Genomic DNA, 144,179 nt, shown 5'->3' on the forward strand with positions numbered 1-144,179 from the left:
CGGGAGCAGCAACAGCTGATTCTCCCTAAGGTAAGTGGGGCAGAGGATACAGCACAGCTGAGGCAGATCTGGAGGGGAAGCCCTTCAGAGCCCTCTTAGCTCACCTAACAGGGAGCCGTGCTCTTGAGCTGCATGCGGGCAGTGCATGCGAACAGTGCATGCAAGCAGGCGTGCTGTGCAAGGGCACACCAACATTTGAGCCAGTGTTCGTGTAAGGCGGGCATGAGGTAGCGGCCCAGAGTGGCACCTCCAGTGAGCAAAAGCAGTAGGCACAGCTCTGCAGACATGGTGCAGACAAGGAGCACGGCTGCCAGGGTCCCCGCCCTGAAGCTGCCACCTGCCGTGGGCTCTTCTGAGGCCTCCACCCAGAAGGAGCTCATGGTGGGGTCGGTGGCCCCTTGCCCCCTGTCTGTGGGGGATCTCGATGCGGTCCTGGGGGGGGTGGGGCCTGGTGGTCCCCTTGCCTGTCCCTCCTGTGCATGACTTAGGGCCCTACAGGAGCAGATGAGGGAGCTGCAGGCTGATGTGAGCAGGCTGAGGGGGATCAGGGATGCAGAGGATGAAATTGATGCCTATCTCTGTTCTCTGCACGTCCAGTCGCCCACTGCACAGCCCCCAGAGGAGATGCATCCAATGCAGGAGTGGCAGAAGGTGTCCAAATCCAGAGCTGCTAGGCCAAGAGTGGTGGAAGCTCCCCAGGTTTACCTGGGGAACAAGTTTGATGCCCTGGCAGCTGTGATGGAGAAAGACAGAGAATTTGCTTCCAGCGGGGACAATGCCACTCCCCACATAACAAGGAACGGGCAGAGAGCGAACACCAGCAGGAAGAAACTCCAGGTCCTTGTCATTGGAGACTCCATCCTATGAGGACTGGAAGGTCCCATCTGCTGGCCTGACCCCATGGTGCGAGAGGTCTGCTTCATGCCTGGGGCTCAGTTTAGGGACATCACAGAGAGGATCCCGGCCTACATCCGATCTGCAGACCAGTACCCCATGGTTGTCATCCATGTGGGAATGAATGATGAGGCCAGGGGCAACCCTGACCACATTATGAAGGAATTTGAGGCTCTGGGAGACAAGCTCAAGGAGACGGGGCGCAGGTGGTATTCTCCTCTCTTCTTCCAGTGATTAGGCGGTGACGGCGACATGAGGCCTGCATTGGTGAGGTCAACCAGCGCGTATGCAGTTGGTGCCACCAGGCAGGCCTTGGGGTCCTAGATAATGACCCATGCTTTCAGGCAGAGAACTTGTTGGGGCAGGATGGGCTTCACCTCTCTCCTAAAGGCAAGTGTGTCTTCTCTTCCAGGTTGGCTGATCTCGTACAGAGAGCTTTAAACTAGGCTTACCAGGGGAGGTGGTCACAGGAAGACGTGGAGACACCACCTGAGCAGAACAGGTGACAAATGCAAGGACTGCCCAGGTAAGAAACAGGGGTCCAAACAGTCTCCCAAATCAGGGGTGGCACACGCAGCTAGGCAAGGCTTTAAATGCCTATATACCAATGCTTGTAGAATGGGGAATAAACAGGAGGAACTCGCCCTCAGAATAGCCAGTTCAGACCCAGACATAATAGGGCTTACAGAAACATGGTGGGATTCTTCCCATGACCGGGCAGTTAGCATTAGGGCCTATAGGCTTTACAGGAGGGATAGAGAAGGAAGGAAAGGTGGGGGTGTGGTGCTCCTTTTCTTCCCTTATACTCGCATAGTAGTATTAGAATGTGTGCACTTATTTTAATTGGCTCTGTGCTCAAATCTGCTAAAACACATGCTATAAGCTGGTCATAACTCTGTTGTATTTTTCTTACAGATTTAGCTTTAGAGTGTTCTTCTGCCTCTTTCTCATAATTACTTATGAAATTTGGCAGATTTTCAGAATACTAGCACACAGCTTAATTGGTCTTTGCTTTTTCCTCTGTGTGGTTTATACATGTACCTTCTGCATGTATTACATTTTCTTAAAAACTAGTACATAGCGTTTCCACTGATTACAGCAAGAGCTGTATATATTTGAAGGACTATATGCTCACACTTGTCATCCTTACTGTACTCATGTAATACTATTTCTGGTCACTGAGGTATGAGCCAGTAGAAATTCAATTTTTTTTTCCTTTGATGATCCTTAGATCTTAATTGGGTTAAATTTGAATGCAAGTGAAATCAGTCTTTCTTTAGACTCAGAGCATACAAGATAGAAGGGGTGTCAAAGCCTGAACTTCAATCAAAAAAGAGTTTATGCTTGCCACACCAACCTGAACATTGGTCCATACTATAAATCCAAACTTAATCAGTGTAAATGCTCTTGCCCTGGGGCCTAAAGCATCAGGTAGGATGGTACATAATTTCCAGATGACACACACTATTTAAATTATTTTTAAACCCCATAACAAAGTGGCAAGAATTAATTTGTACCTGGGTGAAATGAACAACATGCATCCAAACTTATACTTTTGGTAAACAGGCATCCAAAACTGGAGACACCCTAGATTCTTTTGAAAATTATAGGACTCTTTGCTAGCCTTATTTTCCTGATGTTATTATTTTAGAGTCACTGGCTCATTAAACAGGCTATCCCCTATAGAATTAAGTAAGGAATAAAATTAAAAATAAAATAAGTTGTGCATCAATAAACTTCCCATTCTTTATATAAAATATCACTATAGGCTAGGTCAGCCTGAAACCTTTATATCTGAGTTAATAGGTTCCTAATGAATATTTTAGATATACAGTTGGGCTGACTATATCCATATGAATATAGCATATTTGAAGTTTAATCACTTAAATTTTCCGATTTTGTAACTAAGAAGAGTAAGTAAATGTTTTATCTGCTTTACATATTTTTAAATTCAGTGATTGCAAATAAAATATCTTGATTACAGATTTACCCTATGACACAAACGTTCCTTATACATTTATATCTACAAGCATAGTGCATCATAACGCTTTGTTTGTTTGTTTATGACAGAAGCAACTGCAATTGCAAATGATAGAATATGAAGAATGTCATTGACTGATTTTTGTTCATATATTGTTCACACACACACAAAATGTTAATATTTAACTTGTTAAAGAAAAACAAAGTAAGAAATAGTAATATCCCATCATACAAAATTCTTAAGTTTTGTAGATATAATGTAAATACAATATAAGACAATAATAGGAAGCATAGTCTTCAGGCTATTTCTTATTTGAAGACAAAAACCTCTGAAAGGGTCCAATTGTGTAATGTACTAAGCACCTACAAAGAGTTTCTGAGCACTCTTGACAGGAATTAAAGATGTGGAGTATTATTCCATAATTGGATTCATTCAATAAATACTAAGCACGATAAATCATTTCAAAGAGACTGTTTACTTCTTTTTAACTAGAAAGTCAAAGGGCCAGAGTGTGAATGGCTCTTATGCTGGTATTAACTAGGTTCTTTCTTCATAACTTATATAATAATATAGAATTAAATTCCTTGTAGCCAAGAAAGCATGGGCAAGAAGCAGCACTACATCACTCCCCCTCCTTTGCATTTGTCCTATATGAACTCCAAGCTGATGAAGACTGATGAATACTTGGGCCATCCCAATTGGCTGCTGGCCAGGGGCAAACATGCCCCCAACTCTCTGCCACATCACACATCTGCCTCCGAACTCCACCCTGCTTCCAAAAGGGCCCCAGAGTAAGTGCCCTCCATCATGACTTGTACATGCCTCCATGTTCTGGGCTGCACACACCCCTCCAGGGTGCCCCATCACTTACATTCAAGCACACAGACCCAGGAGCTGCAGTGTATCTCCTGCACAACTCTCAAATGAGGCTGCAGGATATCATGTGTGGCCATCTGGACACGATGCAGCAGCTGTTTGCCATGGGATGTAGCTTTCTGCCCCTGAGTTAGCAGCTAGCCATTCTATGTGGGGTCATTTACTGCACCTTGCACCTGCCAATCATCCTGGACTGGGTCAATGACTTTAAAAAGGCACTCCAAGACACCAAGGATGCCAGGTACCCTGGCAGCACCTCCAGACTGTTGAGTGCTAGTTTTAGGTTTGTTCTGGTGGGAACAGATTGTCCTAGATACCTGGCATGACAAACAGTGTGACCAGACCTTCTGCATGCACTGGGCCAACTTCCTTGACATCATCACCCAAGTACACCCCTATGTCATGTGCCAGGATGTCAGCATGTGGTCACCCCTCTCTCATGACAATGGCTATCCCCAGCAGTATCCACTAGGTTGCCAACCAATTCAGTGTGGGCAAGTCCACAGGTGTAGAAGCCATCTGGGAGGCCTGTGTGGTCATCCAGAATGTGCTGGCTAACAGCTTCATCTGCCTCATCAACCCACAGGGAGTGGTCACAGGCTTCTACTGCATAAGCTTCCCCAGCTTCTTGGAGGCTGTGGATGGCACCCACATCTCATCCTCTGCCTGCCTCAAGGTACCCAAGCATTCTGCAGAAATAATGGCTACTTCTCCATTTTCCTGCAGTGCATTATCAACCAACAGGGCCACTTCACTCATATCTTTGCCAGCTAGGCAGGCAGCACTCATGTTTTCCACAACTTCCCGCCTCCCCGAGATGATGGAGACTAGGAGGTAAGCTCTTGGAGTCCCCAGTTTTGTCATTGGTGCTGTCATCGTCCCACTTCTTATCATCAGGGACCTGACTTACACCATCATGTTCTGGCTCATGTAGCACTGCATGGGTCAACTGGATCACTAAAAGAAGCACTTCAATTACTGCCTGAGTAGGTTCTGTATGACTGTGAGGTGCAACTTTGGCCACCGCAACACACAGTGGTGGGTGCTCAGAACATCTCAAGATGAAGAAGGAGAACCATATGTGTCCCCTACAACATGTGTCAGACCAGGAGGGAGGTCATTCATAAAGCCTGGGCAGAGGAAGCCTACACCAGACATGGTGTGCCATGCATGGTGCAGAGAGCAAGCCTCCACACTGATACTGGGGGCACCAGCCCTGCAGAATGGCAAGGAGTCTGGATCTCCAAAACCCTGGCTGAATATCTCCTGGCCCTCAGGACCTTGGAGTGCCCCAGGTGAGCAGGACTGGAGGGCTTTGAGTCCCCAAGTGCCCATGCTGTGGGACTCAGCAATGGATCTCATGCCTTGGACTCCTCTGGCCTTGCATTCCAAGTGATGCTCATAACCCTAGCTGTCTGGATACCATTCCCTGTCCCTTCTCAATCCCTTGAGGGGCATACTTTGGGATGTAGGAGAATTCAGTGAGAAGAAGAGATGCATCAGTTTACAATATTGCAGTTGCCAAACTTTTCTTGATTTTAATAAAGAAAATATGTTGAATGTTTCCCATGTCACAACTTGATCCCTCTTGCATTAATGCAAACCAGTAACCCTTTGGATGGGGTCAGGGACAGAGGTGGAAGAGGAAAGAGGGGGTAGGGAAGGTTTGTGAAACTGGAGAAATAACCTGGAGGGGAGGTTAGAACTGGGATTGAAGAGGGAGTTTTTGTCAAGAGCAAATGCCACAGGGGCTGAACTCAACACAAAAACTTGGTGGGATGGCATGGGGGAGGGGGCTGTAGACTTGGCACACTAATTTGCAGACTCAGGAGTGAAGACCAGGGACTTCTCCATCTAGGAGCTGGATAGGTGGGTGATCCTGGACCCACTGTCCACCCGAGAGGTAAGGGTTGGATGTGGCTATGGAAGGGAAGGCTGTGTGGGAGGACACATCATCATAGAGAGATCCTGTGAGGCTTTGACTATGGGGATGGCCTGTAGTAGCCAGTGGTGCCCCAGGGCTGGGGAAGGAGGGGGAAAGGCCAGTGGGTTGGGTTTATTGACCACCTTCTAGAGACAGGCTGAACTGAGGGCTTTGGGATGCTGGGGTATCACTGTGCTCCTATTTGCCTGCCTCACTGACTATGCCTACACCCCACCTGTCCCTCTCCCCTTGCCCTTCCTCCCTCAAGGGCTTTGTATTTCTCCTGGTGCCTAGGTTCCCAACATAATTGCATAGAGAAGGTAGAGTCATACCATCCCAGGCAGTGGGATATCCTTGATCAGTGCTAGCATCTTAACCAGAAGTGGGGGTGGGTTGGTCATAGATGCTGTTTTCTGAGCTGTAGCAGCAGAGTAGGTAGTCAAAGGGGGGCTGGGTGGCATTCTGCATACCAGCAAGGGAGACAGCAAGGGGAGTGGGAGTGGAAAACCTGTGGCATCTGTGTCAGGAATTGTGTCTTGGGGCCCACATGTTCAGCTAGGATCTATGGGGTCAAGAACAGGGGTTGGGACTCATGCAAAGTGGAGGGCGTAGGTCTTGGATCTTGGTCTTGGGTCTTGATGTCCATGGCATTGGAGGTTTTCCCCTGCTCCTTTACATCATACTTCATGCTCTTGATAATGACTGAGAAGATGTCAAGGGAGCTCAGGTCAAGCTGCAGGAACACCTCTGCTCCAAGATCCTGCAATGAACTGGTGACCAGCACCATCAGGCTGGAGTCCTTGGGGGGCTACTGCTACCAACAGACTTTGTGGCCTGTCACCCTCAGGGACCTGCTGCTGAAAATCTAGTTGTCTCATTGTCCTGGGGTCTTCCTTTGCCTCCTCCTCCAGTGGGGTCCCTTGGTGATGCCATACATGTGTGGGGTGACAATGACACTGTTTATGGTGAGGAAGTTGGACAGGTTCTCATGGAAGGGCATGCTCTTCCTGTTAGCCCTAGACTTTTTAGTGATGACATGCATTTTCTTGTAATCTTCATCTGTGCTGCCTTGGCTCAGCAATGCACCCAGTCCCTGTTGTGGCCTCATGCTCGCACCTGTTGGGCAATGCACTTGAACACATCCCTGTTACGGTGTCTTTTGTAGAGTTGGTGCTGGGTCCTTGTCCCAGATGGTGACAAGATCCCTCATCTCCATGTAGTTCCAGTTGGATAGTGAAGTAGGATGGAATGGGTTCTTTCATGGTCCATGGTGGTGTCCATAGGTTCTTGGCATTGTGGGTTGTTCTGGCTGTGAAGGGGTAAATGAATGGATATATGGATGGAGGGATTGATGTCAGGCTGGATGATGAAAGGAACTTTAGGTGTGCTTTGGGTTCTGGCATGTGGCTCTCCCTTTCACTTCAATTGGGTGTGACCCCTGCTCCACAGTGACTGGGGCTTCACTGGCCAGGCTGCCTTCACAACCTCAAGCAGCTTCCATAAGATGCCCTTTGATTCTGGAAGCACCCCACACTTTGGCCTGGAAATCTTTAGTGTCCTCTACCTGCAACATAGAGGCATCTGGTCATGAGCAACTGCTCCTGAGGTTTCCAGGGACATTCACTTGTTTGCCTCAGTTTAGATGCTCAGTGCCCCCTCCTTGCCTAGGTCTAGTACCCCAGGACCTTGTAGCTGCAGGCCAAAAAGTCTTGCAGGACCCAAGGTGCACATTGCCCACATACCTGTCAGTAGTGGCCAAGCCATGGAGGCCACAGGGTAAATTCCATGCAGGCCAAGTCATGATGTTTTGCTCCCCACTACCCTGACCCACCAGAAGTGAGCCACCCACATAACCTCCTGATCAGGTGTTGGAAGGTGTCTGTTCTGGGGTCTGGGTTGCAGGGTGTCTGGCTCTAGCCTCTGAGATATGGTGAGAGCCAGGGTCAGGATCTGGGGAGCTATGCCTGATTGTGGTGGCATGAGGGTTCCTGGCTGGGTGAATGGATGCCAGGGTCGAGGTCCAAGGGGGTATTCCAGGGTGCAGAGGTTCTGCTGTGTTCACTGTTGGGTTTTGTATGTATATCATGGGGTGCTTGGTGATGGGGTGTTGAGGATGCAAGGGCACAGCTCAGGGACTCAGATTCCAATGAGCCTGGGGCTCACACAGGGAACACAGATGCCTGGGGAAATGGCTTCTGGGTGCTCAGCTGGAATAGACAAGAGCAGGCTGGGAGCTAGAGCAACTCCCTGCAAAGGAACGTAGGAAGGGGTGGATAGCAGTCTGAGATTCTGGAGGTCAGTGATCTAACTTGAGTGAATAGAACAACAGTACAAAAGTGTAATGCACCAGTCTAACCTAAATTGACCTGAATTGAGTGTACCTCACACCAGATCTATATTAGACAGCTCACACTATTTTTAGACCAGTCTATGTGCACTAAACTTCTGTACAGTTATAGGTTTAGATTGATCTACATTCAGTTAGACCAGTCTGAGTGCAATTTCTGTACACACCCAAAATCTGAAATGTGTTGCACATAGCAAAGAAATGTAGCAGTAAGCGTACAACCTATGCCTGTAACCAGACATCCAGGAGGCACTCTCTTCTGACAAGGCAGCATGCCCTCCAAAGCTGGGGGGGCACAATGACCACCTGCAGGTGGCAGTGGCAGTGTCAACGATGGGGACATGGCAGCGGTGAGTAAGGAGTTCCCACAGGCAGTTGTGGCAGTGTCGGCAGTGGGAGCGGGCCGAGTGAGGAGCTCTTGCAGGTGGCTATAGCTGTGTTGGCGGTGGGCATGGTGAGTGCTGACCTGCAGACACCACCAGCACTGGCAGCAGTGGCCAGCGGCAATCAGTGACTACCCACAGATGCCACTGCTCATGTCAACAATGGGGAGGGGTGGCAAGCGACAACCACCCACATGCACTGCCAACAGTGACAACAGTACTTTTCACGGGGGGTGCACTGTCAATCTCAGGGAGTGCACATGCACCCATGTGCACCCCCTACGCAATGCTAATGTGCGGCAGAATACCTCCCTGTCATCCTTCTGCAACTGAGCATCTAAGCATGGTTCCCAATGCATAGCTGTACATAATTGGCACAATATACCCAAACTGGTGAATGAAGAGCTAATTTAACATTAGTTATTGCAGGTACATTAGGTGGAGGTAATTAGTCAGCACTGTCTGGTCTAATTTGAGATTATAAAGACTGGGAAAGACTGTGATCAGGACATCTTTTTCTCTGTCTCAAACATTTACTAGTCAAGAGCCATCAACCATTTCAACCTATATGCCATAACAACCCACCCCTATTCCAGCATAGACTGGGTGGCTTTGGTAGCACATAAGATGTGGGGGAGGTTTGACCTCACCCTTGCCAGGGCCAGGCATCTGGGAGCTATGCCAGGACCTGTTCTGCTTGTCCTAGCCTCCCACACCCTGGCTACAGCATGGGAGCAGCTTCCAGAGAGCGGGAAATTTCCTGTCTGCCAGGCAGCTGGAAACTGCCTTTACCTTTTCTTTCTCCTGTCTTGCACATCCTGGCTTCAGCATAGGTGTAGCTGGAAGCTGATTTCCCCACCCACTGGAAGCTGCCCTCAGCACTGCAGCCAGAGAGCAAAGAGTGGGGAGAAGTGGTAGCAATGATGGTAGAGCTTCCAGCTGCATGGCTCTAGAGCAGCTCCTCATTGCCCAGCCCCCTCCAACTCCATGGACCAGATCCAGTGGCTCTGCAGGCCAGATCCCACTCTATATTAGCTTGTTGGGACAGAAAATGATGTATCAAGCAAGATAAAGGTATGCAGCTGATTCTGTGTCCTTTCTTTTGGTTTAATAAGCTATAATCTGGCAAGAGAGAGAGATCAGGAGCAATAAGGAATCTTTAAAAGAACTGAGTATGGTATAATAATTCAGTTAGACTACCTTGATGCACTTTTTCCATTAAAAGATATTAAGAAAAAAATAATTTGGTTTCAAAGACAAATGCTTCACAGGAAAATGCCTGAATTCAGGTTCTGAATTTTGCAGACAAGGCAAGTGACAATAAGAAACAAGACAATAAGAAAATTGTACAACTCAGCTTCAACGAAATTGAATTTCATGGGGCAAAGTTATGGTATTTCTCTAGCCCAAAGCTTTTTTCCCTGACAAAATTCAAAGGTCTGCTGAACAAGTGAATATGTTTATTTATTTATTTATCTTTCAAATAAAGATTGCAAGACTTCTGCAACAGAAACTTTTGAACAATCCAATTATTTAGTCTCTACAAGTTCCACATTTTTATCGCAAATGTGGAGAAAAAAGAGCATTGCTAAATAAGAAGAAAAAATTGCACTTCTTGACTCTTGGTATAGAAAAGGAAGGCAAAATGGCTGAGCAATGGACTGAGTCACCAGCATTAGTAACCTCAAGTTAAAACAGCAGAATTTGCCAAGAAAACTGGTGTATAGTTGAATGCCTCTCCCAGTTTTTTCAAGACTATAGACAAATTCGAATATAATTTTTCTCATATTTTACTGAAACAAAAGCAACAAGCTCTCACACACTTTGTATGAGTTACTTTTTCATGTTTGCTTGTTTAGCATACCATATAACTGCATCATTTCTTTATGTTTATCTTTTAATTCAGAGTCTTCTTTTCATTTTTCTGTTTTTATGCTCTCTCATTGGGTCTATTTGCACAAATCCTCCTTCTTTTCCTAATTTATACCAAACTATGCTGGCAAAGATACACCTATCCTTTGCTATAAATATAATCCAACAGGGCCTGCTGGTCAAAGCTATTGAATAAGCACCACTCCTGCTTAGGAGAGGTAGGCTCTCATTCTTGCTGGAAAAAAAAAATCAAGCTGTATATATGATATTATTTTGTAAGTGTTATATGTGTTCTTGTCATTCAGCTGTTCTGTGAAGCTACTGGAACAACTAAGGTGGTGCCACCAGTGAAATTTGTGTGGTATACATACTAGAACTTTGTAAGATATGAGAAAATCATGGCAGAAGCGCCCCCTAATGATCTATAAGGAGGGAGAGAGGACTGCCTCTCTTTCCTTTGTGGAATAAAAAAGCAAATTTACCCCAGGGTTCCACCTACATAGATACTGGGGTTCCATGAATCCTCTACAGAGTTTGGAGAAGGGGGTTAGTATGCAACTACTTCACAGTATCAGTTTTTCTGTGATTGGGAAGAGCTGAGGGCCTGGAGATGTTTGGAACGGGCTATTTTGAAGCAACTGATGGTCTGTGAATGTTAGAATCTTGAAGCAGGTATTTGGAAGTAATCCTAAGAAATAGAATTTTTGCTCTGTTAGTTGCATGAAGTTGTGGTATGAATGCACTTAGAAATGCATGTACAATTGTGCAATTTCAATACAGAGCAATTATATTAAGCTGTGTACAATATTCTCTTAAATATTTTCATATAAATGTTAACCAAAACTGTGAAGTTCACATATATAAAAGTTGAATAATTTAAAACAATTAATGTTCTTGTCTTTTAACTACATACAAATACTAAATATTTATAAATTTTAATGTGGCAAAGTCTTTAAAAAGTATAGAGAAGATATTTTAAAAAAGCAATCCATAGACTTCCTCCAATAGCATTAGATTAAGATTTCCAAGTATTCTATTTTGTATTGCCACATAATAAAAGGGTATATTTTGCATTAAATGGACTATGAAACTTTTGCTAGAATGTTATAATATTAGCCATCAAGCAAGTAGAAAACAGAACCCTTTAGGTCAAATACTTAGCCATTAGTAGAAGTTACTGACCACATTGCTTGTAAGGTAATTGTAGAGATATAAAATGACTCAATTTATTGATTCTTGTACAGGTTAATGGTAATGAATCTTTTGTATTTCCCACCCTGAAAATATCTAATATTCTTGAGTCATACTTCTTTAAATAGAAGAGGAATTCAAAAACATACGTGTACATCTTTGGAAAAGGCAATACATGGATTCTTCTTATTTTATTTAATTGATTCAGTAAAAAAACCCTGTCAAATTACAGAAATTTGGAATGCTTCAAACAGAATTTATTTGTGTGTATGCCATCAGGTTCAGAATTCATGTTTTCCTGTTTAAGAGTTCCCTTTAATACAATCTGTAATTTATATTTGGTTATTAAGAGTGTTTGCACTGAAATAAAAGTGGGAGCACTCCAAATAATGGCATGACTGACTACTTGTTTTATTGCAAGTGAGCTGAATAGTTTCAGAGTTGTTATTATTGGAAACACTTTTACCACTTTTTTTAGATGACTAAAAATTCAAACCAGAGGTAATAGTCACAGAAGACAGAATAAAATACTCCATGTTTTCAGGAGAAGTGAAAACATTGAACCCTCTCTTAATGTAGCACTATTAATTGTACTTATATTCTATCCATAGGCTTTACTCCTGCACATCCATAGGCTTGTAAGAATAATTACACATGAAAACTGAACTGTTTACGTGTGTAATGCTACTCATATACATAAATGCTGTAGCAAGCTCTTAGGCTATCATTATGTGATAATACATGTGTTACTCTGCGAAAAAAAGGACAGGACTTCAAGAGCTTCAAAACTACATACTAAAATAAATGTTCTTTATAGTAGTTTCTCACTGTACTATGCTGCTACCACTGCTTTCCAGCTTTAAGAACAAACAAACCATAAAGCTTATTCAGGTCCTAAGGGCACAGGTGTATGACTTTTGCATAGGTTAACTGATTTTTAGCAATGAGTGCCATAGGATGAAATATTCATACACACACATTAGCTGTCTTCTTCAAGAAAGCATGAAGGGCAGGTGAGGTTATGGGTGACTAGAAAAAGAAAAATACAGTGCCCATCTTTTAAGAAAAGGAAGAAGGAGGATCTGGGCAATTACAGACCAGTCAGCTTGACCTCTATACCTGGAAAGATCATAGAATATGTCCTCAAAGAACATGTTGTGAAGTACCTAGAGGAAAAGCAGGTGATCAGGAAGAGCCAGCATGGGTTCACTAAGAGCAAGTCACACCTGCCCATAGTCATCAATGGAGGAGGTATTGAGTGGAGTTCCTTAGAGGTCTGTCCTGCATCCTGTATTGGTCAACATCTTTATTAATTATTTGTATAGTATAATTAATTAATAATTATAGTATTAAGTGCACATTTAACGAATTTATAGATGACACCAAGTTGAGTGGAGTTATAGGACCTCTAGCGGACAGGCCAAGGATCCAGAATGACCTGGATAGACTATAGAAATGAAATCAACCAGATAGAATTCAATAAGTACAAGAACAAGATCCTGCACTTGGGACCAAAGAGATACCTGGCTGGGATGGTTTAGTCATAGATGATCCTGTCTTGAGCAGGGCACTGGACTAGATGACCTCCTGATGTCCTTTCCAGCCCTACTTTTCTATGCTTGTATGATCGTAAGGTTCTAAGAGCAAAGTCTTGCACTTGGAATACAGTAATTGCATGCATGACTGTGATGGTGGACTTTGCCTCTCTGTATCCTTTTATAATCTCCCAAAGAGCTCTAAGTACCCTGACTTCCCCGCCTGCCACGTCTTGGATGTTATTATACCATGTTCTGCTTTATGATGTCACTTGTTGGAAGGGTTGTTATATATATATATATATTTGTTTTATTTTGCTCTTTGGGTATCTCTATTAGGAATCCTGGTATTATAGAGGAAACTTCACTCAATTATTCCCACACACTCACCAATATATATATTCACAATCAGATGCAGATTAACATGTGTCTTTATCTTTATTCTTTATAACACTATACAAACTTTCGTTATCTTTAAACAGAAGTGCTCCTTTTTTTTTAACAATTATATCAATTTTGTAATTCTATCTACATACTGTTCTTATTTAACCTTTATCAGTTTGGTTGGACTGAACTTGGTGTTAGTAAACAAAGTTCCTTTAACTCTGGTTTGTCTGTTTATTTTCTTTTTTTTTTTAGAGCAGGCTTTTCTCTGCATGCCTGAAGTCTTGAATCCTTGTGGTCAGCACTCAGTTGTTTTCACTAAGCCTGTGGGAGTGAGTCAATTCACTCTTCTCTTTTTTTGTTTGTTTGTTTACTTTTCAGTGCAGCTGCCAGCCATGTCTCTGATGCTTCTTCAGTGATCCGACCCTCTTCCTCAGAGCTCCGCTCTCTCCAGCAGCGAGAAAAATCCTGAGGTGTCTTATCTCCTGGAGATCTTCTTTCTCCCTCACTTTCTCCTTCAGACACTCTTTCTTTCTTCTCTCTTTCTGAGACTCCCTTCTCCTGTTCCTTTTCTTTGCCCGAAGCTTCTATCCTAATATGGTAATAGCTCTGGAAGCAGCATTCTCTGGCTCTTTTTCCCGTGTCACTGTTTACTCTTTCACAATGACTATAAACTGGGGAATGATTGGTTATGATCCTGTCATATCATTATATCAATTAGTTCCTTGACCTACCTGATTGTCTCTCTGTATGTTGGTGAGACATTCTTTTATTTCTATCTAGTCATGTGGTCGAGTTTTCACTTGTTGTGGGATTCCTTTTTGAGGTTACTATTTAGGAGTTCACTGTTTAGATTGGGCAGTCTCCTGCTGTACTTCTTGTCTTTTGTTTGCATTGGGGTAGCTTACTCTTGTGCCTTTACTATAGCTTCCTGAAGCCAGAACCAGCTCTCCTGGACTCCTTTACATTTCAGAATTGCCTCCCAGCAGTCCTGCCCAGCAGCTTCCTGAGCCTGTTAAAGTCTAATGAGCTATAACATCATTGTCTCTGTTAAGTCTACTGTTTTTAACATTCAGGAAAATTATGAATTTTTGTTCCCTGGAACATCTTAAGGTAATGTATTACTTTTCTTTGGTGAGTAATATTGTGATATTAGAGATAGAATGGTTGTTTTGTGGAAAGTATCATCCATAAGGTGCTAGGATGGATGTTTCTCTCCTTTCATTCTTCTGTGTAAGGACTATTTGATTTCATCCACATAGTTTCTGTAAGTCACTGGATTTATTAAATGAGGTACATCACACTTTGTATCAAACATGTGGAGGAACCGTGTTTATTCATAGTTTTGTTTAATGGTGTCCTGATTATGATGGCATTGGATATTTTTTCTTTTGCTGTTTTGGCAAGGTCTGTTTCCATTTGCAACTTGTTTGTCAGCAGAAAGTTTTGTTTTATTTTGTTTTGTTTTTCTAATGATTAGCTTAAAAATTTTACAGAGGTATTTGAAACCTGGGGTGTTCTGTTTCAAATATAAATTATAATTGGGTAATGATTCTTTTTTTTTTTTTAAGTTTTTAGTGAAGGATGGTATGTGGCAACCATTTTGAATATCAATGGCCAATCTTAAAGAGGGTGGTTAAGGGCAGAATATTGGAAAAATATAATTAGATTGGTTATTATAACAAATTGCATAAACTATCAAAATAATTTTAATTTTTCTGAAGTAAAATCCATATAAATATGACACTTATTCTAGTGTTGAAGGATCCTATATCAGTCAGAACCTCTGGTAAAGTATGAATCTATACATGTTAATAAAGAAAAGGATTAGATTGATGTTCACACAATTGTGTGACCTGCCTGAAGCCCTACATGTTTTTGACACTGAGTTATTAATTGCCTTATTTTAAGGAACCAAGCAGTTAAAAAAAATATCTACAGATGACTACAGACAGCAGACTGTGGTTGGCAATAGAAAAAACAAAACAAAAGAGTAGTCTCTTCTCACTAAGTGTGATATCATTAGCTTTTTTTTACATTTCTAATGTGCATGAACAATTTTCAGCTACCAGATACTATAAATACTGTTTATTTAATTAAATTCCCACAAAAGCACTTTTTCCCATTTTAAAATTAGTTTAGCTGTGGTAGAAATAGAATAATCTTGCTATACCACATATTTCAACTTTAGGAAGGCTAATCCAGCACCCCATTCTATGAGTGAAGAGATTCCCTAATGGTATTTTAATCCAAACACTACCAATCTAAACTATGCCACTTAGAGAAAACCACATAATTTAGACCAATTCCACCTCAGGTATGCCATGCCTTTTGGAATGTCTGTACCTAGCCAAAGTGGAAGTTTACAAGATGCTTATAGGGAGTTCCTAGTCTTGCCACCTCAAGAGAGAAAAAAAGCATGAGCCAGACCTCAAAAACCATCATGAGATTATCCCCATAATAATAATAATAATAATAATAATAAATCAAAAGACAAACTAAAATAATATGGTTTTTTTTAACTCCCCTCAACTCTTTTGCAAATGTGTGTATGTTGATTTCTAATTGAAAGATCGCCCTTCGTTGCACACAAAAATGTATGCCATGCCTTGGCTTCTCAAATAGGGGCTCCATTTATCTTAGGCTCACCCCACTACACATGTTCTCTTACTAGCTTGAATCACTCACTCCTCTTTCTTTTCCATTTAACCTCATTATCCTGCTCCTTTTTGAGGGCTGAAAAATTAGCTGTAAAATGACCAATGTACATTTTCTAACAAACCACAGAAATTAGAATATGCCACTTTTCTAAGGTGTTTTTAATAAAGATTTCTTTGATCCAAAAAGATCAAATATTTTAAAAAATGACTTTACAATAAAACCTTGACTCATTGGGGGTTAGGGCTGGATTAACCCTTCACTGGGCCCTAGGCAAACAAACTCATGGGTCCCAGGCTGGTTGAGACCCTCCTCCCCACCCTAGCCCTGATGCCCACAGGGGGGTGGAGCTCAGAACCGCTGCTAGAAAGTAACCACCATGGTGGTGAGGCTGGCAGAGGGGAGGGAAAGGGAAGGAAAGGGAGGTGGAAGGGGCCATTCGCGCTGCCACAGTACAGAGAAGGAACAGGGTCCCTTGCAGTGCAAGGCCCTAGGCATGTGCCTAGTTTACCTATGCCTTAATCCAGCCCTGCTGGGGGTCAACCTTTTTGGCAGGCATGCCACTCTCCCTTGGTGTGTCTACATATGCAGATAATGTAAAGCAATAAACTCCAGGTTGTATCACATTGGAGTTTACTAGCATCTGGGACTGCAGCACATTGAGCCAGATCAGAAGAGCCCTGACTGGCCAGGGATCTAGGGGTCATCCTGCCAGCCCATGGCTGCTCCTGCCTTGCTCAATGTGCTGCAGAGGGGATGGCTGGATTACAAGTGTGGTAGCAGCAAAGCCCCCACACTGGAGCACTCTCATGCCCCAACCAGCCATGTCAATGTCCACACATTTGGTGCTGCAGAGCCAAAAACTGTGTAGCAAGTACTATCCTGCTTCAGAGTTAATTAGCTCACTCCTGTCTAATAGCACTACATGTATAGATGTGAGAAATTTACTGAGGAGGTAATCAGTCTTCTTCTCAGTAAACATCTCATAAAGATGTGCCCCCTGATTGCCATTTTAATCCCCTCTCTCTGCCTGATCTGCCACTCTGGTTTCTGCTCCCTATCCTATCCGGTGCTGTGCTACCCGTCCCTTCTTTGATCTGCCATATGCCACACATAGAGGCTCCCTGTGACACTTGTGGCATCTCTGCTGCAGGTTGGTCACTGGAATAGAGTTTTCACACAGTGCAGTAATTATACAGACTCCTTAAATATTATTATCTTTAAAAATGCTTCTCAAACATTTAAAATGTTTCAGAATAATTGTATCACTCATTTCTTTGTATAATTTCCATCAATTGCACAAATACATAATTTGCTCAGTAATTATAATAAATATAATATGCTTTAACAAATATCAATTATAATTCTAATGATTAATGTTCACATAGCTAGCAACAGTTTATTTTTATTTAATTGTTCTTCTCTCCTGCTGCCCCAGTACTTGTTTTCTGCTCTGAATCCCAGCTTCCTGCTGCTTTGTACTTTTCTACCCTGTCCATATCTTAGGTCCACCTCAAGACAAAAATATGTTCCAGCCATTTCATGAATCTAGGGAAACTGTGAATAGTTTAGAAACTTTACATAGGCATTGTCAGTTTCAAATAAAAATACAAATTTTGACCACATAAAATCTGGCTTACAACTTCAGCAGGCTCTATTATTCATGTTTATAAGCAGTGCTAGGGATTATGCTCTGCCTGGGTGCCTATTCCTGAACATTATGGGAATCAAGGAGTTTTTTGCCCCATTGGGTGCATCTACATATTCGATTGGTACAGCACAATAAACTCTAGTGCAGTTTGCACCAGAGTTAATGGCTCCTCCCAGCCTCAGAGTCTACATGGGCACCTGGGATCTCAGAAGTTTGAGCCACAGTAGAGCAGCTGCTGGCTGGCAGCAGTCTCATGGAGGTCAGCCCCAGACTTTTGATCATGTTGTTGGGAGACTAAAGGGCTGGCTGGGGCACAAGAGTGCCCAAAGAGTAGAGCTGCTTGGCTAATAGGCAGACAGCAATCCTGCTCATTGCTGCCTAGGCTGACCAGGTACAATTTATGCCTGTGTCAGTGTTTACACATGAATTTAGCTGGCAGTACTACCTTATGGTGATGAAAATTATTTTTCTGTGGTTTAATAGCATTGTACATGTCAATTCTGATGATTCACACCACAACAAATTAGTCTATTGAGCAGTTAAGTCAGGGGTGGGCAATTATTTTGGATGGAGGGCTGCTTACCAAGTTTTGACAAGCTGCCAAGAGCCACATGGGTAGCTCTGCCTCTTGACAGGTGCCCTGCACCATGGTTTCCATCTTGTGACTGGATGTCCCACCCTCTAACCCCTGACCTTTGCCACCAGAAGTCCCTCCCCTTGCCCCAGGAAGTACTCCTTTCAGCAAGGGGTTTTGCCATTGCAGAACCAGAAAAATATGAAGTTATATCGCAGAACCAGAAAAATATGAAATTATAGTCTAAAAACTGAACATCTACAACATTAATTCATTTGATTTTAAAAAATAGTTTTTTTATTGATTTACACATGTTTGTGTAGTTTACACAGAGGTGACTGCATAACAGCTTAAAATGAAGTCTTACTGTTGTATGTTGTGGAGGGTCGGTATAAGTTTTTGGGGACTGTGGGTGTGTGGGTATGTGGGGTGAAAGAGCATGTGGGTGCATATGTGAATATGTAGGGTGTGGGTGAGTATTGGGGGAGGGTTGCTGGGGTTTGTGTATGGCAGTGTGAGGGGAGGTGTGGGTGCATATGTATAGTGGGGTGTGCATGTGGGACTCCCCCTATGAACACACACACACTCTCTGCCCCTGTGCCTGCAGACACACACACACTCTGCCCTTGTGCCTATATGCACGCATAAATGCACGCACACACATAACTGCCTCTTCCTTCTGTACCAGCGTGGTCCTGTCCTCTGCATTCCGGCGATGCAACCAGGAGCCGCAGCCATGTGGTGCTGGAGCAGGGCAGGGGCATGAAAGCAGGCAACTGGCTGGGGGTGGGCAAGGCTGGGCTGCTCAAGCCTGCAAGCCTGATGAGGGCTCCCTCCGGGTTCTACTGCCCCTGGCTCCTGTAAACTTTGACAGGGAGCCAGGGGCAAATAAATATTAATTTACTAAATTTTTAGGGGCTCCACAGACTGGGTAGAATGGCCTGGCAGGCTGAATCTGGCTCACGGACTGAATTTTGCCTGCCCCTGAGTTAAGTTCATGTGTAGATTCATGTATTATTAATTACCTAAGAATTACTGTATCTAAGAATTATTTTGCAAAAAAGGTGTGAATTTAAAAGAAATGCAATTGTGCAAATACCCAAACTGAACAAATGTTGAAAGAAGAGCAACATCCACTAATATAGGATTGTCAAGAACCAGTGTTTTCATTTTAATCATATACTTAAGCAGCCAAAACTTTGACTGGAGGTTTCTTTATTATTGACTTACCCAGTTGATTTATTATTGGGATGTATTTACTTTTTAAATATAATGAGCCATTAGCCATTGTAAAAGATACCATGTAAGAATAAATATATTTTCCCCCAAGGACAATAATCCTAATACAGTGTAGTATTAAAAAGGATCTTCTATCTCAGGAACTCCACTTGCTTTATAAATGTTAATTAAGCCACATAACATCCATGTAGAATCCCTTCTCTTAACAATGTACAAACATACCCTGTACTAATATTTTTTCTGATTCATGGATAATATTTGTAAACAGATGAGACTACAGCCTGGAGTTTTTTTTTCAACAGGGCTAAACACCTCATAGAAAGCAGCAAGTTGGGGGGAGGGGAGGGCTTTTTCAGCACTAAAAATTAACTGTGAATATAAAAATGAGACATTTCCTTAATTTTGTATCATAATTTTAAAAGTACAGTTGCCAAACACACAAAATAAATGATTTTTCATGATAGAAATATACCCATCTCAAACATACAGATAAAGTATATGTAGAAAATGAGGTTGCCCTTGTTTGTGCCCCATATATTCCATCATCCATTCCAGAAGATCATATTTGATGATACCTTTAGATATGAGATATTAAAAATTCTTAACATTTATGTGATTTACACTTTAGAATCCATTCATGAATAGTAGAAGGCCATGAATAGAAATGCATCATAGTGCTATGTTAACTGAATTAAGTATTGTTGATGAGCATTATTTATATACGTTTATTACGTTGTTAACTAACTTCCACTTAATTGTTATTTAAAACAAGGGGTTTTAAACAATTACAGATTTTTGCAAATTAATGAATGGCTTGACTATATTATTGTCTAGCATCAAATTTGCCCCTAAACTAAGAGGCTGGAGCTTATCATTGAGAATAGAAGTTACTCTAACTTTGTTGTGCCCAAATTAATTTCAGGGTAGGAGTTACTATTACTTGGCAAAAGATATGCAATAGTCTTTTATTGCAAACTAATAACTGTGATTGATTCCATTAGTTAGTCCTCAAAGGCAGAAGGCAATTGACCTTAAATATGAGCTAGAGAATGACTGGCTAGGCTTCAATATTTCAGAAAAAGACCATAAACTGGATATGATGCAACAGTGTGCTCTCATTGCAAAAAAGACTAGTAGCAGACTGGGATGCATTAATAGAGGCATTACTTGAAAATCAAGAAAAGTGATTCTTCCACTGTTCAGTATTGGTGCAGCCTTTCAGTTTTGGACACTTCACTTAAAGAAAAGATGTAGACAAATTAGAAAGAAGTCCCATAGACAGTGACAGATCTGATTATGGCCCTGGGAAATATGACCTGTGAGAAAAAAAAGGAGGGAGGGCATTCTTTTGAGGAGGAAGGGGAAGGGAGAGGGGATTTTTGCCTGCATTCAGGTCTTAACATTTCCCTGAAGACTCCCTGTGGTGTTCTATAATCCAAAAGGGGGGTGTAGTTCTGCCACTGCACCCCTTCTGGATCCACTCTTATGACAGGAAATGGGGATGTACCCTAGGGTACTGAAGAGATTAGCTAAGGTAATTTCATAGTTGTTAGTTACCCTCTCTGAGCATTTGTAAATCAGATAAGGTCCCAGATAATCAGAAAAGGGCAAATATATTGTCTGTCTTTAAGAAACAGGGGAAAAAGAGGGTACAGGGAGCTATAAACCAGCCATCCTAACCTCAACACCTGGAAAAATCATAGAGCCCATTGTGAAGCACAAGGAGGAGAACAAGGTTATCAGGAAGAGCCAGCATGGCTTCACCAAGAGCAAGTAGCACCTGACCAACCTGATAACTTCTACGATTAGGTGACAGGTTCTGTGAATGGGAAAAATAGCTACGTGTGGAGTAGTAGATATGCTGAAGGGTAGGGTTAAGATTCAGAGTGACCAAGACAAGTTGGAGGATTGGGCCAAAAGAAATCTCATGAGGTTCAACAAGGACAAGTGCAAAGTCCTGCACTTAGGACAGAACAATCCCATACACCACTACAGGCTGGGGGCTGACTGGCTGGGCAGCAACTCTTCAGAAAAGGACCTGGGGGTTACAGTGAACAATAAGATGACTATGTGCCAGCAGTTTGCCCTTGTTGCCAAGAAGGTGAATGGCATATGGGGCTGTATTGGTTGAAGGGTTGCCAGTACATCAAGGGAAGTGATGCGAGTCAGCACTGGTGAGGCCACAAATGGAGTACTGTGTTCAGTTTTGGGACCCCATAACACAAAGGATGTGGACAAATGGGGGGGAGTCCAGCAGAGGGCAACAAGAATGGTAAGGGGGATGAGGGACATGACTTATGAGGAAAGACTGAGGGAAATGGGATTATTTAGTTTAGAGAGGATGAGAATGAGAGGGGATTTAATAGTGTGTTCAAGTACCTGAAGGGGGGTTCAAAAGAGGGTGGAGCTACACTGTTTTCAGGGGTAGCAGATGACAGGACAAGGAGCAACCATCTCAAGTTGCAGCAAGGGAAGTTTAGGTTAGATATTAGGAAAAATCATCTCACTAGGAGGGTAGTAAAACACTGGACCAGGTTACCCAGAGAGGTGGTAAAAGCTTCATCCTTGGATTTTTCAAAACTCAGCTAGACAAAGCTTTGGCTGGGATGATTTAGTTGGGGATGGTCCTGCTTTGATCAGAGGCTTGGACTAGATGACCTCCTGAGGTCCCTTCCAACCCTCATTTTCTACGATTCCATGTTATAAACCTTGATTTCAAAAATAATTATGACGCTGATTCTCCCACCATTCTCATTAACAAGTTAAGGAAATACAGACTATATGAGGCTACTGTAAGGTAGTTACATAATGGCTTTGATGATCATATTCAATGAGTAGTTATCAATATGTACCTGGGAGGAGATATTTGGGATTCCCCAGGGGTCTGTCCTTAATCCAGTACTGTTTATATCTTCATTAATGTTTTGGATGATGGAATCATAAGATCAAAGAAAAGTATGACTGGAAGGGATGACTTCTGTTCAGCCCTCTGCTCAAACTAGGATCATCCCTGATTAAAAATTCCAAGCCAAATGTCTGTCTAGCCTGCTTTCAAAAGTTTCCAAAGATGGAGATTCCAAAACATCTCTGGATAGCCTGTTCCAGTACTTGACCACCCTTACAATAAGAAAGTTCTTCTTAATACTAATTTAAATGTTTTTGTACTATAGGGTGACCTATAGTAGTCTCTGAGCATGCTTAATTAGCTGATGCATATTTACCTCTCCGCCCTGCATACTTAAGTAGTTAATTATACTATACATGCGATGTATGTAGTGATGTAACCACATGTATGCGTGTATGAAACGGAAGTGAGCTGTAAGGGTTCCTGTTTCTGCACACGTGCCCAGGAGGAAAAAGATAAATACAGCCTGAAAAATTCCTTGGTGGGTTCAGAGTAATCTGAGTTTTTGACTCTGCTCTGACCCTATTTGCAAATACACCTTTTGTGCCATCTAATGAGTGTGTGTCTGTGATTTTAGTGGCCTCCAGAGAAACGAACCACTTTAAACATCAACCGGATTAAGTGGCACAGGACTGGAAAACAAAGCAAAAGGTGAGTTAGAGCAGGAAGTCTGTTGGGGAGTTTGTACAGAAAATTTGTTCCTCACACTTCCTTTATTGCAAGCTCCTTGAATGGAAGCAGGTGAAGAAGGAAGAGGATTTTTTTTCTCCATTGTACATAGCAGAAGAGCAAGCTGGCTGGAAAATATCATAATGCCAAAGCTCCTGCCATGTCCAGGCCTTCCTGTCCATGTACTCATCAGGGGGCACCAGTGAGAATTGGGGGAGACTCTGTTTCCCCGGGCACCACCCAGGGTTACTAGGAATAACAGCCACAAATTGTTAGAGAAAAGGTTCAGGCTGGACATCAGGAGACATTAGTTTACAGTTAGGGCTGCTAGGCTCTGTAATGGGCTCCCAAGTGAGGAGGTACCTTTGTTACCTCTCAGCTTCATGTTCTTGGGGAACCCTGACACAGGATGCAGACTGTCTGACTCACAAAGAATTCCCCCCGCCACCTAAACAGAAACTGGTTAAGATGCAGAGAGAGACATACCTAAAACCCTCCAGATAAGGGTGACAAGAGTGAAACAACTACCCTAAGTCTCCTTTGCATCTGAGATGGAACCAGATGACCATTCATTTACATGAGAGATGGAGAACAGAAAGCCTGAAGCAGAAACTGCAGTGAATTCTGGGATCAGAGAAGCAGGGGAGGACTGCATGATAGGGAATCTGTACTCCAAATGCTAATCTACCCACACGCCCAGCTCAGCATTTATCAGACCAGTTCTAATCTGGATTTACAAAGGACTTTTCCTCCCCCACAAACACACACCTCTAATCAGAAGTAAGTTTACTAGGCATCTCGGGCCGTACATTCCCCGGTCCCACTATGGGAGTCCTATTTAAACTTAATTGGCTAAAACTCGGTTGCCAGGTTAGGGAATGCTGAGGCAAGACACCGAATCGGGGGGGGTATAGGCAACATTTGAACAATGGTAAATGGTTCATCACAGCATCCAGCCCGTTGGAGCCCTGACCACAAGTGTTATCATACTTTTCCTGGGATGACTGGTGGAAGTCCTCTCCACAGAAGGTTATGAACACTCCAATAATTGTCTTAAATCTGTTAAAAGACTATAGTAAAATCTGGAAGTGTCATGCTAAGCTGAGGCTTGTTCACAAGTAAAAATCCAAAACCCTGATGCTGCAAACTATCTATTGTTCCTGAAGAAACCAGGAGATATCCCATCAGTATATTTGCTATTGAAAGGAATGTTAAGCTGGCTCCTAAATATGTGTTTCCTGAGTATCAATCAGTTTCCTGAGATGTTCCAACCAGATAACCCCTTGTCAATAGAAAAGACAATTTGATTTACACTATTGAGAATGCTTGAAAGAAGCTGAACTGAGGGGATAAAAATCTGTAAAAGAAGCAGCAGTGTGTGTGCTGACACCACCCACTTTCTTCTCCAGAGGCTGAAGGAGGCAGATTGTCTCCCTTCAAGGATCGTGCTGAGAACTTTAGCCTGGCAGCTTTGCAACCCGAGTGCCTTGGGCTGATACGATCCCAGCTCTCTCTCTTCTCTTCTCTCTCTAAGCATAGATTTCTGAACCTGAACTGTATTAGTTAAGCTTGAGCTAAGTTTCCCCAAATACTTAGGGAAACCAGGGTAATACTGTAATTGTTTGTGTTTGATTTTCCTTTGCATATCTATTACTACTAGTATCATTACATATTTCATGCATTTAGCAATAAATAACTTTTATAGTCAAACTGGTGGTAACGGGGTATATTTTTCCTTCTCTACTTCTACTTCCCCACTTGCTCTGCAGCAACGCTTTTTTTTACCTAGGCTAAAGATCCCTGTGAAGCCCAAAAATACTGTGGGGTCTGCTCCTCAAGAGGCTAAAAGATTGGGACATGCTGAGTTTGAAACACATAAGGGGATCAGCTTGTACAGGCTGATTGACCCAGTTTGGCTCAGATGTGCCCTAATGAACTGAATGCTGGCCCATGAGGGTGTCATCTGGACACCCAGCCGGATTCTGAGGTATTCTGTTTAACTGTGTGCTTGTGTCTGACTGCAGTTTATTGTTCCTTTGATGAACTGATTCTTGGCATATGAGGGTGTCAGCCTATCCATGCTGATCAACCTGGCCAGGTCAGACATGTCATGTTAATCTGTGTGTGTGTGTGTGTATGACTGATTTGGTGACTGGAGGAACTCAGCCCCACTGAAACTGAGTCCTGCAAGATAGCTCCATTGGGGGTGAGGACTTGCAGAAGAGAGATATACAGCTCCGTATAGAAACACAAGTAACACAAGCAGCACATCAATAGAATTACCAAGACCCTAGAAACGTATCCCTAATAAATGAGCACACCCCAAAGTAATGGCAAATCTGGTAACACTCTCTCCTACCTTGGGGCTCTTCAAGAGGAGGCTGGACAGATATTTAGCTGGGGTGATATGATCCATTTCTGCCCTGGGCAGGGGGTCAGTCCTAATGATTTGTTTAGGTCCCTTCTGACCATAAGCACTATGAAACTATGCGGGTTCTGTTTTAGTATTGGCTACTGACCACTGAGACTTCCACTGTGGCTTGAATATCCCTGCCATACACAGGCAGGTGGGGAAATCCATACAGTGTGAGAAGTGCCTCCTAGTGGATTCTCTCAGGAATCAGGTAACACAGCTCTAAGAGGAGGTGGGAAGGCTCAGAAGCAACCATACAAAGGAGACCTTTATTGACTCAATTCACAAAGAGACCTCCAGCATCATAAAATAGGAATAGCTAGAGAAGGCATTAAAAGACATAGAAGACAGGTTCTCTGGAAGGTAGAAACTGGCAATTTGTCATCTCTGGCAACAGACAGCATAGTTCAGCTGAAGAACAGATATGAAGCTCTGGCATTAGGTGAGAGAGAGCCACTCCAGTGATAGGAGAGGCCAGGCCGTGCACTCCTGGTAGAAACCACGACTACCAAGAGGAACTGAAAGGCAATGTTGGTTATCAACTCTTTCCTGCAGGGTATGGAGACATCCATCTGTTAGTCTGACCTGTTAGCTAGGGATGTCTGCTGCCTGTCAGGAGCTTACATCAGAGATATCATGAAAGGGCTGCCCAGACTCATCTGGTCCTTGGACTACTATCCCATGCTGATCATCTACATGGGCAGTAATGATACTGTCAGTGGTAATCTTGAGCAGATCAAAAGTGACTACATGTCTCTGGGCATAATGATGAAGAGAACTGTGGTTCATGTGGTGTTCTCACCATTCCTCATACTTCAGTGTAAAGGCCTGCATAGAAGGAAATGCATTCTGGAAATCAACACATTTGTGAAGTTTTTAATTTTTTGACCAGGGAGTGGTGTTCCAGGAACATGGCCTACGGGGAAGAGAGGGGTGTCAGAGAAGAGTGTCTTTGCCTACAGGTTTGCTAACCTAGTGAAGAGGCTTTTAAACTAGGTTCAATGGGGGATGGAGACAAAATCCAAGAGCACAGTAGCAAGCTTTGGGACTTTGATAAAGAAATATATAGGTATGGGAAGCAGTGAAAGAAACCCTATCAGTATTCTCAGAGAGAACATAGGACAGTCAGTTAGATATCTGAAATGTTTATAAACTGATGCAAGTAGTAAGGGCAACAAACAGGAAGACTTGGAGGCCTTAGTACATACACTGAATTATGATGTAATTAGAATTATGGGAACATGACGGAATAGTTCACATAACTAGAGTATTGTCATGGATGGGTATAATTTATTCAGGAAAGAGAGATGGGGAAAAATGAGGAGGTATTACCTTATATATAAGGCAATGTACATGCATTCAACATGGGAAGTAAACTTGTTGAAAGCCTTTGGGTAAAGTCAGAGGGAGAAAAGGAGGGACTTCCTTGCTGCTCAAGGTGGGTGTCTGCTACAGGTCACCAAACTGTAAGGAGGAAGTGAACAAGGCCTTATTTAAACAAGTAACAAAAGCTTCCAAATCACAGGACTTGGTTCTCATTGGGGACTTTATCTATGGGGGCATCTGGTGGGAGGGAGACACAGCGGTGCACAAGCAGCCCAGAAAATTCCTGGAATGTGTTGGGGACAACTTTTTGATAAAGATGATAAAGAGGCCATTGAGGGTGGGGGGGAAGCGGATGGGGAGGCCTCTTTTCAGCTAGCTGCTCACAAGCAGGGAGGAATTGGTTAAGAATGTGAGGGTAGAAGGCAACTTAGATGACAGCGACCACAGAATGATCAGTTTCAAGATCCTAGAGGGGGATAGCATCAGAATACAGACACTGGACTTCAGAAAATCAGACTAACAAACTCAGAAATCTGGTGGTAAGGATTTGTTGGGAAGCAACTCTGAGTGGAAAAGGAGTCCAGGAGAACTGGCTTTTCTTTCAGAAAGCCCCTTTAAGGGCACAGGAGCAAGCTATCCTGATGAGGTAGGAAAATGGAAAGTGTAATAGGAGACCATCCTAGGTAGACAATAATATCATCAAGGAGTTGAAACTCAAAAAATAATCCTATAAAAAGTATAAACTTAGACATAGTACTAGGGAAGGGTATAAAAGGCTTCTGTTACTTTAAGAGGGAGAGTAAAAGAGGAGGTCCATAGGCAGATGCAAGTAGCTGAACATATGCTATCTGCAGCAGAGTACGCAGCCATGAAGCTACAGGGATCCAAGTAGCTACTCCAGAGCTAGATATGTAATAATAGGAGAGTAGGGTAGTAACCCAAGCAGGCAGTGAAACAATTGCAGTTCAGCCAAGAAAATAACAGTAGGCTGTTCACTGGGTTGAAAAATCACACCTGACTCCAGCCAGCGGACTAGCTGACTGAAAGAGGGGAGTTCAGGGGACATAAACATAGTTTATGAGACAGATAGGCAACCTGCACTTTGCTGATGACATTGATTTGATAGCAAGGACACCTGAAGAACTTCAAGAACTCCCACAAATGGATATAAATACTGAGGAAAGCAAAGTGATGACAACCTGGAAGATCACCAACAGCAATGTTGATGTGAAGATGGACAATGAAAAACTAGGAAGAGTAACAGGTTTTTAAGTATCTGGGAGCTACCATCACAGAAGATTTTACATCTGAAAAGGAATTGAGACCAGAATAGCCATTGTCACCAGCCAAATGACAAAGTAAAGAAAATCTGGACCACCAGCAATATTACACTGAAGATAAAGTTATATCTGCTGTTTGCTGTGATTGTCTCTATGATGCTTTACGGGTGTGAGGCATGGACACTTAATAAGAAGTTAGAAAACAGAATTGAGGGATTTAAAATGCTTTTCCTTAGGAGTCTGCTGTGTGTCTCATGCACTGAGCACTGGATCAATGAGTCTATCTTGCAGCAAATTAGTCAAGAAATTGAAACCTATGAACAGTTGTTGGATGTTGTGAAACAAGGGAAGCTGCAATGGTTTGAGCACATGAAGAGCTGGGGAACCAATATTAAGGACTGGATGAAGCTTCAACTGACAGAGCGCACAAAGCTAGCAAAGCATAGTGGAGGAGGGTTGTTACAGCATCTAAGGGGCTCCAATGGTTGCAGAGGCCTTGGGACTGACCTGGCTTGACTTGACTCCTAAGGCAGAGGGTGTAGTGTGGCCCTGAACTCTGCAAAAAGCAAAACTCCTGCTAGCTCAGGCTGGAAAGGAATGGAAGCTGCAGGCCTGGGAAGGAATGAAAGGGCACCCTCCCAGAGGCTTGGAGAATGGCAACAAGTGGGGAGGGTCTCTTGCAGCACCATATTGAGTGGAAAACAGCTTACTCATCACTGTTTTTATCAGTAAGACCTAGTTATGGCTGAAGGGGTGGTTAGAGCGCCACTCAGGGTGCCTGAGAGGCATTCCTGGTTTTGAGGTTTGCAAGGTGCAAGTGGATATGAGAAAGTGGAACAAAGCTTAAAGGCCTGAAGGCTGAAATCCAGGAGAGGCTGAGAGCAGGATTACTCAATCCTATCTTTTGGTGAGTTGAGGTTAAGAGGTCCAGGCACAAAGCATCTGAAGCAGAGGTAATCTGAATGCAAGAGGGTCAGAGCCTAAGACCAGAGAGTCAGAGGTTGGTTGTTGCCAAGAAGGCCTAAGCCTGAGACAAAAGAAGAGAAGCAGAGGTGGGTTACTGAGAAAGATAGAGGCTGAGGCTGAGAAGCTGGGCTAGAACAAGTGGGCCAAGGCTAAAGGCCTGCAGCCGGAAAAACAAGTTGGCTAAAGCCAAGTGGGCTGAGGCCTATACAGGAAGGTGATTGAGCACAAAGTGACACCTGTGAGGCATGACATGGTTATGGGAGTGGCTGGAAGCCACACCAAGAGCCCTTAAGGTATAATTGGGGCCAACAGGATCACAAGCAATGACCACTAACATCAATATGCCGGCATGGCATGAACAGTTCCAACTGGGCATGAAAGATGCCCTCGGGGAACATAAAAGGTGCTGTTAGTAGATGGAGGGCCCAGGGACCAAGAGTTTAGTTAGGTTTGTTGTACACCAGTGAGATCAGTCCAGGGCTGAAAGGCAGTCTCTCAATTCATATAAAATGAACACCAAGGTGTGGTGAACAAAATAGAAATAGGGACCATACAGAAGACCAGGAGTGTAGGCAGGATTAGAGTGGCTCCATAAGGTGCCATGAATGACCTCAATGCCAGTCCTGCCACAGAAAGCCAAGCACAATTTGAGATATAGCTTCCATTGACATAAAGTGCATTCACATGACTCTACAAGCAAAAAAATATTAGGGGCCTAGGAAGCAAGGCTTATGAAGAAAGGCTGAAAGAATGAGCATTACTGTTTGGAGAAGAGAAGACTGATGGGGGGTGAGGGGGATTCAATAACAGTCTTTAAATACCTGAAAAGTGATTATGGAGTGGATGGAGATTACCCAGATAATGAAGACGGGCTTTTCTCTGAGGCCATAGGGGACAGGACTAGGAGCAATGGCCTCAAACTGCAGCAGGGGAAATTTAGTTTGGAGATTAGGAGGAACTTTCTGATTATGAGGGTTGACAAACATTGGAACAGGTTACCAAGGGAAATTGTGGAATCTTCATCCTTGGAAGTTTTCAACAGCAGGTTAGACAGATACTTGGCTAGAATGTTTTAGTCAACAATGATCCTACCTTGAGCAGGGGGCTGGACTAGATAACCTTGTGACTTTTCTTCCATCCTTACTTTACTACAATCCTATGAAATTGTGATCCTGAATTATTTTCAGATGTGTTCACCTATTCTTTTTAATACAACAGTGTTTTTAAATAAAAAAAAATCCTATGGAAACTAGCTCAAGTTACTACTTTCACAGTTTCATGGGACTGTCTTGTGCTATTTTTAAGGGGCTGAAAGCAGGACTCCTAGTAGATCAAAACAGTGCAAACAGCCAATAATTATTAATAGTCATAGTATAATTATTTTGATGCTACATAATACCCAGCTAGCAAGCAGAGTTCAATTAATGAATAAACATTTTTCTACTGATAGAACAGAAACTGTAGGAAGTTATTTGATAAATAATAATTAATTCATAAAATGGCAATTGATTGAAAGTATGTTATTGTAAACATAAACCTAATATGGAAAGAAATATCTATATAAAATTAAATAGTTAACCACACTAATGAGTAATCAAAATTTAAATTTAAGAAATACCTGCCTGTGCCCTTTACACAGTAAGTATCTCAGTGTAACCTTTTGCCTACTGAATATTCTGTAGGCACATGGGGACTTCACTGAGATGATGATGATGAGTTCTGCAATCTCATACTAGAATTTTCTTATTAGGGTTGCAAAGTGCAAGGGAAGCTTCCGCTGTTCAATGAATATGACTCTAACTACATTATATTTACCCTTATTATGACTAAATCTAAGTTTAATTTTTACTGAAAAAATATAAATATCTTAAGAAATAATACTTCCATGTATGCCTATCCACTAATGATGGTCCAGGTTCCATAAAGGACTTGGATGCCTAAAAGTAAGTTGCAACCATACCTGTAATCCAGACTTCTTTGTTGAGAATATAGGTTTTTGAAATCATTTCTTTTATTATGTGGCTAATGGTGGTGGTGATAGTAATGGTGCTTCTCTGTTTTCAGTTAAGAGCCTAATGATTAGATTCCTTGAGCATGTCTGCATGTGTACTTTAATGCACAGTAGCCTATTTTACTCCACATTAAAGCATCACACAAAAAGGTAGGATTATGCTAATGCACAGTTTTTATCCATGAAATGAGATTCCCAAATTAATGATAGTCCTTCAACTTCCCACGTTAGCTGTCAAAGTACTTTGTCTCAGACATAGGGCTTTATAAGAAGGTTATAATTCAGCCCATAGCTTAACACATAATAGATCAAAATAACTAATTATATTCTACAATGCACAGTAATGCATAACTATATATTTGTTCATGTTATTTATTGTATACATTGAACATTATGTATACCTTTTTAAACATCTCTAAATGTCAATGACAGCCAATTTTTTTCTCAGAAACATAATTCTGATTAATAAATAAAGGGTCATGAGTATATAAGTCTTCTTTATAAAAGCCTATTAAAGGCCAAACACATCTTTCACCTTTCTGTTCCAAGATTGTTCTTCTAGTAATTTAGCACAGATCATGGGACATGACCAATTGCCCACTGACGTGAAAGAGAGTTCTTCGACTGACCTCGGAGGGCATAGGATAAGGTACACAATGTTTGGTACCACTGATTTCCATGGTATAGCCTGGTTCTGAACACTATCTCTGAACTTGCTTGCAAAATGACTGTATATTCAGGAATTGCTCTAATTCTGTTGAGATTTGGACTCTGAAAATAAATGGCAATGTATGCAATAATGTTCTAATATCTTTTCATTTCTCACAGGTTTGTTTTACACATAATTATTTAATAGCATGAACCACAATAGAAAGCAATGTAAATGATTTTGAATAAGCATTCAATCAAGCAGACTCCTTGTTATTGTATAAATTGGTTGCTGGGATAGAATTTCAAGAATAGTGTTCTGGAGTGGGAGAGCTGATTTGTTTTCATCCCATGACCTCTGTGGTACACCCAACATTGCTGCCAGCCATAACCATATCCCCACCAAACGCATTTAAGATGGTCTCACTGACCTGATGGACACATTTTAAAACATTTCCTTTTACAGTACAAGAGGGTTACATTTTCTGTCTTAAAACCCTCATTTATTTTATAGTATTTAAGTGTATGAATCCAACCAGTGTCATCTAAATGATTTTTGAATAAACATTCAATCAAGAAAATTACAAGAGTATATTCTTCTACGTATCCCTTGAAGTATTCATTCACTTTTCCAAGGATTATTTTTAATTCATTTATAAAACAGTAATTTAAAATAATAAAAATATGGCTCCACCAGGAAATATGGAAGGCAGGGTAGAAATATAGACAACAGCGGGTTAAAAATAGTTATTTTGGCTGTGTTTTTAAAAGATTTTACAGTACCAAATACACAACTCCTCTGGATTCACTACATACACAAATATATAAACCAGCAGCGCCTAGTGTGGGATACTTGGCATCAAATTTTTCTCAGTAATGAATTAATAATAATGCTTACAAATCCCCAAATTTATCTTTCTATGCAATAATAAATGCAATAACAAAAGAATGTCAATTGAATTAAAACGTTATAAGGAAAAAAAAATTCAATCACAATATATGTAAATCATATTGCTCCTGAATTGACCTTGTCTACACATGCACTTTACTGCTGAGTAGACTACTTAGCTGTGGAATACATGGTCAGAGAGTGCATCTACACAAGGCGCTAACTGTCCAGTAGTCCAATTCTACTGTGCAGTAGCAAGCAGGGAAAAAATTGCGAATACACTACTGCACAGTTAACATCACTAACAGGCCATGCTCCAGTGCTACTGGGCAGTAGTGTCAGTTACTGTGCATTGATTTAGTACTTGGTTATACAAATACTAAACTTAATGTGCAGTACCTATGGCACATTAATCAACATGTAGATGTACCTAGAGTCTACCAATGAGACAGTATTAGGCTGCTGTAAACTAATTTATGCTTATATAAGATAGTACTGTCAGAAACAGATTACAGGGAGATGCCAGGAATAATGAACCTCAAGACAGGTGCTGGAACAGTCCAGGTAAGTACCAAGAGCCCCACTAATCATCAGAATGGGGAAGTAGCAAGGACACCTACTGGGGGGCTTAGGTGTCTCTAAACTAATGCTAGGAGCATGGGGAACAAGCAGGAGGAACTTGCACTTCTGCTTGCAAATAAAGAATTTGACCTGATTGGGCTAACAGAAACTTGGTGGGATCCTACCCATGACTAGGTAGTGGACGTCAAGGGCTACAAGCTATACAGACAGGACAGAGTGGGGAAAAAGGGAGGTGGGCATTGCTCTCTATGTTAAAGAGCAATATACGTCTTCCTTAGTTAAATTGGGCCAGGAAGAAGGGCAAATTGAGGTACTATGGGTCAGGTTATGCGGGGGGGGGGTGAAGTGAAAGGGACTTGGTAGTTGGGGTCTACTAGAGACCCTCACACCAGTGGGAAAAGTTAGACCTGGAATTCTCAAGACAGCTCTCAGAGGCAGCGTGCTCAAAGGACCTGGTCATCATGGGTGACTTTAACTTCCCAGACATCTGCTGGGAGCCCGGTCTGTCCATTCATGAAAATTTCTAACCTCCTTACAGGACCTTCACCTATCACAGGAGGTACACATTCCCACTAGGGGAAATGCCTTACTAGACTTGGTACTGGCCACAGGGGACAACTTGGTGGAGGATCTCCAGGTGCAAGGTAGCCTAGGGGATAGTGACCACCTATTGATAGGGTTCACTACCTGGAGAAAGGTTGGGAACATATTTAGTAAGGCAGAAGTGCTAGACTTCAGGAAGGCCAACTTCAATAAGCTCAGGAGATTAGTTAGGGAGGGACTGACTGGTAAAAGCCTTGACAAGATAGGAGTCCAGGAAGGGTGAGCATTTCTCAAGGGACTAATCTGCAGGCACAGAAAAGAACCATTCCAGTACACATAAAAGGGGGCAAAAAAGCAAAGAAACCCTCTTGGTGGAGCAAGGAAATCCAGGAGAGGATGGAGGGAAAGAAAGAGGCCTACAGGTTGTGGAAACAGGGGTCTACCACCAAGGAGAAGTATACCTGCTTGACTCAAGCTTGCTGGGAAACAGTATGAAGAGTCAAAGAGGAAATGGAGCTTAGGCTGGCAGCAAAAGTTAAGGATAACAAAAAGTCATTCTTTAAGTACATAGGAAGTAAAAAGAAGATGTAGGGTAACTTAGGGACCCTTAAGGATGAACTAGGGCAACTGGTAACAGATAGGATGGCCAAAGCGGAGCTTCTAAATGATTTCTTTGCATCCATGTTCCTGGACATGAATACAAATATGCATCCCATTGGGACTTTAGGTAAGCCCAGTATAGATACCAACCCACCAATTGTTCATGCTGACATAGTAAAGGGGTACCTGGAGGCTTTGAAGGCATTTAAGTTAACAGGCCCTGATGATCTACATCTTAGGGTACTTAGGGAAGTAGCTGGAGTCATAGTGGAACCACTGGCACAACTGTTTCACCACTCATGGCACTCAGGACAGGTCCTGGAGGATTGGAAAAGGGCCAGTGTAGTCTCTATTTTCAAGAAGGGGGGGAAGAAGGAACTGGGTAACTACAGGCCAGTTAGTCGCACCTCTATCCTTGGCAAGACCTTTGAGAAAGTTGTTAAGGATCACATTTGTTGGGGATCAGAAGGTAAAATAATGCTAAGGAGCAATAAGCATGTGTTCATAGCAGGCAGATCCTGCCTGAGTAACCTGGTCTCATTTTATGACCGGATCACAAAATGCTTGGATGAAGGAATACAGGTAGAAGTTATTTACTTAGATTTTAAAAAGGTCTTTGACACAGTGTCACACCCAATTCTTATAAATAAACTAAACTGTTGCAATGTAGATTATTACACAGTTCGGTGGGTGGAAAATTGGCTTTTGGGATGCACCCAGAGAGTGGTGGTGGATGGGTCAGTTTCTATCTGGAGAAATGTAGGCAGCGGAGTCCCCCAAGGCTCTGTCCTGGGACCAGTGCTATTCAATGTCTCCATTAGTTACTTGGACGAGGGAATAGAAAGTACCTTATCCAAGTTTGCTGATGACACCAAACTATGGGGGGATGTATACCAACTAGATGGCAGGGAGCAAATCCAGGCTGATTTAGATAGGCCAGGGAAATGGGCTGAACAGAATAGGATGCAGTTTAACAAGGATAAGTGTCATGTTTTGCACCTGGGGAGGAAGAATCATCAACATAAGTATAGCCTGGGAGGTACCACTCTATGTAGCACAACTGAGGAAAGAGATCTTGGAGTAGTAGTCAACTCCAAAATGAACATGAGTCACCACTGTGATGAGGTAATAAGTAGAACTAACTGCACCCTTTCTTGCATAAGTAGGTATATCATGAACAGGTCTAGGGAGGTGATACTTCCCCTCTACGTGGCATTGGTTAGGCCACAGCTGGAGTACTGCATCCAGTTTTGGGCACCACACTTCAAAAGGGATGTGGACAGCCTGGAGAGGGTTCAGAGGAGGGCCACTTGTCTGGTTAAAGGCCTAGAGAAAAAACCCTATGTGGACCAATTGGGAGACCTCCACAAGAGGCCGCCTACAAATTCATCGGGGTGGGGGGAGGGAGCAAGAAATAGGGGATACAATGTTTACCAGGGTACCTGTCAGTGTAACTAGATATAATGACCACAAACTGAAAGAGAACAAATTCAGATTGTACATCAGGAGAAAATTGTTTACAGTGAGGGTTGCCAGAATATGGAATATGCTTCCAAGGGAGGTGGTGCTGTCCCCTTCCTTGGAGGTATTTAAAAGGAGGTTGGACAGACACCTGACTGGGGTCATCTGACCCCAGCACTTATTCCTGCCCAGGGCAGGGGGTCAGACTCAAAGAGCTAATAGGTTCCTTCCAACCCTAACATCTATGAAACTATCTTATGCTGGGGTAATTTACTGAGATTAAACACATGTGGATGCTGACCACAGGCATAAATTGTGCCTGTTCAGCCCAGCCAGCTGGGGCCAGACTCCTACCTGCTGCTTAGCCATACAGTTCTGCACTTTTACCACCCTCATGCCTCAGCTACTCCCTCTGCTGCCTGCTACCACCATCCACAGCCCAGTGCTGACCCCTGCCAGTCTGTGCCACCTGCCAGCCTATGCCTGCTCCACCCAAGATCAAATTGCTGTTGTCCTGTATGTACATTTAGACACTGCACCCAGGAGTAGTTTACTGCAGTTCAGACTCCTCTGGAGTTTATTGCCTCACATTAATTGCACATGTAGAACTGCCTGCCAGCAACTGAGCTGCTAACTAGCTTTGCTGTTCCTGATACTCCTTGTATTTTTGAGTAGCAGGTTGAGTTCACCTTCCCTGGAACCCACTTGTGTTATTTCTTTTTCTCAGCAGGTGCTTAGAGCACACCTCTTGTCTAAGAAAGAAATTATTCAAATTCTCTAAAACCTCCCTCAGTTTCTAGGACACTGGGCCTAAATGTTACCCCTCTACCAGCAGGAACCAGAGCTTATCCAGCCCTGATCAGTCAGTGTTTTCAACAGGACAGTCTGTTTCAGTCAACCAGACCATGTCCTGTTCAAAGAGATTTCTCTCAGAACACTTCCCTCTGGGCCCCAACTCCCATGCACACATCAACCTGGTTTCTAGGATAGAGTTCTCTTGGTTTTTTTGTTTCTGTTTTCTACCCTTGACCTCCATGGTACACATCCAACATTGCTGCCAGCCACAACCATATCCCCACCAAGGATGCTCAAGATGGGCTCACTGACCTTTCCAAGATGGACACATTTTGAAAAGTTCCCTTTTGCAATAAAGGGGGTAACAATTTCTCTCTTAAAACCCTCATATATTTTATAGTATTTAAGTGTAGGAAGTCACTTAAGTGTAAGCAGCCCAGCCAGTGTCATTCAGATAAAGCAGAATGAAACTACAATAATTTAAGGCCAGGATCCATAAGCCATCACTCTGAAAACAATAGGACTAGCAATCTGAGTGCAAACTATTTAATATTATTAAAGCTTTGGGCCATAATCTGGAATGAGTCTGTTATTGTTATGTATGCTGGATAACAGCATAACTGCTAACTAGTAATGAGTTGGAAGCTAAAACTGAAAACAGTTATAAAAAAAGATAAATATAAGCAGATGTTTTAAACACAAGTTTGTTTACCATTAATTGGATTTTAGATCCTCAAGGAGTGCAGACTCATGGCTTGAAGATTAATTGGCTCCCTATATGGTTCTAAGGGTGAGCATAACCTAAAACTGTGGCTCTGAAAGTAGGACTTCCACTTATTAGATTCATTGTATGCAAAACAAACAACTGAAAGTTGCTTCAGATAATAAAGGGAACCCCATAGTGCAATATGACTGTTGTACTGAATTCCAGAGGCAAAGCAATATCATGCCAAAAAGACATCTGGTTCCTAGAAAATAGTGCATTATGATCCCTAGGAACCTGAAAAACAAAATAGGAAAGCAATGTCTAAGAGGGCTATCAATGAGCTAAAAGATTAAAAGATACTGTGAACTTTCAAGGTGGACAGAGTGTATATTACCTGAAATCGATGTTCTATTAAAATATACATACTTTATATATGACTGCCCAGCAATATTAAAAAAAGAAACCAACAAAGGTAAATATTATCTGCACATTTTTGATGGACAGTTTAGAAGACTCTCTGGAGGTGCCTGATGTGAGAAGTCTGTTCTGAAAAAAAAATTAACTTTCACTCTGAGAGAATAAAAATATTCACACAGAAACTTTGCTAAATGTTACTTCATACATGATTATGAATATACAAAGAGTCAAGAAGAAAATCCCTGCATATGTACAGTACCAGTTACAACTCTCTTTTACCATATATGACCAATTAAATAGTGATGTGTAGGAAAGTTTTCCATAGTTCTTAAATAAAATGGAAGTCGTTAGTTTTTCCCCTATTTTTTTTTCCTGTAAGATATTATCTTTTCCATAAACATGAGGTCATTTAAATCAACTGTTCACTTTTAGACAATTAGAGGTATTCTGGATTTTCAATTCAAAGGTTATCTGCTGCTTAAACATTAGGTGAGCACCATTAACAAATAACATCAGGTCATTTTTATAATTTACTATAGCATTCAAATAGTTGCTCTGTTTACTGTATACAAAGTAAGATGTCTAATACTGTATAGGATTTGTAATACAGTTTTTGTCTTGTCCTTGAATTGGGAGGGGGGGGCATGGATTTTTTTTTTTATTTGTTTGTTTTCTTTTGGGTTTGTTTTTTTTTTTCTCCAGGGCAAAACATTTGTATAATAGTCATAGTCTACATGGAGTTTCTCAGCCTGGCATTTTTAAATATTCTTTAAAAAATAATATGTTTTATCTTGTACCATACCAATAGCAAAGTTCCAAAGTTCCACCACCAAGTGCTGTATAGGTGTGTCTACATATGTGCTTAAATGTGTTAGCCTATTTTAATGTGCATTGAAGCATCTCTTTTAAAACCGAGCTATTTAGTTAATGCTCATTAAAATAGGTTAATGCACAGTAAAACATCACTTAAAAACTGTGCTCTTTAGTTAATGTGCATTAAGAAAGACTAATACTCATTCCCCTAGTACCTTACAATGGAGGTACTAGATTTAATGTGCTTAGAGCACACCCCTGGCAAGTTAATGCATGTGTAGATATACTCAATATAGTGGATTATGTCTTTTGCCTAATGAATACATTTGAAGATGGAGTTGGTGAAAGGCACTGCTAGCTACTGCCACCATCTAGAGATCTTGGTGGAGCAAATAATCTAAGAATCAGTGAAAAGGGGAAACTGAACCCAATACATTATAGGTTTTCACTCTCCATTTGAGTCAGGGAGTCTGCTCACCACTGTCAGCTCTGTCTTATCTGGATTCAGATTTAATTGGTTTTCCCATATCCAGTCCCCAAATGTAGCCAGTGGAGTCTGCATTAGGGGATATAGGCTTTACAGGTCAGATAGAGAAGGAAGGAAAGGTGGGGGTGTGGCACTCTATGTCAAGGAGCACCACACATCCTCTGCCAGCAGAATGGGGTCAGAGGAAGGGCAGGCTGAAGTGCTCTGGGTCAAGATTCAAGGGGGCTGTGGGGAGAGCAATTTGACAGTAGGGGTCTACTACAGACCCCCCAATGAAGGGGAGGAGCTGGACCAGGAATTTTCAGGCCAGCTTGCAGAGGCACTTAAGGCAAGGGATGTAGTTGTCATGGGTGACTTCAATTACCCGGACATCTGCTGGGAGGAACAGTCAGCCAGGATGGACCGTTCCAGGAGGTTCCTGGGCAAGATACAGGACCTCCACTTAATCCAGGAGGTGCACAGTCCCACCAGAGGAAACACCCTGTTGAACCTGGTCCTGGCCATAGGCGATGACCTGGTAAGGGGCCTCCAGATTCTTGACCACCTGGGCAATACCGATCTTCGCTTGCTGGAATTCACCATCCAGTGCAGGGTGTCAAGGGCCTGCAGCAAGATGGTAGCCCTAGACTTTATGAGGGCCAACTTCAACAAGTTGAGGAGACTAGTGGGAGAGGCGCTGGGGTCCTTGAGGGCAGGGGAACTCAGTGTCCAGGATGAGTGGTCGTTCCTTAAGGAAATGATACTCAGGGCCGAAGGGGTGTCCATCCCAAGAAGAAGCAAGGGGGGCAAGAGTGCCCAAAAGCCCCCCTGGCTCACCAAGGGCATCCGGGAATGCCTGATTGCCAAAAAGGTGGCATACACCCAGTGGAAGGGGGGTGCTATCTCCAAAGAGGAGTATACCTCCTCTGCTCAGGCCTGTAGGGGGCTTGTCAGGAAAGCTAAGGTGGACATAGAGCTAGGACTAGCATCCAAGATCAAGGATAATAAAAAGTCCTTTTTCAAATATAAAGGGAGGATGAAGAAGGCACCGGGTAATGTGTAGCCCCTGCAAAATACGCTGGGCAATCTGGTGGTTGCGCCAGAGGAGAAAATGGACCTCTTTAAACAATTCTTCACCTCCATTTTCTTGTGCAAGACAGACTTGAGGGGAATGACTCCAGACCTCAGGTTGGGGAGAACTGGATTAGAGAGCTTCTGGAGGGGCTGGATGTGTTCAAGTCAGCAGGTCCAGATGCTCTCCACCCCAGGCTGTTGAGGGAGGTAGCTGGGGTTATTGCAGGGCCCTTGGCACAACTTTACGAGCACTTGTGGTGCTCGGGCCAGGTGCCAGATGATTGGAAGATAGCTAATGTGGTCCCCATCTTCAAAAAAGGGAAGAGAGAGGACCCGGGCAACTATAGGCCCTTCAGTCTTATCTCAATCCTAGGGAAACTCTTTGAGAAGATCCTCAAGGAGCACATCTGTGGTGGGCCGGCTTCAGGGATGATGCTCAAGGGCAACCAGCATTGTTTCATTAGGGGCAGATCATGTCAGACCAACCTGATTGCCTTTTATGATCAGGTCACAAAGGCAATGGATGCAGGTGTCGCCGTGGACGTAGACTTTCTAGACTTCAGCAAGGCCTTTGACACCATCTCCCACCCCATCCTCATTAAAAAACTAGGTGACTGTGGCATTGACGCCTACACAGTCAGATGGATTGCAGAGTGGCTCAAGGGTCATACTCAGAGGGTGGTGGTGGACAGGTCATATTCAACCTGGGGGGAAGTGGGCAGCGGAGTCCCCCAGGGCTCGGTCCTTGGGCCTGCTCTGTTTAATTTCTTCATCAGTGATTTGGACGATGGGGTGAAAAGCAACCTGTTTAAATTCTCTGATGATACCAAAATTTGGGGTGAGGTGAGCACGCTAGTAGGGAGGGAAAGATTGAAGCAAGATCTGGATAGGTTACAGGGGTGGGCTAACATAAACAGAATGTGTTTCAATACTGACAAGTGCTGCACTTTGGCAGTAGAAATGAGCAGCTCCCTTATAGAATGGGAAACTCCCATCTTGAGAGCACAGAGGCAGAAAGGGATCTTGGAGTCATTATCGATTCCAAGATGAACATGGGCTGACAATGCGAGGTCACGGTTGGCAGGGCTAACCAGACCTTGTAGTGCATCCACAGGTGCATCTCAAGTAGAGCCAAGGAGGTGATTCTCCTCCTCTATGCAACACTGGTCAGGCCACAGCTGGAGTATTGTATCCAGTTCTGTGTGCCCCACTTCAGGAGGGATGCGGACAACATTGAAAGGGTCCAGAGGAGGGCCACCCGCATGATCCGGGGACAACAGAGCAGACCCTACAACAAAAGACTGTGGAACCTAAACCTGTTCAGCCTTCACAAGAGAAGGCTGAGGGAGGACCTGGTGACGGTCTATAAACTCACTAGGAACCAGAAGGGTTTGGGATAGACCTTGTTTCCCCTAGTGCCCCCTGGCATAACAAGGAATAATGGACACAAGTTATTGGAGAGTAGGTTTAGATTAGACATCCACAAGAACTACTTCACAGTTAGGGCAGCTAGGAGCTGGAACCAACTTCCAAGGGAAGTGGTGCTGGCTGCTACCCTGGGGGTCTTTAAGAAGAGGCTTGAGGCCTACCTGGCTGGACTTATTTGAGTCCAGTTTTTCTCCCACCCAGGCGGGGGGTCGGACTTGAAGAATCTGCAAAGTCCCTTCTGACTCTACTTCTATGATTCTATGATTCTATGATCCCCTTTGGACTGTTCCTATACAGGAACAGTCCCAAGGAGTTTACAAGCTCTTGCCCATCACCATCTTCTGGGAACTTCCTGTTAGGAGTGGGAAGAACCAACTTAAATCTGTCCTTCAAACAACTAACAGGCAAAAATACACATTAATTAAAAGCAATGAAAACAAATTAGGTTGTAAATAGAATTTAATATAAAATAATATTTCAATAAATGTAAATCTTGCATCTATGATGATACTTTTTCATCATATAAAATATCATAAAATGAAAAATGGTATGTCTGAGCTCAAATGGATGTTACATAATTTAGCTAAATATCTGACAAGAAAAAAATTTATAAAGAGAAAATAAGGGAACTTAAATTCGTGCTGGCTAGTCAAACCTATAGCCAAACAGGTTGTTAATGGTATTAATTTAGATAAATACACAGATAGATTTGCCTACATCCCCTTAGCATGGAATACAATCCTTTCCCAACCATTTACTTAATTTCTACATATTTCACTAAATTTAGATTTGCAATGATTTAGCATAGAAATTTTGAATTCAAATAGTAAGTCACACTGGGTGCCTATACGCTATGACCCATTCTAATTAGAATGTTCTAGTATTGCCACAGCATCACATGTATAGGCCCCTGTGGGTTTAAAAATGGCCACTGGAAAGCTTTAACTTCAGCTCATTCCATGGCCATTTTTTAATGTGCAGAGTTTTAATACATGTGACCCTATAGAATTTTAATTGGAGTGGCTCCCCGGGAACTGCTCTAACTAAAATGCCCCCACCCTTGAGCACATATATAGGTAGCCACTCATTTTACTACTGAACCACAGTAGATTGATCATGTAATTTAGATGGGTTTCTAGCCCCCTAATCAGAAGAAAAACCCTACTTAGTTAGGCAAGGCCTGAATTCATCTGATTTCTGCTATCTTGACTTAATTTAAGAACAACTCTAGATACATAACACAGTTGTTGATAGGTTATGATTATATTTCTGACAATGCAAAAACTGTGCTTCTGGATCATGCTAACCATCTAGGAATGGGTAGATGTTTGACTTTGGATTTGTTAAAAGGATGTTGTATAATATATTCATTAACCTTCATAGCTGTTATATGGAATTTTGTAGTGCTGCTTACTCTTTTTGTTATAAACTCTGTCATTGATATCAGAAATTAAATGCTTCATATATTCTACAAGAGAGAGTAGCAACATTTTCTGCACTAACCTTCCCATTCTTTGCTCTTAAAGGCTTCAGTGACCACCAGGTACAGAAAGGTGGAATGGCCAAACAGTAAAAAGCTCAGAACATTTAAAAGTTTCAAGACTACAATGTCTATTAAAGTTTTATAAACTTTTGTGAACTCTATGGGTCATTAATATTTTGGTGTCCTGTTTTCATGACAAAGATTAACAAGAACAGAAGATGGCATGACATGAATCTGTTCTTGTGACAAAAATTGCCACGGGAATACAAAATAGTGCTATATTAATCCATTCTCATGAAAATGACGGTAATGAAAATGAGAAATGACATCAGCTAAATCCATCCTCATTACCCTGTTATGATTGCAGTCTTGTAGCCCTCAGATGTTATGCTGAGTGAAGAGATACACTGTAGCCACATTTTAATGTATTTGGTGTGCAACTCCTTGTTATTCCATCCCATTTCATTCCAGAAACTCTACTCTCTTTAAAGAAAGTTTTCCAGTCAGTTCCTGCTATTTAGATTTGACAACATATTTATTAATTGTCTCTGAGACAGACATTGAGATCTGAGATGCACAGTTTAGAAAAAATTGGGATTATGGGTTCCTCAAAAGGCTTAATGGATTACTGATTAGAAAGTGCCCTTGTGTTAAATAAAATTTTAGAAGACTAATTAAACGAGGATTCCCACATCCATTGACACCTAGAAATTAGTTTTCCTACATTATGAAACCAGCTATGACTTTTTTGGATCCTATATGAGTTGGGGTGCTGAATTGCCTACATTTATAATCCTACTGTGGTTTTACTAGATATGTGGTCAAATTGAAAAGAATAGCTGTACATATCAGAAGATAAATTTATTCAGGCTGAAGTCTTTTTGTTTGTTTCTTTTCTTTTTTCTTTTATTATTTTCTAATAGGGAATTATTTCTACAACATTTTACTTAGGAAATTCAAGAGGAAAGTCTGGCTAATATAATTAATATACAAGTTTAGTTTGCTATCCATTAGAATTGGAAAGAATTAACTGAAGCTCTAGGCATGGTACAAATTTAGCTAGGCATTGTACAAAGGGTGTAGCAACTGTTCAGCTACTTATGAAGGAAAGTGTAGAGATCCCAGAATCTATTGCCCAGAAAGTAAGGAAACAAAGCCTTCTGCTTCAGAAAAGATATGGTAGGCCCAAAAGTACAGTGGTATGATCTACAGAATATAATTCCACATTCAGAGCCTTTCTCACTGTAAGCCCGCTGCGTAGGAAGGGTGCTGGGCCACTTTCATGACAAGATTTTCTTGGACTGCCATTTTGTTTTCCAATTTCATCATGAGTCTCATGAATTTTATAACAGATGCTTTTAAAGGCCTTGCTGCCACAATTAAAAGATTGCTGGAAAATCTCACTCACATTATTACCAAAAACAAATGAACTGAGGAAAAATAAACACGGAAGCACAAAAATATCACAACACTAGAATTCTAGCTGACATTGTTTCATAATAAAGAATGAACCTATGAAGTAAGTACACACTAAAAATTCATAATCCATTATATGAGATGCTGTACCAAGACAATGTAAAGTCCCATACCTCTCTATTTTCAAAGCACCTGAATAGTAGCTGCAAACCAAGCAGGAGGAAACATTTGTTTTGTCAGAATAAATAGAAACATAATTCCCGGGCTAAAGCAGGATTAATCACAAAGCAAAGTAAATGAAGATCCCTGAGGTCTCTGAGGTCTTGTTATGCCATACATAAAAATGATTTCATTGTTTAGACTCTGCAAGGAACAGTTCCTTTCTCTATCTGGTATTGTGTTCCTCAACAAACTGGCAGGCTAGATAGGCCCTGCTTCCAATAGTAGAACACATTTATTCCAGTTTAGGTCATTACCATCAGTGCCTTTGTTTTTGTTTGGATAGCTTGCATGAATGATGGCAAGAAAGCTGCTCTACATGGAACTCTCTCCCCTCAGGTGGTCTGGAAAGCTAGTTACCATCATCTCCTCTGATCGTCAACCAATGTGAAACCTCACTTCATTTTTGTACTTTAGGAAGGAACTTCTCGAAATAAGTCCATCTTGAGAAGGTCAGTGAGACCCTCGCAAGCATGTTCAGTGAGTAAAATGGTGGTGGCTGGCATTCATGTTGGGTGTACCAGTGAGGCTGAGAGAAGTAAACACTACTTTAACACCCAGGTTGTAGACTGTGTGGCAGATGGGCCCCAGGAAGGAGGTTTCTGTGTGAACTCTCTGTGATGAATCTCTTCACTGAAAAGTCCACTTGACTGAAAAATACTATCCTTTTTAAAAGAAAAGAAAAACACTGATTGATCAGGGCTAGAGAGCTCTGGTTCCTGTTGGCAAAGGGATAATAAATCTGTCCAGTGCCACAGGACAGAAGGGACCTCAGGAGCTCATCTAGTCCATCCCCCTGCTCTTAACAGGATCACCCCCAGGTAGATTATCCCAGCCAAAGCTTTGTCTAGCTGGGTTTTGAAAAGCACGGGGGCCAGGACAGTCACCCTGATTCACCTCCGGATCCATATCCCCATGCCCCCAAAGGATGGCTCTTCTCAGGGAAATACATGCTCTTTTGGCATGCCAAGGGGTCCCAAATTACTTTTGTGATGATTCAAGTGGTTCTATAATATTTTTAGGGCTTTTCCTTAACAAACAATTAATTGCTATTTTCTCTTAATCTTTACACGCTGATGTCCCTACTCAACTGTATGCAAGTGTTTTCCCACATGTTCTATTATTAATTCTTAAACATGTGTTGAGCTTAAATAAATATTAAAAAGGAAAAAAAAAATTAAAAAGCATCCTTTTTTATCTTGTGAGCATTCTTATTAAATATATGTTATGCAATTTAGCATAAACAATATTATTGAACTTTGGACAGAGATAACGTTGATCAAAATATTTTCAACAGGTTTTTCCTTCCAAAGAGAAATGGCTTTTCTACAAAAATGAAATGGGAGAAAAAAAAGAAAGAAAATTTCTGCTGCTTATGCTCTGCAAGAAGCAGTCCCTTTCTCTTTCTGGCAAACTGATGTTTCTCTTTCTTTTTTTCCCTTCTTCTCTGATTTTTATGGTTGACTCAACCATTTTGTGACATTTGGTATTATTTGTATTTGTCATAATTATGCATTAATATTATATTTTTATTCCTGCCATTTTTTGATAATTTCTGTGAATTATAGGAGACCAGTGTCCTACTTTATTTTTCTTAGTAGTGCTTGTTGGCTAACTAATTAACCTTTCTTCTGCAAGTAAACATAGCAATACATATGAATTGAAACAACAAAAAAAGGAAGAGTAAAAGAATTCATAACATACCTTATTTAATGTGATTTATTAGGTACACAACTCTCAAATGTTCTTATTACAAAGAATTTAACGAGACTAAAATGTGGCTCATTAATCTATTTGTTTGAGAAGACTGTAGTAAGGGTATAAAATTTTGGAAAGCCTAATTCATATTCATTGCAATTTTAAGTTAATCTCCATCTTCCCCTTGTTTATATGTCTTTATCTACATATAGCATATCATCATGTCCTTGGGCTAATAACATTCACAACTGAACCATTGTTTTTCCTACTAAGTGACTCGAAGTCCTAAGAATAAATACTAATTTGGAATTTTGCCCATCTTCTCTCACCACAAAGCCTTTATTTTGTTCTGAATACTGTCCTATCCCTTTTGTTAAAGAGGTGGGGATGCAACAGTTTTGAGCCCACCTAATAAACATTTCCTAATGATCAAAACTTCCTTTTAATGATTATCGTCATACACTGTTTTCAATCTTTCAAAGCGATCTTATACCTATGCTTCCTCAATAGTCATATATAGTTTAGTTTTTAAAGGAAACTGGTGTCATGTAGATACTGTGGAATTACAGAGCTCAACACTGGGCACTTTTAAAATAGAAGAAACTTTCTAAACTAGAACTTAATGGTTTTCTCCCTGCTTTGGGCATTCTGGATTTTAATACTGTATAGGCTTCAGGGATATTTGGAAGAAGCAGATATCATATTGGGCTGTAAAATTACATAACTGCTGCTGTGCCAGATGTATCTGGCATATGCTGACCATTACCAGTTGGAAGAAGGACCTGAATACCTATATGAGATGCAAGGATTTTTTAAGTAATAACCTTAACTGGACCAACTGCATAGTCGGGATTAGTTAAACAAGCTAAAACTTTGTCTAACTTTACCCAAATATGCAGTTGGTTCAATAAAAGATAATACCTTAAAAAAAAACATCCCCTTTACATAATTCCAGGACAATCATGGACAACATCACTTTAACATTACCATAACATGAAGGATCTATGCAATGACTACTGGTTAAGTTGAACCACCAATGCAGAGCAAAGGAACACAAAACATACCAGAATTGCTCTTATATAACAGAAAGAACAGACTAAACATGCTAGACAACTAGAAAATGACAAAAGGTCTGACAAGCAAATAAATCATACAGGGTGGACACAAGGAAGGAAAGGTCATTCTGAAGGGAAAAAAAGGCCCCAAATGGTGAAATATTATTCTGTTAAAGTTGCTGCTTCCTTAATTCACATCAGAAGCCAATTATTGGGTCAGACAATGGGTTATTGGGTCTACCATTTAGGTAGTCTCTCTGTATACACACTAGATGCTGATGTTGTTCTTTACTGCTTTCTTGCATCATGGTTCTTATATAAGAGGGGAAAAGTATCAACTTCTGAGATGAATAAGGGAGATTTTGTTCCACAAAAAAAAACAATGGTGTTGCTGCTATCCACATACATACAGTTCTCTTTAGACTGCATATAGTGGAGACTCAGAATCATAGAAGTATGAGATGATGAATGAGGCAAAAGGACATGATTTTTGAGTGAGGGACAACTGACTGACTGCCAGTCAAAGTTGAAAGAAGATGCCTGAAGGAGTCATAAAGGATTGAACTCCATGACTGAAGAGAGTGCCTGAGCTGGAGGGATGAGGTTTTATGCACTTGGAGCACTGAAGAAAATGCTGACCCAATCCAAAATAATATTTTAAGGAGATGGAGGCAGAAAACAACATAAAAGGGTGTTACTCTGTTCCTGTAAATCACTGTGCTGTATGAGTACAACATATTTTGTTTTAGAAATTCCTTTGGAAAAAAATCTATATGGCTTAATTAATACCTATTCTTTTCCTTAAAAGTAAAACTACAAGCCAAAATGTCTGCAAAGATAAAGCCATATAAGGAAGTAGTTAAGATACTGGGCAGTTTTGAGGGAATCATTGCTGGTCTTGGAGTGTAAAAGTCCCACTATAGGCTACTGAAAAGTAGAGGCAGAGAGTTCATCATAACAGGTATGATGTTAGCACAAGGAATGGAATACAGGAAGTATGGCATGCTGGTAATATCCATCAAAATAAGGTCAAAGCCAGCTGTTGGGAGATGAAAGATGAAACAAAATTAAGAACATTAAATAAAAACGGGTTCATACCTTTGGTGAGAAAATGAGAAAATGTAATCTAGCTTACGAATAATAAAGTGCAAAATGTGCTAACGATTTATTAATGTGTGTAATGCACAAAGTAGTTTTGTAATTTGAGTCATGTGGAAATTAATTTTCTTCTTATAACAAAGCCCCATAAATTCCAGATAGTATCACCTAGTCTGACTTAATATATGTGGGCCTCTGGTATAGAATTACTGTTTAAGTCATTTGTCCTGCTACAGATCAACATTTGGTTAAGCTGTTTTGCTTTTAGCAGTAGGTTAAATACACAAAGGCTGAACACAGACAGCACATTTACCCAGGGATAAACCATTTTATTCTGGGGCAAAGTACAATCATGTCCACAATGGACAGCCATGTCCATTGTCCCAGGATGAATGTTTTAAAAGGTTACCAGATAAGAAGTACTAATAATTTACCCTTGGGTATGCAAATTACATCTCAACCGTTATCCTGAGATTTCATCGTCAAATCAATGGCAGAAAAGCAGGACTGCATTCAGCTACTCACTAAACCCTGATTAGAAGGGCAACATGTGTACATGCCAATTGTAGGATATTTTTTGTTTCAGGATAAACACAGGCATAACTCTTGCAGATATAAATGCAATATCTGTTCCTAGCCATATTGTATCCAACTTGTTACTGTCACCTTGATTAGTATCACGGTGGGGCTGATGATGTGAAATACAGAGTCAAAAGTGCTTTGTTGACCTTTTCTATACTGTATAACTCAGTTGGATGATCAATCCCAGCATCTGTTCTGAGAAAATGGTAGAACTGTGAGTGTTAACATGTTCAGAAAGATGACTAAAATGCTGATAAGGTTACAGTAGTTTCAAGATCTGTTATACTGCATAAACTATTCTAGCCAATTAAATACTGGATCTCATTCTTATGACAATGATTATAATGAGAAAAGGAAATTGTACAGCATGAATCTTTTCCTGTGACAAAGATTATAGCAAGGATTTGACGGGTACAAAATTAAACCCACTCTCCTAATAATCTTTAAATTGTCATCCTCTGTTCTCTTCAAATGCCATGAGGGAGGTGACTGCTCGGACATTATCAGTCACAAAAATAGAATGTGGAGCCACACTTCCTTCAGCACAGTGAATCATCATGCAGAGATTGTGCTGTAAGTGATAAAGGCTGCTACTTATGCAAATTAATTAACAGGCAAGAAAAAGCAGTTCTTCCTTTTCATGTTTCGATGAAAATAATTTGGGTAATAGGACTGAGAGGAAAGATGCTCAATTTTCCTCAGCTTCCTATTTATTCTCTTTTTTTTATGTTTTACTCTTTATATCTGTTTTCTCTGATGCTTTATTGCCAAAGGTGATATGTTAACCTTACCCACTCACTTAAGTTACTCAGCAAACTAAACTTCAAAGTCCTTTTCTTATGGGAGAGGCAAGGGTTTTTTTAATGGTACCTTCTTTAGTTCATTTTTGACTGAAAACTTGTATAACATCTCCCCAAATTATACAGTCAATCCAGTGAGAGGCATCACCAAAAATCCTTGCTTCTTTACCAAACCATCATGCCTCTGACAACACTTCTACCTTACTTTTCATTTGACATATACAGGCTTAGGAATTAATGTAGCAAACAAAGCTCTGAATAGTCAGAAAAACACAGCACTTAGTCAAAAAGTCTAGTGATTATTATTATCAGAATAATACATCATGGTCTTACATCAGTCTGGAAGATAAAAGTTCTGAAATTTAAATCTATTAATTGCCATAACAAATGTCCTTTATATTACATAGGCTTTGAGGTTGTTCATATCGAGAAATGGACATTTTATTAGACAGATTATTTATATTGCTGTACTGACTATGCAGGGACCATTAACACTGGTAGGCTAAATGTTCAAAACACTGTAGCCCTGATTCATGGTTCACCTGGTTTATACCAGACTACCACCACTGAAATCTATGGGGTTTAGCATAACCCTGAAGTAAAAGAATGATAAATGAGGACCACCTAGTCTACAATTTCTGAATGGTTCACCTCTAAAGAAAGATAGTCTACTAGGTAAAACAGTAGCCTGGGATTGAGGACAGATGGCTCAATCCCCTTCTTGTGCAACCTTGTTCAGCCTCAGTTGCCTACCTGTAAAATGCACTGAATACTACTTCCATACTTTACAAGGCTGTTATGAAGATAAATACATTAAAGACTATCATAATAGAGGCCAGATAAGTACTGTAGACATATCCAAGAATACAGAAATAGTAAAAATACACGGAGAATGTTTTAATATATGTATTTATATGTCAAGCTTCTTCAAAACAAGTGCAGCATGATAAACAATAATAGTGTATTACTGTGTTTCAGAGATAGACTCAGAATATCAGTTGCTTCTTAAGCCAAAAGTATTGTTATTGTCTATTTCTAAAATCTGTGAACAATTCAAGAGCATGCCAAGGTCATAATGGCCCAGGAATTTTCTACAGCCAGGTCATAAATCACCATTTAATTTTCACTGCACAGATCCAACCTGCACAGATGCAAAATGAAAATAAATTATTTCTTGGGTGACAAGTGGGAAAATACGGACATATTGTTACAGAAAGTGATTCATCCGTGTGGTGGTACAATGATAAGGACATATACATTTAATGGTGTGGTGTCCCAAGAGTGCCTTTTTTATGTTTACATGAGTATAAATAACCACTGGGCTTTCAGCAATACATCATCTATGTATAAAAGAACAAGCATGTATTATAAAACATCAGGGACAGAGAAGACATGCCAATCAGCAATGTTACATGTGAATTACTACTGTGTGATTTGCAAAATGTCAGGATACTGGCCAATTAACTGTTTACATAAAATGAACACAGGGAATTATTTGTATAACACTGTCTCTACAGAAAAAGAACAATGCAATGAGATGAGTAATCTTAAAAAGACCTAGTTTTTTACTCAATCATGTCATTATTAAAAATTTAATAAATAAATAATAGCTGTAAAATAACCTGATAAATGCTAAATGCAGGGGTTAAAATATCAAACCCTTAGGCATTAATAAAATCCTTGCTTTCAAGAGAAATATTTTCACACATGGTGTGTAGTCTTGTGGGGAAGTTTTCAAAGGGACAAAGGTAGTTTTGCACATAATATGCATTAGTTTTAGCACCCTGCTCAGTGAGAACTGGTGCATCTGATTCGTGACTTGACGTTAACAGGAAGATTCATAGTTTTCAACAATACATGTGGTAGTAAGGCATCAAACTTTCTCATCTTTCATTTCTCATTTCTTTCTCAAGGGTTCTTACTGTTCCTCAGTATTTCATCTCAATTGAAGCATTCAGAACAAGGAAAGTTTATCTTTGATGATAAGGTATGTTTGCCTTTAGAACTGCTAGCTTTTTTTTTGACCTTTGTTGTCTTCTTTCCTGAGGAGGACAGCTACATTGAAACCACCTCCATACTCATGAACTGAGCACCAGAACCAATTAACATCTGTAGGGGTAAATTTAGTCAGCTTCTGACCTACTTGACTAGAAAAACAGACAGAGACAAGACGTGCTGATACTGCTTACTTCAGTTATATGTTTGGAGATAAATCCTGCTTGTCTTATTACCCTGTGCACAGATGTCCAATTAAATAAACTTGTTTTAGTTTCTCCAAGGCTGTATTTTTTTTCTCTTTATCTGTCTTAAGTATAAACATGCTCAAAAACTTAGAGAGGAGGAGGAATCCTTTGAAACAAACAAGTGGATGATTGCCCTTGCTGTATGAAATCCTCCCTGTGATCACAGTATGGCCCAAAATAAAGAAAAGCTGGCTCTGTCAGTTCTGATTCAGCCACAGTGCGAAGTTTGATTTCTTCCACAATTTGGTGCCATGACTCAGATGGAGACGCCCGGAGTGAACATTTGGGACACAGGCATCTCTTCACTGAAGCCCTGGCACCAAACCAAGGTAAGAGACCTTTTGAAATCTCTACTGGGGCTTTTCAGTGAGAAACTGTCTTTGTGTCTTCCTGGTTCACTGCTTGAGGCTCACGCTATCTGAACTTCTTTTTCTGCCAGAACTGTCAGACCCACTGTGTAAATAGTAACCGTGAGTAGAAAGAGTTAAAGTTAAAGACTCTGTGTTGCTGTTGTCAATTAAATTATTTCCCCGTGTGAATTAAGTTCTGTAAAGAACTATTGGGTCTCTCTGAAACCAGGAGTGGAAACCTTGTGCAGCCGCCTCAAAGACAACAGATTTGTTCTGAGTGCTCTTCGAAAGCAAGGGTGTAAGGTGGAAACTCTTAGAGTGTGAGTGTTTTCCACAATAAGCATTGACCAAGGCTGAGACTAAAGAAATGCTCTTGAACCTTGTGCCTCAATGCAGAAATTCCTTTGTGTGAATTGAGAGTATGAATTGAGAAATATGAGCCACTGACCAGGTCTGAGACTAAGGTTGGGTTCAACCACCCCAAGGCTGGCCAGAAGGGCAGTTTTGAATGCAAGGGGGCCCAACTGGAACCTCATGACCCAGTGGACAGGTTTACCCTTTCCTCACCCTCATAATGAGCCGTGTCTAACAGTGAGTAACTGCATTGTATGCTGTTATTGCAGTGGAGTCTTGTCTTTGGACATTAGCCACAGCATCTCTGTCCCTCTAGCAAATCTCACAACCTGACCAGACACCCTCAATAAGCCATTCCTGTATGAAATACCTGTGTGAATTGAGTTTAAAGATAAGGGGAGTGGAGAGTCTAAAGACATGCTGGCTCCGCCAAAAGGGACTCCAGCATTGTACATGTACACACACTATGGCCATAAAAGTTGTAAGTTTCTTGGTATACCAGAGCTGATTTTAGCCGGCAGTTTCCCCTGGAGGGAACATTTGATTTGAGTAAAATTGTTCATCCACGCAGAGACCCTGAGTTAAGAGGTAGTAATTTACCACAGACTCAGTGGGACACATTTTTTGATTGGTAGGAAGAAGCTTTCAAAAGATGTCAAGAATCTCAAGTTCAGAGTCTTAAAGACTCCCAAGAGAAAGTGAAATCTCAGATAAAGGAATCAAAACAGAAAAGTGCACCAAAAGGGCACCCCATCAATAGTACCATCAGCACAAAAACAACTTTATCCACAAATAACTGAGAATGAATCTGCAGAAGATATAATTGATTTTCTTAATGCGCCACCCCCATATCAGTCCCAGGCACAATCTGAACCTGAAGAAGTCCAAAGTAACCAAATAAACTCTTCCAGCAGGATTAGCCCACCTCACCAGGAAACTATCACTCAACAACTGTCACCTGCCCCCGGGGCATGCCCATGTTCACGGAGGCATGGCATCTGTCTCCTGAAATCTCAACCCCTTCCTCTTGTTTAAGTTCTGGTACCCAGTATGGTCCAGCCCCTTCTTTAAAATCTAAAAAGGCTCAGCTTATGCCTTTACACCAACTTTCAGGGCAAAGTCCAAATGGGGAAACTACAATCACAGGCCCTGTCCCTTGGACCTCAGGAGATCTCCTAAACCTTGTTAAAAAATTTCCCAACATCAGACAGGAACCCCCCAAATTTAGAGATTAATTCGACACTGTAATCCATTGTTATAATCCAACATGGGCAGATTTGAGTCAATTAATGAGAAGTGTTCTGGCCTCTGAGGTCCGCAACCACCTCATCGGACAGGATACTTGGCCTACTCAAGACCCCAGAATGGGAGATCACTTAGCAGATGCCCGAAGATGCCTCCTCGAGGCTGTGCTTAAAATTTTCCCCAGGAAAACTGACTGGGCCAAAATACATAACCATAAAGAAAATAAAGGAAAATCCCCAGCAGACTACATGGACCACTTGAAACTAGTATTTGAAAGACATTCTGGTATTGAAAATGCAACTGAAACTGCCCCAGAAGCAGTTGCTTCTGCTTTTGTCCACAGACTTCTTTCTAAAGTCCAGGAACAGTTGTGCACAATTCCTGCAGGTTGGCAGACTAAGCCACTTGCAGAACTGGTCACCATTGCAAATCATTGTACAACCTGCCAAGAAAAGAAAAAGGAATCCACGGAAACTAAGCTAAATGTCATTACAATTACAGACTTTAGGCAGAGGCAGAAACTGAGATTTCCATCAAGGACAGTTCAGAGTCAGGGGACGTGGTCGTGGGATGGGACGAGGAGGATTTCAGTCCCAAAATAATGACAGTTGGCCTTATTGTGGCCAATTAGGACACTGGAAGGCTCAATGTCCTCACAGGCCTGGCCAGTCAGAAATTAGGTTTAGCCCACCACCACCTCCTCTCACTCAATTCTCTGTCCCAAATCAGAGAGCCTCCTGTTAGGCCAGCCTGAAGAATAGTAACATCATCACAGCTCCGCTTCTCCCACTTAATCAAGATGATTCCTTGTTTCCTGCATGATAAATGGCATCTCTACAAAATGTTTAGTATTTTGTAGACACCAGTGCAAGCCACTCTACTCTTTGAGCTGAAGAATTTCCCATAACTCCCCTCTCCTCTGCTGTTATAAATGCTGTAGGAATTTCAAATCAAATAGTTCCTCATCCTTTTCCCCAAGCATTACATGTTTCTCTTGGTCCTGTTTCTGATCAACATGCCTTTCTCCTTAGTCCTTGTTCTCCTGTTAATTTATTAGGCAGGGATTTGCTTTGTTAACTCAGCTGTCCTATCTATTGCTCTTCTAATGATGTTTATTTAGATGTCCCCTGTGATAACGAGATAGCAGTACTTGCCGCTTTAGCTAGCTCACCTCCTGAACCTTAATTCCCTAATCTTTCTGTGTTGCAAAAAGAAATTATAAAAGCTGTCCCTCTGTTTCTCTGGTCCCAGCATGCTGCAGTAAATTCTGCAGTTTTACCTACTTTTCCTGTTGTATCAATTCCAGCTACTATCTTGTCTTGTATTTTTCCTAATGCTTGTTATTTTACTGTTGTTGACTTGTGTTCTGCATTTTTCTCTATTCCTATACACCCTGATAGCCAGTTTCTCTTTGCATTTACCTATCAGGGGTGACCACCAGGATCTGGGGGAACGTCTGTTCACCAGAGCGCCCCAAGGGATGACGAGGTCGAACGGTCACAAACTCCTGCAAGACCGTTTCAGGCTGGACATAAGGAAGAATTTCTTTACTGTCCGAGCCCCCAAGGTCTGGAACAGTCTGCCAGCGGAGGTGGTTCAAGCACTTACATTGAACACCTTCAAGAGTAAATTGGATGCTTATCTTGCTGGGATCCTATGACCCCAGCTGACTTCCTGCCCTTTGGGCAGGGGGCTGGACTCGATGATCTCTCGAGGTCCCTTCCAGCCCTAATGTCTATGAAATCTATGAAATCTATCAAGGACTTCAGTATACCTGGACGTGATTGCCCCAGGGCTATACTGAATTCCCTTCTCTTTTTTCTCAGATTCTGAAGAAAGATCTAGATGACATAATATTTAAAGAAAATTCTGTGCTTGTGCAATATGTTGATGATTTGCTCTTGGCATCTACCTCCCTTGAAGCCTGTAAAACTGATTCTTTAACTCTCCTCACCTCTCTTGCCCTAAAAGGCATAAGGCATTTAAAGAAAAGCTACAACTTTGTCTTCCTCATGTCCACTATTTAGCTCATGATATTTCTGCTGGAGAAAGGCTGCTTTCCTCTTTCAGAATAGAAGCTATTCTTAAAATCCCTAGACCAATTACTGTGTCCCAAATGCGTACCTTCTTAGGCATAGCTGGCTACTGCTGTCAGTGGATACTCAGCTATGCCTATATAGTCAAGCCATTGCAAAATCTGACTCTTGTTAATACCTTTGAGCCTGGACTTCAAAGCCTTAGGCCTTCCCGATTATACTAAACCTTTTATTCTTTTTTGTCATGAAAAGGACAGATTTGCACTTGCAGTACTTACTCAGACACATGGTGACAAGCACCGTCCCATTGCTTATTATAGCTCTGCTCTTGACCCAGTTGCAGCCAGATTTCCACCATGTCTCCATCCTGTAGCTGCAGCCACCATCACTGTTGGACTTTCCTCCACCCTTGTATTAGTTTCTCCACTTACTGTTGCTGTCCCACATGCTGTAGCAGCTCTTTTACTAAAAACAAAAACCCAACACCTTTCAAATCCTAGGTTAAGTAAGTATGAAATCTTGCTTCTCTCTGCTGGAAATGTCACCCTAACTAGGTTCCTTGTTTTAAACCCTGCTTCTCTGTTACCTACCTACCCACCTGGCCGTCCAGGGAGTGCCACAACTGGTCAGGGTGTAACAAACACCCAGCCAGTCTTCATGTATGTTTCTCTGGCTCTGGAGCCTGATCTTGGAGGATGGCAATGTTGTGGAGACTTAGGTAAGTGATGGCTTTCTATAACATTATATTGGGAACATACTGCATATCTTGCAAGAAGGGAACCTTTAGAGTTCCTTTGACATGATCCATCAACATAGAATACTAGATCTGGGTTTTGCAAGGGGTTGTCCTTTAGATCAGTGTGGGGCATTGTTAGGTGAGCAGTAACAAAAATGCAGTCATGAGGTTCACCATGAAACCTCACTGGAAAGGCCCATTCCAGGTACTCCTAACCACCAACACTGCAATAACGTGTCAAGGACTCCAGACATGGATCCATGCTTCACACAGTAAGAAAACATCAGCCCTGTTAGACCCAGAGGCTCCTCCATATTAATCTTGTAATCAGCCTCCACAGACTAGTAGTGAGCCTAGCGCCTACTGGCGAAGAGGATGTGCCCCAACGGCACCACTATGCCCTTTGGGAGAGGAAAAAGGCCGCTATGTAGTTCCTGGTTCCCAAAGTGGAGTTGGTTAGTCATGATTTGGGTATTTCTCAGTATTTCTTTTTGGGCCATCTTATTGAACTTGACTCATCAGTTATAAGAAACTCTGTAAACCAAACTACACTTCTGCACCAATGAAGAAGATCATTTCATGAAAATATGTTCTTGTCTTTAGTTAACCAAATTGGGATAGATTTAAATGTCTTTCCTTGTTGGATATGTAGTCATGTCCCTATCTATTCTACTGGAGGAATACCCATGATACTGGTACCCTTGAATGCAACTTAGATGTTAGCCCCTTACTATTCAGATTTTCTTGGAAATGAAACTTGGCAGAATGTAAGTTGCAACCAGTCTGACTATGTATGATTAGCATATGCCACCCCTGGAAATTTCTGTTGGACCAGTAATGGATTTCATGTTGTAGTAGGAGTCAGTAAGTGTGAAGTAGAATTTAAGAATTTGTTTTCCAATGGTTCCTGGATATCTAACTACTCCCCTGAAGATCAGTTTTCAGGCTATTATTCACAATGGATGATGTCCCCATGCTGTAATACAGGTGGATATAATGCACTAGCTCATCGCTATTTTGTGTGTGGAGATAAGGCCTATAAAATCTTCCCCCCAATTGGAGAGGAACTTGCTATGTCTCCGCAACATATCCTGCCTTTACTATTAAATCTCACTTACCTAAAGGAAGAATTTGCAATGTTCACAAAATTACAGAAAATCAAATGTTTTGGGGGGTATAATGTTCTCCAGCTATGGCACAGGCTTAGCTGTGTCTGAGATAAAGAAAGTTGCAGCATCTCTGGAAAAGATTGTTAATGCTACTGCTGATAGTTTTGATAAAATAAATACAGAAATGAAGGAAATAAGGCAAATGACATTGCAAAACTGACTTGCGTTAGATTATATACTAGCCAGCAAAGGAGAAGTCTGTGCTTTAATAGGAATTTATACTCCCAATAATTCAGAAGAAATCCAGGCTTTAAGTAAACATAGTTGAAAAGAAGCAGCTAAATTGCTTGAGTCAGATAGTTGGAATTTGAATTCTTGGTTTAGCTCTATTTTCAGTTCCTTAGGCTCTACTGTCATTCATAGTTCATTGATATTGTATGTTGCTTTTTTTGGAGTATGCCTAGTGTTTATGATAATTCAATGTTGCTTAAGCTGTGCTGCCAAGCAAATGAAGAATAGCCCATCAACCAGAAACAAAGTATATAATTTGTATGTTGAAATAGGAGAAAGTAAAGAGAAAGAAAAACTAGAAGTTGAAAGGCTAATGGCTATAAATATCTAACTTGTTGAAAAAGAATAGGGAATGTAGGAGTACATTTAGTCAGCTTCTGGCCTACCTGACTAGAAAAACAGACAGAAACAAGATGTGCTGATACTGCTTACTTCAGTTATATGTTTGGAGATAAATCCTGCGTGTCTACCCTGTGCACAGATGTCCAATTAAGTAAACTTGTTTTAGTTTCTCCAAGGTTGTATTTTTTTTCTCTTTATCTGTCTTAAGTATAAAAATGCTCAAAAACTTAGAGAGGAGGAGGATTCCTTTGAAACAAACAAGTGGGTGATTGCCCTTGCTGTATGAAATCCTCCCTGTGATCACAGTATAGCCCTAAATAAAGAAAAGCTGGCTCTGTCAGTTCTGATTCAACCACAACGTGAAGTTTGATTTCTTCCACACATCTTAGTCATCTAAAGCAGGCCTTGGTGGGTGCATTTACATTAAATGCTTAATGTTTGGTAAACTAATTCTACTGCACATTAGTGTGGCAAGCAAAAAACATGCTAATGTGCTAATGCACACTAGAGTTTGTCTACTGTGTATTAATGTCACAAAATAAGTGCATGCAAGCGCTACTGCACAGTAGCACCAATTACAATACTTTAAGTTGGTACCCATTATTACAAGTACTAACCTTAATGCACTGTAATTATGGTGCACCAATGAACATGTAGACACACCCAGGGAGGATTTAAATATCTAAATACAAACTGCAATCCAAAATACCCCTGCTCAACACCTACCTAAACATGGACATGCGTCAAATTTGGGACACTTTACTTGACTTCTGTAGGTGCTTATAGCTGTTTTTCTCCACTTTTTGAACACACATATGGTCTTTAACCTTACCGTAGTGTTAGCCCACTGTAATATTTTCAACGGAATAAAGTCATCATATTCTAAAAGAAAGTGGTAATTCAATTTAGAATTTAATTGCCAACATCTTTCTGTAGAAAATGGGCATAAGAACCTTTAATTATGATTATGAGAATACCGGAGTTACACTACAGCTACTTAATCATAAGTATAAATTCTATGTACCATGCATTTTCATAAGAGTATTATTAAATTCGACCCAGATTTTGCCACTTTTACTTACAGTCTGTACTATATTACGTTCATGTAATTGTAGCAGTTTTAGTGGTGCTTGTTGGTTCCTCACTGATTAAAGGTATCAGAATATACTTATACAAAACTGAACATTTTCTTTTATTTTGTATATTCAGTATGGTGAGGGTATGTATTTGCTGGAAGTTCTGAATTTTATTATCCATATCCTGCTGCAATAACAAACCAATAATAGCAGGACTGTTATGTATTACTTTAACTACTATTTCACATTAGCTGTATGCAGTTGACATTTATTCAGAATCTGGACAAATGTTCCCTCAAAGCATTTGGTATGAGTTTTAGAATAAAATAGGCTTGATTTCCTGGCCAGCTTTTCCTTCTTCATGAAATGCCTCACCTGTACACACACACACACAGACACACACATTTGTGAATGTACCAAATAAGCCTTTTGTTTCTATAAAATGATATAATGTCTGTCTTAGTCAGTAAGGTATTTTGATTAATCAGAGCCTAAATCATGAAAATATTCCCACTGAGTTCAGTGGGATATTTCATATTTTGCATTAAATAAATTGCTTTATTGGGTTGGTCAAAATAGTAATATAAAATGATATAACAGAGATGTATAAGATAGTAATGATAATATATAGATATATATGCATATGGTTGGATCTGTCTCTCTGTATCTAGCTATCTATTGTATAAAAGATGCCAGTAGCTTCTTCCTTTCATAAGAGTATGAATAAATGGATATATTGGAAATATGTTTCTGAAAATTATAAAAAAGATGCTAATTTCCTCAATATAGTACACTGTATTGAAATAGTTATACAGAAAACCTCTTTTAACCTCTTTTATAGACGATCTTTGAAAGCACACTGTCCAAATTCGCTGATGACACAAAGTTGTGGGGAGAAGTGGACACAGTGGAGCGGGGCGACAGAATCCAACTAGATCTAGACAGGTCACAGAGGTAGGCGGATGAGAATAGAATGGAATTCAATACAGACAAGTGCAAGGTCCTGCATCTATAGGCTGGGGGACACCTTTCTTAAGAACACAGTGAGTGAAAGGGATCTTGGAGTCATTGTTGACTCAAGGATGGACATGAGCCACCAATGCAAGGAAGCAGTCAGTAAGGCTAACCACACCTTGTGTGCATCTACAGATGTATCACAAGCAGGTCCAGGGAGGTGATCCTTCCCCTCTATGAGGCACTGGTCAGGCCACAGTTGGAGTATTACATCCAGTTCTGAGCGCTGCACTTCAAGAGGGATGTGGCTAAACTTGAGAGGCTCCAAAGGAGGGCCACTCACATGGTCAGGGGGAAGCAGGCCAGGCCCTATGAAGATAGACTAAAGGGCCTGAATCTATTCAGCCTCCACAAGAGAAGACTGAGAGGGGATCTGGAGGCCATCTACAAACTCACCAGGGGTGACCAGCAGAAAATAGGTGAGGCTCTGTTCCCCCAGGCACCACGTGAGATAACAAGGAATAATGGCCACAAATTGATTGAGAGCAGGTTCAGGCTTGATATCAGGAGGCATTTCTGTACAGTTAGGGCTCCCAAGGGAGGTGTTGATCTCTCCTACCTTCGGGTCTTCAAGAGGAGGTTGGATAGATATCTGGCTGGGGTATTACAATCCCAGAACTTGTTCCTGCCCCAGGCAGGGGATCAGACTTGATGATCTGTTCAGATCCCTTCTGACTCTAGAAACTATGAAACTGATTGTGTCTAGAAAAATAAATGCCACAAAAGGGTTGCATTATATCTGCTTAAATTCCCAGAAGTGCCATGGCAAGGAAGTTTGATGCCTGGGGCAAAGCCTGCTGCAGCAGCCCACCCTCCCTCATGCACAAATCCAGGGGGCACACGTCCCCCCATGATTTTCCTTCATCTCCAAACCCCCCTGCAGAGAGCCAGGGCAGGCAGCAGCCAGGTGCTTGATTGTGGCAGCCTTTTTAGGGAGCAGGCTATAAATAGGGAAGCGGCAGTTCCCTGCTAGCATCCATGAGAGGAATATCAGCTGGTGGAGCTGAGACTTAGGAACAGCTTGAAGGTTTATAGGATGGGGCTATGGGGATGAAGGAGGCTCCAGGTCCTGGGCATGACCTAAAACTGCACCCTGCAGGGAAGGGAAGCTGCTGGTGGTACAGCAGCCCTATGAAATGCCAGACCAATTACCTCCCTGATGAAAGCTGGGTCAGGGCTGCCTAATAACCTCTAGCCCCTTCACAGTTGGGTAATGTCCAGACCTGGGAGAGGTTGGAAAGGCAGATCCAGCAGAGTTGTAAGGGTAAAACCAGCCAAGCAGCTTGGACCTAACCCAAGGTACCTAACTAGTCCATGCTAGGGCCAGGACCCAGAAAGGGGTCAAAAGGTCCAGGGGCCCACTGTGAAGGATGCCCACAGAGGACAGAAGCTCAGGGTCCTGACTGGCCTGAGATAGGGCCATGGCCAGAGCCTAAGGGGGACCTGAAGGTCTCTGAGAGGGGACCACAGCTAATGGGCAAAGGGTCCACCTGAGCTTAGCTGCCTGAGATGCCATCTGCAAGGCTTGGGCCACAGTGTAGGGGTGGAATGGAGCTGTGGAGATCCCCCAAAACATAAGGGTGAAAAATAGGCAGCCTCCCACCTGAGTAACAACATTAATTATCAAGGTACGGCAGATGAGAGAGGCAGGTGATTAGGCCAAAGACAGGTGGGTGGGCCAACATCAATCTGGCCCCAGGAAGGCCCCCTGTTATATCCCCAAATGAGCCAATTGTGGCTCCATCCTGCATCGCACCCTGGCTGGGCAGCATGTGCTGGTGCACCTTTGCTTCGGTGCCCAGGGCAGTTGCTCCACTCCCTGCCTCCACGCACCTCCCTTGCTATGACTCTGTATCCAAGTCTTTTTAAGATCAGTAGACTGTAGGCCATGAAATTTCACTTAGCCCCCCTCTACATGTTCAGGTGAAGGTACAATTAGATCTAATGCATGATCTATGCAATCACACATTAGGTCCAATTACATCTTATTGTCCATGTAGGGGGATCCTCCTGAATTAGAAAAAAGCAGACTTTCATGGATGGCAATCACATTTGTTGAAGGGGTTCCCAATTGTGGGGCCATACACAGCCTGGAACTGAGATTGCAATGCCTGATGGGACTCTTGGTCCTGTCTTCCCATGTCAGGTGCAGGATTCTAGGTCCTGGCTGAACATGTGGGCCCAGAAGGTTCAAGCACCCACAAACCTTGGGGATCATAGCTGCCATTATCCCCGAGGGCCCAGAGGTTTCATGATGGGCATGGTGCACCCATGTGTCTGAGATCCCCATTAGCTGACAGGGCATCCAGCTGCCAGGGGACCCTGCTATACATGCCAGTTAAAGCTTAATGGCGATCAGCTATAAAGGTAGTACACATTTTTGAGGTCTAACTTTATAGCTGGTAGGGCTTATTATTGTGTGATAGCTACTTTATATATATACTAGTCTTAAGTTAATTGATCAGTACCTGTAATGTGTAGAGGGTGCCACAATGAACTAATTGCTGAATACAGTTACTTCTATTTGACTAAGGTTCCTGGCAGATGATAATTTAATTATGCAATAGAATTGAATAACCTATCCAATAATTGTCTATCCTACCATACCATATGTGCATAGCAGGAAGCATGATTTTAGGATCATATATTAATCACACCCCTTCTACTAGACAGCACAGGTGGAGTCCAGGAAAGCATGAAGCTTTGAACTTGAGTGGTGGGAGCCACTGACTTCTCTACCTGCACAGCCACAAGTCTACAGCCGCATACGTGGGGCTTCCACCACACATGACTTTGAACTCGTTATTTGAACCTGTTGATTTCCTCTGTCCAGCACCTGCAGAGACACATCCCTGCAGTCCTGCATGGCTTTCAACTTGGCAGGGGAGCCAATCAGCTCCCATGTCTGGCATTTTCAGATCCTTGAGCAGCCCAGTTAAAGACACTAGGGTTCCCTAGTCCCCATGCCAACAATCAGCCAGTTGTCAGTGTAGTAATCAACATTCCCAATTAAGACAGTCAGGCAAAATGAAAAGTAATAGACAAGTGTTATTTCTAAAGTCCTTTGCCTACCAACTAATGAACAACTCCCATAATATAAGCCACCTCTCAATTCCCAACTCTTCTAAATTAGAAAATGCCTTTATAAGATTTATTATTAGCATGACTGGGGCAGCCCAGTCTCCCCAAACAAGCTAACAATAGCAGATTGTCAGAATAGGTAGGAAGTATGCTGCATGTTCAATTTTAGGGACCATTATATGTGGAACATCTTTGGGGTCTATTTGCCATTTTATGGCACCATAAATTCATTGAATGAGTGGTATGACTTATTTGTGTCATAAATGTAACATCTGCCAGGAGCCTAAAGATTATATTTTAGAAAGAAATTTATTCTTGACTACAGGAGAAGTCAAGCTATGAAAAGAAGGGAAAGCCACTGCTTATAGATTCATAGATGTTAGAGGTGGAAGGGACCTCAGTACAACCCCTGCCCTGGGCAGGAAACAACGCTGAGGTCAGATGACCCCAGCTAGGTGCTTGTCCAGTCTCCTTTTGAAGACCCCCAGGTAGAGGAGAACACCATCTTCCTTGGAAGCCTATTCCAGATTCCTGTAACCCTGACTATGGAGTTTGTTTCTACTGTCCAACCTAAATCTACTCTCCATCAATCTCCATCAATTTCTGGCCATTATTCCTAGTTACTCCAGGGGGTGTCCTAATTTGATGTTTGTTTGAATGGTGAATCACCCAACTATATAAAAAGTTCCTAATGTCCTAGTTCTTTTTTTTTTTTCTGGCTTAAACATAAAGCCATTGGTTGTTGTTGGGCATTTCTCCACGCAGGAGTACTTTATTAACTGGTATCTTAATCTATTTTTGTGAAGGTTCTTTTGATTAGATTGTCAATCTTTTAATTTCCATTTACATATTTACTTTTATAAAATAAAGAAGATTAAATTTTTGAAATATCTCACTGTAAGTCATTTTTTTCTAACTTTTAAATCATTTGTATGGATGTTTTCTGTAATGTCCAGTTTTCCACTGTAAACAATATTCCCAGATCAGTCTCATCAATGGCATGTACAGGTACAAGTTTATTTCCTGTGCCTATTCCAAATAATTATAAAGTTACTCTAGTTTTATTTAAAATGCAAATTTCAAAGATTTCTTTTTAAATAACCATTGTTTTTGGAACACCATCTTTTGCAATTTCCTGAGCTTGCCATTCATGTGATGAATCATATTGATTTATTTTGACATGTAAAAATTAACAAAACACACTTGCAAAGATGAGGCCATCTGAAAAGTGTTCTTAAAATGGAAGCTGTTACAATATTTTGATAGTATTTACAATGATTCCATGCCTATGCAGCTGACAGGTGTGATGTAAAGCATGCAAGAGATGTGTGATGTGGCAAGAGAATTTTTCACATCACAGAAGTGTAAGCATTAACACTAATTCCCATAGCAGACTGCGACAATAAAATTACTTTGAGACTTTCAACTTCAAAGCACTTCATAAACATTGAATTAATGAATACTCATAATTCCCTGGTAGGATAGGTAGTTATTTAAGGCTGTGAAATAATTAATTTTTGTTTTCTTGTGTTTTCTTTTTTTGGTTAAATGGCCAAATGGGAAGAAAAATATCAGTTTAGATAGACACAAAATGGGGGGAGGCGGAAGGCGATTTGCTTTTTCCAATTTTTTCTTCTTGAAATAAAAACTACCCTTTTTTTTGCTTTTTTCTTTTGCTTTTGGCTAAACAAATAATTTTATTACAAAACAAACAAATTTGGACACATCCCCACTGCATGTGCCACACATGTATGCATTCACCATGCTATTAATTAGACATAGTGGTGGGGGGGGGGGGTTGACAGGAGATCCCTGTGTCAAAAAAATACCACACCAAAAAAGTGGCATAGCATAGGTGGCATCAGTTTTTTGCCCAAAACAGGACCCTGGCCAGCTAGAGCAATACTTCAGCTGCTGGCCAGGCTCCACTCACCTGGATTGCCACCACTGCAGCCCCAGGAGCCCCTAGGATCCCAAATATAGTTGCTCAGGCCAGCCCAGATGCTGGCCCCAGACTCCCCAACCCCACCTGGGGCAATATGCCACAAACCAGAGCACACATGAAGGATTTGCTGCACACCAAACCGAGCATGCAGTAGCATACCCAGATACAAACAGTAGTGCTATAAACCATATGTGCCTGCATGTCTGGATTTGGCCCACTGGGCTAAAGAAGAAGGTGCCCTCCTGTTTGCTCCCCTTTTTGCCCCCTGTTTAACCCTATAGTCCACTCATGTCTGCCAAACTATAAAATACAGAAATGGCTAAAGGCCTGATCCTGAAAAAATCTACTCATGTGAGTAACTTTACCAATGTGAGTAGTGCTACTGATTTCATGGTACTCATGAAGTATTCACAGGCTCTTGACATAATGTGACAAAAATAACATAATATGATGAAAACTTCAAGAAACTTCTGACTTTATTCATGTGTTTGTGGATATACAAAATTAAAAAATCTCAAAAGAAAGGTGGGGGGGAATCAACACTTAAGAGCAGTTCTAAAATCTAAAGGCTGTCAAGATATTTTACAACCTTCATAAATGAATATACTTGATAGAAAAATGAATCTTTGTCTCTTTTGATTTAACAAATAGTTATCATGATTTATAATTGCTGCAATAATTGGAGCGATCCAGAAAATCAATGTTCAAGGTATATTTATAGCCATTAACAGCTTCTCCATCATGTACCTTAGAAATCTTTATTAACCTTAAATATCTTTCATGCTTTAATGTGAAATTCATGTTAACTGCATCTTAAGATCAAGGTGACTTTTACTACAAGTCTTGTCTAAGGCATGCATTACAATAAACACATGGTCATCAGCAGTCTGAGTGACAGATTGGAAGCTAATCTTGTATTCCATTTGCAAGGGCTGTTTTTCAATCGGTTTGACATTGATCATCTGTCCATTTGATTTGTTAACCTTATGAAACTGATTTTTTTACACAATGACTGAATGCCTGCAATGTAGTATAGAAATCTGCCATTATACATTTTACTTTCTTTTTCCCTAGCTATCCTGTTCAGTTGGATTAGTTTGCTAAATGTACCAAAGTTCATTCTGAATTCTGTTTTGCAAAGTTAGCCTCAAGAGTATGGGGCTCAAAAGTAATTTATCTAATTTCTGGAAAGGAAAATAGATGTAGCCCCACAGGTGATGAGTGCATTTTTTGGGATGCATCCATAGAAGCATTAGGTTTAAGACATGGGAAGTGATAATCCTTCTGTACTAGGCAATGGTTAGGCCTCATTTAGACTGCTTTGTGCAGTTCTGGGCACCACATTAAAAAAATTATGTAGATAGGTTAGAGAGGGTCTTGAGATGGGGAACAAAGGTTCTTAAGAAAGCCATATGAATAGAGGCTTAGAAGCAAACCATATGAAAAGAGGCTGAAAGAACTAGGCATGTTCAGTTCATGGAAAAGTCACTTAAAGGGGGACATGATAACAGTCTTCAAATACTTGGAGTGCCGCCATAAAAAGAGGGTAACCAGACTTTCTCTCTTGTTGCAGAGACGAGCACATAGACCAATGACTTGCATGTGCAGCAAAGTAAATAGATTGAATATCCAGCCAAAAAAAATCTTCACTGTGACACCGGAGCGCCTGATTGGTGGGTAAGGCAGCGGCGGGTAATTCAAACCGCCTCCTTTATAAACGGCGGTTTGACGTAGCTTCCGCCACTTGGAGGTCAGGAGCAGCGGGGAGAAGAGGGACTCAGGCGCACGTGTGTCCTTCCCACACGTGTGCCTCCTTTCTGGACCCGGAGCGGAGGAGAGTGCAGCAGTAGAAGCGGCGGCGGCGAGCGGAGCAGCTGAGGGGCCAGCAGCAGCTGATCCCCCTAAGGTAAGTGGGGCTGAGGGACTGAGGGGCCGGCGCAGCTGAGCCGGATCCGGAGGGGAAGCCCCCCGGGTCCCTCTTAGCTGAGCCGGTAGGGAGCCGCGCTCCCGAGCCGCGCGAACAGAGCGCGCAAACAGGCGCGGTCTGTAAGAGCGCGCCGGCGTTTGCGGCGGCGTTCGCGCCGGCGGGCGAGCAGGCGGGGCCCAGAGGCTGACCCCTGCTCTGCTAGTAAGGGCAGCAACTCCTGCGATGGTGTCGACACGGAGTTCTGCCAGGGCCCCTGCCCGGGGGGCGCGGCCTTCCCGGGGCTTGTCCGAGGCCTCCACCCAGACAGAGCCCTCGGGGGGGCTGCCGTCCTCCAACCCCCTGGCCTGCGGGAACTGCCTGGCAAGGTCTGGGGGGGCAGGGACTGGGGACTCCTGCACCTGTCCTGTAGGTATCCGCCTTAGGACCCTGGAGGAGCGGGTGCAGGAGCTCCTGGAGGAGGTTAGCAGGCTGAGGGGAATCCGTGAGGCAGAGGAGGAAATTGATAGGTATTTTCTTTCTCTGCAGGGTGATACAACAGAGGAGAGGGCAGACCGGGATGAGCCCTCCACCGCTGAGTGGCAGACAGTCTCCCGTGCCAGAGCTATTAACCATGTTGCGGCACCAGTTCCTCCTGTCCATCTGGAGAACAGATATGAGGTCCTGGCAGCCCTGGAGGAGGAGGGAGCAGTGGAAGATTCCAGGGAGGAGACTTTGTGCACACAATGTCCTGTGCGGGCGGCGGGAGTCAAGAGGCCTAAGAGGAGGAAGCGTCGCGTCATCGTGATTGGTGACTCCATCCTGAGAGGTACGGAGGGCCCCATCTGTCGCCAGGATCCCTCAGCACGTGAGGTATACTGCCTGCCCGGAGCGAAGATTCAGGATGTGAAGGGGATGCTCCAGTCCATCATCCAGCCCTCCGATTATTACCCCATGGTCCTTGTCCATGTGGGTACTAACGATGCGGCCAGGAGAGCCCCTGATCGCCTGATGGAGGACTACCATGCTCTGGGAGGCGTGCTGAGGGAGATGGGCGCACAGGCGGTCTTCTCTTCCATCCTGCCAGTGAGCGGACGCGGCAGACGTCACGAGATGTGCATTGCGGAGACCAACTGGAGGCTACAGGAATGGTGCTTCGAGGCGGGCTTTGGCTTCCTCAGCCATGACCGGCACATCGTGATGAGAGACATGCTGGGATGGGATGGGCTCCACCTTTCCCCTAAAGGTAAGCGTGTGTTCTCTTCCAGGTTGGTGAACCTCCTTCGGCGGGCTTTAAACTAGGCTCGTCGGGGGAGGGGGAAGATGAGGGCGGAGGAGACGATGAGATACCAGGCCCAGCAACAGCCAGCGAGCCCAGACCAATGGTCAAAACGGAGAAACAGGTAAGCGATGGGGGACGGGGCATTGCTGAGACTAGGGGGTCAGTGGGCACAACCGCTGAAGGCCTCAAATGCCTCTACACGAATGCTCGAAGTATGGGGAAGAAGCAGGAGGAACTCGCCCTCCTCCTAGCTGTCACCAGCCCTGACATAGTAGGGATCACAGAAACGTGGTGGGACTCATCGCATGACTGGGCGGTGAGTGTCAAGGGCTATAGGCTATACAGGAAGGACAGGATAGGAAGGAAAGGTGGAGGAGTAGCACTCTACATCAAGGAGGAATATACTTCCTCGTTAATTAGCATGGGGGTAGAGGGGGGGCACTCTGAGGTGCTCTGGGTTAGAGTAAAAGGCAGTCCAGGGGAGAGAGACTTAACGGTGGGAGTCTACTATAGACCTCCCAACCAGGGAGAAGAGCTCGACCTGGAATTCTTAGGTCAGCTTACAGAGGCAGTGAGGGCTAAGGATGTGGTCATCATGGGGGACCTGAACTTCCCAGACATCTGCTGGGAGGAGCAGTCAGCCAAGTCTGATCGCTCACGTCGGTTCTTAGCCAGACTGCAGGACCTCCATCTAACCCAGGAGGTGCACAGTCCCACCAGGGGAGACGCCTTGTTGGACCTAGTGCTGGCCACGGGTGATGACCTGGTGAGGGGGCTGCGGGTGATGGGCCACCTGGGAGACAGTGATCATCGCTTGCTGGAATTCACCATCCAGCGTAAGGTGGCAAAGGGCTGCAGCAAGGCAACAGCCCTAGACTTCAACAAGCTAAGGAGGATAGTTGGGGAAGCGCTGAGGACCCAGAGGGGAAGGGAATCAGATGTCGAAGGTGAGTGGTTGCTCCTTAAGGAGACGATCCTCCATGCCCAAAGGGAGGTAATCCCAACAAGGGTCAAAGGGAGCAGGAGGGCACATAAACCCCCATGGCTCACTAAGAGCATCCGGGAATGTCTCCTTGCTAAAAGGGAGGCATATACCCAATGGAGAGATGGGGTTATCACCAAGAAGGACTATGTTACAGTCGCCCGAGGATGTAGGGGGGCAGTCAGGAGGGCCAAGGCAGAGATGGAGATAGGACTAGCTTCCCAGATTAAGGACAATAAGAAGTCCTTCTTCAAATACATAGGGGGTAAAAAGAGGGTCCCGGGTAATGTGGGGCCCCTGCAGGACACGATGGGCAACTTAGTCATCACGCCAGATGACAAAGCTAACATATTTAACGATTTCTTTGCCTCTGTCTTCCTAAGTAGGGACCAGTTCAGCCACCTCCCTGCTGGGCCCCCCTCGGGCCCCGAGAGAGACACGCCTGGGCCAAGGGTTAGCGAGGAGTTAGTTAGGGTACTTCTGGAGAAGCTGGACGTGTTCAAGTCCGCTGGTCCGGACGATCTTCACCCTAGGGTTCTACAGGAACTGGCTGAGGTCATTGTGGGACCCCTGGCACGGCTCTATGAGCACTCGTGGTGCTCTGGCGAGGTGCCGGAGGACTGGAAGAGGGCCAATGTGGTCCCTATCTTCAAAAAGGGAAAAAAAGAGGACCCGGGAAATTACAGGCCAGTTAGTCTGACCTCAATCCCGGGTAAGCTCTTTGAAAAAATTATCCTGGCACACATCCAGGAGGGCCTTGCGGGGGAATGCATGCTCAGGGGCAACCAACATGGGTTTATCAGTGGCAGGTCTTGTCAGACCAACCTGGTGGCCTTTTACGATCAGGTCACCAAATCATTAGACGCAGGGGTTGCTGTGGATGTAGTCTTTTTGGACTTCCGGAAGGCTTTCGACACTGTCTCTCACCCTGTCCTCATCAAAAAGCTGGGAGACTGTGGTGTCGATGCCCACACGGTCAAATGGGTCGCCAACTGGTTGGAGGGCCGCACCCAGAGGGTGGTAGTGGATGGGTTCTTCTCGACCTGGAAGGATGTGGGCAGTGGGGTTCCGCAGGGCTCGGTCCTCGGGCCTGCACTGTTCAACATCTTCATCAGTGACTTGGATGAGGGGGTAGAAAGCACCCTGTTCAAGTTTGCTGATGACACTAAGATGTGGGGGGATGTGGGTGCACTAGAAGGGTGCAATAGGCTACAAGCTGACCTTGACAGGTTGCAACGGTGGGCGGATGAGAATAGGATGGGGTTTAACACTGATAAGTGCAAGGTGTTGCACATGGGGAGGAAGAACCGGCACCACACTTACAGGTTGGGGAACTCTCCTCTTGCCAGCACGGAGACGGAAAAGGATCTTGGAGTCGTCATTGACTCCACGATGAACATGGGCCGGCAGTGTGGGGAGGCAGTCAAGAAGGCCAATCGTACCCTATCATGCATCCACAGATGCATCTCGAGCAGGTCCAGGGAGGTGATCCTCCCCCTCTATGCGGCACTGGTCAGGCCGCAGCTGGAGTACTGCGTCCAGTTCTGGGCGCCACACTTCAAGAGGGACGTGGACAATATGGAAAGAGTTCAGAGGAGGGCCACTCGTATGATCAGGGGTCAGCAGGGCAGGCCTTATGAGGATAGGCTACGGGACCTGAACCTGTTTAGCCTCCACAAGAGAAGGCTAAGGGGGGACCTTGTGGCCTGCTACAAACTGGTCAGGGGGGATCAGCAGGTATTGGGGGAGTCCCTGTTCCCCCGTGCGCTGCCAGGAGTGACCAGGAATAACGGTCACAAACTGGCGGAGGGTAAGTTTAGATTAGATATTAGGAGGCGCTACTTCACAGTCAGGGTGGCTAGGGCCTGGAACCAGCTTCCAGGGGAAGTGGTGCAGGCTCCTAGCCTGGGGATTTTTAAAAGGAAGTTAGATGAGCACCTTGCCGGGGTCATCTGACCCCGGTGCTCTTTCCTGCTAAGGCAGGGGGTCGGACTAGATGATCTACCTAGGTCCCTTCCGACTCTAGCTACTATGAAACTATGAATAGTGAGGCACTGCAATAGACTGTCTAGGGAAGTTGTGGACTATCCATCACTGGAGGTGTTCAAAAAGAGGTTGGACAGCCATTGGTCAGGGGTGGTCTAGACATAGCTATGACTGAGTTCTACTATGGGTATTTCCCATGCTTCTGAGCATTGCTGATTGCTTCCACCCTCACTCACTTTGTTCTTCTATATGTGCCAGAGGCATTGGGTGTTGGCTACAGTTAAGATTGGGGACTTCAACTGGGTTGTACCAATTCTCCTGCTAGGAGCAAAGCCAGGGGTTCCTGGCTTGCTCTTCCACTCAGGGTCATAACAATCACGATTTTAGGGGTTAGCAAGGAATTTTACCCTCTGGGCAGATTGGTATGGACTGTTGTATGTTTTTGCCTTCCTCTGTACCAAGGGGCATGGATCTCTACCCAGGACCTCTTAAGGTGTACATTGAAAACCTGTTCTGGAAGCAGGACATTAGCTGCTGTCATTCCCCCATTTTACCTGTGGCCAGTTAGGGTGCTGTATCTCTGTTGTGTTAGGGTTGAGGGTGGTCTTACATAGCGTTTAGATAATGGTTTGGATGGAATGGTTTGGACTAGATCACCTCTAAGGGTCTCTTCCAGCCCTACTTCTTTCTCTATCTATGACTATAAGGTGCCAAAATGCGGAAATGGTATTAGTAATAAATATATATATTTCACAGCAAACAAAATCATAAAGTTTCTAAATTTATCATAGCCAGTACCTGTCAGTATATACTTTTTAAAATAAATATAATCTCTCTGGCATCAGTTCATGGATTTTTCTTTCTTTTTAGAACCCACAAATCAACCCAAAATGTGATACTAAAAAGAGAATTAACTCCCATAGTTTATGCAACAGAAGTTGTCTGGCTATGTATTTAAGAATATTATGCCACCATTTTTATCATTGTTTTGTTTTTTTCAGTGTTGTGTTTCCCGTTGGTTGCCCAGAATTTTATCTCTTTCAAAAGAATTTTAAAAATATTAAAATGGATATTTCCCTAAATGCACAGATACTATTTGGGAATTTGACTAAAGCAGTAGCTTCCTACCCATGGGCTTCAGACCAATGATAGTTTGCAAGATTATGGTAACTGATTCATAGAATGTGGGCCTATTTGCCTTTGTAATGTTTTCCATTAAAGTTTTATTTTATGGGAGGGTTCATGGTGGTCGATGGGGAAGAATTAACGATGGTCCACTGGACCTCAAAGTTTGGGAATAAATGTTATAGACAATGAAAATTCCCAGATAGGCAAATGAGAAAGAAACTGCATGGAAATTGGCAGAGATTCCAGTCCCCTATGTAACATAAATTAATTCAAAAGGAGAACCGGCTCCTAGATAATTATAAAACTAAAAGACTGGTTAGCTCAAGAAGCTAGTAATTTGAGACCTAACTATCTCCTCTGAGATTTCCATTTGTAACTTCTATATTAGTAGGAACTGCAAGTTGGTATCCGAGCTATGTCTATGAAACTATATCAAACATTTTCTATCATAATGTAATATCTCTTTTTTAAAATTTTTCTCTCAATTTCTATAAAACAAATGCAAGTTTCCTGAATTCATTCATTATTCATAATTGATGCCAGTCATTTTTTACTACCTAAATTACATTATATTGTTTCTGTTCGGTGATTTTGTAACCAACACTTTCTAATGAGGAAGACTGCTAATAGGAAATACTTTGTTCTTATAAGAATACTAATATATGTCTCCACAGAACCTCCACAAGCATTAATATAAACAGAGATCAGTCAGCTGAGTGTTTGAACTAATGTGAATAAAGGCACAAATTTAACTAAATAGATTCAGAAACATTTTTAAAGTACATGCCCACAAAAAGTCCATACCCCCTTATTCAGATGGCTCATATTATAACCTGAGCACTATGCAAATGAGTTTTGTGATCTCAGTTGAATCATTAGTCCACAAATGCCCATATCACAATGAATTGCTGGAGCCTGAAAACTTAATGAGCACAGAAACTGAATTATCCATTCACTTGCAGTTCCCTCTAGGTACTTTCATGTCCCTCATTCCCATATTGGCTGAGTATCTCACCATCACTAATGAATATTGTCTTCAAAACACTCGTATCAAGGAGGAAAATGCTATCTCTATTTTAAATATAGGATATTGAGGCATAGGTTAGATTAAACAAGGGCACAAGGAGTTCTATCCAAGCATTCAAGATCTAACTCCAGTGCTTTTATCCACTAGCTTTCAACATTTCTTGGTCTCTCCAGTAAGGTTTAAGGGACCTTTAGAGGGCAATGTGAATAGAAAAATGCTTCTTTGCATTAGGAATGTATTTACACAAATTATTGAAACGTTCATATTTATAAAAAAGGAAGCAAAAGTACCCAAATTGCTCGTATTGAAAAACAGGGAAAGCATATATTTTATGGTCATTTTTATGCTTCTACATTTTCAATTCTGGCTAAGACTCACTGTAGAAATGCAAATGTGCTGGTAGGAGGAACTAGAGAGACCCAGGTTTCCTTTTTTATTTAGCAGACTTTGTAAGCTCAGAATCTAAAATTTGGGTTCTTAATATAGTAGAATGTTCATAGGACTCGAAAATGCCCTTCATAGGGCCTTGGTGAAGTTGTAGGTTTCTTAGCTAGCTGAAATTACCTACATCTACTGTAAACAGCTATTTGCTGCAGCTCGTCAAAAGCCATTGCTTTTTAAGTCAGCTGTTCAGGATCACATACTCAAGCTGAGTGGAAAAACTGTTGAAATAAGAACTATAGCAAGTATAGTGTACAGTTTCTCCTTCACTCAGCAATAAAATTAATTGTGAACTACCCTGATACAAATGGCTGTACAGTACTCCCACTGGGCAGGCATGCATGGTATACTTCCATGGCTGTGAGCCACATCAGATGAGGGTTTCCAGCTGCAGGGCCTGGCTATTTGTTGGCCTGGGATTATGATTCTGGGCTCCCCCTCACTGACAATAAGGCATGATGGGATCTGATGCTTGATTCACAATCACTTCTCCTGCTATGAATGTATAACATGGCAAGAGTTACGATGATGTGGATCACACATCGGATCCTATCACGCCTTTACCTGCATGTCTGGCAGGGGCCTTATAGTCACAGTTCAACTCATGCTTCCCTCTGCCAACCATTCTTTCCAAAGGGACCTAATCTGTACCAAGGCCAGATTATTCCTCTTCCAGCTCCCAAACCCACTCAGTTCTACTGATGGAATGGATTGGGTAAATTTGAGGATCTACTGATTCACTCTACCCATTTGTGGGCCGGTATACTAAAGGAGATATACTAGGATGGTATCTGGGGGCAAAAACATGTAGGTAAAGGCACAATTGGATCTAATGCATAATCCACATAATCATGCTTCTTCCTGCAATGTGATTGTTGGATCAAGCTTCCATTCATATGATTGTGGGATCGAGCATCAGATCTCATTACACTTTATTGCTGGTACAGGGGGAGCCCAGAATCGTGAGGTGTCCCCATGGGTGGGAGATCACAACAGCTGCAATCTCCCAGTCACAGGGGTACATACAGCTGGGAACCCTGGGGTGTGTATTGAGTGGGACCTGTCAGTTGATGGGGCTCCCAGCTGCAGGGGCATGTTCTCCCACAGTTGAGAGCCAGCATTAGGTGGTAGCTTCCAGGTTTAGGGGTGTGCATTCGTCCCCACAACTGTGGCACAGGCTACACATGCAAATTAAAGCTGTATAGAAACCAACTATAAACACATTATGTATTTTCCAGCAATAACTTTATAGTTAGATGGACCTTTTAAGGTGCCATAATTAATTTGCACATATAACCAGTCTAAATTTATTGAACAATTAACAAAATAATTACATAATACATATAATGTGTAGAAGGTCCCTTTGTGTCCTCTATCTGCAGAAGCCAAAGTAGAGTGCTACTGTTGGGGGTGTGCATCTGATTTCCTTACTCTTCTATCTAGGTATTTTGAAGCCAGGCGTTCACTGTTGTTGCATTATACTAAATTTCCACATATATCTTTCTACATATCCTGGATATGGGAAAGGGGAAGTTTTCTAATATTTACTATGAAATACAGGTTTTCCAAAAATCACATGGAAATGATATATCACATATAAAAATGGTGTAAGTAGTGAAAATGATAAACATTGTCTATTTAGTACTATGTTCACTGATTAAAAATTGACCAACTTGAGGTATTACTTTAAGAAGGCTTCAAAACAATGCTTTTGATAATCCTGAGTATCTTAGAAAAGAGGTTAAGCCCTTAATTAAACAGACATACTGCCTGTATCAAGTTCTTAAAGGCTTTGTACTAATTACAAGTAGTAACAAACAAATCACTCAAAAAGTATAACTTGAATTTATGAATAATTATCTACAGATTTTACAGCTAATTGAAAGTCTGTATACTGTCAGTGCATGTATCTTCTACTGAAAAATGATTCAATGCAACTAGAAGTCTCGAATGGTAAGCTCAAGGGACCTCACAAAAGGGCAGCAAAGATATTGGTTATGGGAAAGCCCTCCTTAATGATCATTGTAGTACCTCTTCCTGATTCTCCTAGATGCTGTTTCACATAAATAAAATAGAAATGTATATTATTTTGCATTCTGATACATATGATTTTTTTATGAGATAGGTATTTAATTTTTCCTCCTCCTTTCTTTTTTTAGTAGAAGAGTGGGCTAACACATTATAGTATGTAGTCTTTATCTATTTGTGTAAACCAGGTAGTTGTCCCAAACCCACAACTTATCTATTTTAATATATATCATTATTTTTCTGATTGACATTACAGCATTTAACCTATTGAAAATGTCTGTCTTTATGTTTATGAGAATTTATTTTTAAAATGCAGGTTATAATGTAGACTTATAATAATATTGGTCTATAAGACCTATAATGTTGAATCTATAAAGTTGAAATTCATTTTTTTCTAATGCATTATTAATTCTTTTAAGGGTTCTTGTGAAATGTTTTGTTTTGTATATGTGAACTATATAAAACAGAAAAAACCTCTTTTAAATAAACATATTCAAGGGTAACAAAAATTACATTTTGTAATATCAAGTTAAGACATATTGCAGTGCTGCTATATGCAAACCACATGTTGATTCTGTTTGTCTGTAGTTATGGCTTTTAGCTGTCATCATATATCTTGAGCCAAATCCAACTGTTTCTGTAAACACTAACAAATAGTTCAGTTTATTGCCTGCATATTGCTGGATGATTTATTTGCTATTGTTAGCCTCGGAAGCAATACCGATTTGAAAATAGTGATCTTCCTTCCTAGTAACTGGTAATACATTTGGAATACATCTACCTTTGTTAGAATTATAATCAAACAAAATTAAAATTTTCTAAAGTTTAATCTCTTAAATAAAACAGGAAAACACTTTGCTGGTAAACTCTTTAGAACATGTGCAGGCTAACATAAGGCCTAGACTTTATCTTTCTAATCTGATGATGAACATAACAGGCCACCATCTGGTGTTCATGTACATCCGTAAGTAAAATACAGCTCTATAATTTAATAATTTTAAACTTTAGCTGCTACTTACCACTTGTTTCCATGTACCGGAAGTCTCAGACTTAATTTGTCATGAACCTTGGAAAGACAACACAGCATTAACTGTTTTTGTTCTGAATTTCAGATGCAGACAGTTGGGCAGAGAGAGCTCCTCTGTTGCTAAGACGACCTGACACTGAGGGTTTAGTGACAGCATCAGATGGTATTGTGCTGAATGATATTGCTGGCTTAAGAGCCTGAAACAGGAACTTGTCTATGGAGAAACAAGAGAGAATGTGGAATATTATCCATCTACTATACCATAGTCAGTGTGCAAGAGGATACAGAATCTTTTTCTTCCCGAAACATTAATTTTGTTAAGAGATACAAGGGGCGTACCTTATGTCAGTGAAATATATGCAAACGAAACATAATCTGTCTTTGATCTGCTTGGATAAATAAATACTCTTCCTAACACGCTATAGGTTATATAAAGTTTATAAGATTAGCATTCTTTCCAAAATATCCGTCCTGCTTAAACAAAAAAGACACCCCCCCCCGAATCCTAGCATTTTAAACAACTAATATCATGCAGGTATTGTAATTCTTTTGCTCAAGCCTGCTGAAGAGGAGTCAGCATTGCTGGGGATCTTGCCATCATGGTTTTCCATGGTGCAGGTCATGATGGAATTTCTCTTTCCCCCATGCTGGCTAGCTATCCCATCTGTGGTTGAGCTGGGAATATTTGTGCTAGGTGGGAAGACATGAGACACCCCCCCTCCTTCCCGTAGCATAAAATCCCAAATGAACATCCTCACAAAATGTGCCTACCCCTCTAGAAACTGCAGGCAGCCCCATGGAATGCTGGGTTCCTTGGGGAGCCTGGAAAGGCTTGGCAGACTCAATATGATTCTGTAGTGTGATGCAGCTGCACCAAATGTGAATATAGTTTTTGGGTAAAGCAACAGAAGCATTAGATGCAAGACATGGCAGGTAATAGTGATTGTCTGCTTATCTGGTTAGGCCTGATATGGAGTACGGTGTGCAATTTTGGGCTCCACATTTTAAAAAGGACAAGAAAAGTTAGACAAAGTCCGGAAATGGGCAACAAAAGATGAACAAAGGCTCAGAAAACAAGCCATACAAGGAAAAGCTGAAGAAGCAAGCCATTTTCAGCTCACAGAAAAAGTGCTTCAGAGGAGACATGATAGCAGTCTTCAAATACTTGAAGGGTTACCATAAAAAAGAGGAGAAGCAGCTTTTCTCTCTTGCTGCAGAGAGGACGATACAGACCAATGGTTGCAGCAAAGTAAATTTAGATTGGATATCCAGAAAACTTTCAGGAGATGTTCCATTCAATGTTAGAAAAGTGAGGCAGTAGAATAGACTGCCTAGGGCAGTTGTGGATGCTCTGGGCATGTCCACACTTGCAAGCACATTCACTTGCAGCAGCTCAAATAGATGTGGTGCAAATTTGAGCTGGGGCTTTTTGCTTCAGCACATGTGCTCAGACATGCACTTTGGTGTGGAGCAAATTGTGCCACTTGGGGCAAAATAACCCTGCCTGGCTCCTTCCAGATCTGCACCCATTGGGAGCTAGAGCTCGGAGCCAGCACCTGTACTGTCCCCAGCAATATAAAAAGCTGCCCTCTCCTGGCCTGAGCAGTACAAAAAGCCACCCTGGCAAGTAGCTCAGGGCTACTAGCTCTCAGGAGCTTCTGGGGCCCAGCCAATTGGTACCTGTGGACACTACCCCTTGTGGCAGCTGGACTGCTGAAGCAGCCTGGAGAGTTCCCTGCACCCTCCACCCGCTGCAGCAGTCTGGCAGTGGGGGGCTGATGCCTGGCTGTGTACCTACCAGACCCAGATGGGGACTGCACAACCAGTAGAGACATCTCTCCCTTTGGGTCAGCTGCCAGTGGACTGTGGTTGCAGGGTTGACCTCTGTGCAGCACTACTGCCTGGACATCTGAGCAGCTGTGTGCCCCCTGTGTGCCCCCTGCCTGGCCATCTGGGCAGCTATCACCCAGAAGATGTTCCAGGTGTGTTGGCCTGCTTTGAACTGTCAAAGCATGTCTGCCTGGCCCCATTTGGCCAGAAGGTCAGCCACAGCCAGCTAGGTCCAAGGAACCAGCTCTGAGAAATTAGGGCCCTGCTACTAGCCTCCTTAGCAGGAATTCTAGGGTTCCCTATTGGAAAACTGAAAAATCCCTGAAAAAAAAAATCCCAAAGTCACTCTGTAAAATACCCCTAAATCCATGTTCCTCCACAAGTAAAACAAAAGACCACTATAAAGAGAGAGAGAAACTGAGAGACAGAGACAGTGATCAGCTGGACAATGTTTTATTAATAAATCTTACAGTGTTAAAGCAAGTCTCTTATCATAATAATAAAGTGAACTCTAAATACATGTTTCATGAATTCATGAATACATATTGTACTGCCCTGCCATGCGGGCAATGGCTCCCACACAAGGGGTTCAGCCTCACAATAGGGGATTCAGCCCCCACACAAGAGGGTAAGTCCCCACACAAGGGGTGCAGCCCCCCAACAGGGAGTTCAGCTACCACACAAGAGGTTTGTCCTCCCAACAGGGGGTTCATTTCCCACACAAGGGGTTTGACCCCCCAACAGGGGGCTTGCCCCCCCAACAGGTCCCCTCCCCCCTCCTCCAGACCCCCCGACACCTTACTCACCAGCACCTTACTCATGCAGCCTGGCTGGCCGCATGTTTCAGCACCAGGGTAAGGGCCAACCATAGAGACACTGTAGCAGCCAGAGCATCTCCATGGAGGATCCAGCCTCTGGTTGCCTCAGGGCATGGTCCAGGACGTGCCTCAGGGCACAATCCTCTAGATGTAACTATGTCCATTTTCTTCTATGGGTATTTTTCATGTTTCTGGGCTTTGTTGGTTGCTTCTGCATCCCTCCTTCCCCCTCACTCCCCTGTTTTCCCCTGCTATATGTGTTAGGTTGTCTTTAAGCCTCCCCAGACACATTGGGTGTGAAGCAGGGGAGTTTTTGATCTAGCATGTGAATGGCTAAAGTTGACATCTTAAGCCTGCACAGTAAATGTTTCCATCCTACATCTCCAGAAGATCTAAAATTATGATCCACTGCCCTACTTTAACAGATAGGACATGGCAGGAAAGGTGTGTATGGCCCTGAGATAAAGTTGAGGTTCTTGGTTTGAGTGATAGCTGAATGTTGTAGTGGATGAGTGAACTGAAGAGAGTGGATGCTGTTTGACTGACATTGAGTGAAAGGCCTTTTACTTCAGATGATTAGTTGGTGAAAGTGAAGTGGTTGAGGCTTTTAAGTACCTGCATATTGGCACTGGTGTGTGTGTATTTGTGTGTGTGTGTGGTGGTGAGTGAGGACAGTTTGGGCTTGTGCATGTTGAGCTGTTTGGATCTGTTTGAACTGATGTAAGGAGAATTTCTGGAGTTGGATTCATTTTGTTTTTTCTCCATGTACAGTGATCTGCATGTATTTAGCTGTACTGGTGTCTGATTGAGTGAGACTGTGGTGAGGAGGAAGCTTACCACACCTCATGGACAGTAAAAGGTAACCCTGTTGAAAAGCCCAGTCCCTTGAGCAACTTTTCTGTCATTTTACCACTGGATCTTGACCTTTCAGAGCATTTAATGGATTTTGAACTTGGATTGTTACATGGACCTGTTTGCTATTGTCTGTTCCACTGCTCCTGTTCACCACCCTTGCTGTTACCTGATTGGTGTTCTGGTGCCATTTGTTTTTAAATGTTGATAAAGTATATTTTTTGTTTGTTGTTAGTGTGTTCACCATTCAATTCATTAATAACCACTTCCTTGTTGTCATCCATTCTTTTAATAAATCCCTTCTATGTTTATAGCCTTTAACTTTGTTTCCTTGTGTTTGCTATTGTGTTATCAGCTAAAATTAGGGGGAGAATCTCACCTGACAGTGAGAGGGAACCCTGATTCAGCCTAACCCTTTAGAAATTGCTGGGTCCATTAACTTAGTGGGGTCATGTTTTGAGGTTTGCCACCTTAAAATTTGTCCTCACAACAGGTGTTGGCTATAGCTAAGGCAAGGGACTTCACCTGGGGTTTGTCAATTCTCCTAGGAGCAAAGCCACAGGTTCCTGGCTAGAGGGCCTTGCCCCTCAACTCAGGGTCAGACAGATTGTCATACTTGGGGTCAGGTAGGAATTTTACCCCCTGGTTAGATTAGTATGGACTGAGGAGTTTTCACCTTCCTTTGAGGCTGGGGCCAAGCTCTGGGTTTGGGTGGTGCATGCTGCCACCACATGCACTGCTTCACTTTTTTTTTTTTTAATCCTCAGGATGTTTTAACCTCTTGCAGCATGGAGAACAACTGAATGTGCAGTATGTGGCACCACAGACATGACTACGGCACCATATACTGCATGGCTGTGTTTGTCTGGATGTGGCCCCTAAGTCCATTTAAATTGATCAAAACATTACACCCTTATGTACCCTTCAATATTCCAAGCTTATCCAGTTTAATGAGTGCATTGTAACCTAGAATGGTAATCCTGTACGAGATTTGAATTTAGATGATGAAACATGCATTGAGTGCAGTCTTGTAGAAGGCAGATGGAGGAAGAAGCAGACAAATGTTTTTCATAGATTTAATAGATTTCATAGATATTAGGGCTAGAAGGGACCTTGGAAGATCATCAAGTCCAGCCCTCTGCCCCAGGGGCAGGAGGTCAGCTAGGGTCATCAGATGCCAGTAAGAAAAATATCCAGGTTTCTCTTGAAGGCATTCAAAATAGGCCATTGAACCACCTCCAGCAGCAGGCTATTCCAGACCTTGGGGGTTCAGACAGTAAGTACTGGGTCATCAGATCCCAGTAAGCTCTTCCTTATGTCCAGCCTGAAACAGTCTTGCAGGAGTTTATAGCTGTTTGACCTTGTCATCCTTTGGGGCACTTTGGTGAATAAATGTTCCCCCAGATCTTGATGAACACCCCCTATAAACTTATAGGTGACCATCAGATCTCCCCGAGCCTGTGCTTTTCCAGACTGAAGAGTCCCATAGCTCTCAGCCTGTCATCGTAAGGTCTGTTTTCCTGACCTCTGATTATGCATGTAACACTTCTCTGGACTCTCTTAAGCTTCTCCGCATCCTTTTTGAATTGTGGAGCCCAAAACTGGATGTAGTACTCCAGCTGTGGCCTCACCAAGGCCGAATACAATGGGAGAATGATGTCCTGGGATTTGTTTGAGAAGCGTCTGTGGATGCAAGCCAGGGTTTTGCTCACTTTATTAGCCGCAGCATCACCTTGAAGGCTCATGTTCATCTTGTGGTCAATCCTGACCCCCAAGTCCCTCTCGTCCATAATGCTAGTTAGCATAGCACTGCCAAACCTATAGGCATGCTCTGGGTTTTTCCTCCCAAGGTGGAGAACCTTGCATTTCTCGGTGTTTCCCCCGCTTTCTGAGCATTTCCCCTGGGCTCTGGCAGCCTCACTTCTGCCCCTCCTCCACCCCCACCTGGGCTCCCCTTTTGATTCCTGCAGAGCTCTTTACCTTGGTCTCTGCCATCTCCTCCTGCCTTTGGGCTTGCCCACAGCCCATGCAGGATTGCTCTGCCCACCCCCCAGGGCTGATTTTGGGGCTGTTTCAGCCCCCTCCCAGTCCCCAGCTTCAGTTTGAGGATTGTTTTTTTCTTTCTCTGTGGGAGAGTTAACCCTCCCAGTCGCTCCCTGTCCCAGTTCCACCTGGGGTGGCTAGCGTCTCAGGCACTGGGGCCCCGTCAGGTGGAGCAACCAAGACCTCCCCTCCACCTCCCTCCACCCCTGCCTCAGTCAAGGCAGTGGACTCGGAGGTGGCGAACCCCAAGTAGCCTGGCCCATCCCCTTCGGGGAAGGTGCCAGCTGCTCCTAAGAAAGCTAAAAGCAAGAAGTGAAAAGGAGCTTCAAAAGGAGCACCTGCCCCTTTGGGGCCTGCCTCTGACAGCACCAGGGAAAATGTAGCCAGGGAAGCTGACCCCACCCTGCCTGCCCCCCTGGAAACCCTGCCACCTCAGGCCGGGACTGAGGTTGTCCCAGCACCATCTGGCAACCTTTCACCCCCATCCCAGCTCACGGGGCTTGTGAGCGGCGAGGTAGAGAGAGAATGCCTGCCTCCCCAGCACAGGCACAGGAGACTGCAGAGGGTCCTGCCACCCCCCCCACCCGCTCCTCTGCTCACGGAGGCCGATGAGGAGGAGATGGAGTGCCTGCCCTCCAAGCGCAGCAAGCAGCTCCAGGAGTGGGATGACATTTGCCCCCCAAAGTGGATGGGGATCGATCTCCTGGAGATGGTCCATGACCCAGACACTGAGGGAGCCCTGCTAGGGAGCTTGGCCATTGAGGGCACCTTTACCGGTCTCACCGGGAGGTCCTCTCCCAGAGTACAGTCCCACCAGTTCTCAGTCAGCAACATCCAGCTCCTGCTGGAGAACCCACCCGGGCTGGCCCCCAACTATGGAGGCCTCCTCAATCTCTTAGACCAGATCAAGGGCCAGAGGAACGCAGTGAAGAGTATCCGGCAATGGTGCCCAGACCCTGTGCAGTTTGTCCATGCTGCTAGTGTCGTGGTGAGGCTCATGCGCCGGGACCTGGGCACGCATCAACATACCTTCTGGCTTGAGAAGCTGGCGATCTGGGTGAGGGAGGTGTCGGGCCAAGGTGGGCCCATGGAATAGGGTCAAGCAAGAATAGGCCTTCCCCTGTCTCTGTGGTATTTGCCTGGCTCTGTCCCCTTATCTCCCGTTGATACTCTGCCTTCACTTCCTCTCTATTTTCCTGCTCATGGCGGTTATCACCATTGCCTCACTAAACACCAACGGCTGCAGAGACCCAGTGAAGCAGACAGCCATCCTGGAGATCTTGCAGCAAAAGAAGTTAATGATCACCTTCCTCCAGGAGACGCACAGTGACGTGTATGTCCAAGCTGACTGGCATGCTGCCTGGAAAGGCCACTTATTTTTGAGCCACGGCACCAATCTCAGTGCAGGAGTGGCGACCCTCCTCTCACCACAGCTGCAGTACAACTCCGCTTGCCCCACTAGACATTGTCCCCGGCCAGCTGCTGACCGTTCACATCACCCTGGCACACCAGAGCTTGCACCTCATCAACGTCTACATGCCCACCAATGGGAGAGAGAGGGTAGCCTTCCTAGAGACCCTGGGTGACCTCCTGCATGACACCAGTGAGAAGGCTGATCTGCTTCTCATCGGGGGGATTTCAACTGCACCATCGACACACTGCAAGACCGGATGGGGCTGGAGCCACACCTGCCTTCAGCCTGCAAGCTGTGGACCATAGTGGAGGTGGCAGACCTCATCAACACCTGGTTGGTCCTCCACACTGACATGCGTCAATACACCTGGCCAAAGATGAGTGCCAGTGGGATCGCCACGGCCTGCCTCGACCACCTCTACATTGCCCAGCACCTCCTGCTGTTACTATGCAGCAGCTGCATCATCCCATAGGGCCTTTCAGACCACACCCTGGTCCTCTGTGAACTGAGCCTGCCTGGCAGAGCATGCACACGGGCCCCTTACTGGTGCCTCAACACCAGCCTCCTGCAGGACACCAACTTCTGGGACTGCTTTGCCCACCTCTGGAGGAGCTGTGAGGCTGCGTGAGCAGACTACCTCTTCTGGCGGATGTGGTGGGACATGGGGAAGACCCAGATTCGGACATTCTGCCAGCAGTATTCCCAGCTGGCTGGAAGCAAGATCCACCGCCGCACCCAGGAGCTGAAGAAGGATGTGGTGGAGCTTGAGGCAGCCCTGCTCTGTGCAGAGAATGACATGGCGCTCCTTGAGAGCCTCTGGTCCCGCAAGAAATGCCTGTGGGAGCTGGTGGAGGGTGTGGCCCATGGTGCGCGGGTTCATGCCTGCTGCCAGGAACTGGCAGAGGCTGATGCCCCGACTGGCTTCTTCTTCAGCCTGGAGAGATGGCGGGCTGCGGCAAAGACCCCAGAGGGATGGCTGCTCACGGACCCAGGCGAAGTGCGGGGGCATGCCATTGCCTTCTATCAGGACTTGTTTGAGGCTAACCCCATCTGTCTGGAGGCCGCTCAGCAGCTGCATCAGGACTTGACACGCCTCGGCACCTTGCAGTTTCAGGTCCTGGAGCACAAACTCTCCCTGGCTGAACTTGAGGCTGCTGTGGGAGAACTTGCCTCGGGCAGGGCCCCCGGCCTGGATGGACTTCCCGTGGAATTCTACAAAGCCTTCTGGCCTCCTCTGTGTCTTCCACAAGAGCCTCACTGAAGGGATGCTGCCAACCAGCTGCCAATGGGCAGTGCTCACGTTGCTGCCCAAGAAGGGGGACCTGGGCTGCCTTAAGAACTGGCGGCCTGTCTCCCTTGTGTACGCTGACTATAAGATCCTGGTGAAGGTGCTGGTGAACTGTCTCCACACCGTCATGGCTTCCATCATCGGACTGGAGCAGAGCTACTGTGGCCCCGGGCAGGACCATCCAGGACAACCTGTTTCTGTTGCGGGACCTGCTCACGGCCATGGAACTTTTTGGCCTCGACCAGGAAAAGGCCTTCAATCGCATCGACCACCGATACCTGCTCAGCACCCTCAAGGCTTTTGGCTTTGGGCCTCTTTTCAGCCTGTACCACAACGCCTCAAGCCTGCTCAAGGTGAATGGCATACACCAGGGCTGCCCCCTCTCACAGTTTCATAGTTTCTAGGGACAGAAGGGACCTGACTAGATCATCTAGTCTGACCCCCTGCCGTGGAAGGAAAGATTACTGGGGTCAAACGACCCCAGCAAGGTGTACATTTAACCTCCTCTTAAAGACCCCCAGGGTAGGAGCCAGCACCACTTCTCTTGGAAGATGGTTCCAGATCCTAGCCGACCTGACCATGAAGTAGCACCTTCTGATATCTAGCCTAAACCTACCCTCTGCCAGCTTGTGACCATTATTCCTGGTCACTTCTGGCAGTGCTCAGGGGAACAGGGACTTCCCCAGTGCCTGCTGGTCCCCTCTGACTAGTTTGTAACAGGCCACTAGATCCCCTTTCAGCCTTCTCTTCTGAAGGTTGAACAGGTTCAGGTCCCATAGCCTTTCCTCATACGGCCTGCCCTGCTGCCCCCTGATCATGAGAGTGGCCCTCCTCTGGACCCTCTCCATGCTGTCCACATCCCTCTAGAAGTGCAGTGTCCAGAACTGGATGCAGTACTCCAGCTGCGGCCTGACCAGTGCTGCGTAGAGGGGGAGGATCACCTCCTTGGACATGCTTGAGATGCATCTGTGGATGCATGACAAGCTACTGTTGGCCTTCCTGACTGCATTCCCACACTGTCGGCCCATGTTGATCTTGGAGTCAATGATGACTCCAAGATCCTTTTCCTCCTCTGTACTGACAAAAAGGGAGTTCCCCAGCCTGTAGGTATGGTGCCGGTTGTTCCTCTCCAGGTACATCACTTTGCACTTGTCGGTGTTGAATCCCATCCTATTCTCATCTGCCCACCCCTGTAACCTGTCTAGGTCTGATTGCAGCCTATTCCTCCCTTTTAGCATGCCCATATCCCCCCCACATCTTAGTGTTGTCAGCAAATTTGAACAAGGTGCTTTTTACCTCTTCTTCCAAGTCACTGATGAAGATGTTGAACATTGCGGGCCTAAGGACCGAGCCCTGCAGAACCCCATTGCCCACATCCCTCCAGGCCGAAAATGACCCATCCACCACCACTCTCTTGGTGCGGCCCTCCTGCCAGTTGGTGACCCAATTGACTGTGTGGGTGTTGACACCACAGTCCCCCAGTTTCTTAATGAGAACAGGGTGAGAGACAGTGTCGAAGGCCTTCCAAAAGTCCAGGAAGACTATGTCCACTGCTACGCTGCATCTAATGATTTGGTGATCTGATCATAGAAGGCCACCAGGTTAGTCTGACAGGACCTGCCACTAATGAACCCGTGTTGGTTGCCCCTAAGCATGACCTCCCCTGCTGGCCCCTCATGGATATGTGCCAGAATAATTTTCTCAAAAAGCTTGCCCAGGTTCAAGGTAAGACTAAATGGCCTATAGTTTCCCGGGTCCTCCTTCTTCCCCTTTTTGAATATGGGAACCACATTGGCCCTCTTCCAGTCCTCTGGCACCACACCAGAGCACCACGAGTGCTCGTAAAGCCATGCCAGGGGTCCTGCAATGACCTCAGCCAATTTCTTTAGTACTCTAGGGTGGAGATCATCTGGACCGGCTGACTTGAATACATCCAGTTCCTCCAGAAATTCCCTAACTAGATCCTCACTGACCCTTGGCCTAAGTGTGCCTCCCCTGGGGTCTAAGGGGGTCTCAGAGTGGGGGTGACTGTTCCTGTCCCTGCTTAGGAAGATGGAGGCAAAGAAATCATTAAAAATGTTGGCTTTGTCATCTGGTGTGACAACCAAATTTCTTAATGAGTCCTGCAGGGGCCCCACATTACCCGGAACCTTCTTTTTACCGCCATGTATTTAAAGAAGGACTTCTTATTGTCCTTAATTGGGGAAGCTAGTCCCAGCTGCATCTCTGCCTTGGCCTTCTTGAAATCCCCGAGCAACTGCAGTATAGTTATCCCTGGTGATGGCTCCTCCTTTCTATTGGGTGTACACCTCCCTTTTAGCTAAGAGACATTCCCGGATGCTTTTGGTTAGCTATGGGGGCTTGTGTGCCCTCCTGCTCCCTTTGATCTGCATTGGGATTACCTCCCTTTGGGCTTGGAGGATCGTCTCTTTAAGGAGCGACCACTCTCCTTGCACACCTGGTTCCCCTCCTCTCTGGGACCTCAGTGCTTCTCTGACTATTCTCCTTAGCTCATTGACGTTTGCCATCCTGAAATCTAGGGCTGCTGCCTTGCTGCAGGCCTTTGCCACCTTGTGCTGGATGGTGAACTCCAGCAGGCGATGATCGCTGTCGCCCAGGTGGTCGAGCACCCGCAGCCCCCTCACCAGGTCATCACCCATGGCCAGCACTAGGTCAAACAAGGCATCTCCCCTTGTGGGGCTGTCCACCTCCTGGGTTAGATGGAGGTCCTGCATTCTGGCTAAGAACCTATGTGAGTGGTCAGTTCTGGCTGACTGCTCTTCCCAGCAGTTGTCTGGGAGATTCAGGTCTCCCATGACTACCACATCCTTAGACTTCACTACCTCCGTGAGCTGACCTAAGAATTCCTGGTTGAGCTCTTCCCCTTGGTTGGGAGGTCTGTAGCAGACCCCCACTGTTAAGTCTCTTTCCCTTTGACTGCCTTGTATTCTAACCCAAAGTACTTCAGAGTGCCCTTCCTCTGATTCTTTGTTAATTGATGAGGATGGGTATTCCTCCTTAATGTAGAGTGCCACGCCCCCACCTTTCCTTCCTATCCTGTCCCTTCTGTACAGCTTATAGCCCTTGACATTCACCACCCAATCATGCGTTCAGTCCCACCATGTTTCAGTGATCTCCACTATGTCTGGGGTGGTGTCAGCCAGCAGGAGAGTGAGTTCCTCCTGCTTGTTGCCCATACTACGAGCATTTGTGTGGAGACATTTGAGGCTTCCTGTGGATGTGTGTACTGGCCCCCTAATCACAGCATTACCCTGGCCACTGTTGCTTACCTGTGTATATGTTTCGCTCATCAGTCTAGGCTTGGCTATACTTGTGGGTGTTGCTTGGTCTGCTCTCGGGCATGCTGTATGTGCTGGCCATTGAACCGCTGCTGCACACTCTACAACGTCGCTTGACCAGGTTAGCCCTTCCACCGGCACTGGGCCCACACACTGGCCCCCCGATCCAGCTGATGGCAGATGCAGATGACGTGACAGTCTTCCCAGGCAGCCAGGAGGATGTGCAGGCCCTGGTGGACTGCCAATGCACCTACGAGCTTGCTGCAATGGCCCACATCAACTGTGGCAAAAGTGACATGCTCCTGCTCGGGATGTGGACCAGCAGGCCACCTCCAGACCTGCCGGGGGTCCTCAACTCACACTGGGAGGGCCTCAAAGCCCTGGGATTATTCCTGGGGCCACCGGCCGTTGCAGCCCGCAACTGGGAGGGCCTGGCGGAGGGAGTGGAGACCCACTTGCGGTGCTGGCACTGGCACTTGCCCACCATCTCCTACCCCAGCTGAGTCCTCGTCACCAACGACCTGGTGGCAGCGACCCTGTAGCACCACTGCACCATGCTGGACCCTCTGCCAGAGCTCCTCGAGAGACTGCAGCGGCTCCTAGTGGACTTCCTCTAGGACGGATGCCACTGGCTCCCACGAGCTGCCCTTTACCTGGCAACTGCTGAGGGGGGCCAGGGCCTGAATGACTTGGCCAGCAGGGTGGCTGCCTACCGCCTGGAAGTCCTCCAGTGGCTCCTGTATGCTGAGGGCCACCTCCCATGGCAGCAATTGGTGTGCTGGTTCCTGCACCAAGTGGAGGGCCTTAACTTTGACTGGGAGCTCTTTCTGCTGGACCTCACCTTCCTGAATGGGGTGGTCCTCCCCTCATTCTACCACAGTATGGTACGGGCCTGGCGGGCTACCTTCCATCTTGTCTCCAAGCCAGGTGCATGCATTTCCCACAGGTGCTTCAGGAGCCCCTGAGCCACAACCAGGCCCTGCAGCATGTCATGCCAAGTCTGGCCTCTGCCAGCCTCATGGCTGCTCTCATTGAGGTGTGCATCACCTGCCTGGGGCACCTCTTGGACCCTGCTCAGTCAGGCTGGCTGTCACCTGAAGCCCTGGCTGCCCAGCTGGCACTGCACTCCATCCATCAAGAGTAAATTGGATGCTTATCTTGCTGGGATCCTATGACCCCAGCTGACTTCCTGCCCTTTGGGCAGGGGGCTGGACTCGATGATCTCCCGAGGTCCCTTCCAGCCCTAATGTCTATGAAATCTATGAAATCTACACCGCGGGCTGGCTTCTGCATGCCATTAGGGCCGCCCTTCTGACAGAAGCAGCCACTGCCCTAGAAGGCTACCTCCAGGCTCACCAGGCCCTCCCCACCACAGACGCCACAGGTGACGCCTTTCCACCACTGCCGGTCATCCCAGCGGTGGCCAGCAAGCTGGCTGACCAGCCCAACACAGCTCAGGCTCCCTTTGCCCCCCAGCAAGGGACTCTACATGTGGGTGGTGCGCACCCGGCATGCCCAGGTGCTGGCCGGACACCCCGACACCACGTGGCGGCAGTGCCTGGTGTGGCCTGGGACCCCAGCATGGCGCACACTCTACAAGGCGCCCACCGCCAAGAAGATTGGCGACCTCCAGTGGAGACTCGTGCACGGCATCCTGGCCACTGGCACCTTTGTGTGCCACCTGGACCTGGTGGCCTCGGCGGCCTGCCCCTTCTGCCCAGGGGTGCTGGAAGAAGACATTTTCCATGCCTTCCTCAACTGCCCCCACCTGCAACTAGTCTTTGCCACCTTTGAAGTGCTGCGGTGGGCACTGGGCTGGGATTTCTCTGACAAAACCTAAATCTACTCCTCCCCGTACCAGGCGGCTGAGCGGTCCGCAGTCAGCCTGGCCAACTTCCTGGTGGGCCAGGCCAAGATGGCCATCCTGAAGAGCCTGCAAAACTGGCTCACCAGGACTGGGATGCATGATGCCCTGTAGCTTTTCTGCCTGCTGGTGCGGGCCCACCTCCCTGTTGAATTTGAGCATGCGATCCTCCAGTGGATGGTGTCCACCTTTGAGGAACGCTGGGCCTTTGACAGGGCACTGTGTCGAGTCGAGGTGGGATGCCTGCTCCTTGCCTTGTGACACCACCAGCTCCTCAGGGTGCATAGGTGCACCCAACGAGCTGAGACCTTGGGTTTTGTCCGGGCGGGCTGACCCCTGATGTCCTGAGGCCCCCCCTGGCAAGATCTGTATATATGTATATATATATAAATACTTCTTTTGTTCTTTGTGTTTTTTTATTTTATTTTATTTTATTTTTTATCTAAAGGGTGAGGGCAGGCCTTGCAGGCCATGAGCCCAGGCCTTGTCCTTGAGTCCCAGATCCTCAGACCGAACTGTACATAATCTCTACTTCCCACCATTTGTCACCCTTCCCGGAATAAACGTCTCTTAAAAGTCAAAGTCTTTCTTTCTTTCTTTCTTTCTTGTTTTGGCTACTAAATTCTTCTTAGTGCTGTTTAATAGGTTACCTAGGTAAATTATGTTTTATATAAAAAGTTTTTTCTTATCAGTTTTAGTTTTGCTGTAGTATTTTGTTTTATCTAGGACCTTTTCATCTCCTAGACAACATGCATTAACTCAAAAGACTAGAAGTTCATTCTTATGATTCAAAGTTCAATTCCTAATGATACTATAAGCAGTGCAATTTTTTCCCCCTGCCTTTCAGGTCTACTATCTGTGAATATATCATCCCCGTGGGTTTTGGAATGGATTATTCCCACATTATTTCAACTCCATTATTTCTAACAGAGAAATATTAGGCTATATAGGAAATTAAATCTAAGTGATTTAATTCTAACTTTAACTATGCACATCATTTTTTTCATTTCCATTGTGAAAAGAAGGTTCCTTAGGGCATGGACCATATCTTTTTCTCACTGTACAGTGAAATGCCTACCATTGCTGTTAAATAATGAACAATAGTAAGTAACTCAGAACTGTTACTTACCAGAATTAAAAGTTGTAAAAAATTCAGAGAACCATTATTGGGGAAAAAAAAAGTGGTAACATCCATAACAGACTATACACTGATTTACATTTAGTACTAACTTAACGGAGTCAGACTCTTGATCTTCACCTAATCTCTTCTCCTCCCTCTATTTCTGTATCTCTCTATATAGATATACTTATATGAAACCTAGTAAATAAATAAGAACTTCCAGGCTACTTCCTTTTTTCTGTTTACATATTGGCAAATACAGAACTCAACTCAGATTTTGTAGTGTACATATCACAACAGAGAGGATATTTAACCTTTTGTTTGCCATGAATCTGAAGTCTTTCTTGCCCTTGTGCGGGGGGGCTGGATCCGATGATCTGTATGGTCCCTTCCAGTCCCTAACAACTATGAAACTATGAAGACCTGATCACTGGGTCACTGATCAACCTGTGCACTATCCAGCATACAAAAACGTTACTTATTTAAATCTAAGCTCAAACCAAAGTGTTTTGTATTACTGGATAACAGTGTATTGTTCTATAATAGAAAAGTGGACTTTAAGAATAAAAAAAGGTAGAATTCTGAAATAGATGGAGGGTTTTTTGTGATTGTTAATAAGGAGTTATCTTAAGACAAAAGGACTGTCATTCTAGATTATCTCATTAAACCGAATGTAGACTTAGCTTGCATGTTTTTAATACTCTTCCTTATAGTTCACACATTCAAATGACAAATTTATCAAGCCGTTATGTTTACTACTTTCTTTAAGTAGTAAAAAAAATAATTTAGGGATATAAGTCCACCCTTTACTTCTATCTAACACCAAGTTCATCTTATGTGTGTGCATCTACATGTGCTATTAGCATGGGATAATAAACTCAGGCGTATATTGTGACAGAGTGTATTGCTCCTGGGTGCTATGTTTAAACATGCACCCAGATCCACAGCATGTTGAGCCAGGTTGGAGGAGCCCTGACTGGGTGGGGGGCCTGTGGGAGTCAGCTAGAAGCCAGGGCTGCTCCAATCCAGCTCAACATGATGCAGAGAGACTTGCTGGGTCATGAGAATGCTCTGATGTGGGGCTAGCTAGCAGGAAGCCTCCATATTAAAGCACTCTCATGCCCCAGACAGCCCCATCTACACATGCCTTGCTGTGCACTAAAGAACACCACTGTAGAATAGTACTTGTATTTAAAAATACTAACCTGTGGTACAATTAATTAGTTTCCTGTGGCCTAAGAGGGCTGCATGTGTAGATGGGAAGATGGTACTCTGGCACTAGTTAGGCAGCTCCACCATAAATGTCCCTTGTAGAGGTGCCCACTCAGTAGCAAAAATAGCAATACCTTCTGGGTTAGTTGTAGGCTGATATTTTGTCAATTTAGGGATTTTCATGATGAGAGAGAGAGAGGAGGAAAAGCAAAACTAAAAACATATTGCACTGTGGGCTGAGCTAGGGAAACCCTGCAGCCTAACCAATTTGAAAACAGCCAGTGGCAAAAAAGTTAGTGAAGCAAATATTAGGACACAGAGACCCCTATATTTCTTATTACTTTGTAAGCTTAGGATGTGACAGTCATTCACTGCACCTGGTCTACATTTATGCAGCTTGCTTTGAGCTGCATCAATGTAGGCCAGTGGCAGTATTTGAAGACTTTTGCTGCTCCTGGGAGCTGTGTGGAAAAACTAGTGGTAAGCAACTTGGAATGAGGGAAGAGTTCAGTAGGATAAAGTGGGGCTAGTGGGTCCATTAGGGGTCAGCATATCCAGGTGGGGTTGGTGGGATCAGAGAGCTGGCAGGGGAGTTTGTGGGTCTGTGGCAGAGTTGAGGGAGTAAAAAGCCCAGCCAGAGTCAGAGAGGGTGGGAAAAGCACAGGCCCAAGGCGGCTGTGAATGGCTGGACCTTTCCATCCCTGGAGCTATGCTGTAAATGTGTACAGGCATTCATGAGATTGGGTTGTCACTTTCTTAGACCAGGTTAAGCCAATCTCAATCTAAGTTAATGCATCTACTTGTGTGAACTAACTTAGATTTGGTCAATCTTTTTTTTCAATGATTTAAGTCCTCTGCATTCCTATACTACTGGGCATTTAGATTGATCTAACCATGATTAGGTCAATTTAAATGTAATACTTGTACATACCCTTAACTTGTGAGGTGATGTTTAAAGGCTCAGAAAATAGTTGTTTAGGGTAGGGGTCAGTTAGGACAGTAATATATAGCTAGCTAGCTTGGGATTCTTTACTTTTTAATGGCTTCCTGTTAGTATTTTACCTAAATTATTTCAAAGGCACAAATCTACCAAACAGAGACAGGGAAAAACAGACAGCAAAACCAAAAGTTTCATTCCAGGGTGTGCACCTATATGAGATGCTTTACTGCACTGTTGCTTAGTATACTGCATAGTATGTGTGTCTACATATGTGTGCGCTTACTGCATAGTAAAAATCCCTAATCATGATTAAATTCCCTACCTGAAAATGTAGGTAGCATATTTAAGTGTGATTAGTAACTGCACAGTAAGGTACATGTAGATGTGACTGGGCAGTAAATTTTCTGGGGTCTGCCCAGCCACTAGGAGTCTGGCCTGAGGCCAACCTCAGGGCTTCAGCCTAGGAACTTCTCCTGTTCCAGGGCTAGGGTGTAGGAAGGAAGGGTCAGCAGAGAGTGGTGTCTAGAATTGCAGCAGCAGGTGTTGCCAGGAGCCAGGCCTGTCCTGTTCTGGGAATGTGGGCGGGGGGGGGAGGCAGGCTGCCTGTGGCCAGCACCCAGCAGGCCACTAGCCCCAGGGGAGTGAGTGGGGATGCAGGGCTTGGCTGGTGGCTATGTGCACCCAGGCCTGCCCACCCACCTTACTATAGGCCCTGGGCACCCTTGCATGGCTGACCCCTGATCCCACCCTCTCTGCTAGTTTCCCGATCTCCTCCCAATTCCCTCTCCCCTTTTCTGTCACCTCTCAGCCTCTCTTTGCTTTCTTGCTGTCCCTGCTGCTTTTCCTCTGATTTTCTGCTGCCCCTCTCTCTGTTTCCAGGCTCCCCCCGACCCTGCACCTATTGTAATTCCCCCCACCCACTTTTCCCAGCTCCTATTAGCTGTCCTGCAGTTCTTTCCAGCTTCCAACACCTACTGCTGCTCTCTGCAACTTCTCTTGCTGCCCCAGAGCCATCCTCTGGCTCCCCACACCCAGAGCACCTCTTTAACACTCACATTTTCCCTTAGTCTGATTTTCCCTCCTCTCCCCATCTACCTTTTCAGCTCCCCCATAGCTCTGGCTCCAGTCCCAGACTCTGTGCCCACATGCTTCCCTGTTCTGCAGGCTTTGGGCATTGTCTTTTAATCAAATAAGATCAATTAACCTAAAGTTCCCCCCCAGCCTCAGTTCTGCAGCCCCCTGTAGTTTACCAGTTCTAATTCCAGTCCTGGTAAATTTAACCCCCTACACTTCTACTTTCTTACCTTAACCTTTCCCTAGGTATCCCAAGTACACCATGCACATACATACATGCATACATATCACAAGACCCAACTTAGGAACTCACTTGTGTATATGTATAGGTGAGTGGTATGTTTGTAAATTAGTGAATACATATATAGATATCATTTTGTGTATGTGTGTTATATGAATTAGTAATCCACATATGTGTATTGATTATGCAGGTGTTGGTAACCGGTAACTGATTCTTTCTAAATTTGGTGTGTGTAGTGTGTGTGAACCTAGACTAATTGTTTTGAATGTGCATGTATCTGAGTTGCTAGTGTGAGAGTGTGTGTGTGTGTGTATGGCATTGTGCACAATATATGAACTAGTGATCTATGTCTAACTTTTAACTTATGGGTTGTATAGTGTATATGCCTGAGCTGGTAGTGTGAGTGTGTATGCCTAATAGGGGTGTATGCACTTAGTGAGTGTGTGCTTAATTTATTTTTAAGTGTGCATATGCAACTGTACATCACACCCTCCTGTCTAACAGAGCAACATTGAGATCCTGAGCGTTGGTCTGACCCCTCAGGGCAACACAGCCACCAGTGCTGGCTGGCATCGTGGACCCAGAGGTAGTGAGGCTAAACGCCCAGGATGGTGACAGAGGCCCTGATGGTGGCATCCTGGAGCCCCTCATTAGTTCCCCTGGGCTTGGCAGCTGTGTAGCAGTGGTGGCAGCACTGGGAGGGCACACTGTAGGTTGACAGGTCTTTGGCCATGGGGGAGCCAGGCAGAGTGAGACAGGTGTGAGCCAAGTGACAGTCAGTGCAGTGGGCCAGCAGGGTCATTGCAGTGGCCAGCAGGATCCCAGGATGCTGTTCATCACCTCCAGGGCCAGGGGGAAAGAGAGGCACATTGGGCACAGACAAAGTTGCTGCATGCTGCCTGTTTGCTACACTGCTCTTAAGCAAAGGAAGAGGTTGCCCAGAGAGCAGAATGGGCTAGCTTTTAAAAGGGCTGCCAGGCTGGTGGCAGCTGCAGCCAGAGTCTGAAGCTCCCCTCAGTGGCTGGAGGGGCACATTGCAAGGCTGCAGGGGCCTGGCAGCAATTTTTTCACCTAATCTCTGCACTTGTACACATCTACCCAAAAACCCTTACTGTGTAGTAGCTTACTGCACAGTAAACCTAGGCTGGGATAAATGAACATGTAGATGAGTCCAATATGTGAGAATTTGTGGGACATAAACACATTTTTTGTTTAACTTTCAAGCCAGCATATTTGTCCTTTGCTTTCATGGAACAAAGTAATAATTGCTGTAAGAGGAGGTATATTGAAGAACAACATTATATTTTGCCTCAAAAAGAGGAAATTTATGAAAAGAAGAAAATACCTGAGGAAGATGCATTACAGATTTTATTATGCAATCCAGAAAACATGATGAACTATGAACATTTTAAAAGTTATTTTATTTTTTAAATGACCAATTACAAGTTTGCTTATACAGCAAACTCCTCAGTGAAGAAGCTTTGGTATCCCTAGATAGCTCTTTGTTACTGAAGGGAGGCTCCTCTAGCCACACATGGGGATATGGGGAATCTACTTTGCTAGACAGGAGCCTGGAAAGGAGAGAAAGAGAATACCTGTCTTCTCTCAGGATAATCACTTAATTGGAAAGCTAAATGTAAGTTTAACCAGCATTAAGATCAGGAAATGGAAATGCAAAAATAGGCTCTCACCAGGAAGGATGATGGGTGTAATTTAGACTCCAGGAACTCTGAACTCTTATTAGTTATTCAGTTCCTCCACCAACTCAAGTCCATTATACCTCACTCCCTCCATGTTTAATGTCACAATGTATACTCAGGAATGACATGCATCTTTCTATATCCTGACTAGGTATGTTTTAATGAAAAGGATTGATTATGAAAACCCCCTCCCAAGCTAAGTGAAGAATTCATGATGAATACTTAACTGTTTAACTAAGAAGTCATTTCAGATGTTATCAGTTAGGTTTCAATTCTTAACAATGAGTGTTCTTCCTTGTGGTTTCAGTTGCTTTGTCAGTGTTACTGACAAGTTAGTTGTTTCTTGTTTGCATCAGCAAAAATCATGTATTTCTGCACTTGCAAGCCTGTCTCTATACAAGGTTACCCAAAGTTTGTTCTGACCTTAATATAATGAAGGATGTATACAAGGTGACAACATTCATGCCAAGGCCTCTAATATGTTCCTTATAGTAACAATATCACAACTATTGCTTTTAACATGTGAGAAAATGGTGTAACTCTAGACCCTTTTTTTTGTTTTTTGTTTTGTTTTCTGAGTGATGTAGTTAAATTCCTAGTAGTCATTTTGTGTTATCATAAGGTGGCATGCTTTCATAAGGTGAAGAATAGGGGTGTGTGAAATGGGCCGTATTTGATTCAGATTTGGCCCAAATCAGGGTCAGTAGTTCGATCCGTTGATTCAGATCACTGTCCTCAGTTCGATTCAAGCAAATCTGAATCTGCCATTTTGAGTCTGATTCGGCAAATCAGTGATTCGGATGCAGGCACACCTTTAAAACAAATTTCTACATACCTTGAGGTAGCAGTGTGGCTCATGATTGCTGTGGTGCTGGGGCAGATGGAGCATCCCACAGCAGCATGGGGGGCTCTCCAGTATGCTCAGCAGTGAACCTAGAAGTGGATTGGAAGTACCCCCCAACCTGGTGATTGACTGCAGGGGGACCCCAGGTGCCTCCCCAGGCCCAGGAACCACCAGTCACTGGGCTGGGAGGCTGATGGGGGGCCTCCCACAGCCCACTCCCTAGTGGACCCAGAAGTGCTTCTGGTCCACTTTCAGGTCTACTGCAGAGTGCACTGGAGAGCCCCCCATGCTTCTGTGGGATTCTCCATGCACCCCAGCACCGCAGCAGTCATGAGCCGCTGCTACCTAGAAGTATATACAAAAAACATTTAAAGCTGTCTCTATGTCCAAATCACTGAATCAGGTTATAAATCAATTCAGAGAGATTAAAGGGTCCTCTGATTTGATTTAGATTCAGAGATTCAGCCACCAAATTGGGCCAAATCTCCATCGAATTGAATCAGGGACTGAAGCTTCACACAGCCCTAGTGAAGAATATAACGTTTTGTATTTTCATTAATGTGTTGGTATGTGTTTGCTTATCAGATACAATATGTGTGAGTTGTTTATTTTGGTTTGTTTGTTCATAATAAGATTAATTTAAGTCTTTTTAAGGAGGGAAGAACATTTACAAAATATCACTTCTATTAGATCTTATATGATGATGGAAGTAGGGTATGAGAAAAAAACTTCAGTAACCTTGTAGTGTGTTTAAACTACCAGACTTTTTGTTATTTCGGGATGCTTTTAAGGAGCTAGCGCCCTATATTATTTAGTGGTGCAGCTGTGCTTATTTGTTTTAAGTATTTGGCTATTTTATTATTTTTAAATCAAGGGAAACTTGTATGGACTCATTTCCAAGATGATGGTGGTGAAGATGACTTAAATAAAAATAATAAAGACATTCTTTACTGTAAGGCTGTACCAATACTATGTACCAGGAGTAATAAATTATTATAGTTATTACTATATATTGCTCATATTTGTAATTCCTAATTTAATATTTATGATATTTTCATTAGTACTTCTAAATTTATTTTTACCATCTTCCCTGGTGAAAAGAATCCATAAATCTGCCATTGTTGCCCCGATGCAACAAAAGTCCCTGTCATTGTGGCAGGTTCTACACTAAACTTCTCAATAATCTTAGGACAGGGAGTATTTTGGATATACTTCAAAAAGATATATTTCAAGATGGAGCCAGAGAACTTAATTCTCCTCAACTTTATGAATGGCTGACATAGATGTGGCATCCAGATTTAGTATAGCACTTAGGCTGCTGTAACAACAGTAGAGCTGAAGGTGAACCTCTCAATGCCATCACTCTTTATACTTCTTTGTACCAATCTCAGCTCTAGTGGTGAGATGAATTCAGACCATTATATTTTCAATAACAGTCATCTGAAAGTCATAAAAAGAATAGGAGACAAAAGATTATTTTTAAAGTTGATTCTTTATCACTTAATTTTACTTTCACTGGTACCACATACATTTTTATTTATATATATAAATAAATATATATAATAAATATTCCAAGAAAAAAAATTAGGTTACCATTTTTATGTTGTGAAGACCTTCACATTTTTCATGTTTGGGGATTTAGAACAATAAGCATGAATTTGAGGAATCCAAGACAGACTTTTTTTCTACAAATAGTACAGTGATGCCTCTGCAACTACAAACCTTAGAAAATCATTGCCGCCACAGAAACAATTTTTAATTGGGTGGAAAAACCCATATAACTTGGATGAAAAATTTCTATATGAACTCTTTCTTAAAAATAATGTTGTTCTGCATATTTTTTCATGTAGAATGTCTTATTTTATGGGAAATCTCATTGTTACAAGAAGAAATAATTCTGAACACTTGAAAAATGAAAATATTAAACTGAAACTTTTGGATGAAACCTAAAAGTCTTTATCCAATGAAGAGTTTCATGCTAATTATATTTTACGTAAGTTCCTTGTGCCCCCATTCACCTGTACAGAACAGGATTCCCAGCCTGACAGTATCTCCTGTGCAGTATTTTCATTTTCTTAATTGATAGTTTAAGTTTTCTGCTGAAAGTTGTTATTTTTCCACTTTTCAGGAAGTTTGTTTTCTTCAGAAAGTTTGTTTTCTTCCTGGGGAGTGGGGGAAAGAGGTGGAAATCACATTATCCAATTTGGCTCCAAATAAGACCTTTATTTGCAGAAAGTGTCCTCAGGTTATTGGGGACAGCTCATGTCTTACACCCTCTTTTTATGCAGGTGTTACTCTGTTGGTCTTCAGTGATAAAATGATGACATAGACATACAGAAGTATAATCAAGAATGCTAAATAATATGAATGAAAGTGTTATATGCAGAATCAAAAAGAGCTCTTATGAACTTCTTGTAGCAATCATTTTGTATTCTGTCTGACAGCCATTTTACAATTTTGTATTTGTGTATGTCCACAGTTCGGTAGTTATATCTGGACTTTGCAGATACTTGCACTTTTACTTTTTGCCAATCTTTTCTATTGAAGATGTTGTACACCTTAATATGAGCATTTATTGGTAGCTAATGATATAGCAGTTAAAAGAGAAACATCTTTCTTTATAACCATAGTCTTTATTCACTCATAAGTTCTTGAAAATGTCTGTTTTCATCCATAATTAATCTTAGGAGTCATTTAAATTGTGAAGTTTGAGAAAAATCTAATGAGCTACATTACAGATAAGAAGGGGCAAAAGCTTCCTTTTTTGTGGATAAAACAATTAAGGGACTTGTTACACAATGTTTTTTGGGTGGCTTCTGGAGCTCTTCACCACTGGAGTACTACTTGAAAGTAGTTTTAAGCACTCATGTTGCTCAAAGTTACACCACTCCAGGGCAGGATTATCTGTGATCTATATTACCCAGCTTGTTTTCCACTAAGGTGTAGCCCTCACTCCCCTGCTAGCCCAGATAAGGCTCATTGCCTGCGCCCTGCCCTCCCCAGCACCCTGGAGCCCTGCTTACTACTCCCCTACTTCCCACTCCCCACTTATTTGTGTCTGTCTTGGGGAGCAGGCAGGGAAGGGTTAACCTGCCTGTTTGTCTCCTGTCACTGCTGTTTTTGCCCTTTGAGCAGGACTCAGCCTGGAAAGAGCAGCAGTGCAGCAGTGAAGCTGGGCAGGCAGGTTAACCCTTCCTTGCCTGCTCCCCAAGACAGACAGCCTAGGCAGTCACATTTAAGTGGGGAGGTAGAAGGGAACTCTGGAGGGGTAGAGGAACTGGGGGAACTCCAGGGGGTAGGGGACAGGAAGGAAGCCCAGAAATAGACGCAAGGGAGTTTTCTTATATTTCAGTCCTCCAAGCCACTGTTGGCCTGAAGTGTGACTGCTCCAAACTCAAGCTAGCACTCACACTAATGAACATTAGTGGGGCTAATAATGTGTGTAACAAGGTTCTAAGAAGGATATAGTTAAAAAATATCTGCACTCAATAAAATTGCACCATATTTTGAAAAGAGACGTGATGGGGCTAATGGAATCAATTCACAATGCAATCTTTCATAAGTGTAGGTGCTTTAACTGAACATTGACACGGAGTGTAAATATACCTCATGGTACTGTATTTCATGACAAAGAAATCCATTGTACAACTAAAAATATGAGCTAAATATATCATACTATTGGTAGGAAGTTGATTAATTTACTCTGCTACTCACTTCATCTGGAGTTTGTAGTCCTCTTTTGCTACCATTCATTTAGAAAAAAATTTAAACATCTGGCTAAATTATCTGATATTTCAACCTACTGCATGTGTCTCTCAATATTTCAAGGCACCCCTCTTGTTAGACTGAAAACACCCCATCTCTTAGTATTCAGACTTTTTTTGATTATTGAAATTATTGAAATCTAATTAAACATTATTTTGTTGCAGGAACTCAGAAAGACCCCAACAGGATAATATGTTTTTTACACTAGATTCCTATTTGAAATCTCTGGTTTTACCTTGTAAGTCATGTGTAAGTGTGTTCATAGTTAAGAATGCTAATATTGTGCCCTTAAAGGTATCTTATTGTATCATTAGCGAATATCTGACCTAGTAAATTGTTTAAGAAAGTGTCCTCAGTCTTTTTTATAATCCAAAGAGATATTTATTTCAATTCTGTTCATCCTCTCCTTCATTAGTTATTCAGGAATGGGTTTTGTTTACACAAAACCTGAGAAGATGGGAAGTCCAAAGCATAATTGGAGTCACAGTTAGCAAGGGACATGAAGAGTAGCAAGAAGCATTTCTACAAGTATGCAGCAAGAGGAAGGTCAGGGAAAGTGTGGTCCCCTTACTGAATGGGGGGAGGCAATCTACTGAACATTGATGAAGAAAAGGCTGAAGTACTCAATGTCTTTTTTACCTTGGTCTTCACAGGCAAGGTCAGCTCCCAAACTACTGTATCAGGCATCACAGTTCAGGGAGAAGGTGAGCAGCCTTCAGTAGTGAAAGAACAAGTTAGGGACTATTTAGAAAAGCTGGACATGTACAAGTCCATGGGGCCAGATGCACTACATCCAAAGTGCCGAGGGAGTTGGCTGATGTGATTGCAGAGCCACTGGCTACTATCTTTGAAAACTCATGGTGATCGGAGAGGTCCTAGACACTTGGAAAAGAGCAAATATAGTGTCCATCTTTAAGAAAGGGAAGAAGGACGATCTAGGGAAGTACAGACCAGTCAGCCTCACCTCAGTCACCAGGAAAATCATGGAGAAAGTCCTTAAATCCATTTCTAGGTACTTCATGCTTGACCAACCTGATTGCCTTCTAAGATAACTGGCTTTGTGGATGCAGGGAGACCTGAGTATGTGGTGTACTTTGATTTTAGCAAAACTTTTGATATGGTCTCCCACAACATTCTTTCAAACAAGCTGAGGAAGTATGGGATGGATGAATGGACTGTAAGGTGGATAGAAGGCTGACTTGATTGTTGGGCTTGACAGGAAGTAATCAATTGCTCAATATCTAGCTGGCATCTAGTATCAAGTAGAGTGCCCCAGGGCTGGTGTTGGGGACAGTTTTATTCAATACGTTTTTTCATTAACAATCTGCAAGATGGTATTGATTGCTCCCTCAGCAAGTTCATGGATGACACCAAGCTCGGGGGTTCAGGAGATATAGTACAAGATAGGGCTAGGAATCCAAGTGACCCAAGACAAATCGGAAGATTGGGCCAAAAGAAATCTCATGAGGATCAACAAGTACAAGTGCAAAGTCCTGCTTTTAGGATGGAACAATTCCATGCACTGCTACTGCTTGGGCACTAACTGACTAAGCAGCAGCTCTATAGAAAAGGACCTTGGGGTTACACTGGACAATAAGCTGGAAATGAGTTAGCAGTGTGCCCTTGTTGCCAAAAAGGCTAATAGAATACTGCACTGCATTGGTAGGAGAACTGCCAGCAAACCAAGGAAAGTGATTCTTCCCCTCTATTCATCACTGGTGAGGCTACATCTGGAGTACTGTGTCCAGTGTTGGCTCCCCACTATGGAAAGGATACCCCTACTGTAGCAAGTTGGAGAGAGTCCAGCAGAGGGCAAAAAAATAGGGATATGGGGCACATGACTTATGAGGAGAGGCTGAGGAGACTGGGTTTATTTAGTCTGAGAAGAGAAGACTGAAGGGGGATTTGATAGCAGGGTTTAACTATCTGAAGGAGGATTCCAAAAAGGATGGAGCCTAGCTATTCTCAGTGGTAATAGATGACAGAACAAGGAGCAATGGTCTCAAGTTGCAGCAATGGAGGTTTAGGTTGGATATTAGGAAAACAACTTTCTCTCTAGGAGGGTGATGAAGCACTGGAACAGGTTTCCTAGAGAGGTGGTGGAATCTTCATTGTTTGAGGTTTTTAAGACCCGGCTCAACAAAGCCTTGGTTGGAATGATCTGGTTGGAAATGGTCCTGCTTTGAGTAGGAGGTCGAACTAGATTACCTCCTGAGGTCCCTTCCAATCCTAATTTTCTATGATTCTATGAAAATTGCTGTTTGATACAGGCCATATTTAAAGTTAATTGAATCATAGAATCATAGAAACATAGAAGCAATGAGTCGGAAGGGACCTAGACAGATCATCTAGTCTGATCCCCTGCCATGGGCAGGAAGGAGCACTGGGGGTGGCAGGGGTCATAAGACCCCAGCCAGGTGCCTATCCAGTCTCCTCTTGAAGATTTCCAGGGAAGGTGAGAGCACCACCTCTCTGGGAAGCCTATTCCAGGCTCTGGCCACCCTTACAGTGAAGTAGTTCTTCCTAATATCTAACCTAAACCTATCCTCCCTCAGCCTGTGGCCATTGTTCCTAGTGACCCCAAGGGGAGCCCTGATGAACAGACTTTCCCCGAGTCCCTGCTGGTGGCCCCTGATAAGGTCATAGGCAGCCACAAGATCCCCCCTCAGTCTCTTCTTGCGGAGACTGAAGAGATTCAGGTCCCTCAGACTCTCCTCATAGGGCTGGCCATGGAGGCCCTCAACCATACGTGTGGCCCTACTCTGGACCCTCTCCAGGTTCTCCACGTCCTTCTTGAAGTACAGCACCCAGAACTGGACACAGTACTCCAGCTGCGGCCTGACCAGCGCCGCATAGAGAGGGAGCAAGATCTCTCTGGACCTGTTAGTGATGCCCCTGTTGATGCATGACAGGGTGCGGTTGGCTCTGCCTATTACTTCTTCGCATTTGGAACTCATATTCATTCTGTAGTCAATCCTGACTTCAAGATCCCTCTCTGCCTCTATGCTGCTAAGAGGGTCAGCCCCTAACCTATAACCATAATGCTGGTTCCCTCTCCCCAGGTGCAGCAGTCTGCACTTGTCCTTGTTGAACCGTATCCTGTTCAGATCCACCCACTTTTCCAAAATATCCAGGTCTGCCTGGATGCGGTCCCTGCCTGCCAGTGTATTCACTTTACCCCACAGTTTGGTGTCATCAGTGAACTTGAAGAGGGTGCACTCCACACCCTCATCCAGGTCATTAATGAAGATATTAAACAGCACCGGCCCAAGGACAGAGCTCTGGGGGACTCCACTGCCCACAACCTCCCAGGTCAACATCGACCCATCCACAACCACCCTCTGGGTGCACCCCTGGAGCCAGTTTGCCACCCATGTGACTGCGCATTCATCAATGCCGCAGTCCCTCAGCTTGCCCACCAGAATGGGGTGGGACACTGTGTCGAAGGCCTTCTGGAAGTCCAGGAAGATGACATTGACTTCCTCCTTCACATCTAAGCTCTTTGTTACGTGGTCATAGAAAGAGACCAGGTTAGTCAGGCAGGATCGGCCTTGCATGAACCCATGTTGGTTACCCCTCAACATCACTTCCCCTGCAGGGCTCTCACAAATGTGGCCCTTGATAATTTTTTCAAAGACCTTCCCCAGGATAGAAGTGAGGCTGACTGGCCTGTAGTTGCCAGGCTTTTCCTTCCTCCCCTTCTTGAAAATAGGGACCACATTGGCCCTTTTCCAGTCCTCAGGGACTTGGCCTGAGTACCAGGAGTCCTCGAACAGCTGTGCCAATGGCTCAGTGATGACACCAGCCAATTCCCTCAGCACCCGCGGATGAAGGTCATCTGGGCCCACTGACTTGGACACATCTAAGCCCTCCAGGTAATCCTTAACTAGGTCTGAACTAACAGTCAGGGGACTCGCATCCTTCCTGGACCTCTCTATGCTATTACCCGAGAGTACCCCATTGTCAGCAGACAGGAACATGGAGGCAAAGAACTTGTTAAAGAGTTCTGCCTTCTCTCGCGTGTCCGTCACCTACTGCCCTTCCCTGCCTTCTAGGGGTCCAGTGTTACCCCGGGACTTGTTCTTGCTACCTATATACTTGAAAACGGACTTTTTGTTATCCTTAATCCCATAAACCAATCTAAGATCCAGTGCTGCTTTAGCCTTCCTTACCAAATCCCTACAAGCTCGGGTCAGGGAGGTGTACTCCTCCTTTGTCCCTCCCCCTGCTTCACCACCAGTACGCTTTTTTGTTTGCCCTGAGGCCAGCCTGGATATCCACACTCAGCCATAAAGGTTTCTTGGACCCTTTTCCCACCTTCCTGTGCAGAGGAATTGTGTCCTGCTGTGCCCCAAGGATAGCCTCCTTGAGGAAGAACCACCTTTCCTGGACCCCCATACTAGCTACCCCCTGGGCTCTGGGTGCCTCCCTGACTACTGCCCTGAGCACATAGAAGTTTCATAGATTTCATAGACATTAGGGCTGGAAGGGACCTCGGGAGATCATCGAGTCCAGCCCCCTGCCCAAAGGGCAGGAAGTCAGCTGGGGTCATAGGATCCCAGCAAGATACACATCCAATTTGCTCTTGAAGGTGTTCAATGTAGGTGCTTGAACCACCTCCACTGGCAGACTGTTCCAGACCTTGGGGGCTCGGACAGTAAAGAAATTCTTCCTTATGTCCAGCCTGAAACGGTCTTGCAGGAGTTTGTGACCATTCGAGCTCGTCATCCCTTGGGGCGCTCTGGTGAACAGACGTTCACCCAGATCCTGGTGGTCACCCCTAATAAACTTATAGGTGGCCATCAGATCACCCCTGAGCCTGCGCTTTTCCAGGCTAAAGAGTCCCATGGCTCTCAGCCTGTCATTGTAAGATCTGTTTTCCTGACCTCTGATCATGCGCGTGGCTCTCCTCTGGACTCTCTCAAGCTTCTCCACATCCTTTTTGAATTGTGGAGCCCAAAACTGGACGCAGTACTCCAGCTGCAGCCTCACCAAGGCCGAGTACAAGGGGAGAATGACGTCCTGGGATTTGCTCGAGAAGCATCTATGGATACACGCCAGCATTTTGGTCGCTTTACTAGCCGCAGCATCGCATTGGAGGCTCATGTTCATCTTGTGGTCAATGATGACCCCCAAGTCTTTTTCTTCTGTAGTGCTAACCAACGTAGCACTGCCGAGCCTATAAGGGTGCTGCAGGTTTTTCCTCCCAAGGTGGAGAACCTTGCATTTATCGGTGTTAAACACCATGAGGTTCTCATCTGCCCATTTGCTGAGTTTGTCCAGGTCAGCCTGGATCACCCGCCTATCTTCTGGCGTGGATGCTTTGCCCCAAAGTTTGGTGTCATCGGCGAACTTGGCCAGTCCACTCCTGACTCCAATGTCCACATCGTTAATGAAGATGTTGAACAGTATGGGTCCCAGGACAGAGCCTTGAGGGACCCCGCTGGTCACAGGGCACCATGATGAGTGACTGCCATCAATCACAACCCTCTGGGTCCGACCACGAAGCCAATTTCCCAGCCAGCGGATGGTGGTAGAGCCAAGGCCACAACTGGCCAGTTTGGCCAAGAGGTGATCATGGGATACCAGGTCAAAAGCTTTTTTGAAGTCAAGATACATGACATCAATCTCTTCTCCCTTGTCCAGGTGATAGGTCACCTGGTCATAGAAGGAAATGAGATTGGTCAAACAAGACCTACCCGCAACAAACCGCTGCTGGCTATCCCTTGGAATGTTAGCCTGGGCCAGTCCCTCAAGGATGGCCTCCTTAATAAACTTTTCTAAGATCTTCCCCAAGATAGAAGTCAGGCTAATGGGCCTGTAGTTAGCCGGATACACACTCCTCCCTTTCTTGAAGATCGGCACCACATTGGCCTTCTTCCAGTCTTTGGGCACTACACCAGAGCGCCAGGAGTTTTCAAAGATCCGTGCCAGGGGCTGGGCTATGACGCTCGCCAGCTCCTTGAGTACCCTGGGGTTTAGATTATTAGGGCCGGCTGACTTGAAGGTATCCAGCTTCTCAAGGTGTTCCTTTCACGAGGTCAGCATTGATGGAGGGTAGGGGATCCTCCTCACCCAGATTTCCCTGTCCCATAGCAGGCATGGGCATCCCGTGTGACTGATGAAAGACTGACGCAAAGTACCTATTTAATAGGTTGGCTTTTTCCTGGGCGTCAGTTGTCAGTTGCCCCATCTGGTTTAGCAGGGGTCCAACATTGCCCTTGCTTTTCCTCCGGCTCCCCACATATCTGAAAAAGGAATTTTTGTTGTCCTTGATGCCTGAAGCTAGTTGAAGTTCAGTTGCAGCCTTGGCTTTCCTGGTTTGGTCCCTGCAGGACCGGACCAGCGCGGAGTAATCCTCCTTGGAGGTGAATCCCGTCCTCCATCCTTTGTAGGCTTTCCTTTTGAGCCACAGTAGGTCCGCTAGGTCTCTGGAGAGCCAGGGGGGCTGCTGTGCCCTCTTGCTGCCTTTCCTCCGTGTTGGAATAGATTTAGCTTGTGCACTGAGGATCGCTTCCTTGAGAAGCAACCACTCTTCTTGAACTCCCATCTCCCTGGGGTCATCGTCGCTAAGGGCCAGACCGACTAGCCTCTTGAGCTTGTCAAAGTCGGCTTTTCTGAAGTCAAGGACTTCTGTGTTGCTGACTGACTTGCCAGCTTTACGGCGGATGGTGAAGGTGATCAGCTCGTGATCGCTGTCACCCAACTTCCCATCAATCACTAGGTCGCCGATTAGGTCGTCCCCCATAGCCAGTACCAGGTCAAGCAGCGCTTTGCCTCTCGTTGGCCCATAGACTTCTTGAGTCAGGTACAGGTCATGCACGCACGAGAGGAAGCTTTGCCCCCGCTCAGATTTAGCTGAGTGATCTTCCCATGAGATGTCCGGGTAATTGAAGTCACCCATGACAACCAAGGTCCTGGAAAAAGTGGCCTCAGTCAGTTCCTGGTCAAGCTCGGGACTTTGAGTGGGAGGTCTGTAGTAGACTCCCACTGTTGTGTCCCCTGTGCTGAATTCCCCACGAATTTTTACCCAGAGGGTCTCTAGCTGTCCATGCTGGTCGCCAACATTAGCTTGCAGGCACATGTAGCTTTCCTTGACATAGAGAGCTACACCCCCACCCCTTTTGTCAACACTATCCTTCCTGTATAGGGTATAGCCCTCTATACCTGTGGTCCAGTCATGGGTGGAGTCCTACCAGGTCTCCGTTATCCCAATGACATCATATTTCTTTGCACTGATCAGGAGGACGAGCTCGTCCTGCTTGTTGCCCAGGCTCCTGGCATTAGTGTACAGGCAGGCAAGCATGCCCTTGGGGGGCTCTTGCCTTGCCCACAGATTGTGCCAGGGCTGGGGCAGCGGTGGGCTCCCTTAAGTGCCCCCTTAAGTGCCTTGGTGTGTTGGCTTTGCAAGGGCCGTTCAGTGGGGCAGCAGGGGCAGTAGTCCTCCCATCCCCCAAAGGGCTTAGTTTAAAGCCCGGTGGAGCAGGTCAGCCAGCTTGGCTGAGAAGAGCCTCCTCCCCAGGGGAGAGAGGTGGAGGCCATCTCTTCCCAGCAGCTCGCTGCCTCTCTCTCCAAAGAGCGGGCTGTGGTCATGGAAGCCAAAGCCTTCCCGATAACACCAGCGCCGCAGTCTTTGGTTCACCACATGGATCCTCCTCTCCCTCCTCAGACCATAGCCCGAGACTGGGAGGATCGACGGAAACACCACCTGAGCACCCAGACCCCTAAGCCCCACTCCGAACTCCCTGTAGCACCTCATGACCTGGCTGGGGGTGCTCCGAGCCATGTCATTGGTGCCCACATGAATAAGGAGCATGGGGTAGTGGTCTGTGGGCTGGATGAGCTGCGGGATCCTCTCTGCAATGTCTCGGATGCGGGACCCCGGGTAGCAGCAGGTCGAAGTTGGCTTTCCTAAAGTCAAGCATTTGCTCTGTGCTAGTTACCCTCCCCACCTTTCTCTGAATAACAAACCAGAACATTTCATGATCAGTGTCCCCTAGCCTCCTTTGTACTAGCACCTCCCCCACCAGGTCATCCCCAGAGGCTAACACCAGGTCCAGTATGGCATTCTCTCTAGTGGGGATGTGTACCTCCTGCATGAGGTGTAGGTCCTGTATGCATGTCAGGAACCTTCGTAAGTGGCTAGACCTGGCTGACTGCTCCTCCCAGTTGATGTCAGGGTAATTCATATCACCCGTGACCACAACATTCTTTGCATGCACAGCCTCCCCAAGGTGCCTAGAAAGTTCCAGATGCAGCTCTTCCTCCTGATGTGGTGGTCTGTAGTAAACCCCTACAACCAGACCCCTCTCCCCCTGCCCCCCTTGATGTTTGACACACAGGGTCTCAGTTAAGCCTTCCTCTGGTCCCATTTGGAAGGTAGAACTGGTAGACCGTCCCCTAACATAGAGAGAAACCCCCCACCACCACCTTTTTTCCCCTTCCTATCTCTTATAAACAACCTATAGCCTTCTAGGTCTACTGCCCAGTCAAAATTTTCATCCCACCATCTCTGCACTAGACCAACCAGGTCAATTTTACTACTTACAAGCAGAACAGCAAGCTCCTCTTGCTTGTTTCCCATGCTTCTTGCATTAGTGTAGAAACACCTTAATCCCTCTGACAAAGCCCTGGACACCCCCCACCCTTCCTAAGAGACAACTGGTCCCTTGGTATATACCTGAGCTCTTACCTGGGCAGGTCCTAAACCTGGTTGAGTTTTCTCTTGCTACTGTGGATCCCCATCCCCCAACCAACTTGGTTTAAAGCCCACTGGAGGAGGTCAACTAGCCTGTAAGAAAACAACCTCTTACCTTTGGGGAAGAGATGGAGACCATCATGCCCCAGGACGCCCTGTGCTCTGAAGTGTGGGTCATGGTCCAGGAAGCCAAATCCGGCATGACGACACCAACTCCAGAGCTGCCAGTTCACCTCACGGATGCAGGTGCTCTGCCGCTGATGGCCTCCACTAACTGGGAGGAGGGACAACTGAAATCATTGGAAGTCTCCTTTATACAACAGTAAACATAAGAATAAGGTTCATATTCTCATATTAACAGGATACTCAAATGTGAACTAGCATATTAATTCTTCATTTTTATTTACTATTAATTTTTCATTGTTCTTATATCTTACAATTTCACTCATCCAATTAGTTGGAAGAAACAGCATCACATAATTTAGGTGACTAATCAGACATAGTGAATAGGTAATATTTTGTAGGAAACCTATTATATAGATCTCCAGTTAGAAGCTAAAAATAGGAAATTGGAGATATGAATTTGAATCCTATCAGTTGGAAGTGAACTTAAAACCCAAGTTTCCAGTGTTCAGAGCGCATGCTTTAAGGGTGTTTCCTAGTTGTCTAAGTGGCCATTCTATAGTCATGTACACAGAATTTTTGGCTCTTATGCACCCTAGCGAATTCTGTTATTGGTTGTGTATGAATGGATGAGTATATTTTCATACAAACTATGCATGTATAGTAGTAGCGATAGTACATATATGGGTGGAATACATACTGGCCTTAGGCTTTAGACTCATGAAAATGTATTCAGGTAAAATACAAGACTACTTGACTTAGTTTCAGGAGCAGAAGACAAAAATAGGTGAATATCAGTCCCATAGCAGAGGAGCTAGAGCACTCACATTGAGGAGTTGAGGTGCTAGGCTCCCCTCACCATGGTCACACTGTCTCACTTCCCAGAACAGGCCTCTAAGCACCACGTCACAGGTCAGTTATTACTCATGGCATTCTCTATCTAGTTATTGGGAAAAAAAATTGATACAGTTTCTGACCCATAAGGAGAAAGTGTCCTCTCCCTTTGAAGACCATTAGTCATCTCACTAAGCCAGATATCCTCTAGCTTGCTTTCTTCCTCCTTGCCTCTCATTTATGTCTTAGATCTTCCTAGTGGGCCTTCCTAGTGGTTTCAGTGGTACAAATTCAAAAAATAGTGTGAGAGAACAAAATGGATAATATCTGACCTGTGCTGATTTACTGTGCTGAGAAATCAGACACAGAGATTTTAACCTTCTTTGGCTTAAAGGCAGCTCAGAGCCTAGGACCTTGGGTTTCCCAGATGACTGTCCTGGGGAAAAGCTGAGATGGGTTACCAGTATGTATGATTAAATAGGAAATAGAATTCTGTGGTGCATTTGAATGCCAAAAATTCCATGAATCTGTCCAAAAAAGGCTACATAGACTACCAGAATTTCACCTTAGAACTCCTCGGTTATCAAAGGGAAGCAGGCAGTGATTGTTTTTGATCTCAGTTGGAAGAAGGCCATTAGATCCAGAAAAGGACAAGACTTCAAGCAGGTCCCTGTGATTATAGTACAGCATCAGGGCTTTTTGGCACAACCTTTGGAGGCACCTAATTCTCCTTGTCAACTGCACAAGTGCCTAATTCTTGTAATTTGATTTCTTTGAATCATCTTGTTAGGCCAGCTACCAAAATTTTAGGTTTACCAAAGCTGAAATTGGACATGTGTACAGGACCAAGTGGCTTTTGTCTTAAGCCCTTCTATTGAAGAAACTGTGTTAAGAATGGCAGAATCATTGAGAAAATAGATTAGAAGGATCCTGTCTGTGTAGTTTAATCATCAGTGTGCCTAGCTAGTTGGGAAGAGGACAGATTTTTGTTCCCTGAAATGTTTCTGCATCTTTTACTGGCAATCACATTTATAAGGGGTCAAGAAACAAACAATACTTTGACAGCAGGGACTGAAATCCAGCTATCCCCCTAGCTATCTAGCAGAGTGTCCTATTCACTAGGTCAGTGGTCTCCAAAGTGGGGTGCGTGCACCCCAGGGGGTGTGCAAGATGATCTATTGGGGTGTGGGGAGAAAATATTAGAACTTCTATTTATATTTATTTTTAATCTAAAAAAATAAGAAAGAAATTAAGCTTTACTAATATTTAATATATGGATTGACACTGATGCCCTCACTCGGTCCATATGTCAGCCGGTCACGTGTCACGTACCGTATGCGAGGTATCCTGAGGGAAGAGTGGGAGTTCCACAATGTGGAGGTACAGTAGTACAGTGTACAGTGGTCTCCAAACTTTGTACAGTGTTATACAGAGTAGTACATGTATATAATTTATAAATAAAGAAATATACATATATTCGGGGTGCATGCTCAAAATTTTTTTACTGATAGGGGTGCGCGATCAAAAAAGTTTGGAGACCACTGCATTACAGAATTAGCTTGCGTCAACTTCCTCTCCTTCTGGCCCCATAAGACATATATTCTATTCTGAACATTTTAATACTTCAACAGGGGGAATATGTCTACTTATAGAGTTTTATTGCCATGGAGCAGGAGTTTTTTTGAGCGGGAAAGGGGGTTTGGCAATGTGGTCACTAAATTTCACCTAAATCCCAATTAAGTGATGACGTATCACCTATAGGTAGGAAATATGTTCCTTTTTCATCATCCCATTCACTAGAATTTAGTATACTCCTCTTCCCTCACTTTTTTGTCCTGTGAGGGAAAATGAAATGAATAAATGTCTTATCTTATAGAAGTTTAAGGGAGCTCTTTCTTCTTGTGGACAAAGAAACACTTCCAATTTAATTAACAGACAAATTTGCACATGCACTTTGATGTGCAATAAGGTGTTATGACACTAGATATTTGAACATTATTACTTCCTCTCCATCAGGAGCTGACCTTCCCCCTGTCAGTTTGATGAAATCTCCTCAATTTTGAAATGGAGGGGAGAATTTGCAGAAATCTGAGTCAAATTGAAAATAATTTGAAGAAATAAAGAGAAGAAAAAATAATAAAAAAATAATGTTTAAAAGTAGCATTTCAAGTGTGTGTGTGAAATCACCATAGGAACAGCAGTATCTCATTTGTCACAATAACATTTTAAAATCATTTTAGCTTTTAATATTCTTACCTTTTCAGGCTTATTTTAAAACCATATTCCTCCAGATCTGAGTGTGTGTTAGTGCTGATTAATACATGCCTTGGGTATGCTGGAGGCACTTGGTCACATGCCCACAGTCTGTTATGAATCAGTGCTACTACACTGTTGTCATATTCTATTGCTTGTTTATGTGGTTGTGCACTGTTTTTAATACTAACGTATGCTTTATTTGAAAAATGATGCCATTGGTTAAAATATCTAATAACTCCTTATCACAGATTTCTCTTCGTAAAAGAATTGGGAGTGTTATTACTTAGCAGAAATGTACTTGTAGGCTCTATGAAAATTTATAAAGATTATTCCATTATGGCCTTTATGTTTTCTGTGAGGCAGAGGTGTTTCACCTAGTTAGACACAGCTGTGATCACCAGTGCAAACCACTTGTCTTAAAATTCTGAGACAAGATTAGTATCCACTTACAGATTAGTTTTACCATTTTTGTCTATACAAAACAGTCAGGAAGGAAAGAACAGACAGAAAGGGAGAAAGGAGGAGAGGATACATAACTCAGTACCGCAAAAGTAGTTTTAAAATGTTTCTGCCTGGAATCTGTAAATAGAACACTTTATATGGGAAAAAGATGGTGGGAACAGGGGAGATATTATGCAGTATATTAATAAGTATCAGCTATAGTTACTGCTAAGGATTCGAATGAACATTACATTAATATGATTGCCAAGAAATTAAAATGATCTTGTAGTAGCCAAGAAATTAATTAAGCTGACCTTAATTTTGCAGACTTTTGTATTGTGAGACTTTTTTTTCTTCTTAAAGATTGCTTTTGTGATTTTTTTCCCCCTCAAGGGTTTTTTAGTACCTCCTCCATTGCTCCACTCATAATCCATCAAAAATCCAATGGGATCTATGTTGCATGTGTGAGCAATAGACATAAAGATAAGGCCTTTTATATCTATGAGAAGTATATCAAGAAATAGTCATCAGTGGTTCAGTGTCTATGTGGGAGGTGGTATCAAGTTGAATTGCCCAGGGGTCCATCATGGGGCCAGTACTGCTTAACGTCTTCATGAATAATTTAGATGATAGGGCAAATTTAGCAAATTTGTGTGCTGCCTTGAGGGGTCAGGCCAATGCTCAGGATCTCAATATTGCACTGTTAGACAGGAGGGTGTGGTTTACAATTTCATGTGCACACCTAAAAATCAATTAAGTGCACACTAACTAGGTGCAAACACCTCTATTAGGCACACACACACACACTACCAGCTCAGGCACATACACTATGCACCGCAAAAGTTAGACACAGATCACTAATTCGTATATCATGTACACTATGTATACATATACATAGCTCTCTCTCTCTCTCTATATATATATATATACATACACACACACACACATATATACACTCTCACACTAGCAACTCAGATACCCACATGTTCAAAATATCTAGTTTAGGTTCATGCATACCTACCACCAATTTAAGCCCATACATGCTACACACACCAAATTTAGACAAAATCAGTTGCCAGTTGCCAACACCTGCACATCCAGTACACATACGTGTATTACTAATTCATATACCACACACACACACAATGATATCTATATATGTATATCTGTGTATTCACTAATTTACACACATACCACCCACCTATACATACACACAAGTGAGTTCCTAAGTTGGGTGTTATGATGTGTGTGTATGTATGTATGTGCTTGGGGCCTGGGCTGAAGAACTGAGGCTGGGGGGTAACTTTAGGTTAATTGCTCTTAATTGATTAAAAGACAATGCCCAAAGCCTGCAAAACAGGGAAGCATGCCTGCACAGAGTCTGGGACTGGAGCCAGAGCTATGGGGGAGCTGAAAAGGTAGATGGGGAGAGGAGGGAAAATGGGACTAAGGGAAAGTATGCAGTATGATTTCTAGTTGGGGGCCCCACTCTTCAAGGTTTGTTCGTGGTTTGGAATGTGTTCCAAAAGGAGTCAGGAACCAGGCAGGGGCTGCAGGGGGAGCTCGAGAGAGGCTGTAGGTTCCTGGAGCCAGAGAGGGGCTGTGGAGAACTGGAGAGGGGCTGTGAGGGAAAGCTGCAGATGTCAGTAGCCAGGTTGGGGAGCCAGGGAACCAGAGAGGGGATGTGATGGAATCTGAGGAGAGGCTGTGGGTGCTGGGAGCCAGAGAGGGGCTGCAGGGAACTGGAGAGAAGCCGCAGGGGAAGTTGCAGGTGCCAGGAACCGGAGAAGGGTTGCGAGGAAGCTGGGTCATCTCCAGGGGAGCCACGGATGCTGAGCGCCAGATTGGGGAGCCAGGGAGACTGTGGAGGAGCCAGCTCAGCTGTGGGGGAGCTGCAGATGCTGGGAGCTGGGTCGGGGAGCCAGGGAGGGGTTCTGGGGGGTACCATGGAGATTGCAGAGAAGGCGGAGGCAGTGAGACACAACCAGAGGGAGATCCAGGAGAAGGCAGAGAGAGACAAGTATCAAGGAGAAGGCAGAGGCAGTGAGACACAAGTGGGAATGGATAGAGATCAGGGAGAAGGCAAAGGTGCTGGGACACAAACTAAGAGGGATCGAGAAGAAGGCACAGGTGGCAGAACACAAAAAGAGAACAGAGAGATAGGGATCTGGGTGAAGGCAGAGGTGCAGGACAGAGCAGGGGCTAGGGCTGGGAGATCAAAGAGTAGGGCCGGGAGGTCAGCGGAGAGGGAGAGAAAAGCTGGAGAATCACAGAAGAAGGTCAGAGAGACAGGGATTTAGTTGGGAGCCTTCAGAAAGACAGCAACCAACTTAGGGTAAAACAAAATATTAGTTTTATTAGACAGTCAATGTGCTATACAGCTCACAAAGTTATTGGTTCTTACACACACACACACACACACAAGCACTCACACACACACAATGGTAGCAGGAGAGGAAAAGGCTTGGTGGAAGGATTGAAGTCAAGGTATGTAGGGACGAGGCCAGGTCCTTTGCTTGGGGAAGGAAGGTGGGTGCTGGCTACCTATCCTGGGCTGTGAGTTGATCCTTGGTGGTCAGTCAAGGTCTTCTCCAAGAAGGTGTTGTCCTGAGGGGGTCTCCAGCAGGGCCACTGGGTGGATAGGTGGTGTGGCATAGTGCTGGACCAGATAGAGAGGGCATCCCAAAGAGATCACACTCTATGACCCCTTTTAAAGGGGTGTGCTACCTGTGTGTCCTGTGGGAAGGACATGGCCAGGCAAGGACAGTCCTGCTCAGATACATATGTGCAGTTCCAGGTGTCCTCATTGTTTGGTGGGACACAATGGTGGGGTTGCTGGTTTCTGCAGAGTTTTTGTCTTCCAAACATTGCGTTCCTGTAGGTTCTTTATCTTTCAAATACTGAGCTTTGTCTGTTCCTGGATGAGGTCTGTAGTTTCTGGGTGAGTCAATGCAAGGCAATGGTCCAGTCATTGAGTTGATCATTCAGCCTGCTACCATTTTGCCTCAAGCACCCTCATTCATTCCCATTCATCCAGGAACCAATTTACATGAAACTGGTTAGACATGAGTCACAGTTACAACATACTATACAATAGGTTATGCCTGGGTAGAGGACACAAGATGGAGGTTTGACATACAAAATGGAAACTTGGCATTACTTGACAATACTTTACAGACACAGGCCTAAATCATATAAATTCAATATAAAACAGCAAGAACCAATACAAACATAATAGGCACATACTATGATACAATTTAACACAGTAAAAATCAATATGAACATAATAGAACACTATTTACAATATAAAAGGGGCTTGCTACTAAAAGGGAGTACAAGAACTTATCTTAGTTTACTTAGTACTACTTGTAATCACTTATAAGGGACAGAGAGTGCAGAGAAAACATCAGAAATGTTTGGAGAAGGGGAAGGAATGCATTTTTAATAATAATAAAAAAGAAAAACAGGGTTTTTCTATACCCCTTCATGAGGCAGGGCCATCAGTGCACAGAAGGGTGCACAGGGCCAAGAAGGGCCACTGGTGCACAGGACATTGCACAAAGCCATGAGTGAGCCAAAGGCCCAAGAGAGCCCTGATGCAGCTGGGGGCCCCTGCCGAAGGAGGAGACAATTTGCCCTGGGAGACTGCAGCCTCATCAGGCCCCAGAGGAGTTGTGAGTTGCCTAGGAAAGGGGATTCCCACAGGGGAGAGGGGCCCTTCCCTTGGTAGTGCACAGCTGGGGGAACACCTCATGGGAAAAGGGACACTTGGGACTGGGCCTGGCCAGCTGGGTGATTTGGGAAGAGTTATAGTTGCCCCTTAAGGAATCAGGGTATTCATTCTCCCTTTTCCTTCCCCTTGCCCCCTCAGGTTAGTTTCATTTGGGGCACAACAGTTGCACTTGGGCAGTATGCTAACCTTTGCGTTCCTCTGAGATCCTGTCCTTTTTTTATTTGTGGACCCTGTGCCTTTTCTTTTGTAAATAACTTGGCATCCTATTATGGAATAAGACTGCATAATGTTCTATGACACCTTTGTTTTGACCTCCTGATGGTTTATAGCATATATATATTATATATATAGCATATATATATATTTCTTCATATCCTATTAAATCTGTATATAGTTAAGTCTCAACACATGTTCTGACTCTACTCTCTAGGGAAAGGAGGAAAGCTGCATGCAGGCGGGAAGCTATGCCTCCCACAGCACACCTGTACCTGCTAACACCCTTCACTTGAAGAAGGGGTACATAACTGAGTGCCATCCAGGTTACATATACAAGTATTACATTTACACCAGTAGAATCACGGTTCCTTTTGTTGAAAGTGCTAGACATAGAAGCATTCACATACTACCCCCTTACTAAAAATGGCACACTGCTAGAAATCTCAACCATTTCAAAGAAATTGCCTCTGGTAAAGCATCTACTAGACTAGAGAAACAAATGTTTGTATACTACCCCACTGCCTTCTGGCATCCCAGCTCCTTTTCCCACCCACCTCCCTCCAGAGCAGGGGCCCACAGGCCATATCGGCAGCTCTGGGGAGTTGCCTCAGGCCAGTCAGCACTTCCTCCCTTCCCACAAGAGTCCAGAGCCTGTGTGCCCTGTGGCTCCTCCCCATCACTACCACCATTGCCCAGCAGCAGCTGAGTTTACAGCCCCAATCCCAGTGCTGGCCTGCCTTCCACCCACTCTGGACTCTCCCCAGCTGGAGTGGACCAGCTGGAACCTACATGCACAGCCCCAACCCCAGCCTGCCCTGCACCTTCTCCAGACTGCCTGTCCATGCTGAGCGGAGGCAGCAGCAGTGATGTCCAGACAGAAGCTGCTGCTAGGCATGGGGGTAAAGTGGCCTCTCCCCCTCACCACTGTTGGGCCCTTCTAACTGAAGCCATGCAGAGCCCGTGTCCAGGCTGCCCTGTGGCTCCTTTCTACCACCACCACCTCTGGGATGCCCAGAGTGGCAGTGTTATCAGTCAAGAGAAGCTGCAGTGTAGCCTGGGGCAGGTGACAGGTAGGCTGGGGTTAGGGCTGTGCGCACGGGTTCTGGCTGGACATAGGGTATAGCTCTGACAGCAGGATGATCTCCATGCAGGATATGGGTCTTGCTTCTGTGCTGTCCACAATACAGGTTGTCCCAGGTTGAACACCTATTCTCCAGTGGATCTCCACCTCTCAGATCTGCAGGAGTGACACATACTCAGAGATAAATTTTCCTGTGTTGGAGCCTAGGTTGTTCCACACTCAGTCCTATGATTTTTCCTCACAGTTTGTACCATTAATCCAGGGACCACCTGCTAGTCCTCCTCATTCCAGTATGGTAAGTGGAAGACTACTCACCCTTCCTTCCAGTTGCAGTGTAGAGAGCAATGCACCTATGACATAGATAAGGGTCCACCATGCACTACACAGAAGAGATAAGGACTCACATTTAGAGAAAACATGCATACCCTCCCACCCCCATGGAGTGCATGGTCCAAACCAATGGGCAGGAAAGTAACTGTTCATAGAGACCCCATAGCCCATCATTGCAAGATTGTTACCTGATGCCATTTGGGCAGCCCTTCCCCCCTTCTTCATAGCATGGAGGGGCTAATCATGGGTGTCCACACAGTCATGGGATTATACAAAAGCAGAGCTAGAAGGAACCTCATAAAAGCTCTCCATAAACAAAGAAAAGGTCATGTGGTCATTCAGTTCAGCTCTTGCTAAAGGCAGGACCGTCCTTGACTAAATGATCCCAGCAAAGTGTCTGTCTAATCTACTCTTGAAAGCATCTAAGATTGGAAATTTCACAACTTCTGTAGGCAGCCTCTTTGTTCCCAGTGCTTGACTACCCTCATAGCCAGAAAGTTCCTCCTAATCTTCAACCTAAATTTGCCCTGCTGCAGCTTGAGACCATTGCTCCTAGTCTTGTCCCCTACAGCCACAGAGAAAAGTCCATCTCCATCTTTTCTGTAATTCCCTTTTGGTATTTGGAGACGGTTATGGTTCTCTACTATCCCAAAGGGCTTCCAACCCCAAAGAAAAATGTTTTACAACTTGGGTGGAAAATGTGGGATTTAGCTATTAAGTCTCCTTCCTGGGTTGGCAATCCATATGGCTAATGTCTGTGCATTCAGTCAGAACTTATAAGGTCATGCATCTGCCCAGCCACCTTTTCTTTGAGGTGGACTAGAGTCCACCAGGGACCCTGTCCAGGGTCTTTGGGTGTTTTGCCTTTCATCAATGACTAAAGGAGAAAATAACTCATACTTAGGCACAGTGTTTCCCTCTGTTGCCAAAAAAAATCAGAGCAATCTCATCCCAAAATGCTTGAATTAGACCTGGTCTACCCTGCCTTTATCTACAGTGCAGCTACTCCATCCATCACTCCTCCATCCAAACTCTACCAATAACTTTCTTCCTTTTTCCCCACCCCTTACCATGCAAAATTCCTGGGTGGATCTTGATCAAGAAGTCATTCCCAGTGACTGGGGCCTGGCAGGCAACCCCATAAGCATTCTCCCCCCCTCCTGGGCTTTGAATAAGTATGAAAGGTTTTATTTCCTAAGTATGCTAAGGCTACATAGCAGAGACTTGAATTGAAGTTTACCAATAGTACACACCAAGAGATGGAAGATAAGAAGATCAGGTTGGGGCATGTGAAAAGGCACAGTTACAGGAACTGTTAGTTTTTTAATGCCTCAGGTAAAAGAAAGGCTACCTCTACTAAACAAAGGCCCTCTTAAGACAGAAAAGTCCAGCCAGTATTGCAGGAGAGGTGGTTCTGAAGTCAAAATATTTGAGAGGTGTAGAAACACAAGCCAGACTTTAAAATTCTTCTTCACTATCTTCATAAACATATAGTAAATACTTCTTATGGTATTTTTTACTACTTTCTCTGGCAACCCAGTATTTTTTTTATCCCTTTTCTATTGTTCTCTCACATTCTTCAGACCATATTGAATGCATTAAGAATTGTTCCAGATTTTTTTTCAGTAACAGCTTTTTAAGTTTTGTTCTTTAGAACAAGAAGGGGGGGAAAAAGGTCATCTTGTGGCTTCTTTTTCAAGCAGCTAGAGTTTCTTTCAATAGGAAAAACTTTTACTGAATGTGGATTAAAAGTATATGTGTCTAACTGCAGGTTATTAACTTTTTTCTTTAAAAAATCAGGAAACCAAAGACATTCCCGGGCATTTTTACTGACAGGAAGAACTATTATAGGCTGATATTAAAAGCTGTAGTGTAGCTGTGATTGCTTTTATAAGCTGTAACTTTTCCATCAGAAAAACAGAAGTACAAAGTTGTTTAAAATTACTATAACACAATGAAGGAATAGATGAAAGAAAACAATGGCATTAAATTGTAACAAAGACTTGTGAAATCTGTCTCTTATCTTCCCCACCATTAACTGAGGGAGGAGAAAAGGGCTTCAGGATATAAAGACGTATGTAGTGTTTAAACTTGACTCTCCAAATAGCTGAGGCAATGAAGCTATATTTTCTGATCGGCTGGACTGGAGGATAGAGGGTGATTTTATCAAAAAAATAAAAGTGACTTAGGAACATGATTTCCCTTTTCAAAAAATGACCTAGGGCCAGATGCTTAAAGATGTTTTAATTCCCCCATTCCCATCAATTTCTGTCAGCTTTAGGCATATAAATACCTTTAAAATATTGCCCATAGGCAGGTAGTTGTCTGAATCCCATTGACTTACAGAGATTTTTAGAGAATCTAAACTCAAAGTCAGAAGCCCCTATCCTCATTGACTGATGTGTTGTGATGCTGAACATTGTGATACCTAAATTGTAATAATCTTTTGCCCAATAGAATCCTCAATCCTGATTTGGATATCTTCCTCAGAACACATGAGGATCATTAGGTATCCAAGAAGAAATGTTCTAAAAGCATCTATGGGGGGAGTTGCTTATGGCAGCCAAAAATCAAATGCACCACCTAATGCTTTTCTCTGTGTTGAACCTTCATGGACCTTCATCTGGAGTTAAGTACCGAGCTACTGTCTTCAAAAAAATAGAAATACAGTACTCAATTCCCAAAGGACCACTCTTACAATACAGTACCCCAATGATGTGCAAGTCAGAGTGGTCCTTTGGGAATGCAAATGATATAGCAAGAAGTTGAACCAGAGCCTTTCACATTCCCATAGAGTACTCTAACAGTAACAGTATTATGAGATAGGAAGATGGAAACATGTAGTTTACTTGTGCATAGATCATTACTAAACAATTTGGCCCCACTAGCAAGACAGTGAAATAAATGTCTATTTTGAATAGTCCTCTTGATAACTCCTGAACCCTGCGCTAGTGTTTAGAATGGTTTGTGAGTTCATGCATACCCACTGGCAGAAATTTAGGTGCCTAGGATAACAACTAAACAACAATTCTGAGAATATCTGCAGTCTTTAAATAGTGAGCTTTTTGGATAACCCAGGAATTACACATTTAGAGTTGCAAATAGGTACCAAAAGCCTCTCAGAATGCTGGCCTATGTTGTATTTGGAAAAAGCTGGAATTAGGTGCTTCATACTCTGATCCTTTAAGATCAGGTTATTTAGGTATCTAGACCAGTGGTCTTCAACCTTTTCACCCCACAGGCTGCACGGGTGGTGCCAGGCCCCCCCTGCAGGCTGGATCTGACAGGCAGGCACAATCTGGTATCTGAGGGCAGGAGGCAGGAGATGGAGAAGAAGAGAGAACATGGACTGTCTCCATCCATCTGCATGAGGAGGCAGGGGGCATGGTCCAGCTGCAATCTGGTTGTTCAGGGGAAGCGGGCATGGCCTAGCCTCAATCTGTCCAAGGGGATACAGCTTGGCCTAAACTGGCAGCAACAGGGAAAGGGTGACAGTATTAATTGCCCCTGCTACCCACCACCATATTTCCAACTTGTGGGAAGCCCTATGGGCCAGATGCCATGACTTAATTGGCCAGATATGGCAGCCCTGATCTAGGAGATTGAAAATTCCACTAGGGGGCAATCTTCATTTTAAGGGTTTAAATACTGTTGAAAGCTGATTCATAGAATTATAGAATCATAGAAAATGAGGATTGGAAGGGATCTCAGGAGATCATCTAGTAAAACCTCCTGCTCAAACCAGAACCATCCACAATTAGATCATCCCAGACAAGACTTTGTCTAGCCAGGTCTTAAAAAACTCCAAGGATGGAGATTCCACAACCTCTCTGAGTAGCCTGTTCCAGTGTTTTACTATCGTCCCATGAGAAAAAAAAATCCTAATATCTAACCTAAACTGCCTGTGCTGCAACAAACTCTGAGATCCCAGTCCTACCCTCCAACATATCTACTCCTCCTCCAAGTTTGGTGTTATCTGCAAATGAGTCATTGACTACTACCCTCTGAGCCTGACAATCCAGACAGTTTTTCTATCTTTCCAACAATCCTTTCATTCAACCCACACTCCCTTAGCTTGCTTGCAAAAATGCTGTGGCTCTAACTGTTGATGGCTTTAATGTTAGTGTTCAATTCTGCAGGTTTTGTGAAAATGTAATCCTTAATCATGTCATATTGGGGCTGGACTCAATGGTCTTTCGAGGTCCCTTCCAGCCCTAATGCCTATGAAATATTCTGATTCATAGGCTTTCAAAATCATGACCTATGATTTTACAGTCATTTTGTATTATGTGTTCCTGAAGAAGTTTTAATTTATGATTAGTGGTTACAATCAATTACAAAACTTTCCAAAAGGACTGATTCTCCTCTCCCTTATTCTGAGTTAAATCTGAAGCAACGATATGTAGTAACTAATGTTATATCAGTATAAAACTATTGCAAGAATAGAATCACACCTAAAGATCTTTCAAAAATAGCCATTGTTTATGTCCCAGGAAAAACACAAGAGGCCAAAGGGTCAAGGAGGGCCCCTGAGGGCTGGCACACCCCAGGGGAGACACAACAAAGGGAAAAATAAATGAAAACTCCTTACCTGCAGCAGGAACTGCAGTGGGACCGAAAGCAATGGTGGGACCCATGCGGCTTGTTAGCCACGTCTTTTTGAAAGTGCGGCCAGCTGGAGAGAGGAGGCAGGAGAGCTGGCACAGGGGAATAAGAGGTGTGGCCAGTGAGGGGGAAAGAGAGGGGAGGCTGGGAAGGAGCATGGGGAGAGTATCCCCAGGACTCCTCTCAGAGGAGGGGGTAAGCAAGAACGCCTCCCTCATGGCAGGAGGCTGCCCCAGAGGTCATCTAGAGAGAGACACCATTGCCAGACCAGGGGAGAAAGACGTGGCCAGGCTGCATATCAACATAGGACCCCAGGAAGAGGCTCCAGAGACCAGATGGGTGAGTGAGGTACCCTGGGGGAACCCTGAAGAAAAAGAGAGATCTAAGGGACGTAAGGTACCGAGCCAAGAGGGATCCTCATAAACATAGCCCAACCCCTGGGATCTTCCGAAGTGGGAGATGGACGGCCACGGCAGCAACAGAGGCTGCTAAAAAATAGAATTGAGGACCCAAGGCACCCTTCTGAGGAGAGTCGATATTCCGAGCTAGAAGGGACATCGAGGGTCTGTTTAATGTATTTTGGCACTAGGGAAGAGAAAAGGGGGAAGAAGGTGGCACCAAGGCAACAGCCTGTTGTGGGGCTGGATGATTTTGGGCACGCTATTACCAAACTGCCTGATGGTAGTAATTAGAGGGTCATGGGTATTATAGATAGCTTTTGTGATTAGTTTCCTTTTCTTTGTTGTTTTTTCCATTTTTGGAAAAGCAGGACAGAGGACAACAGAAAGCCAAGGGCTCTCCCGGGAAGAAGGAAGGTTCTGCTAGATAGAGGACCAAGACAGGCATGCAGGCCCATAACAGGTAGCTTAGGATTCAGGCAAGAGCTAGGATAGGGTCCTGTAAAGGGGAAAACTAGGAGACCCCACAAGGGAGGGCAGGGCTCAAAAGAACATCAGCACTCCATCATGGCTGGTTTCAAGGTGAGGTACAGGGGAGATTAGAGCCTCGCAGAAGACTGCCACCCTAAGGCCTTGGATAGACGAACCCCGGTGGTCGGACCCCACCACTGAGAGAGTCATCAAAGTCATGGCAGGTGGGATTGGGGGTAAGACTGCCCTGGGAGAGACACCGATGTCCTGAGACCGTAGGGGTGGAGCAAAGAATCACCCTACATATCCAGAGCCGAGTGGTGCGGGACCGAATGATTGAGGCCCGACGGGTGCAATTTACTTTATATTAGACATAAAACAATGTTCCTGTCCTGATGCCTTGAAACCATTAAACATCTCATGGCTTTGTGTCATTTTTCCCATGACAGGAGGAACGTTACTCCCAATGTCCTGAAGAAATTCCAACACAAGTAATTACACTGGGCCAAACTAACTAAGTTCCCTGCCTTTTATTTGGATGGTGTATTTTCTACCCTTCTTCTATACTGTTATTTTTTACACTGTGTGTTGTTAAACAGCTGCTGAGTTTCACTTAAAAGGTGGATGTATTTCAAAAGTGTGAGAAGTGATGTCTATATAATAGAGTGTATAGATCATATATCAATTTGGAATGCACTTTGGTATCCTTTGGGTGAAGACCATTATAGAGATATAAGGTAAGTTGTTGTGCTTTTGTTATTACATTCCTCTGAAAAACTGCCTGTGAAACTAAAGAATATCAATGGTCTGTAATTGAAATGTATTGCCCTGAACTTTGAAACAACCTACTTTAATCTTCAGTAAAGCTGGAAGAGGAATGTTTCTTACTTCCACAAAACTTTTTTGAGATTTTGAAAAAAAAGTTTCTATTCTGCTTTCTGTAAAGAAAGGACTTCTCAAAGTCTTTTGGTAAATAAACAAGGAAATGGGGATGTCTTCTCCTTCTCCTTTTCACCACTGTCCTAGATAAAATAGCCTAAGTCTCAGGCCATTCCTCTGTCACATGAAAAAAAAGAGAAACATTCAATTCCTTGCTGTGCCTGAAACAGTGCAGGATCTTAAATTTTATTCTTTCTCACCCTCATTTAATGTCTTCACCATCAGGCTATTGGTTATTCTAGACCTGGATTGCAGTCTATCATTTTGACCTAAAATTTCATAAGGGACCCGAAGGTAAAGTTTCACTTTGCTAAACATGGATTGTCTGATACAAAAAAAAGGCATAAGAAGTTCCAAACCAGCTTAAGAAAAAAAAAATGTCTGTAATAAATGTATTGAGTTTGTCTTTATAACTCTTGTGAAGTATTAGAAAAACTCATTTGAGTTGTTTCTGAAACCTTAAAGATGTTGCTCTGAGTTTTGCAAATCTTCGGGCATGTCTATATAAGACACTTTACTACACATTAAACTAATCTATTATGCAGTTAAGCATCACTGTCTACATGCAGAACTTACTGTGCGGTAAATTAGGCTAATGAATGGTTTGCTAGTACCAACAAATACAGATACTAGATTAACTGTGCATTAGCTACTGCTCAGTATTGCATGTGTAGATGGTGACCAGGACCTATTTGCAGCCTAAATCTTAAGCTACCGCATCACCTGGGTGGTACAGACCCAGGGCTACTTGCTCCTGGTCAGCCTAGGCAGCAGGGAGCCTCAGGGGGTGGGCCAAAAGGGAGTTGTCCATGGCTCCAGTGCTCAGGATCCAGCCGGACTTGCTGGTGCTGGCTTGGGAGAATTCTCCATGGCTGGGTGGCAGCAGTACCCTGCGTTCTCCCTTTGCTTTCCTTCCTGAGGGCATGAGGGAGTTCTCTGTCCCCAGTCCTGGTGCTGCTTAGCTCCAGGCTCCCCCAAGAGCTAACAGCTAAGCAGCTCCAAGATAAGAAAGCTCTCTGTCCCTGGAGAGCTATGTCAAGGACAGAGAGCTTCTCCTTCTCTTCAACCCTGCTGCTTTCTGTGCTCAATCGGATTGCACAGGCACACGCACATGTCTGAAAATGTGGTCTGGCAAAAATCCATGATTAGTGGTTGTTAGATGCCAGGAGAGTAAGATATTCCTATATTGTACCCAAATAGCCTGTTGGTTAAGGTCCTCACCAAGGACTCAATGTTTCCCTCATCAAGAGGGGGCTTAAGTTTACATTCTCAGCTTCCCAGAACAGCTCCTTACCTTCCCATGTCTGGAATGGTAGTCACTGCACTGTGCACTTATTAGTCATTGTATAAAATGAATGGAGAGGAGTGGGGAAATTCCTACCCCACAAGAAGAAATTTCCTGCTTCTTGTGGGGCAGGAATTTCCTTTTTGCCCTACAATGGCCCAGGATAGAACCTCTCATTCAGAACAGTATTTATCATATTGAGCTATACACCCCTATGGCTTTGTCTTTCCTCCTAGCAATGGGTATCCTCTTCTTTCAACTGCCCAGGGGTCTGGCTTTAATTCAGAGGCCTAGAGATTGCCTAAACTAGAGGTGTCAAACTCATCTTGGAACCCAAGCCAGATCCAGACTGCAGTGTTCCGCATAATTCAAACCAGAGAATGGGAGTAGCTGCCTTGGCCACTACAACAGTGGCAGATGCAGCAGTGGTTGGGGGTTCAGAAATGAAGAGGAGTCTGGATATAATAGCAGGAAGGGGTCCAAGAAAAAGTGACCAGATGCACAGCAACAAGCTAAGTTTGTCATTGATGGCTTTCACCATCAAAGGGTTCCAAATTATGTGGTAGGCCCTGCTCCCCAATTATAGAGGTAAAGAGGCTCCATTTGCCAGATATGAACCATGAGCTGGATGTTTGATACTTGTGGGTTAGTACTTTTACTTCTCAAACAAGTATCCTAACCATTAGGCTATTAGCCACAACACCAGAAGGCTCCTATTCTACTGTTTTGTTTCTTTATGCGTGCAGGTATCCGATGCAACTCTATTTCAACAAAGAACTGGCCTAGGGACAGATATTCAAAAACACCTGAGACTGAATAGATTAAATCTTTGCAGATTAGTCTAACCTGCCTAAGTTGAATTGGTTTGCAACTGCACAGACATTCCCTCCAGACTAAGGGAATTGCCTGCAGTCGTTCAGTCTAGAAGCCAGGGGCTGAGGTGGGGGGGGGAGAAAGCAGCCCTCCCTTCCCTTTCAAAGTGATGAGCTGGGGGGAAGAGTGTGCCCAGGAACTAGCAGGATGCTCTGATTAGGGAGGGATTTAAACCCCTACTCTGGCCTGCACTGTCATAAATTCATAGATGTAGGGTCAGAAGAGACCTAAGTAGATCATAAAGTCTGACCCCCTGGCCTGGGCAGGAGTAAATAGGTGTCCTAGGCTTTCGCTACTCACTGCTTAAAGGGTGAGGGTGTTGCTAAACCTAGCCCCAGACAAGCACTCTGAAGCAAGGGGGTGGGGAGAGGGCTGGGGTGTGCAGTGCATGCATTTCTTGATGATACTGAGCTCTCTCTGCTTCTTCATACTGTCAGCAAACTTGACAGGGGACGGAACCAGCAGGGGCTGATAACCCAGCATTTATCAGCCCATCAACAAAACAAAAGCCCCTCTCAGTAGTTCAGCTGTTCTTAAACAGCTTTTTCCAAAGAAGGAACAGAGAGACATTAGCAGCTGACCTGTGTATTAGCTCCAAAAAGCCCTAAGTAGACACTGTTCTGTCTGCCTGTCCTAGTGAAATTGGAGACACACGCAGACATCTGTCAACATGAGCTATCATACCACATGCCTAGTGTACATGGGATGGAGTCCATGCTGAGGAGCAAGCAGCAAGCATGGGGTGGGATGGGGCAGGGGGAAGCAAGGCAGACCTTGTTGTGTCTACAGTCTCTGCCAGAGCTCTGGCTAGAAAGCAGAGGGGAAGGGCCAGCCTTTTTCTCTGAAGCAGACAGCACAGCCCAGGGCTGCAAACCATACTGGATTCTGGGAGACTCTGGTTTAACTTAAATCAGGAAGAGGTCTAGAACAGACATTGCATAGACCGGTTTGACCCAAATCAGTTAAGTTTGACACTACATTTAAACAGGTTTATCTTAAACCAGTTTGAGCCATTTTGAAACTTGTTTATGTGCACTGAACATCTGTTCTGTTACAGGTGTAAACCAGTTTCTGATCACTTAAACTGGTTTATGTGCAATGTCCCTAGCCCTGGTGTTTAGAAAAGTGCTTGGACTCATAAAACAGATGGAATATAGTTCTTTGTGGTCAGCAGAAAACTTAAACCTTGTTAGTGGAGAGACTAAAAATCCTGACATTTTTGTTTCAGAGATTCATAGATTGTACGGCTGGAAGGGACCTCAGAAGATGATTAGGTCCAGCCCCCTCCACAAAACAAGAAAGATAATTGGGGGGTCAGGTGACCCCAGCAAGGTGACTCTAGTCTCCTGTCACAGATTTCCAGGGTAGGTGATTGCACCACCTCTGAAGGGAACTTATTCCACAGCCTGGAAACCCTGACTGTGAAGAAGTTTTTCTTAATGTTGAGCCTGAATCGGTCTTTTAGGAGTTTGTGGCCATTACTCCTGGTTTTCCCCTCGGGTGCCCTGGTGAACAGTTGTTCACCCATTCCTTGATAAACTCTCCTAGTGTAGTGGTAAGCTGCTATAAGGTCCCCTCTCAGCCTTCTTTTCCTCAGGTTGAAAAGTCCCAGATCCCTCAGCCTTTCCTCTTATGGCTTGCCTTTTAAGACTCGGATAATGGGGTAGCTCTTCTTTGGACTCTCTCAAGCTTGCCCATGCCCTTGTTAAAGTGTGATATCCAGAACTAGATGCACTACTCCAGTTGTGGTCTCACCAGTGCTGAGAAGAGTGGAAGAATCACCTCCTTGGTTTTCCTGGAGATGCATCAATTGATGTATGCTAGAGAGTATTATTTGCCCAACTGCCTACAGCAAGGCACTGCCAGCTCATATTCATACTGTGGTCTATTATTACTGCCAGGTCCCATTCATTCATGGTGCTAGTCAGTTTGGTACCACCAACCCTGTAGGTGTGTTTGGCATTGCTCATACTGAAGTAGAGCACTTTACATTTCTTGACACTGAACTTCATCATAGTCCAATCCACCTGATTTGCTAGCCTGTCTAGGTCCACCTGCATCTGTAGCCTATCTTAAAGCATGACAACACTCCATCATAATTTGGTGTTGTCTGTGAACTTGTCCAGTGAGCTCTTCACTCACACATTCAAATTGTTAATAAAGAAGTTGAAAAGTACTGGACTGAGCACCGACCCCTGCAGGACAGTGCTGGCCCTTCTCACCAGGATGACACAGATCCATTCACTATGCTTCTCTGGGTCCTATCTCACTCCTATCTCACTCACCTGACTGTCTCAGAGATAAGCACACAATCCTCCAATTTTCTCATGAGGATAGTTTGGGATACTAGATCAAAGGCATTTTGGAAGTCAAAGTATACAAGGCATACAATGTTAATCTGCTCTCATGTCCAGGTGGTGAGTTACCTGGTCATAGAAGGAGATGAGGTTGTTTAGGCAAGACCTGCCCACAACAAAGCCATATTATCTTCATCTATTTAGCCAATGGTTCAACATCTCTGTCTGAAAGCATTTACAGTAAAAGAACACTTTCCTTAGGTTTACATAACATATAAATGGTGGAAAATGTAATATTTTTGTAAGTAAAAATGTTTTGGGGATACACCATAGTTACATCAGTGGTGTAGCAGGATCAGGGCAAATGGAGCATCTGGCCCAATGGCCAGTTGGCAGGGTGGGAAGCAAAAAAAGCACTTGCTGTCAGAAACTGCATAATTACAATCACGATCATGGTAGTAACTTGAAGTCACCACTTCTCCTGTGCCCTGGGCACCTGGCTGTGTCCTTACGCTGCTGGTTTACATATAGTTGCTGCAGTAATTCATTTTATGGTTATAAAGTTTTCAAATGCATAACATGTTTCACTGTGCTACCTGAAGTTTCAGGCTGTTATTGTTTTAGAAGGCTGTCATAATGATTCATTACTGTATTTGTGCCAGTGATACAGTAATTCCCTAGAGGTGCTTTCTGACCTTCTGTCACTGTATCATTTTCTTTTTTGCAAAGAGAATGATCAGAGCTTAACAATTTGAAATGCCAGTCCAACATTTAGTTTAGTAATTGGAAGCATTTTTAACCAGCCCAAGGGTTTCCAATTTGTTTTGTTCAGAAATGCATTGATTGATTTTTGTAGGTTCCTATCCACAATTTGACAGCACAACACTAAGTGTAATATTTACAATTACATTTTTAGGTGTAAAGAGCAAATTGTATCTACAATATTTGCCTATGTGTTTGTATTTAGAGTCTATAGTAGATAGTGCCTTTGTCTGTTTACATGCCAGTATATGAAACATAAATAACTGACTATAAATAAAAATTAATGTTAGAAAATTAAAATAATTTCCACTGTATAAAATACAGGTATTAAATATTAATAAACCAATCTCATGAAGTAACACAAGTAATTTTCCTAAATGCTTAAACTAAATTAAATTTAATTTGTTTTCATTTACTTCAACTACGTAGAAAAGAACATTGAAAAAGATAAATGCTTCCCATTGCTAAAATAAACACACCGATAATTATTTTAAACAAGTGCTTTGATAATAGAACTGGATCTAACTGCCTGGCACACCCAACAGATTCCAAGAAAACATATCCCAAGAAAGCATATTCAAATGAAGCCTAAAAGGTGTTGGAACTTGGGCGGAGCAATGTCAATTTCAAACCTAAAGGTGCTGAATCATAATTTGCTTATTGGATAAACCACAGTCTGGGTAGTAACCTTTAATGATAATTTTAACACCTTTCAATCCCATAGGGTAACAGCTATAGGGCAACATTATGAGTGACTCTGAGGCCAACAGATTAACATAAAACTATGTATAAAAAGCACGTGCATCACGTAACCAGCAGGAAGGAGGGAACAGAACGGTCATTTCTGTTCCACACCCAGACCCCAGACTCCCGGTGTGAGTGAGGATTGGATCCTGATCCAGGGACCTTCCCTAGTAACCCTCTGACAGTGTTGATCGAGGGATGCCTGGCTTTGCTGGAATCACTTGACGCGTACCTGGCATTGAGGGACTATCAATAAGCTGCCAACCCATGTCTGTCTATCTGTTGTTTTGAACATCCCAGTGGCTAGTACCCTCTCAGTGCCCAGTTGGTCTGTGATAGAAGTGATCTATCTGTTGTTATTATCTGTTATTATTACTATCAGCTCTTTAATACTGCATTATCTGTTGATCACATTTATCTTTCTGTTAACTGTTGTGTGTGTGTAAGCTATAATAAATTTGCTTTATTTTACTCCCAACTTTGCCTCCTCGATATGAAAATGAATCAAACAGCCCAGTTGGCCTGTGATAAAATTGATACGCTCACAGTGCCCAGCTAGCCTGTGACAGGCTGTGGATGGAGAGAGGGGCTGACAGGGGCTGGCTAGACAGACCCCGGCTGCAGTCCCCTAGTGGGAGAGGGGAGGGAGGGGGAAATAAGGCCCCTCCCTGCTCTCTTTGCTTCACAGGAACATGCCATCCATTCTCTGGCTGTGCTCCACACCTGCTCCAGCTAGAGAGCAGAGAAGTAGGGCCAGCTCTGCTGTCTGGAGCAGACCGCATAGCTTAGCCCAAAGCTAAAAAGCATGCTGGGATGCTGGGGGATGCTGGTTTAAGTTAAACCAGGAATGGGTCTGGGACAGAAGTTACATAAATTGGGTTGACCCAAATCAGTTAAGTTTGATACTACATTCAGCCAGGTTTATCTTAAACCAGTTTTGGACATTTTGAAAATGGTTTATGCACACTGAACCTATGTTCTGTTACACGTTTAAACCAGTTTCTTACCACTTAAACCAGTTTGTGTGTAATTTCTCTCCCCAGGCTTTGGTGTCCCATGGTGTCCTCCAGCACCCTACCCCTCCCATCACTGCTATCAGCAATGGAAGCAGCCAGAGGCAAGCACATGTGTGCATACACCTCAACCACTTTGCCCTCACTTGTGTAGTGTCAGATTGGAGGGTTCCCTGCAAGGTCCCAGGCTTCATATAGGTTTGAACAGTCAGAAATGGCCCATGACCTGGCTTTGCTGCTTGGTGGTAACAGCAACCAAAGGCAAGTCTGGGGACAGTGGGTGGGTGGGTGGGTGTTTATGGACATATCAGTGCCTGAGGCTGGGGCTGAGTGTGTTGCTGTTAGACAGCCAGGTTAGTAGGACAGCCATGGAGCAGACTGGTCAGCTCCTAGCCATGCTCCTGCTCACTAGGTCTCTACCAGCAGTTCAGAGCTATGTATGTTTTAATCCCAAACATACAGACAGCTTGGAGAAAGTGCTAACTTTAAAAATGACCTTAAAAAATCCTTAAAATTAGCACATATTAATTGTAACATGTAAGCACATCCTAACAGGGTTTCAGTGTGGATGGTCAAAATTATTAGACTGAAGATAGTTCTAATGAACCAAGATGAACATGGGCTGGCAGTGTGGTGATGTGGCCAGGAAGGCCAACCACACCTTGTCATGCATCCACAGATGCAATGGTCAGGCTGCTGCTGAAGTACTGCATCTAGTTCTGGGCACCACACTTCAAAAGGGAAGTGGAAAACATGGAGAGGGTCCAGAGAAGGGCCACTCACATGATCAGGGGGCAGCAGGGCAGGCCCTACAAGGAGAGGCTATGGGACCTGACAGGTTCAGCCTCCACAAGAGAAGGCTGTGGGGGGATCTAGTGGCCTGTTACAAACTAGTCAGAGGGGACCAGCAGGCACTGGGGGAGTCCCTGTTCCAGGAGTGACTAGAAATAATGGTCACAAGTTGGCAGTGGGTAAATTCAGATTTGACATCAGGAGGCACTAGGATCTGGAACCAACTTCCAAGCGAAGTGGTGCTGGCTCCTACCATGGGGGTCTTTAAGAGGAGGCTAGACAAACACCTTACTGGGGTTGTTTGACCCCAGTACTCTTTCCTGCCATGGCAAGGGGTCAGACTTGATGATCTGCTCAGGTCCCTTCTGACCCTACTAACTATGAAACTATGAAACTAATGTCAATACTTAGTAGCAGTATATCCATACTGGTTTTGTCTTTTAGTTTTTCCACAGAGCTGAACACTGGCTCAACACTGAATTCTGGCTAAAAGCCATATCAGCAGAAGGCAAGGTATATATGCATCTTATAGATTACCCAAATAAGATATATATAGACCACAAACTTTTGTGAACTTAAGTTCACTTCATCAGATGCTGTGAAAGGACAAAATAGAGCAGTGTATAAATTGGATTAAGATTTGTACTCAAATTATGGGAAAGGAGGAGGTAGAAGAAATGCAGGAAGGGAAATGGAGGAGACGGATAGAGAATCAAACAAGCAAAGAACCCATAGGAACAAAATGGTTATAGAAGCTCATCCAAATAATGGGTTAAGAGTCTATGGTTCCTGATTAAACAATACTTAACACAATCCAATCGTGGGTGATTTTTTGTTTCACAATTTCCCATACAAGCTGTTTTTAAAAAAAAAAGGTGCCTGAGAAGAATAATTCTAAAGTCAGCAATGAAGTGACCATGGAAGTTAAAGTGTTCTGACACAGGCCTTTGTATCTCTCTGCAGATGATGTCTTATCGGTGCTTATTCATTCTTGCATGTAGAGTTTTCCCTATCTGTCCATTGTAGACAGCAGATGGGCATTGTGAGCAGGTAATGGCATGCATACAAGATGTTGGTAAAGCTGCAGGTTAATGAACCTTGGATGTTATACTCCTTCTTGTTATTTGTTCTGGTGCTGATGTAGTCTGTATTGATGTGAGGACATAGCAGATTTTTGGGTCCATTGCAAGGTCTGGTGCCTCAGCCAGTTAGTCTTGCTAAGCCATGTCTTGCTAAGCCCTGTCATCAGAACTCAAATCCTGTATATGTTGAGAGCTATCTACTTTGAAATGGCAGTGCCTTCCTGCAGAGATGAAGAAAGATCATTCAGCACCTGTGGTTGGAGGTGGTACGTTGACCAATGTAGGCTTGGCAATGAGGGGAGAAGGAAAGCCTTACCTGCACAACTGCTACTGAAAATTATACTGCTGCCACTGCTCTTGCTGCTGCTGTTACTGAGGTTTCTACAGCAGCAATAGCAGTAGCAGTAGCCTTCCCCATGTAGGGATTCTGAGCAGCAGGGGCAGAGAGTCCAACTATGTTGGCATGGGCTCTCTGAGAGCCATACCTCAGCCCCCATTTCCTTCCCCCATCCCCCCAGTATGCTGCTGGGCACAGGACTGTACCTACTGTGAGAGAAAGAAAAAAAATCCCTGTGCAAAGATCACAGTTTCACTGGACCACCCATCCCCTCCAGATGCACTGCTGGATATGGGGCTGTGCTACCCATATTCAATAGCTGGGCAGGGAAGCACTGTCCTTGCCATAGTAAAGAGGCAAAGAGGAGTAGTTCTGGTGCCCCCTCATAGCTGATAGCTGGGGCTGTTGACTGACTCCCTCTCCTCCTGCCCCACAGTTATGCTACTGCTTATTGATTCATATTTCAAAATCAAAACAATGTGGAAGAATACTGGTCATCCTGGAAGTAAATGTTAAATACTTTTTTTTATTTCTCTGAAAAGACTAAATAAAGAGCATGCATTTTACAGCTTGAATATTAAAATAATTCTATACAAATAAGAAATATATTTTAAGTTCCTTAAGTTATTTGTTTTAGTAGCTTCAGATTTCTATGACTCAATTATTTATGATGTTAAAGTTAATTATTTGTGCTGGGCTACTAAAAGCTTCTTTCTTCTGAAAGTATTTTAAGTGGCACTTATCATTTTTCTCCAGTTAAATCTAGTGAATGCAGGCTGTCATAATGCCAACTGAATTCCACAATGGGCTTTATTTCATTATAATTGCTAGTTATTTGTTGCATCCTGACTGGTGAAATGCCTTTTTCAATTCCTGTTGGAGGGTTTTGAAATGATGATTACTGTTATGAATGAAAATTCTCTGATCAAGTTTGCAGTATATGGTGGGAAAATATCAGGAAAAGTAAGGATTTATGTTGGCAGTGTTCTCTAAAAATAAACTTTGGTTATGCATCATTTTCGTCAAATTATTTGTAACTTCCAACTTCTAACTTCCATGAATAAACTGTCCAGTATTAAATAGAATTTAGACCGGTATTGGACTTCAGATTAATCATTATGTATGTTGGGAATAATAGGGGGGAAAAATCCTTTACTTCTCAGAAAGACTGGATAACTGCCAGTAACCACAATTAATATACAATTAAGAAGTGACAGAATCATGCTGATTAACAGTAAATATCAATTTTATATCATATTTTCATCTGGGAACAAGTCCCTGGATAATTCAGTTTACAACAAAAGGTTAAAAATCTTTTTACCATTACACATATAATTTTGAGTCAAAGTGAATGATGAATTCTTATTGTAGTCAAATGTCCTGTTATAAAGCTGTGTGGTATTTGTTAATCACTTAATACTATACTTGATACAATTATTTGTTATAAAGCTGCATGTTCTTTGTTAATCACTTGAAACAATACTTTCTCAGAATCAATTAGCAACAAAAATGGGTAAAATGTGATTGGGAATTATTGTGGTGGGGTTCCCAGGGGTTTTCATTACCATCTTTACTTGAATCTAAGGTAAGTATTTTCCCATTTAACCTGGCGGGGAAACGCCTCTGATCCTATCATCCTGAATTTGAGTAAGAGATGGTGGGGAAGCAGGCAGCTTCTGTGGGTCCTCATCTGGGGTGAAGGCTGGACCTGCAGCTGTTGCCTGATACCTCCTACCCCATGTTATTCCCCCCACACAGACTCAACTCCTTGCCTGCTTCCCCATGCATCTTTGGACCTCCATACCCTCACCACTGCTTCCTCTGCCCCCCGCTCCAATCCTTGTGCCCCCACTTGCACAGATTAGTGACAAGAGGAGGATAGCAGGTGAGGGTGAACATGCTGAGAGGGTGGGGAAATAAAGGAAAAAGGAGGGAAAGGAGGGCCCAAGGCTGTAAGGGAGGCAAAGGCTGTGCTGGAGGGGCAGTGGTTGCGGGGGGCAGGCACAGGGATGACAGGGGAAGTGATAGGTAGGACAGGCAGCAGGGGGCAAGATATAGAGAGGAAGGTGCAGGGGTCAACTTGCTTGACTCCCCCCACCAGCTGCCCCTCATACTGACTGCTCTGCCACTGCTTCTTGCATCTCTTGCTTGCTACTGCTTCTCTCACCACTTGCCCCCCCTCCACCCAACCTGTCCCCTGGTGCCACTTGCCCTGCCTCAGCAGTGGGGGGAATACACTCAAGACAACCTTCTAATTAGATTCTACACATGCAAAAAGGTAACAAATTTTAAATTTTCCCATGTGTAGAAACAAATTATTGGGCAGTCATCTTAAATTCAGGGTTATCTTGGATTTCATTCCTATACTGTCTATGGAGAAAAAAAGAAACTGTATCTTATTTAGTCATTTGGAACTAATGAAAACAATATGGAACCATTTTATTCTGGTTGTGTGGTTATATATTTTTTCTACATACAAGATGCATCTACATGAGACACTAGTGCACAGTAGTGTAGCTGCAGTAAGCATTACAAGATGCAGTAAGTTTGCACAGTAAGTATGCAGGTAGGAAATTTACTCAAAATTAGCATCACTTATTGCACAGTAAATATGAACATCTGTATGTGCACATGCTTACTGCACAATAAATTATGCTAATTGCGAATAAATTTGCTACCTGCAAACACAGATATCAAATTTACTCACAATTAGTTACTGCAGTTATGCATGTATAGACACCAACTGGGAGCAAATTTGCTCACAGTTAACCCCACAACTAGGGGACTGGCCTGAGGCTAGTCCCAGGGCTCCAGACTAGAAGCCTGCCCTGTCCAAGGATCGGACTGCTTTTATGGTAGCCCAGTATTAGCCCCTTAAAAGCCTGCAGGCATTTTGATCTTGGGGCACACATGCGGGACCCTGAAGTCACTCCAGGCCCCTGTATCCCCCCAGGCAGGCTGCAAACCAGCTGTGCCAGTGTGCCTGCACCTGGCAGCACTGCCTAGCACCACAGTACCACGTGACTTCCAGACCCGTGCCATGCAAGTTGCTGCAGGGTGCTGCAGGCCCCTGCCAGGCCTGCCAGCACCCACGCCCAGCTGCGGGCAGCTTCTGGCTACTGGGGTCAGCTCCAGCTGCCCACAGCCCACCCCTAGCAGCCCATCTTGAGCTTGCAGGTGCTCTTGGGCATTTTCTTGCTATGTGGCTGTCAGTCCTATGCTGTGCCTCTTTGCTGAGTGCTGCAGGCATCTGCCCAGGTCCAGCAGCTTAAAGAGAGCCATGCAGATGCCCAGAGAGCTACCGTGGGACCCCAAATGGTATCATCCTTGCTTACACCTGTGCCTGCCACCCAGGACGCCAACTGGTCCATGGAGGAGACTGGTGACTTCATGGAGCTGTGGGGTGAGGCAGAGGTGCAGAGACCGTTCACATGGAGTGGACTCTCCAGTGCCCATGACTATGAGAGGCTGTCAGGCCAGATGCAGGAGCATGGACACAACCAGTCAGTGTGGCAGTGCTACATAAAGGTTAAGGTTTTGCAGGCTCAGTGGGTCATAATGTCCACTCACAATTGTTGGTCAGGGAGTGCCCACAAGTCCATGCCCTTTATGCAGCAACAGACAGTCATCTTCATGCCCCAGGATCCAGGCCACAGCTGTGCTGTGTATGACAGTACAGGTGATATTTCTAGTCCCCTGCCATGGCCTGGCACCCATAGTGGTGTGTCATGGAGGGAGGGTCCCTTGGGCCTGCAGCAGCCCATTGTGCCAAGCCCCCTGGCTACAGCCTCCACCAGCAGCTTGGGGAGCCTGGGGCAGCACCTGCCCCTACAGCTCTTCAAACCTAGCCCCAGCCACAAGGCATGGCCAGTCATGTCACTGTTAGCCACCAGCATCAACTTCTCCTCAGGGAATATCCCTGACTGGGCACCCACACGCTGTGCCACACCATCCAAGGATACCAACTAGAGCTGTATGCCATCACCGCCAGCTGGAACACAGTGAAACCTCTGGCCATAGCAGACCCAGCAGCATGATCAGCTCTACACTGGGGGGGGGCATCCCTACCTCACCCCCTGCTTCTGCCCCTGCCCCCAACCCCTACCCCAGCCCTGCCTCCCTGCTCTGCCTGCTTGCACTCTCCTGGCTTTGGGTTCCCTGTCTCTACTACTTCCCACAGCACTCAGGATAGTAGAGACAATGCAAAACTTTATTGAGCAGCCTGTACCTCTGTAGCCTGTACTCTTGTAGCTAGGTGAAGACATCTTGGTGAGGACTGGCCTCTCACATGCCAAGGGACACATCAATGCCAGCAGCAATGTCTTCCTCAGATATGGGAGGTAGGGACATGTAGCCCTCCAGGAAGTGGCAGAGGTTGTGGGACAGCCTGTGCTTTCCCCACTGTGCTGTTAAAATTCAGGGTCCTATGAGAGTTGTGTAGGTGTACCTGGGGCACCATGGCAATCAGCAGCAGCAGGACACAGTGGGCTGGATGGCAGCAAGCCCATGCATCATGACCTCGGTGACAGTACAGGAGACCAGCTGGCCTGCAGGAAGAGAATGGGGGGCAGCAGGGTCTGGAGCCATGGCATCAGATGCTGCAAGGAGCCTGGAATGTCCTAGCCTGGGAATGGGGCAGCAGAAGTAGGCTGCCTGTGTCCAGTACCCAGCAGCTGACCTGTCCATGGGGAGTAAGTGGAGATGGGGGGCTTTGCTGGCAGTCTCTTAGGTCCAACTCTGCCTGGATGATTTGCCATAGACCTTCGGCACCTGTGCATGCCTGACCCCTGATCTGAGGCCAAGCAGTAAACAACCCCTAATACAGAGAATTTTATTTGAGAAATGTTGCAACCAGCTTTTCCCTCATGGCTCTGCAAGTCCTGTAGTTGCATGCCAGGGAGAGGCCACACTTGGCAGTTGGGATGCAGCTTCAGGGTTGCTGCCACCCACAGCCAGGGCCCTCTGGATGTGATAGCTCTGCCACAGGTGGACCCAGGACTGCACCATCCTCTTGGATCAGCTGGTGACAGCGTTGAAAGACCAGCTGGTGGATGCATGTGCCTGGCAGGCAGAGGACATCACCCACAAGGATGTTTGGGACCGGAAAGACCCAGAGTTCCAGGTGCAGCTCCTGGCCTTGGAGCACTAGCAGGGGAAAGTGCTGAGGGAGCAGAATTTGATCCTCATCAGGGTAATGCATGCCATGGATAATGACCATCAGGTGCTGAGCATTGTTTTGTCCCTGGTGGTCCCTGGTGGTCACCTTTGTGTCACCCGCTGCCCAACCCCTTACCTTAGCTCTACCTGCCCCTGGTAGCCACCCACAGCCCAGCAGCAGCCCCCACCATGACTCTGGGAGGAGGTCCTGTTCCATCCCCACCCCTGGTCCTAGCCCCCGCACCTGGGCCTCTGTTCACCCTGGCTCCATGCTGGTGAAGAGCTTCCTGCAATGGTGCCAGGACTGAACACCAGCTCTGCTGGCCCTGGACCTGTCATCCCTGGATGAGCTGCCCACCCACCAGGCTCACCATGGCGTATGCACCCATAGGGGAACAGCCACAGGCCAGGGTCCTGGCCACCTGTCCCTGTTCCCCCACCCCATACCCCACCTCCACTGGGACAGCATGCAAAACACTTTGTAAATAGTTTGCATACAGAAGAGGATGATTTATTTGTGGGTGGGGTGGATGGTGGAGGTGCTTTATTGCTGTTGGGGGCGAGGGAGATGGCTGTGTTTGTTAGGGAGGGTAGAGGGAGAGGGACTGTTTGAAGTGAGGGGAATAAAAACTTGTTCTTCTGTCATGTGCCTGCAGTAAGCTTGGTGCTGGGGGTGGGTGGGAGTGGTGGGGGGTTGTTGGGCAGCAATCCAGGTTAGCTACAGTTGCAAGAGGAGGTGGTTGGCCAGCGTCTCTCATACCCTGTGTCCTGGCCTCTGGTGGTGGGTGAGTGGCACAGCTGGGGTGGGGGAGGGAGGCACTACTGTCACCGCTAATGTAGATGGTGCTCTCGCTGCCAAGCGGCCTACACCCACCATGCCTCCTCCACCTAAGCCTCACAGAATAGCTCTCCCCGGGCCACAGAGATGTTATGCAGCACACAAGCTGTGACCTGATTGCATGGGCCTGGCTCAGGCACTAGTTAAAGTGGGCCTGGTTGGGGTCCAGCTGCCTGGTGTAGGGCTGCATGAGCCACAGAAGGAGCAGGTATGCAGGGTCTCTGATGAGGATTAGCAGAACCACCATGATGCCCCAGCTGTAGATCTGGAATCCCCAGCATAAATGGGTGACTCGGCACCAGGCCTGTCCAGGCAGCTTCAGAACATGCAGGCATTGTGGGCACTGCATGCCCAGCCAACACTTATGTGTGTGAAGGAACTATGGTGGTCCACAATGACCTTGAGCACCATGGAGTGAAAGCCCCTCCTGCTGTAGTAGCTCACCATGATATGGGCAAGTGATGGGTATGTAGGTCCTATCCAGGGCCCAATATACTGAGGGAATCCCAGGGCACAGAACCCTGACACCACCTCCAGGGGGTTATGCACATGGAGCACCATGTGACCCAGCATGTCCTGAAGGGTGCCCCACACCTCCAGGAGAGCCTCCCAGGTAGTGGCCTTGCCCACCTCAAAGAGATAGCCCACATAGTGGAAGCTGGCAGGCATGGCCAATCCGAGCAGGGTGAGGGCCAGCCTCATGTCTGTGGGGAGAGGCGGCTGCATGGTGGTGTCCTGATGCTCCAGTTGTGGTTGTAGCTGCTTCCAGGAGGTCCTGGAAGGTGGCCTGAGTCATCCCAGGTCTTCTGGACAATGGGCAGCTACTAGTCCTGGCTGGGCCACTGGGCCCAGATGTCATGTGGCTGAATGCCCAGGAGGGTGAGGGTGGCCCCAGCAGTGGCATCCAACAGCACATCATCAGGGTCCTTGCCAAGGACTGGCAAATCAGACAAGGTCCACGTGGCATATGCATGGCAGCAATGGCAGTCCTTAGACAGTGTGGTGGTGCCAGGCAGGCAGTCGCTGTGCATGGGGGAGCTGGGAGGGTGCTGGCATGGGTTCTGGCAGTTTGGTGGTGACCAGCAGGAACCTAGGGTACTGGGCATTACTGCCAGGGCCAGCGAAGGGGCTGACCAGGGAGCAGAGAGTAGGGCTGCCTTTTCAAGAGGGCTGCCAGCTGCTGGCAGCTGCTGCTGGAGCCTGGACATCCCCACAATGGCTGTAGGGACCCATGGCAGGGCTGCAGGAAGTGGCACCTGTTTGGTACTAAGAGCAGCAAATCTGCTGTCAAGTCCCTTCATGTGTAGATGTCTGCCCAGTAGTTTGCTTGCAAGTAAACTGAACTTGAATCAAAGGCATGTGTAGATGCATCCACTGAGGTCTAAGTTTATAAAAACAAATTAATAAGAGTTGGCAAAAAAAAAAAAGAATCTCAACAACTTAGATGAGTGTAATTTTAAAGAAATCCCCCAAATCAGGTTACAAATTTAATTAATTGAAATAAAGTTTGACTCCAACATATCGGTGCCAATTGTCAGCTGGAGAGTATTTATTATGAGAAGCAATGTAACAGTTGCTATGTCTGGGACTCCCAGGAAGGAGCGTTTATAAAGTTAAAACAAATATAGATTTTTTTAATGAAATCAGTTTTGTATCTATTAAAAATTAGGTGTTAATAAAATTATGTAAATAGTTACATTCGTTTAAGAAGTGCAGCCTTAGCTATTAACCAACTAAACTGTTCTAATGTAGAGTTTCCTCAAATACTTATTCAGCTAATTATTGAAATCAGATGAAGATGTAATATAATTTTCCATTCTTTTTAGGTTAGTGCTACACATCCCTATACTGTCCCAGAAATAAAGTGACCTCCAGAAGACTTTTAGTCTTAACAAAATAGCCTCAGAAAAGAACAATAACTTCAAAAATTCAAACTATATGATAAATGATTAAACTAATGTAATTTCAAGACAAAACAGGCATAAACTTATAATAAAAATGTGCCCCTGTTGCCTGTGAAACAGAGAGAGAGCATTACAAAATCCAGAGTTAGCTCTAATAACAGAAATTGTTACCTTTAAAAACCTGATATAGCCTTACTTCATTATTTTGATTATCTTGTACACCTAATAAAATGACAAAAACCTGGGTGGAGATACCAACATACGTTAAGAAATTCTTTTTTCCTCTCTTCCTTCTTTTTTGTTTTTATACTGTGACCCAATACAAATCTTCTGATATATTTTGATCTCAGTATTTATTTTTTCCTTCTCATGTAACTGTTGCTTCTCATCTTTTTAATATGATCAACATGGTTGAAAATGTTTCTTTTTACTTTTGACTCTAACACATCTCATACTGAGCCGCTCATGCAGTTCTTGCTCAAGCAAAATTCCTAGTGAAGTGAAGTGAGTGAAGCATGGGACCTGTTCTTTGAGCAGCATTTATTCAGTTTGATTGCTCAAGGCTAAATTTTGCAGTTGTCATAACTACTAAAACCCAGCCAAAATACCTGCTAAGTAGAACCCTTCCAGTTTTCTGTTTGACAGAAATTTAACTTAAAGAAAATAAAAAAGCAGCAGTATATAAATAGCATCATGTTTAGTGATGTCTGAAATAAATGGCATGACTGAACTTCACCATAACTGATTGTATTTAAATTGTCTCTTTCCAGCTATTTTTTTTTCCAGATGATTATTTAGAACAGATTTTCTATGCAGACAGAGATGTTGCTACTAATTAGTGCTACTAAGAACATAGAAGCAATTAACACTTTTAATGGTAAACATGAAAAGCAAATGAGCAACTGCAACTGCACCAAGAACAGCAGATCTACAAGAAGATTTGAATTTGGCCCTGAGAGTCTTTCTCCAAAAAAGCAGCTTCTGCTAGCTTTTGTTTTGGTGTGTTCCTGGTTTAGCTCTGCACCACAAGGAGAGAGAACAAGGTGAACCATAAAGTTTTAGGCATAAGGCTGCAAAGTTATAAGGAATTCTCTGAATGTGATTCCAATGGCGCCACAGTAGCACTTTAAAGCCTTCTTTCCATGATAATAGAATAAAAGGTATGGAATACCATAACTTTATTGCCTA

The 144,179-nt window shown here is 44.1% G+C and overlaps 1 protein-coding gene across 1 annotated transcript; it reads left to right on the forward strand.

Annotated features, from left to right (window-relative positions):
- The first annotated feature begins 8,355 nt into the window (after nucleotides 1–8,355).
- On the forward strand, nucleotides 8,356–69,637 carry LOC149872801 (uncharacterized). The gene is made up of 3 exons (XM_090053462.1): nucleotides 8,356–8,372; nucleotides 67,409–67,580; nucleotides 68,127–69,637. The coding sequence occupies exons 1-3, from the start codon at nucleotides 8,356–8,358 to the stop codon at nucleotides 68,877–68,879; spliced, it is 942 nt and encodes a 313-aa protein (XP_089909588.1). The 3' UTR covers nucleotides 68,880–69,637.
- Nucleotides 69,638–144,179: the final 74,542 nt, after the last annotated feature.

Source organism: Crocodylus siamensis, chromosome 1 (assembly GCF_052110815.1).
Source record: "Crocodylus siamensis isolate JL-2025a chromosome 1, ASM5211081v1, whole genome shotgun sequence".
Classification (NCBI taxonomy): Eukaryota; Metazoa; Chordata; order Crocodylia; family Crocodylidae; genus Crocodylus; species Crocodylus siamensis.

Excerpts from the sequence above, each read along its gene's own strand:
- LOC149872801 (XM_090053462.1), top strand. Across the intron at positions 67,581-68,126 it reads CAGCAGCTGATCCCCCTAAG|GGTGATACAACAGAGGAGAG; the intron begins GTAAGTGGGGCT and ends CTTTCTCTGCAG.